The 126442-nt window shown below is 43.0% G+C and overlaps 3 protein-coding genes across 6 annotated transcripts; 2 read left to right on the top strand and 1 right to left on the bottom strand.

Moving 5' to 3' along the window:
• The first annotated feature begins 25298 nt into the window (after positions 1 to 25298).
• On the top strand, positions 25299 to 29292 carry SRSF5 (serine and arginine rich splicing factor 5). Of its 3 annotated transcripts, XM_053384901.1 has the most exons (8): positions 25300 to 25427; positions 26081 to 26228; positions 26521 to 26591; positions 26701 to 26799; positions 26909 to 26978; positions 28125 to 28198; positions 28462 to 28572; positions 28666 to 29292. In XM_053384901.1, the coding sequence occupies exons 2-8, from the start codon at positions 26103 to 26105 to the stop codon at positions 28913 to 28915; spliced, it is 801 nt and encodes a 266-aa protein (XP_053240876.1). In that variant the 5' UTR covers positions 25300 to 25427; positions 26081 to 26102; the 3' UTR covers positions 28916 to 29292. The 3 variants fall into 3 exon arrangements, with proteins under 3 accessions (XP_053240893.1, XP_053240876.1, XP_053240886.1); XM_053384911.1 differs by lacking the exon at positions 26701 to 26799; XM_053384918.1 differs by lacking the exons at positions 28125 to 28198; positions 28462 to 28572; positions 28666 to 29292 and adding an exon at positions 27216 to 27769 and having other exon boundaries at positions 25299 to 25427.
• A 4086-nt stretch (positions 29293 to 33378) lies between these two features.
• SLC10A1 (solute carrier family 10 member 1) lies at positions 33379 to 38785 on the bottom strand. Its single transcript, XM_053367555.1, is given in 5 exon segments — positions 33379 to 34383; positions 35894 to 35936; positions 35939 to 36087; positions 37332 to 37752; positions 38379 to 38785. Coding segments are annotated over 4 exon segments (894 nt in total). The 5' UTR covers positions 37748 to 37752; positions 38379 to 38785; the 3' UTR covers positions 33379 to 34097.
• Positions 38786 to 56888: 18103 nt separating this feature from the next.
• On the top strand, positions 56889 to 125538 carry SMOC1 (SPARC related modular calcium binding 1). 2 transcript variants are annotated; one of them, XM_053384889.1, is made up of 13 exons: positions 56889 to 57233; positions 72158 to 72329; positions 73725 to 73837; positions 79647 to 79746; positions 81014 to 81061; positions 92319 to 92375; positions 97056 to 97136; positions 107020 to 107212; positions 108290 to 108372; positions 110144 to 110249; positions 119815 to 120062; positions 120997 to 121047; positions 122495 to 125538. In XM_053384889.1, exons 1-13 carry the CDS (start codon positions 57132 to 57134, stop codon positions 122509 to 122511), a joined length of 1371 nt encoding a protein of 456 aa, XP_053240864.1. In that variant the 5' UTR covers positions 56889 to 57131; the 3' UTR covers positions 122512 to 125538. The 2 variants fall into 2 exon arrangements, with proteins under 2 accessions (XP_053240864.1, XP_053240858.1); XM_053384883.1 differs by having other exon boundaries at positions 92286 to 92375.
• The last annotated feature ends 904 nt before the right edge of the window (positions 125539 to 126442 follow it).

Below are 126442 nucleotides of genomic sequence, written 5' to 3'. Positions count from 1 at the left end.
TAGAATATCATGGAAAAGTTCATTTATTTCAGTAATTCAACTTAAAAGGTGAATCAATCAATGCGGCGTGGCATGGATGCTATCAGCCTATGGCACTGCTGAGGTATTATGGAAGACCAGGAAGCTTCAATAGCAGCCTTCAGGTCTTCTGCATTGCTCGGTCTCATGTCTCTCATCTTTCTCTTGGCAATTTCATTTAATATTCTAATTTTCTGAGATTGTTAATTTGGGGTTTTCATCAGCTGTATGCCATGATCATCACAATTATAACAAACAGAGGCTTGACATATCTCGCTTTGCATGTCATGAGTCTATCTCATATATTAGTTTCACCTTTTAAGTTGAATTACTGAAATAAATGAACTTTTCCACAATATTCTAATTTTCCGAGTTTCACCTGTAGGTGCTTATAAATTCACTACTACACCAAAAGACAAAAAGGGATTAAGTGAGGGATTCACAGCACATTCTTGCTCTCCCGTCCACACAGAAACACAAATACTTAAGTTGCTAAACATCGTAGGAGTGTACTCTTAACATAGCTTCCCATAAGCTGAAGAATTTGGTTAAGATGCACAATTGTAACATTCTGATGCAACATTAGGTCAATGGAATATCAGTGTTCTGCTCTTAGCGGATGAAAAGGATTGGGAAACAAGACCAAGGGAAAGTATAGAATGAGTGCCAATACTGGAGAACATGGTTGCTACCTCCATAGCACAAATGTTAAAGAACGAAGAGTCCTGCTGGATCTGACCAAAAGTCCATCTAGTTCAGCATCCTTTTCTCGTAGTAGACAACCAGATGACAATGGGAAGCCTGCAAAGTGGACCTGAGTGCAACAGAACCACCCCTAGCTCCAGGTCATTTATGGACGAGTTAAAAAGCACAATCATGGAGATTTTCAAGTTCTGTCACTTACAAAACACTGATACAGCATTAGCCCAGGTGGTTTCTTCAGCCTGGAGGGCGATAGAGATTACATGAAAAGATCTAGTCAAGCAGGCAATACAGCAACAGGAAAGTGAGATCCCAGGAAGAGGAACCCAAAACTGCAATGGCAAGCTACATCTATCAGCCCTTGATAAGGAGAGGTGATAAAGGTAAACTCCCCAATCCAGTTTTGGGTTCATCTTCCTGGTATCTCACTTTCCTCACCTATATCAATAAAGGTTGTGTCTGGGATTATAGTTGCTTCTTATTTATTGTTCTTTACATTTTTAATGGTTCCATAACCTCCATGTATATCTTTAATTACCATAACTTCTTCCAAAGAATCCTTTACAAAATGGCTGTAATGGCTTTGGAGTCATTCACCCTTTCTCCTCTTACTATATTTATTATAAAAGTATATACTGCTATTCATTTTTTTTAAAAAAAATCAGTGGCTTACAACAGTGTGTGTGTGTGTATAACAGTAACTAAGTTGGTCTGTGCGGCAGAGTCTACAAAAAGCTTAAAATTGTTAGCCTTTAATTGCCACAAGACTCATCACCACTTGTAAAGATGCCCAATGTTTCTTGAAGGTATAGAGGTCAGCATTACAGTGGTCCATATGGTGATACTATAGTCTTGTGTGCAGCATTATGATACCTTTATTTTCCACCTTATTGTAACAACCCCTTTAGGTTTTCAGTTTTGTAAGCATGCATTTGCATGCATTTTTGAATGGTCTTATTTCAGTATAAATGATTACTTTTGCTTGAAAAACAGCACTTAGACAGTAACTTCCAAAGCAGCCCTGACCTGCAACTAGTCTTCTCAACTCTGACTGCCAAAACCTATTGCAGGAGTTAGCTGAGGCTGAATTCATTGCTTTCTTTCATTCTGCTTTCCTTACCTTAACCCCCAAAGCCATTGAAGGTGGGTGTGATTTGTCTATCACACAGCTAAGTTTATAAACTAAGTCAAACCACAGGCTGTAAGTGGGGAAATGAACACCAGGCTTTTAAAACGCTCTTTCCTGTGTAGGCGGGTTTCGTGTAAGGTGTGTGGGTGGTGACCGCAGCTTCAGGGAAACTGGCTTTTTTTAATTAATTATTTGTTCATTGTTTTGCGCAAGGTCAGGCTTTCCTGCAACACTTGCAGCTGGGATTATTTTTCCCCTTCCAGTGTTTATCTGACAAATCATGTACTGGAAAGAATTTGTCTCTATGGTTTCATGCCTGTAATAGTGAGGTGGGGTATATGCGACATGACTGAGCTAGTCAGAGGGTGAGGAAGGAAGTATTTGTGTGTCAGATAAGGAATTGTGGTTATGCTTCTGTAAACCAGAATGGGGCATTCCAAGCATCCAAAGGCCTGAACCAGGCAAAGAGAAGTGTCTGCCTCTGTCCTTCAAGCCTGCCCAACAGAAAGCAGCCAAAGAATAAGAATAAGGCTGCTGTCTCGCTCAGCCAGCCAGCACTTCGTCAATCAGTTCAGCTTATTGCAGAAATTGCTTCCAAGCCATTCAAATCCATGGGGTTTGTTTGCCTGCACGATCCAATCAGCACTCATTATATGCACTTCTTTGGCCTGTAAACAACGTTAGGGATGATTTGCGGTGCCTTTGGTTCACTGCTCATGCTCTCTCCAGCTCAGCCTCCCTTCATTAAAGCCTTAATTTCCATCTAGCGAGAGCGTTCTCAAAAGGGCAAAATACAAATTAACAAACCCTTCATTGAGGGATTTGAGATTAAGGGTTATCGGATTTTAGAATTGCGTAACATGCTGTGACATTAAACGCAGAATAGCCTTTTGCCCTCATCCCTGACTCAAATGTGTCAGTATTTGTAAATGCACTTCCTTGCATTCATCCTGGCTCCTCCTGTTCCTGTTTCCCTCCAGCTGTTGATGCTTGAGCTCTAAACACCTTGCGGTGATGCGGGGTGAGTTTCAGAGAAACGGGTAGTGAGTTTGCAGCCCTATTGTGCTGGAGAGAGGTTGCTCATAACAGGGAAAGTCTGAGACCCCGTCTGCACTGTACATTTAGAGTGGCATCATACTGCTTTGAACAGTCATGGCTTCCCCCAAATACTCATGTCATTCCTTAAGGCTGCTGAGAAGTGTCAGGAGATCCCTTTCTGCCTCTTTGGGAAGAGGGAGTCATTGTTAAACAACTGTGACAATTGCAGCTTTGTGAGGGGGACAGGGGTCTGTTCACAACTCTTAGTACCCTTTACAAATGACAATTTCCAGAATTCTTGGGGGGGGGGGAGGATGGGAAGGCGTGACTGTTTAAAGTGATATGATACTGCTTTAAATGTATAGTGTCAATGCAGCCTAGGAGGTGTGAGCAAGGAAGAGCCGGTACTGTTCTGTTTGCCTTGCTCTTACATGCGCAGTGCTATTTTTCTAGAAAAAGAGGTGCCAGAATGCACCATGAACGCCTTCCTTGTTCTCTTAAAATGGCAATTGTGCCCACCTGAGAGGCGTCCGAACTGAGTTCTGGCTGAAAAAAAGCCCTGTATGTAAGACGGTTGGACGCGGGTGGCGCTGTGGGTAAAATCTCAGTGCCTAGGACTTGCCGATCGCATGGTCGGCGGTTCGAATCCCCGCGGCGGGGTGCGCTCCCGTCGTTCGGTCCCAGTGCCTGCCAACCTAGCAGTTCGAAAGCACCTTCGGGTGCAAGTAGATAAATAGGGACCGCTTACCAGCGGGAAGGTAAACGGCGTTCCGTGTGCTGCGCTGGCTCGCCAGATGCAGCTTGTCACGCTGGCCACGTGACCCGGAAATGTCTGCGGACAGCGCTGGCTCCTGGCCTATAGAGTGAGATGAGCGCACAACCCTAGAGTCTGGCAAGACTGGCCCGTACGGGCAGGGGTACGTTTACCTTTACCTTTATGTAAGACGGTTGCAATAGAGGGAGCCCTTTCACCACACTTGTCTCCCTCTGACCCACCCCTCCAAAGACCCTGTGGTCTTGACAGAACTGATAGTTCAGGTTTTCAAATGGCTTAAAAGGAAGAATGCAGGGATCTACTAAGAATAAAGGGAAGTATGAACCAGAAGGGGGAGAGTGTGCTTATCAGTGGAGAACAGGCCCTGGTTTTGTCATTGAAATACAGTCATCCATCAGTCCCAGCTGTAGATTGTTTGCCTCAAAATAGTCTGCTAGTAGGAACCCTCCCATGCAGCCTTAACAATCTCCTCCTGCGCCGGTCAATGTGCTTTGCTGTGGGGCCACACAGTGCTCTTTTATCTCCCTTATTTTACTCTGTGATTATCCTTTTATGTGCAGCTCCGCTTTTAATCGTGAACCCTTAAAAGCGCAAGGGAGGAAAGGAGGCAAGAATAGAGAGAGGGAGCCCCAAGAGAGCTTCTGACACGGAAGGCGTCTGCACACAAAAGAGAGGATTCCATCCTGCTGCCTCTGGGGCCTGGCTGCCAGCTGCTCTGCCATAAAGGACAGGCATGACATCACAACTTCCACATCTCCCCATGAAAAGTGCTGAGTTGCTCTGTCCTGCAACAATACAGATAGCACATTGTGAATCACAAAAGGGCCATATTCCATCTGCGCTGAGGGAGATGAGGAGTGACTGCGGAAACACAGAAGTGCTGTATTCAGTGATTGTTTACAAGTGACTAAAATCTTCACATGCTTTACAATACCACACACATTCCCTTCAACTGGGCCTGCAGTCTCTGCAAGACACACGTGCTGGAGGGGGAGAATTTGGTTGGCTTTCTCTCCCATTGGGTGTACCGTAGACCGCCTTCATTAACGTCTAAGTTTCTTGATCTGGACAAGAAACTTGGCCAAGATCTGGACAGTAAATCCAATGGGGTGCCATTGGATAACAACAACAACATCAATTTATTTATACAACAACAACAACAACAATAACAAATTATTTATACCCCGCCCTCTCCCGTCAAGACTGGGCTCAGGGTGGCTAACACCAAATATAAAATACAGTGAAAAAACAACAACACAAAACCCAATTGATTAAAATACAGCTTAAAATGGAACCTCGTTTTACTGGCAGCCCATAAATCAAGACCATAAGGGGAGGAAACATCAAATATTAACCAGGGCCAGTTATCCATGCTGGTCCTACATGGGCCAGCAAAAGGGCCAAGGGAAAATTTATATGCAGGATCCCATATAAGGGGTTCCATCAAAAAAAATAAGAAGAAGAAAGGGGGGGTCGGACTGGGTCCAGACCAAAGGCCTGCCGGAACAGCTCTGTCTTGCAGGCCCTGTGGAAAGATCTCAAATCCTGCAAGGCTCTGGTCTCCCGCAACAGAGCATTCCACCAGTTCGGGGCCAGTGCTGAAAAGGCCTTGGCCCTGGTTGAGGTCAATCTAACCTCTTTGAGGCCCGAGACCTCCAAAGTGTTGTTATTTATGGACTGTAAGGTCCTCTGTGGGGCATACCAGGAGAGGCGGTCCCAGATGGTGGAGGTCAAGGCCTGGGTTTTCTGTGATGGCTCCTGCATCTTCTACCCTTGCCCTTTAAAAACTTCATATATAACTTTGCTTATATATGGGGACGACAGAGGACGAGATGGTTGGGCAGTGTTCTCAAAGCTACCAACATGAGTTTGACCAAGCTGCGGGAGCCAGTGGAAGACAGGAGTGCCTGGCGTGCTCTGGTCCATGGGGTCACGAAGAGTCGGACACGACTAAACGACTAAACAACAACAACTTTGCTTGTAGGGCAGCTCCATGCAGTGCTTTTTTAGGACAAAGTTGTTGAGCTTTTTTTTTTAGTTTTGCCCAAAGTTATTGAGCTTTCTTTGCAAAATCTAAAGCGAGAGAGGGAGAGAAGAATTTTTGAACTATTTTTAAGGAAATTCGTCCAAATATACACTTCTGACATGTGTTGCCATACGTCCAGATTTTCCCGGGCACCATCTTTATTTCCCTTTGGCATCTATACATATTAATGGACAAATGCTAATTTTATGCAGATGTGTGTCATGGGCCTAAGTTCACATATTTTAAATAACTAGCAATGCTCCTAGGCACATCTACATTACCTACAACTTCTACGAAGTAACTTTAGGCTTCTGGCTATCTTTTTTGTTTTTTAATGCACTGTGCTAGCTGCTGTACGACTTCATTTTTTTTTATTCTTTTGTTACTTATACATTGTATTCTATAGGTTTCAAATTGCAATACAATCAAATATAAGAAATAAAAGAAGAAAGAAAAATGAAAGAAAAAGCCAATAATCTGATGGATCGCTGCCTTCCATCTTCCACGATGCATTCACAGATACGCCATGGACCAAATGAATGAATTTTTCATACCACTGTTTGGGAAGCCCTGACCTAGAGCAAAATGCTGGCACTGGGACCATATCCAATCCATTCTGCAACAGTTTCACTTGCTGTTAGTTAGCTTCCAGACTGAGTTCAAGGTGCTGGTTTTAACCTTCAAAGCCCTTTATGGGCTGAGATGCTTCTAGCTATCTAAAAAGGCGTCGGACTCGGTATTCAATTGGAACAACAATTCCCAGAGTAATCATAACAGTTATAGATTAAAACTTGTTACTTACTGAAGACTGAGATACTGAAGACACACGTGGCCCGGTCTTACTGCATCACTGGCACAAGCTATATGCCTAATGAAGAGTGATAATCATCCTGGGCTCCTTGAACTTTGGGTCTGCTCTCTGGCCTTATCCCAGCTGTACTGTTCTTGTTCATAATGATACTCGATTAATTATTAAACATTTATGCCATTTTCCCATAAAAAAATAAGAAGCTCTGCCTGACGTGGCTGCTCGATAAATCATATACTGCCTGAGACTTGCCTTGAGAGTTGGCTGTTTGGGTGTGCCTGTCTGTCTTTGTGCCAAGAAGATACTGAGAAATCTATGCCCTACCCCACAATTCCTTCTTTCCTAAGGTTCCTAGTCTATGTCCTTCGCCCGTCTTCACTTTTGCCCTAGTCAGATAATATACATCCACACTCTGAATTTCCAGAGTAGTAGAGGAAACTTTCCACACACTTAGCTTTTGCAAAGAGCATGTGTCTGTATAACTGGATACATTAGGTCTTTTGCCTCCTAATTGGAACATTACTTTTTGGGACTTCTAGTTACACGGAAAGCCTAACACTTGCATGCTTTATGCAGCCATTTATGTGAATCCATGTGCATTGGAGGTGGGAGCTGCTGCCACACTCCCTTTCCTCTCTCACAAACACTTTCAACTTGGATATGTGTCATCTGAATGGGGCTCTTAGCACCCTGCTTTCAGCAATCTATGGAGACACGCAAGTATCAGGCAGATTTGGGCACCTAGGTTAATTCACATCCTATCAATGGACAGATGAACCTTTCTGGTTGCCATAGGAGCCAAAATGAAAATAGTACAGCTGCCAGGAGAATTGCTCCTCCACTATCCCTGCCATGAGCTGGACCCGGCCTAATAAAACCTTAAAAGCTCATACAAGGATCAGGGATGGTTGGCATCCATTTAGTTTCAAAAGTATGAGGCAAACCTCCCTAAGGAGACACGAACAGAAAGCACGCACTACGTATTCCCCTGTTAGGAGAGCATGTGAGCACTAGTTGATGTAACATAACACTTAGTGAATTGCTCAAGACACTTCACAAACGTTATATCAGTCAGAGGAACTCCAGGACTGAAGGAATTCTTCACAAAGTGCTATCTAGTGAGCATCCTCGCCCCCACAATGTTGCCTCCCCTCTGGGTTCAAGAGGCTTAGCTTGGTGACACAAGCAGTTTAAGGAGCGGCTACCCCCCCAGTGACCCAGAAATTAATTTTTCTTCATGTGTATTGTCAAAAACAAAGATGGCAGCCATGTGAAGCTGACAGAAGTGTGGTTTTCTTAAGGAGCCCTGTGCAAGCATCAGCAATGGGCTGTGGTGGGATGTCATCTGCTGCTGCCAGGCCTCATTTCAGTATTTCTCACAAAAGCCCTCTAAGAAAGGTCATTATGATCGTGGTCTTCCTTAAAGCATCCTTGTATGTCCTCCTTTATAAATGTTGTTGAAGAGGCAGAACTCCCAGATAAGTTTGGAGTAAATATTTGAGTATCAAATCCAATAGCTTGGCACCAAGGAGCCCAAGATTAACCCAACCCTCTAAATAATAACTTTTTTAAAAAAAATCAGGGTAATGTACATGGTACTGTATGTTTGATTAAAGCTCTTCAGATAGTGGCAGCATCCTATCATATACAGTAAGAGACATCATTCTCCTGGGACCTGGGACATCACAGATGGTATGGCTCTGCGTTGAAGAAATCCTTGTGACAGTGGGCCTGTTTGAACAAATGTGTAAGGCTAATTGTGATGCGAGAAGGCTAAATGGAGTGGGATAATTTGTCCTTAAACTCTGCTCCTTGCTTTGCTACATGTTGTTCCCACCGAGATCAGCTCAGTTTTGGAGGTAGGTACGGTAAGTTTCAGTCAAATTGCTTTAAAAAATAGTAGCCTGCTGGGGTGGATCAGTGGGCAAAAGGGTGGATGAAGAAGATTTTGAGACCCAGCATATAGAAAAGGGACTCAGAGAGAGTAAGAGCAAAAGAGAGCTGAGGGAAAAGAGTCTGAACTAATTGGTTATGAAACTTTAAGGATTCACAAGGAAAATAAAAGGAAGTTGGCCATGGCAACACAGATACCAGGAATATAAGAAAGCTACTAATGGAATCTGTCCTAGGCACCCAAAGGGCTGAAATGAAAGCTCTGACTTCTGGAATGACTTTAAAAACTGTGTGAAGGAGGCAATGAGCTTGCTGTAATTTTTCTTTCATGTGCAAATTGGAGATTATGAAAGTGCCTGGCAGGGAACAGTTGTGTTTAGGACAGAAAGGGTCACCCTCAGCTTGTTTTTCCTGTTCTTCAGGTATGCTGTTGCTTAAGGAGAGCTGCAAACACTCATTCCCCCAAGGACAAGTCACTTCCTTGAAAAGCTGCTCTTCCTCTCAGCAGTATTTGATGTTTTTGCATGGGGTGGTTTTAGAGAAACACCTTACAAGGGATTTTTAAAGATGCATGCCGTAGATACGTAGGCATAACAAAAAATGCATACCTCCACCAGAACATATGGAAGCATGCAGCTAAAGATAAAATGTTGAAACCCATGGTATGTTGTAATCACTGTTTTGCGCAGGATAGAGGCAATGACTCAACTGGTATTTTTATCACCTGTCTGTTTGTCTGTGCTTCCAGATGGCATTTATTGTGGAATCAGTGCTGCTTGTGCACACAAGGTTCTTCGCAGCATCCGCATTATACCGTCCTTTTTTTAAAGAATCCATGCCCACTTGCCCTTTCCACATGCTTCTCAAAGCAGCTTTCAAAAAGTAAAACATGCAGTGTTCGAAATCTAAGATGTAGATTCAAACATCTGAAAACAGGAACATTCGAGTGGCATTCACAGTGCAAACGCCTTCTGAAATAAAACTGTTTAGACGCCTGAAGCTCTGCAGGAATGGTGCCTGTCTAGTTTCTCCTGGGAGGGTGTTCTGTAGAGAGAATGACACCGAAGGCACAATTCCTTGTTGATAGGAGTCCTGCATGTGGACCATGGGAGACCGCTAAGAGTGTTTCCCCAGAAGTTTCCTGTCATCAGCTTGGGACATTCTTGGCTCTGCCTTTGTGACTTCCCTTTGGGCCCAGCTCCAATAGCTTCCAAGCCACCTCACCAGTCCAGTGATCCCAAGCCACTACTGGCCGCTGGTTGTGTGGAAGCTAGTTAGTGCATCTGGAGTGGGGGGAGGGGTCAGTTTGTAACATGTGCGATGACCTTTCAGCAGGTAGTCTCTCATACCACACCCCTGCTCCACACCTGAGCACAACCTAGCCATTTTGTTTCCTGCGGAAAGCCAGGTGCATGCTTGAATTTCAACAACTCAGTTAGCAGAAGCTGTACTCTCAAGATCGCCACAGTGGGGGAGGACTGCTTTGGAGACTGTAATCACAGTACATACACAGAGGTGGTGGTGGTTTTTGGTTCTTCTTTTAAAAGAGATCTTCAACAAAACCTTTAAAAATCACTCTTCTATAAGCCTTAGTAACGATAACATCACTCTTGCACAATACCTCAGCACTGGTTTTTTAAAACCCAAATGGAAATTGATATCCCACCCACCCCAAAAACCGCACAAGCATTCATTTTGCTCATTGTGAAACATGGCAACATTTGTTCTTGTTCACCTCCTAGAGAAAGGGAATTTCCTGAGATACAGAAATTCCTGTGTGCATGCTGAGAATTGGAAAAAATGGAGGGCAAGAGAGGAGTGATTGAGTAAAGGGATGCAACACACACACACACACACACACAATTCTGTCCAGCTCTGCCCATCAGTGTGAATGGCAAGTGACAGTATGGCAATGAATATCCACGACTGAAAAACAACAACAGGCAGGTGTGAAAGCTAACAAGCTAAGAATGCTCTGAGCAACGTGTTTGCAATATGAGGCCTGGTCTGGAAGTGCCTTCTGCCTGAATCATGAGTGTGTGCTTACTCTTCTATCTAAGTTATAATAAATAATTATAAAAAACAAATGAAACTTCCTGGGTTGCAATGAAGTTCAGCCAGTGTACGTCACTCATTGATTGAAGCTGTTGGCATTCCTAGATCCTGCAGCACAAATAGTGTAATTACTGTAACACACAGAGCTTGGATATTTGCCAAATGAAAGCCATGGTCAAATGGGATGTAAACAACAATTTGTAAGAAGGCCACTATAGGGGCCCAGTCTAATTGGACGCTATTAGAAGAAGAGTCAGTAAGCCCACAAAGCTATAAAAATTAATTTTCCTCCCTGTTGATAGTGTTTGTGGGAGGGAAACTGATCACAGAATTGTAGTGTTGGAAGGGACGCCAAGGGTCATCTAGTCCAACCCCTGCAATGCAGGAATCTCAAATAGTCACACATGACAGATGGCCATCCAACATCTGCTTAAATTCAGGATGTGGAAATGACAGAGAGGGTTGGTGATGGGATGCAAGCCCATTCAAGCTCAGGAATTACATACCGTATTTGCCTTCTCAAGAGAAGACAACAGTAACCTTACAATCAAATAATTGTTTGGTTGGTTAGTTGAAATCATTAAGGACTCTGCTATACAGCTACAAATAAAACATTTTAAGTGTGTTGTAAAGTGCAATATACAAATGTGACACTAGATGGTGATGGTGAGCTATGAGAAATTCAATATATTTTTCCAAACTCTTTTTTAAAAAAACATTTCCACAACTTTTTTATGTGTGTGTAGATTCCACCTAAGTGGAATGCAGTTTATTGACTCTTTAACAGTGGTGACCCACCTTGGAGAATTCTTCCTCTGCATAACTGTTAAAAATTGTGCTGGGCTAAAGTTGTCACAAATCATGAATGCTGCTCATTGCTTTAAGAGCAAAGAATCAGGCCATGCCGACTGTTCCAATGGCCGCTATATGACTTTCTTTTGAAAAATGTTTTGCACCCTACCAACCAGTCAGCTTGAGAAGTATTGTAACAACTTTTGAATAAAATTTATTGATTGTTAACATAATAGATAGATAATTTCCCCAAAGCTTCGCATATTTACATTGAACAAGAATAAAAGGAACGTAAGGATTTAAGAGGAGACTGCTGGATCAGGCCAATGGTCCACCATCCTGTTCTCACAGTGACTGACCAGATGCCTCTGGAAAGCCTTGTGCAAACAGGATCCAAGCACAAGAGCACTCTCTTCTGCAGTCTTCAGCAAGTGGCATTCAGAAGCATGCTGCCTGAACATGGAGGCAGAGCTAGAAGCCACTGATAACCTGCTCCTCCATCAATTTGTCTAATCCTCTGTTAAAGTCATCCAAGTTGGTGGCCATTGCTGCCTCCTGTGGGAAAGAGTTCCATAGTTTAACTATGTGCTGCATGTGGAAGTTTGATGTCCACATCTCTTAACCAGACAGAGGGCCTTCTTGGTAGTGGCGCCCGCCCTGTGGAACGCCCTCCCTTCAGATGTGAAGGAAATAAGCAGCTATCTTCTCTTTAAAAGACATCTGAAGGCAGCCCTGTTTAGGGAAGTTTTTAATATTTAATGCTGTATTGTTTTTAACACTCGATTGGAAGCCGCCCAGAGTGGCTGGGGAAACTCAGCCAGATGGGCGGGGTATAAATAATAAATTATTATTATTAAATTATTATTAAAGCAACACCCATGCTTGGTGCCATTAATGGCAAGCTTAGGAGAGAGGCTAGCAACTAAGTGTCCCATGCAGACTTGGGGAAGAGCCATTGTGCTCTGTAGAGCACATGTTGTCATTCAGAAGGTCCCAGGTTCAGTCTGTGACATCTCCACACGTGGCTGGGAAAGGCTCCTATCTGAAATCCTGGAGAACGGCTGCTGGTTGTTGTAGTGAGCTAGATGGACCAGTGGTCTTAACTTAGCTTCCCATGTTAGACCACTTGTCTATCTAACTCAGCACTGTAAAAAGGCAACAGCTGGAGTATTTGCGGTGAGCAAGACTTGCCTTCAGGCCAGGGGTCCGGAACCTAGTGGCCCTCCAGATGTTGTTGGACTCTAGCTCCCATCAGCCACCCACTGGTGGTCAAAGGATGATGGGAGTGGTAGTCCAGCAGCATGTACTGGATGGGGGCACACTAGGTTCCCAATCCCCGTTCAAGGCAAACAAGCACTGTCTGCAAGTGAGTTCTGAGCACAGATGGAATAGCAAAAGCAGTGCAGTGGTACCTCGGGTTACAGAAATTTCAGGTTACAGACGCTTCAGGTTACAGACTCCGCTAACCCAGAAATAGTACCTCAGGTTAAGAACTTTGCTTCAGGATGAGAACAGAAATCGGGCTCCAGTGGCGTGGCGGCAGTGGCAGCGGGAGGCTCCATTAGCTAAAGTGGTACCTCAGGTTAAGAATAGTTTCAGGTTAAGAAGGGACCTCCAGAACGAATTAAGTTCTTAACCCGAGGTACCACTGTACTTGAAATAAAAATGAGGAGGAAAACTGCGACACACTGTGGATGACGCATCTATGAAGGTATATATGAACACATAAGGAAAGATATAGACACCAGGCAACTGCGATTAAATGCCACCATCTAGTGCTGAAAATGAATATTACCTGTGCCAAAAAAGGAAGCGACAGAGGGCTTGCTCAGACCTGAAAACCTACATTTTCCAAATTCATTTTGTTCTCCATAGCCCTCTACATTTTCATACCTTCCTCATATGTTAACAATTCACACAGCTCTGCATTTATTGATTTAACAGGACGACAACTGCAGACCGTTAAGCGTGCTGATAGTTGGTAGGAAACCCCTATCAGTGGCGTAGCGTGGGGGGTGCAGGGGGGGCCGGCCGCAACATCTGGGGGTTAGGGTTAGGGGGCGCAAATCCACGGGTTAGGGGGCGCAAATTACTTGCCTTGCCCCGGGTGCTGACAACCCACGCTACGCCACTGACCCCTATTCCCCCACAGCTACAATTCCCAGAGTGGTTTAACAACCAATCCCTCTTTTCCAAGACCTTCCAGAACTGTAGCCCTCTTAGCATCCTCCACAAATTACAGTTTTCAGGATCCTTTGGGGGAAGCCATGACTGTTGAAAGTGGTATGATACTGCCTTAAATGTATAGTGCAGATGGGACCCCAGTTAAGTAACCTAGAAGCGGCATTCTGCACTAACCAAAGTTTCTAAACAATCTTCAAAGTCAAGCCCACACATATAGCACATTACAGCTGTACATGTTAATGATGCATAGAGGCTTTATGTGGTTTTTGTCCCCTTATAATACAGAAGAAACCATTTACTGAAAACTCTAGAGATTAACCATTGCCAATCAATTTATCTATGCCTGGAACACAGAAATATTAAGGGCATGTTGTGGCCTCCCTATGAGAATGGTGCAGATCACACATGCCCTTATTCCTGAAATTCAAAGCATCATTGTTCAGTCATTTGGCACATGACTGAGATGGCAACAGATGGCTGGCCACCGTGCCGACATGGAATTCCCAAGGCACTTTGCTCAGGGGCTCTTGCTTACAGCACTACTCTTGTTGTTTTTCATTTTCAAAAGCTGGATTTAGAGAGAGAGAGAGAGAGAGAGAGAGAGAGAGAGAGAGAGAGAGAGATTGGTCATACAGAAAAATAAAAAAGCAAGCTGTGGTGAAAGGTAGAAAGACCCCTACATTAATTTTACATGTGTGTAACTGTGGTTACATGTAACTCTTAAAAAGCAGAGACATCACATTGCCAACAAAGGTCCGTATAGTTAAAGCCATGGTTTTCCCAGTGGTGATGTATGGAAGTGAGAGCTGGAGAATTGATGCTTTTGAATTATGGTACTGGAGAAGACTGCAGGAAGATCAAACCTATCCATCCTTAAGGAAATCAGCCCTGAGTGCTCACTGGAAGGACAGATCCTGAAGCTGAGGCTCCAATACTTTGGCCACCTCATGAGAAGAGAAGACTCCCTGGAAAAGACCCTGATGCTGGGAAAGATGGAGGGCACAAGGAAAAGGGGACAACAGAGGATGAGATGGTTGGACAATGTTCTCGAAGCTACCAGCATGAGTTTGACCAAACTGCGGGAGGCAGTGGAAGACAGGAGTGCCTGGAGTGCTGTGATCCATGGGGTCACGAAGAGTCGGACACGACTAAACGACTAAACAACAACAACTGTGGTCTGCAACAAAATGTTGCCGTTTGGTTTGGTGCTGTTCCAGGATCGCTTCCACTCCAATCCACACACCCCTCTTCTGGTTTAGCTCCACCCACCCTAAAATAGTCCACATTCCGTGGCCACTGAGCATGCTGAATCCTCATGGGGCTACCTCTTATGTGTGGCTTTGGCTACATAAGCAGCAGCCCTCACAGCCTGGATGTACAGATCATGGTATCTGAATCCAGCCCATTTCATTACTCCCTGGAATTAGTCCAAGCATTTTTGCATTTTAATTGGGATATTTAAATGCTTTGTAAGCTGTAATGAGACCATGTGTGCTGTGTTCAGAATTTTCTTTCTTTGTAATAATGATTTTAAACAGTCCTTTTCCCCCCTGGGGGTACTCAAGGTTATGCAGTACCGGCACCTTTTCTTCTAGATGAAAAGCACTGATTTAAGAAATTGCTTTTGGTTCTATGGATGGTGTTGTTTTGCATTGCATTACTGTTTTTGATGTTGTAGGCTACTTTGAGCCAATGAAGAAGCCAGATTTTTTTTAAAATGGTATTATAAAAACAAAGGTTGAAAAATAGCCTCATAGTGGCTACTAAATGAACTGGAATAAAATCCAAATAATTAATGAAATAGTGATTAAGCATACCTGCCAAAGGTCCCTATATGTGTCCTGGGATGCCACTTTTACAGATCTTTTACAGATTAAGTTCCATTTTGCATAGCAGAACAAGTCCTACCCTGTTTGATTTGCAAAATACCTGCCAAAGCTCATAATAAGAGCCAATCCTGTCAAACAGGTCACAATATTGCTTCTCTGTTTCTTAGTTTCCATACCTACGTTTTTATTTTGTAATAGCCTTTAGTTGAAAAACATATGCATTTGCTGTTGATGTCAATGATTTCAGGGATAAACTGCAGATGCTAGGGAAAACACTGCGTGGAATATACTTTGCTCCTGGCCCCACTATAATTAGTAAGGACAAAGGCTCATTCAGAAAAAAGGAACTTACTATGATTAACTTGTTTGAATGACATTTGCAATGCACTGTGAAACATGCCTACCCACTGAATTCAATAGGGCTTGCTCCCAGGAAAGTGGGTATAGGATTTTGCAGTTTTCATCACAACTAACTTGAGTTGGATCGGTGCTTTCCTCACCCCAACTTCTCAAATTAGGTGGAATATAAAACCTGTAGTTTAGCTTGAAGACCACATTGTACTTGCTAGAGTCACCAAGTAGTTAAGCTCTCTTTGAAAAGCCAAACAAAGGATAGTTCAGTCTGATCTTCAGGTCAGCTTAATCTTGTCCCAATTGCTATCCTTTTCAGTGGCGTAGCGTGGGTTGTCAGCACCCGGGGCAAGGCAAGTAATTTGCGCCCCCTAACCCGTGGATTTGCGCCCCCTAACCCGTGGATTTGCCCTAACCCCCAGATGTTGTGCCCGGTGCGGCTGGCCCCCCCTGCACCCCCACGCTACGCCACTGATCCTTTTGTTTTGTTGTGTTTATTTTGGAGATAAAACACTATAAAACCTAGGAGATTTCTATATGCTTAAGGTAACGGTAAAGGAACCCCTGACCATTAGGTCCAGTCATGGCCAACTCTGGAGTTGCGGTGCTCATCTCGCTTTATTGGCCGAGGGAACCGACGTACAGCTTCTGGGTCATGTGGCCAGGATGACTAAGCCGCTTCTGGCGAACCAGAGCTGTGCACGGAAACACCGTTTACCTTCCCACCAGAGCGGTGCCTATTTATCTACTTGCACTTTGATGTGCTTTCGAACTGCTAGGTTGGCAGGAGCAGGGACCAAGCAATGGGAGCTCACCCCGTCGCAGGGATTTGAACTGCCGACCTGCTAATCAGCAAGCCCTAGGCTCTGTGGTTTAACCCACAGCGCCATCCACGTCCCCCTTCTATATGCTTAGTTGCATTTAAAAGATTGTATTTTTAGGGCACCTCTGCCACTTTAAAGTGGTATTATATGTTTTTTACTATTACAGTCGTATTATATGTTTTTTACTATTACAGCCTTATACTGAGTCTGACCAGGGGTTCTGAAACTGTACTCTGTGAACCAAAGGCAGTGGTCTGAGAACTCCATTCAGGTGGTCTGTGGAAAGGCTGCAGAATGGTCAAGGAAATCTGTAGTCCCCCCCCATTCCCCTCTCCTCTGCTGTCAATTGATATAAAGCCCATTTTGACAAGAGCCAGATTATTAACAAGGTCCTGGCTTAGGGCCCATGATTTTCATAACATGGTACTGGTTTTGACAATGATGCTTATGATGCAGCAAGACATGGTGCTTTATTTTTCTTTATAGTAATCCAGAAGTGAAAGGAATATTTGTTCTACAATGTACCAATGAACACTCCCCCAAAACAATTTTTATTCCGTGGTCTGCTGAGACTCTAGCAGTTGTCAAGTGGTTGTACTGCTGAGTCAGACTATTGGTTCATCCAGCCTAGGTATTGCCTTCTCTGTTAGGTGCCAGATCCTTTTAACTAGAGGTGATCAGGGGTTGGACCTGGGACCTTATGCGTGCTAAACATGAGCTTTGCCATGGAGCTTTGACTTCTCCCCAAATGAGAGAGCCCCCTTAGCATGTGTGAAATGGATTTGAGAATACAGAATGGCCTTTAGTCCACCTATCCCAGTCCTGTCTCCAGTGACTTGCAGTATCTCTCTAGGATGAGGTCCTTTCAACTGGAGATGCTAAGAGTAGGACATGGGACCTTATCTGTGCAAAGCATGGAATAATGTGGAAAGACTGGTAGTGCAGGTTTGTTGCGCCTGGTGGAATTTTGGTGTATGAAACTTTGTTACACCTACAATGATTTGAGGTTCTTCTACCCTTGCTGTTACAAAATTTCAGACTACCCTCCATGTGTAGTGTTATGTACTGAGCTGAACCCTGGAACAATAGGATCCAGAAGGCAGCAGTCTGATTGGCCTGCAGCCGCAGCCAATCAGGCTCCTGGATGAAGTGAATCAGCAACCTGATTGGCCTGCAGGAGCAGCCAATCAGGCTTCTGGAGGTGAATCCGCAACCTGATTGGCCTACAGGAGCAGCCCGGAAATAGCCAATCACACAGGGCCCATTGTGTAAATAATGTATATATAGCTAGACGTTTTGGGGAAAGTTTCATTCATTGCTAGTATGAGTTGAAAAAAGAGCATGAAATTCACACTCGACTCCGAATATATTGCACGTAGGTAAGTTGTTGTTAGCTGGCAAGTACTCTCCTCAAGTTTTTGCTGTGTGAAGCCTCTCAGCTCTGAGTCAGCTTAGCCTAGCGGTTTGATTGATCCTGCCTCTCAGCTCTGCTTCAAGGGAAAAACGCATGGTGCAGATTGACTGATATTAAAGCCAATTGCTGGAGAAGATAAGGGGTGGAAAAAAGAGTCATAGCAACCTGGTTTTTCAAAAGATTGAAAAGGCTGATTCTTACGTTCACATTCTTGGAAGAACAATGATGATCTATAAAATGACAACAAAAGGCAGACAGATTAATAAGAGAGAAGTGCTTAACCTTTGGCAACAATCCCTAAAGATGTATAGATAACTGATTGAATGGGAGAGGTATGGAAAGTCACAGCACTCCTTTCAAACACACAACCAAATAACACCAGTACAATATGGTGCCAGCACGCTTGCTCTAATGCACTGCTGGCACGAAGGTACTCATGGAGCACAGGGGCAGCCCAGTTCTGTTCAGTGGTAGGAATGTTCCAGGCATGCAGAAGGAGTAAGGTGTTAAAAGGCATTCTGTCAACATTGCAAGCAAAGAATGGGCACATTGTTTGACCCATTTTGCTCAGAGTGGATATTTTTATGATAGTGATTGCTGTGGGCACAGCAATGTTTAAGAGCAAAAAAGGAAATCAAATTTCTTTACCGATGGGGTTGTATCCCACAAAGGAATCCCATTTTTATAAGGACTTCCACTGGCGGGGAACTTCTCCTCCCCCTGCTGTTCCTGGTTTCCCCCCAACCCTCTGAAACTGATTGGGGGCGTTGGTAGGGGTGTGGAGTTGGTAGGGAGAGGGAGGAAAAGCTCTGCTGTGCAAGCAGAGGTCCTTGCACGAATGGAACAACTTTGCTGGATATAGCCCCGGTGTCTGTATGATGTTAATTGGTGAAACAGCTAATTCTGCTTCGCTCACAATGCAGAGAGGGAGGTGGCTTGCTTGCTTAATCCCAGGAAAACAGGAGTCCTAATTCATGTGGGGTGCTACAGTCAAATGTGCTGTTCAAATGGGAGATATCAAAAGAGGGGGTGGGGTTAGAGCAGTGGACACTGAGTATATCTTTAGATAGAAGTGGAAAACCTCCAGCCCGCAGGCCAAATTTGGACTGCCAGTCTGTTTTTCCCAAACCATGCCTGCTTGCCCCACACCTGGTCCTGGTGTCAGCTGGAATTGCTGCTCAAGCAGCTGATCCCTGAGGAAAGCAGGGGGTGGAAGTTCAGTTGTGTCTGATGGCTATTTTCCCACCCCCCTGGGTCAACTTGGACAGGTGGACTCCATCAGATTCACCTGTCTTTACGTGCACCTTCCCCCTGTTTTGATGTCTAGAGAGAGATAGAGATGCAGAGACCTCTTCCCTTTCGCAGCCTGACCTTCGGGGGTAAACTGTCCCATTTTACCACCTGAAGTGAAGTGGGATGGTTTCATCTGCTGAAGAAGCCTCACTTACCGGGATTGTGTGGCTTGACTTCTGGCAAGAGCTCGTGAGATCTTGCGGAACTCTCATGAGATTTTACCGGAAGCTACAGTCACTTCTCCTCGCTGGTGAGGGCAGCAGGGCACCTGCTAGGACACCACCACACAGGCTTCTACCTTGTGGGTGGGCCAGCCCAGCTGACCTTCCTGTGTCCCATGCATCAACCGTGCATGCCTATATCTTAACTAGATAACTCAAAAGGCTTTGAAGCCTTATGAGGAAATCATGTTTTTCTACAGGGCTCCAGCTAAAAAGAGAAAGAAGAATGTTGTAAGGGCTAGTTAGTTAAACAGAAACCTGTCAAATACTCAAACAGTCTGACAAAGAACAGCTGTGGAGGCAGGACTGGCTCAGGAACTTGAAACAGGGCTGAAAAATATACTGGCATGCTTATGCAATAGCTTCCAAGTAACTGGCTAAATGACAGAGGCCTTTTCAGACTTTGTATAATCCAAGTAAACCACTCCCTTCCCTTACTTAACAGAATTAAACTGCATTATTCTAGAGGCAGCGGGGTGGGGGCAGGGAGCTTTTCATTTGCTCAGAATCTGCAAGTCAAATTGGTCGCAGCTGAATTGTTGGCATTGAAATTCCTTCTGTTGAATGTAGTTCCACTTTCTCTCCTCATGTTTTAAAAGCACATGCGAAGCCCATCCCTATGCATGTTCACTTCCATGCATGTCCCATGCAGTTCAACAGAGTTTACTCCCTAGAAAGTGGGTTTAGGCTTTCAGGCTGAACTCCAGTTGTACCCTCACTCTAAAAGAACACGTAATACTGTGTTCAGGATATATCTACTTTTTAAAAGCTCACAAACTGACTGACAGGGAAAATTAAGTGAAGCATCCAAATTATGTACAGTTACTGAGCATAACATGCCAAGTTATAGTATTTGGAACTGAGGACATTTCTGATCTATTGCTCTTACCAAAACTGGAAAAACTCCCTACATACTACTCTATCACCTATGTGCCCCCAAAAATCAGGAATATTTTTTCCAGCTCTCCTTTAGGCCAAGCCTTTAAATTTATTACTGACTCTTAAGATACCATCTCCCCACCCCACAATGACACACCCTATTCACATACTGCAAACTGAAATTGTGTTGTCAATGCCATAACTCTGGAGAAAGCTCTTTAGGCTACATCTCCATCAGCTGTTTTTCCCAGGCTGGAAAGTACATTAGCACAAATTGTATGGAATTTAAATTATTTAAATCCTTTCAGTGCACACGTATTTCAATCCTTTCAGTGCACTTGGTGTTTGTCCTACTATCAGGATGGATTGAGCCCCTACTCCAGGATGATTACAATATTAGAAAATATAAAGTGTCCTACTCTAATGAGCGCCAAGTATTTTACACAAAAATACATTGTGCAATAGCCATCTGTGTCGTACTGCTAACCTGATGTTACAACTAAGGAAAGTGATCCAGTCTCTCCCACTCCTTTTTGCCACATCTTGACTGTGTGTGGATGTAACTATAAAAAGTAACCCATCAGTCAGCAGGATATTTTAATGTTGACCTAACTAACTTATTCATAAAAAGCCAGTCTGGCTACTCCTCAAGGGGTCTATTACAATCTATGAATGTATAATTGAAGAGGATTCAGATCAAATTTAAAAGTGTGGTACATATGTGTGTTCTCCTACAAATAAAATTAAAATGTAGGCGTGGAATGGTGGAAAATAGCTGAACACACTAGGAATGTTAAACATGAGCTTATATATAGGTCATGGAGACTACACCCTAAAGCAGCCTTGAGAGTATCATACACACTATATGGATTCATAAACACATTCCTTTGGATTGGGGATTATTCTCCATAATCAGGGTCCCCCGAACTCTAGGCAAGGCTGGGGGACTTGAAATTACCGTATTTTTCGCTCTATAACACGCACCCGACCATAACACGCACATAGTTTTTAGAGGAGGAAAACAAGAAAAAAATATTCTAAACGAAACAGTGGATGTATGATTTTTGTGGTTCATGCTGTGGCCACAGACATGTGATCTGACGGTGAGTTTGGGGTAGCCCAATGCAAAAATCCTGAGGATCCATGTGGATCCATGCTTTGTAACCACGTTTTTGCACCACTGCGGCCCCAGGCAACAGTGGGTGCGTGATTTTTTTGGTGCAAGCTGTAGCCATTGACATGCTGTGATCTGATGGTGAATTTGGGGTGACCCAGTGCAAAAATCCTGAGGATCCATGTGGATCCGTGCTTTGTAACCAGGCTCTCTGTCCCTCTCTTCTTCCCACTCAGTGGCTCTTCTCCCGCTTTGCTGTTTCAAAGCAAGCAAAGCGAGCCACGGAGGAGGGAAGGAAGGGGAACCATGGATCCTCTGCTCACGACTGCAGCAGATTCCCCCCGCCATCCGTAGGCATTCGCTCCATAACACGCACAGACATTTCCCCTTACTTTCTAGGAGGAAAAAAGTGAGTGTTATGGAGCAAAAAATACGGTAGTTCCTCTAGTTTGGAGGCACTCAGAGTCATTCAGGGAGGTTACATGATATCCTAACTGTTTTTGCCTAACAACATTGTAATCCAGTTTACTATTTGTTTGCCTCAAAATAGAAGGATCCCCTGCAAAAGAGATGATGGCTGCACTAAAAGCAAAGCATAACCAAACCAAACCAATGTCTAGAAAATCCCTGAGATTTGGATGGAAGATTTTTTTTCCAGTCACAACTTTCCAGAAGATGGAAACAGTGTGGATGATTTTACAGATACAGAACTCTCTCTCCCCCCCCCCCCCGTTCTGTGTTTGCCTCTCTATACATGTACAGTAAGCAGAGAAGCTCAATTTCCTGGCATCTGTACTTTATCATGCATAAAGCCTGGAGTTGTGCATGTGTACATAAAGTGTTTTGCTTGATACTGTAGAAAGTGTAGGGAACAACTCTGCAAAAGTGAAACACATTTGCCCACTGTTATGAGAAAAAACTGCTCCTTTTCCCTTATGGGGTACACAACAGCCCATATGGGGACACGGGTGGTGCTGTGGGGTAAACCACAGATCAGAAGGTCGGCAGTTTGAATGCCCGCGATGGGGTGAGCTCCTGTTGTTTGGTCCCAGCTCCTGCCAACCTAGCAGTTCGAAAGCATGCAGTGCAAGTAGATAAATAGGTACCGCTCCGGGGGGAAGGTAAACGGCGTTTCTGTGCGCTGCTCTGGTTCACCAGAAACAGCTTAGTCATGCTGACTACATGACCCGGAAGCTGTACGCCAGCTCCCTCGGCCAGTAAAGCGAGATGAGCGCCACACCCCCAGAGTTGTTTGCGACTGGACCTAATGGTCAGGGGTCCCTTTACCTTTACCCTTTAAGAGCCCATACAGAGTCCTTTTGTAGGTTCTCTATCGGTAGGAGAAAATAATAGAAACCAACCAGAGAATATTGAGAAGCAAAGCAGCTAGTAAGCCTGATCTTTATTAAAGCTGTTGCAACAGGGTGCTCTCCCTCCACACACACCCCGGGCACACAGGGGAGGGGGAAGGACCCAGAACAAAATGTGTGCCCGCCCTTATATAGGCTTTTTAAATTGCTCATCCTCAAACTCCAGACCACCCACAAAAACATCATACTTACATCACAGGAGGGGCAGACTACCACAGAAATCTGAGTTGTTTTTTTCTCTTGTCTGCTAGGTTGCTTGATTGGATTACCTGGGCAACCTGGCCACTCTTTTGTTACTCAATTCCTGAATCCAGGTCACAGGCTCACACCCTATTCATATCTTAAATGTGCCCTTATGACAGGATTTGCAAAAGAGACAATGGGAGATTTCCCATTTCCTTCGACCTTGCAGAGAAATATCTGAGGACATTTTGGGAGAGAGAAAATGGTTTCAGGACTTTTCTGTGGGTTTCAGACATGTGGTTTACATATTTGTATGTGTTTGATTGGCATATTTATGAACATTATATATATATATGACCTTAAAATTCTTATAACACCCACTATTAATTTAGATTTAAGCATGTGTTTGTGACTGCAGGTACAGAATTGTAGCCCTGATGGCTTAACTGGCTGGATTGTCCCCACAGTGCGTGAAGCAGCTATGATACCCTTGATAGAAAACCAGATGCAACAAAATCAGCCATTTTTTTCTGGAGTCTCTTATGTGATCCAAAGTGCATCTGAGCCCTGTAGTTTGTGTTGTGTTTGGCATTGTTGGTCCTTCACTCATTGACTTTGGAGATGAAAGTGTATGCGTGGGTGAGGAGTGGCAATTGCAGTGCCAGCAAAGCAGGCGCCACTTGCACTATTTCAGGATTTTACAGTCCAGTAGTTCCACATGTGTGTGCCAACGTTCGCATAAGCTCCTGCTCGTGCCTTTTCTAAGCATACACAGCTCCTCCCTGCAGTAGTATCACTTCTTATCTTTAAAGCATACAGAGCAAAGGGACTGTCCTCTCCTCAAAGCCTTACCCTTATTCTGCTTTCACTGCTGCCTGTCTCACATTACAGTAACTCAAAATAACTCATGGAGGCATAAGTTCAAAGTTAACCATTAAAATAGTGAGGGATATTTGACAAAACTCTGTGGCTTTAAAATTGATGTAAAAACACATTTGAATGAATATGTCTAATGAAGTAAACACACTTCCAACTGGAAGCATAAGTTTGAGGTAGCAGGAAATTAGCCAAAGTTGCTCTTGCCTCTCCTTAGATAGGGATCTGTCCTTTGTTCCTTTATGCCACTCTGTAAAACATTGTGTGTACATAGATGATGCTGTAGAAAATAATAATTACTGAGGGTCCAACATGCCTATACTAAACAGGGGAGAAAGGTAAGTGGGCTGCGATTGCTAAAAGAGGGGACACTTCTGACATATTTAAGGTTGCATTTATTTGTATACATTTTGTTTAATGTTTTTGATCTGGGATTTGTAAATTTAATATAATCCCTTTTCATAAGCTTTTATCAAGCTTCACAACTTCGCTTGCGATAGAGAACTAACATCCTAATAAAGGAATTAAACGCTATCACAGCAAGCAGTTTAATTAATAATCCTGTGTATACGAACTTTATTACTATATAAACATGCAAAAAATTCTGTACCAACATTATGGCGGTGGGCAGCATAAAATCAACAACGAAGTTGCATGCCTTATAAAAACAAAAACAAAACGCATTTCAAATCCGTTGCAGATTTTTCACCCCGCAACCACTCCAAGATTTAACCATCATGCAAACTGGAATTCTGGGAAGGTGCTGGAGAAGTCGGGCCTGGACTAGAAAGCTGCGCGTTGTGTAACCGGATATTTTTATGGAGGCGGACGTCGGGGTGGGGGGGGACTGTGGCAGCATGAAGTGCTTAATTCAAAATGCCGTCCAGATCACTTCATGCGGGCTCGTGGATATTATTATAGGGCAAAAGTGGGAAATGAAAGGCTGCCTCCGAAAGGAAGGCTCTTAATAAAAAAAAATCCGACATCGCTTTATGGAAGCAAAACCTGCAATGCTATGAGCGTTTAGACTGAAGTCCCAGGACTTATTAATAAACAAGCATACAATCACGTTTATGGGTAAGGTTTATGAGTTAACTCGAAATGGGGAGACTAGCGAGCCCCCCATCCGGTCCTTCGCCCACTTATGCAACATCACTCTTACTTGCACTGACTTATTCACCCTCCCTATTCTATTCTATTCTTCTCTCGACAGCTGACAGGAGTGGGGAGGCTGTAAAAGGACGCCTAATGGTGCAGGAAAGAACCCAATAATCTCCCAATAGCTCTTTCCCTTTCAGCTCGGTGTGGAACACCAACTCCATCGAGCTTCGTCGCGACTGCGCACGCGCGCCGGCCAACCTGACCCGCTTATCCTCTTTTCTTCCCATGACTCAGCCGAGCCGAAAGCCCTGCCCCCGCCACTCCACCGCTGACCTAGATTTTTGCATCCCTTTCCACCTATCCCTGAGCGACAAGGACGTCACGTGCCTTCTCGGTCACGTGGTGCCAGCTTCCATTTTGTGGCGCAGTCAGCGACCGAACTACCCAGTCGGGAGTTAGACGCCGTTGGAGAAGGTTCGAGGTAGTTGATCGCCGAGTGTCGATTGGCATCTGTCCTACTACGATCAAGAACGACCGATCAGAAAAATACAGGTTCGTGCAGGTTTTGCAGCTGTTTGGAGACTGCGAGGGGGGGGGGGCTGAGGAAGGGATGAAGCGTGAGGAAGGAATACCCAATTAGCGGGTCAACGGGGAGGGTCTTTTTTGACCTCTTGCAGGCGTCGGAAGAAGGAAATGGTGGTTTGCGTTTGAACGGTGGCTGGGCGCGTCCATATTTAGTTAGGCCGCGGGGAGCGCAGGCGGTGCCGCTGCTGAAAAGTCTAAACGAGGGCTGCGGGTGCGGCGGGCTTCCGCCGCCATTTTGTGGAAGAAATGGCGTCTGGCGAAAAGCTCGGGCCTGCGGTAGAGCGCATGCGCGGGTCGGTCGCTCCGAAGCCTCGCAGGGCTGGTAGTCGGCGCTATGTCATAAAAGGCGAAACGGATGCGTCGTTCTCTGATTGGCTTTGGGGAAAGGCGGTGCTTGGACGCGAATTCCGACTGGAGCAGCAGGCGTGGAGGCGGGGCTTGTTTGGCGCTCTGCCTGCCTTGATGTCAGATTGCGGCAGCGAAAGGCGGAGCCGGTACTGCGGCACAGTCCAAAGGGGAGGGCGATGCCAGCAGCTGCTGACCTATTTTTGTGGCAGCCATCTTGCTTCGGCATCTCTGTTCGTGGTTTCCTGCTTAACGCATTGTTTTTTTCTCTACAGCTGATTCATCTTTAGATACACCATGAGTGGTTGTCGTGTATTCATCGGACGGCTCAATCCAGCCGCCAGAGAGAAGGATGTTGAAAGATTTTTCAAGGGATATGGACGCATCAGAGACATCGACTTGAAAAGAGGCTTTGGATTTGTCGTAAGTGGAAATAAGCCGTTCATGTACAACTAGGATTTCAGTGGCTCTCCCTTTTTTGGGGGGGGGGGGGAATCTGCCAGTGGTAAAATACTGCATCCAATTGTATTTTTTAAAAAATAGAAGCAATGATTTCTAAATAAAAATAGTTTGGTTTAATGTAAAGTTCAAATGTAACTTAAGGATTTGGGGGGAAATGTAAAAAAACCTATGTTACTGGTGTTTAAAATGGCATTCTGGTTTGTTAAATTAATTGACTATAAAGCCAGAACTCAGCAGATCCTATTTTTAACAGGAGTTTGAAGATCCAAGAGATGCTGATGATGCAGTCTATGAATTGGATGGAAAAGAGCTCTGCAGTGAAAGGTAGATCATTAGTATCTTAAGATGTCTTCCCCAGGTACTGTAGTTTGCTGATCTGAGTGATTATGAATGCCTGAGCAATGAAATAAAATGGTTTGGTCTGTCTTTCTAGGGTTACAATTGAACATGCAAGGGCCCGTTCTAGAGGTGGAAGAGGCAGAGGTCGATACTCTGACCGTTTTAGTAGCCGCCGTCCACGAAATGATAGAAGGTATCATGTACACATACATAGCTAGAGCTAAATGTGGTCTAGAGGACCTGACAGATACTTAATTCATTTTTTATTAGATGTTGCTACTGAACTAAACATTTTGTTCCAGAAATGCTCCACCTGTAAGGACAGAGAATCGTCTCATTGTAGAAAACTTGTCATCCAGAGTCAGCTGGCAGGTTTGTTGAAACATGATTATCTCTTAGACATCAATTAATGGGTATGTAATATGTAATATGTAAATTGTTTTTTATTAGAACTAATTTTTATCTTAATTTTAAAACATTATCAAAATTATTAATATTTAATGCTTAAATACATTTTCAAAAGTAGATTAATGGTAGAGTTTTTAATGTAATTTTACCTTGTTTTCAAAATCCATTTTAACCACTTTAAAAATCCATTTTATTTGCCAGCCTATCTGTGTCGTTGGCCTTATGACGAGGAGTGCCTGTGGGTTATCCTAATCGTTCTGTCTTGGTCACTCTTGGTTGGGCCTGGTTGACTTATCCAGTCAGCTCCTCCAGTGTATCAGTTGGCCACCTCTAGATCTGTGTTTGCTGGTCTAGACGTAATCGATGCACTTCCTTAAAGTGCCGGGTTGCAGCGATCCCCGAAAGTTAAAGAGCTCTGAGTCCTAAGTTGAGAACTGTACCTCCTGTAACGCTTCGAAAATAAGATGATGATGATCCGAGAGAGTTGAAAAGAGATACGCATTAGGTGGTCGTTGGAATCCTGATCGCAGTAAAGTGGTCCTTGGTGTAACTTCACAAGATTAGAGAATGTCTGGATCCGCCAGTAGTCTGCTAATAGGGAGGGCTGTGCGATTAAAGGCTTCCTTCGACTGGGTAGTGTTCTTCACATGGTTGGCGAAGAGCCAGTCGGGCATATATCATGACGGTATCTTCGATCGCTTAATGCAGTTTGCTGCTTGGCTAGCCTAGGGAAATTTTAATGAAGGTAAAGTAAACTATATTTTTAATGACATATGGGGCACAAAATAACTGGTGTTTTTGTAAATGTACTGTTTAATCATAAAAGATTTCAGAATGCTTTTCTGCAAATAAACTGTTATGCATTCTGTTTAGTAAACTGTATAGACAAGTAACTTAAATGTTAAAAGTTGTTGAGCATTTTGCTTAAAGCAATTTGCTGTTTTCATTTATTTCGTGCCCTGATGTATTCTATCAAATGTAGTATTATCTACAATTGTGGCATCTGCCACATTGTAATTCTTAACACCTTTTCTTACAGTAGTATTTTTTAAAATATTATTCATGAGTATTGTTTACTGCTTTGTCTTAACGTGTTTGATCTTGTGTTAGGATCTCAAAGACTTCATGAGACAAGCTGGGGAAGTAACCTTTGCAGATGCACATAGGCCCAAGTTAAATGAAGGGTAAGTATCGTGCAGTAATAGTGATTGAGGTATGGAGTAATTATACTTATACTGTAATAATGTATACTGTCCTTTCCTGCCTGGTGTCCTCTAGATGTTGTAGTCACAAAATATTTGGAGGACACCAGGTTGGCAAAGGTTGATGTATAGTGTTGGAGAAAGGTCTCTATTAGAAGAAATAGTAAAAAGACTATAGTAAAATGTGCTTTTTTTCTTAAGCTTATTTTATTCACTAATTTGTATGTCCTGTTTTATACTACTAGGGTGGTTGAATTTGCCTCTTACAGCGATTTAAAGAATGCTATTGAAAAGCTTTCTGGCAAAGAAATAAATGGAAGGAAAATAAAACTAATTGAAGGCAGCAAAAGGCACAGGTAAGAATTTTAATTTATAAATGTTTGCATATTGTCATGTTTGAGATCTCTGCACAGAGAAGAACCTAAAATGAATATTTTATTCCATTACAGTAGGTCCAGAAGCAGGTCCAGGTCTCGTAGTAGGAGTTCCTCAAGGTCTCGTAGCCGTTCTCGCTCCAGGAGCCGCAAGTCTTACACCAGATCTAGGAGCAGGAGCCGTAGCAAGTCACGTTCAGTTAGTAGGTCTCCTGCCCCTGAAAAGAGCCAAAAACGTGCTTCCTCAAGTAGATCAAAGTCTCCAGCTTCTGTGGATCGCCAGAGATCACGCTCAAGGTCAAGATCTGTTGACAGTGGCAACTGAACAAATAGTTTGCCCTGGGGACTTTTAAATCATACTTGCTATTAGTTGTGGTAAGTATGTGACTCCTGGGAAAGAGGAACTGAACGGGGGTGGGGGGGTTAACAGCTTTGTATATGTGGACCACACAAGTTACTGAATTAATTGTATTGTCTTTTTGATAATCCTTTTCCTGCTCACTTCATTAAGTCAGAAGTGCATAGCTTTATGTATATTGCTAGAGCTCTTTGAAGAAAACTTTTTTTGTATTTAAAGAGAACCCTACTTTTGAACATTTTTAGTTATCGGTGTACTCCAGTATATGACACTTAAGGTGTTGAAAACGTTTTATTGGCAGTAGAGCTCTACACCAGCTGTAAATAAAGCTTTATTTCAGATTTTCCATGCTTCCTTAGTGTTCCTGCATTGGCTTGGTCTCCATTATTAATTAAATAAAATGCTACTAAAGTTGTGTGTTTTCTTTGAAAAAAGTAGTTAGCATAAGGTTGGTTTATATATACACAATACTTTACAACTACTGAGCAGGGAATGTAAGGGCGAGCTTTTCAGAAGAACAAATCATAATCTCTGCATGACTAGGCACTCCATTTGAGGGGGGTTTTGAGTACAAGGGGAGCTGGAACTAGAACATAGGTGGTAAATCCCTACATTGCAGAAAAACTGCACTGACAGTATAAGATAGTATGCTTTTTCATTTTATTTTGCTGCAGCATCTACCTTTCCAAAGTAGACATTAGTTTTCACTCACTACATTCGACCCATTTTAGTTAATCTTCAAGCCTCTGCTATGGCAAAAAAGCCAAGAGCAGAGATGACACTAGCTCTTGATGCATCCCTGTAGGAGCAGCAGCAGTGGCCTGATTTATATTGAACTTGACCAGGTTGTTTTTTTTTGTTTTTGTTTTAAAAATTCCTGTCTGCAGCATTTAAATGATTTTGAGTTCCTTAACAGTCCAGGAGGGTTAGAGGAAAATACTGCATTTTCATGGAATTGATTGTTCTAAAATACTAGACCAGATTTTAATCACTACACAAAACATGATGAAATCTAGACAAAAAACATTTTAATCACTGTGTGCCTAATGACCCTTTTAACAGCTTTTCTTGTCCAGCTATTAGGCCCCTTTACCTAATGGGTCTAGCATCTGGAAATCCACCAGTAGCTTAACATGCTTGAGCAGTTGGGGAGGATTCACATCCATGAGAATAAGCCCTTCCAGTTGTGCAGAACAATTGCTCTTCGGACTATCAAGGCAGTTCACAAGAGAAAAATACACAAGATAAAGTTGTTTAAATGTAAATTAGAAGATTAAATATAAATTATATGTTAAAAATAGAATTTACTTGAGGCATTTTAAGACTGCAAATTCAGAAGCTGGGCTATGCAAACTACATAGGCCTGGATTAGATGGTAGGCCCCATTTCAAGAACCTTTACCAAAGGGTTTCACTTTTCCTATATGGGGTGGGGAGCGTAGTAGGCCATCTCAAAATCAGGCTGAAGCTAATGGCACCTGCACACTGTTTTGTGCCATTCACAGAGAAGAAGCTAGGAGGATGTGTTTCCTGCTGCCGTCTGCCAGGCCCACGAGGCTGGGTCAATGCATGCTTTCCAATTGACCTCTTACAGTGCGTGGCCTGCATGACAAACATGCCCAACTGAGTGCAGGGTGGTGATGGGTGAGCTGATTATGGAAGGCCAATTCAAGTCAGATATAGATTTCTTGCAGTCTTGTAAGATTTTTTTTTTTTTTAGCTGAAGATCCAGAACAATTCTCGCTAGGAAGGGAGGCGAGGTACAAAGTCGAAGCGGCAGTATTTTAAAGCGCTAGTTAATCCTTGCGCGGAGGAGTCCGTTGCTGGCCTCTCCAGCAGCACCTTGCGCCCTGCCGCATTATCGCCGAGACGCAGGCCTCGCTGCTACTGGGCGAGGCGGCAGCTTGCGAGCCCGAAATCGGGAGCCGGACTTGCCATTGTGTCAACTGCATTTCCAGACTGTTAAGCAACCCGCCGACGATCCCATGCCCTATTCATATACAGCGGAGTCACTCCGTACCGCCTCTTAAGCCGCATAAGGAACCGGGGACTGTCACATTTGTGGAGCCGCTGCTTCTACGTCCCCACTTCTGCAATGCAGGGATAAAGACGCAACCAGAGCAGTTCTCGGTGACTCCCCTCTTCCCTCCCCGTCTGCAATGCGGAAACTAATAGGCATTTGCTGCATATATGTTTCTCAAATGCCGACAAGCTAACGCGAAATATTCGCAGCTTAGGTCTTCCTTTTCGGGGGGGGGGCACAAGTTGCTGCCCAGCAGCTGCGTTTATAACCAAAGCGCTGCGTTTCTCCATGGGCAGCTTCCCCCTTTACTCGGCTAGCGCGGGTGGGGAGCAAAACAAAATGGCGTCAAAACTGCCTGGTTTTGTGGGTCTCGCGAATTATGCAACTATATCTCTCCCTCACGGTGTCCGTGTTTCAAATTCTCGCTCTGCCCGCTGCCGTGGCTGCTCAGTTTCCCAGGGAAGTCAGCCGCCATTTTGTCGCGCAGCGGGTAACGGGGTGGGGATGCTGTATGGTTCCCATCCCACCGCGAAACCTATTTTTTGTTCTGTTAAGCGAGCCTTGTTTGCGCTGCGTGTGACAGGGAACTTGTAGGCACGTGTTGAGTACATATAAATTCATAGCGAAGGGGTTCTGTATTGATGAGGATCCCGCACGGAAGGCAGGGCGCCTGTCTAGTACAATAAGGATGAAGGGTTGCTAATTTATTGCGTCTATATCCTGCCCTCGCCCCCCTCTCCAATTAAAGAAAAACCCCTCAAGGCAGCGTTCCTCCTTCTCCCCTGGTTTTCAACCCCACAACAGTGGCGATCAGCCCGAGGCCAGTGTTCCTTCTCTCAGCAGGGAGCGTCTTCCACTCAAAAAAGTTGAGCAACTCAGATCATGTTGCAAGAAAATATCTCCCTCCATGGAAAAAGTTTGGCTCCAAAACAAGGATTATTTTGAGTCACAGGGCAGGGCTTTTGTACCTGTAACAGAGACATGACAGGCAGACATTCAACAGGTGTGCAGTTCTCTGTGGAGGTTGGTTGGTGTGGAAATGTTGAATTTCTGCCTGGCAAGCTTTAGCTCAAGACACAAGAATCCGGCTTAGTCATGAGAAAGGCCAACCCAATCCTCTGAATCATGCAAGTGGTATTAACTATAAGCCGTAAATAACCAAGCCCTATGCAGAGTAGACCCATTGAAATTAATGGACCTAAGTTTGTCATGGCCATTAATTTCGATGGGAGGTATTCAGCGTAGTGCTATGGCAATCGTTCCATTGGTTCAAACATTTCAGCTGGTTGGACAAAAAAACCACTCCCCCCCACCTCTGCTGCATACTGTTCAGTGGGTTGTCTCTGCCCTTGCTTAATCAATTAGGGGGGGTATGGGAGGAGAGGACGCGGGTGGCCCTGTGGGTTAAACCACAGAGCCTAGGACTTGCCGATTAGAAGGTCAGCTATTTGAATCCCCACAACGGGGTGAGCTCCCATTGCTTGGTCCCTGCTCCTGCCAACCTAGCAGTTCAAAAGCACGTCAAAGTGCAAGTAGATAAATAGGTACTGCTGCGGCGGGAAGGTAAACAGCATTTCCGTGCACTGCTCTGGTTCGCCAGAAGTGGTTTAGTCATGCTGGCCACATGACTCAGAAGCTGTACGTCAGTTCCCTCGGCCAATAAAGCGAGATGAGCACCGCAACTCCAGAGTTGGCCATGACTGGACCTAATGGTCAGGGGTCCCTTTACCTTTACCTTATGGGAGGAGAAGAAGGGGTAAAGCCCTGTTGCACTAGTGGAGGTCCTTGCTTGGCTTCCACTAGCAAGACCTGTTACCTGAATCCAGCCCAATGTGCCTACTCTGAGTAGGACTAACACTGGATACAACCCTATACAGTGGTACCTCAGGTTAAGAACTTAATTCGTTCTGGAGGTCTGTTCTTAACCTGAAACTGTTCTTAACCTGAGGTACCACTTTAGCTAATGGGGCCTCCCGCTGTCGCTGCGCCACCGCTGTACAATTTCTGTTCTCATCCTGAAGCAAAGTTCTTAACCTGAGGTTAGCAGAAACTGTAACCTGAAGCGTCTGTAACCTGAAGTGTCTGTAACCCGAGGTACCACTGTATCTATAATATGAAACCACAAACTAGAACCCATCATTTATGGAATTTCACCAAGTAGCATAGGAAGATAGTTTAGGACCATAAATGTGATGTGCTTTATTACAAGGTAGTAGAAGTATTGAAAAATCATTTTTTTAAAAATTCCCAATAATTAGCCATTTGTTAGTAAAATTAAGAACATTTCAACAGGTAAATTACAGCTGTTTGGTAATCTTTACTTTTGTCTATCTCTGAGGCAAACACAGTTAAGTCTGCCCCATGAAATCCAGATTAGGTTTATTATTATTCATTTTAAGTATTTATAGTCTCCCTTCAAATAAACGTTTTCCCAATAAAACAGATAAAAATGCAATAATACAATCAAACCAATAAAATCTAAAAGCCACAGATAAAATGAATAACCTGGGATACAATTACACATATAAAAGGCCTTTGAAAATAAAAGGGTCTTTGCCTGTTGCCAGAATTTATCATCAATTTGCCATTTTGTTCCACAATTGCTGTTTAACTAATCTAGAGCCAGATTAACAATGTGGAAAAGTGCAACTGGGAAAGGCAGTTTCCATGTGCTTAACTATATCTACATGCCTATGCATGTAGTCATAACTGAAGTTTACACAAGTTGAATCTCAAAAACCAAACAGCTCTCAGTTTTACAAAGTTTCATGCCATTGGAAACTGAATGTATGGTCTATTGCTGTATCATAAAAATTAACAAGGAGATTACATGCATTGAATAATCCAAATGATGTACAGTAGATGATTTTATTGAAAAAGGCATCCTTTAATAAAATACTTCACTGATAACTAGGGCTGCCATACATCCAGGATTTCCCAGAAATTACCGGGATTTCAAAGGCGGAAGTGACGTCCAGGGAGAATTTCGGGAAGGCAGCTGTTTGTCCTGGATCTTCGGCAACTTTCGGAGTGCCTTGGTTTTTACTTTTGGAAATATGGCAACCCTACTGATAACCCTGAAGAATGGCAACTACTTAAATCACAGATTGGACTCTGGCAAACTTAACTAAATTGAACTGTCCTGGCAATCTATAGAATAAATGCTGATCTTTAAAGGAAGGAACAGGTGCCCCCCTACCAAAAGATTGTACTTGCCATTTGTTTCTTTTATCTTTTCATAACTCCTGAAGATCACAACCAGGAGAAGTCCCTCTCCCAACTGGAAAATCAGGTACAGAGAAGGGAAGATGAAGAGTGGCCCAATGACTTCAGATGCAAAGGCCATCTTGAGGACGGTTGAACAGAGCTGTACATTCTGGCAACCGGTCTCCAGGCAGACTATCCGCCTGCACCTGTGCAGGAAACACAGAGCGGTATGTGACTATTACATAGTTCTGTACATACCACTCCCAACACATGATCATTAGTTTACAGAGTTGCTCACACAGTTTCCCCATATCACCAACTTTATCCCACCTACTTTAGCACTATAGATAAGTACTCCAGACCTTGAACTCGCCAGCCAGCAGTAGAAGGGTGGAAAGGAAAGGGTCAGTAAAAGAATAGCAATGCTGCTTTAAAGTTGGAGAAAACAGCCCCTGGATATAATTCCCTGTATAGTGAAGGTGCTAATGTTTGACATTTTATTATGCTTTTATATTTGTTGGAAGCTGCTCAACTGGGGCAACCCAGTCAAACGGGCAGGGTACAAATAATAAAATTACTACTACTACTACTATTATTAATCAGCTCTGTATGTGTGTGTGACACACAATACATAATTTGTCATCTGCTGTAGAGTTTGGTTGATATAAGAAGTAAGGCATTCATTTAATAGTGGAAGCAAGATGCCTGTCCTCATGTTGTGAAGGAAACCTCGGAGAAGGTTAGCTGGTGAACATCAGATTCAGCCACAAGATGCTAGATCTGGACACCTCCTGAGAAGGTTGATTTGTTTACACAGTTCTTGGAACAGGGCCTTCTCTGAGGATCTTCATGTGCCGGGAGTTAATTCAGAGGAAAACAATTTATAAGGTAAATCCTGTTCCAAACTTAAAGATTGACTCCACTGAATTGTGGAGCCGATGTGCTTCATTTTGAACTAAACAGAGTTTCTAAGGAGTTTGCAAAGGCCTCCCCAATATGGTAGTCAAGCCTGGAGATTGCCAAGGTATGTTTGGTGGTGGTGAGGTCTCCCAGGTTCTAGAAGTGTCCACATTTGGCACACCAGTCTAGGTTGGCAAAAAGCACTTGTCCACAGCTGTCTCCAGGAATTCCAGAAGCATCCCCAAGTTGTGCACCTGCTCATTTAGACGAATGTAACCTCATCCAGCACAGGCCCTGTATTGGACTGTGAGGCCATTTCCCCCAAGCCACATGCACCTGTCAATCAGTTGATGTCACTGGGTGACATCAGCTAATTGGCGAGGTTTGATCCTGCTGGGGGCTGCTTCAACAGCACATTTCCTGTGGGGTACGTGCTGGCAAAGAAGACCCCAGCAGCCATCAGGATTGAATCCCCCGCTCATCAGCAAACAGATCCATCTCCCCATCCCACAGGTCAACTTGGACAGGTGGGTGTGACCTATCATGACATCAGATGATTGACAGGCAGGCAGCCTCACACACATGTCTAAGTGGACCTGCAGTGGTAGAGGGTGATAAAGGGCCAAAAATGTTCACCAGTTCTGGTGCAGATATTAAAAGGCACAGGGAACCAGACACAACTCTGTGGTATTTCAATCAATCAGGCTTCCAATCAAGCAGGGAATTCTACTGGTACAAGGTGGAGTGACTTTCATGATCCCCAGTTCAGTACCTGTCTTTAGGCAAAAGGATTTGGGTTTAGTTAAGAGGACATACTGATCACTGAAGCTGAAGAATGCAGACAGAATATAACCAAGGAGAAGCCAATAACAGGCATCAAAGCTGATGTTCCCAGCAAGCGTGGAGAGAAGATGATCAAGATACTGCGTCCGAAACTGACCACACTCAGAACAATTATTGTGATAGACAGCACAAGCAGAACAATCATACCTGCCTGAAAAAGGAAGAGAGGTTAAAACAAAACACCACTGCAAAACAGAATCTGTCTGGTCTCTTGCCCATGCACCCCACACATCCTGAATCCAGACCTGTCCGGACATTAGGTATTTACCATACAATCCCAGGTGACTCTTGAAATTTGCAGGAGTGATGATCAAGACACAAGTTCTCAAAGTTCACATATAAATTAGGAATAACATTTTCCTGCTTTGTAAAGCTTTTGGAAGGAGGAGCAAGATAAGGGAATGTTGTTATACACATGAAGCCTTAGAGAAAGGCACCATTTTAACTGCAAAATTAATGACATTAGGATCTGAAGGCTGTCTGAACAACTTGAGGTTTAATCCAGACAAGAGAGAGGCACTCCTGGTCAGTTGGAAGGCGGATCAGGGAACAGGGCTTCAACCTGTGTTTGGTTTATAGTCCCCTTGAAGATTTGGGCTCGCAGTTTGAATGTACTCCTGGATTCTGCCCTGACTTTGGATGCCCAGATTTTGTTGGTGGCCAGGAATGTGTTTGTATAGTTACGACTCATGCACCAACTATGCCTGTTCTGTGAGATGTCAGATCTTGCCACGCAGTGATGCATGCTTTAGTTACATCCCAGTTGGACTACTGTAATGCACCCCAGATGGAGCTGCCTTTGAAAAAATGTTTGGAAGCTTCAGTTGTCCAGACTGCTATGGCCAGACTGAAGGCAGGCTGGTTACAGGGAACATGTCACTCCCCTGTTGAAACAACTTTACTGGCTACTGGTCTGTTTCTGGACACAATTCAAAGTGCTGGTTATGACCTATAAATCTCTATATGGCTTGGGCCCAGGTTATCTGAAAGATCCTATTTCCCTTTACACACCTGCCTGGGTGCTAAGGTCCTTGGCTGAGCACCTTCTCTGGGTCCCATCAGTGTCAGAGGCATGGTTGGTAGAAACATGAGAGAGAGCTTTTTCTGTGGCTGTTCTCATATTGTGGAATTTCCTCCCAAGAGAGGTTAGACTGGATCCCTCCTTGTTATCTTTCCTTTTAGCTGGAAATGCTAGGGATTGGATCCAGGACATTATATGAGGCATGTGCTCTATGCCTGCGTTTTGTCCTCTCACTGTTCCATAATAGTGATGAATGTGGCTATGTATTTATTGGACAAATGGGGAAACCCCAGCCTTGTATTCAACCCAGTAACTATCTTCCTGTCAAGGTGGCTTTGCCATTAACTGTCTAGTTCTGCCTTCATAAGCACTAGCACACATCCTGCTTACCTGAGGTTCATGTCTCATTTTGATACCAGACTGAGGATGTTGGAAAGATTTCCACCGGGGCAACAGCCACAGATGAGTACAGCCAGTGCCTCAGTGGGTTCCAGTTGGAAGAGTTTGCCCAGCACGAATGCTGTCAGAGGCATGATTCCATACTGAGCCACCACGGCAACAGCTACTTCCTTGGGTTTCTGGAGATAACCCATGATTTTGGAGATCTCCATTGTGCAACCCAGAGATACCATAACAATGAAGATGACAACAATAATGACGCCATTCAGGGCATAGTCAGCCCTTTGACCAAACCCAAATGGAAAAGTGAAATTAGCCAAAGAGGAGTTGGCCAGCTGCCTTGGCCTCCAGTGTTCCAGGTTTTCATAGGTGTTGCTAGTGTCAGCTGGTGGAATCTTAGTCATCATTCTCCCTATGGGGATTGACAAAGGTGTTGAAGAAGGTGATGTTAAAACATTGAAGCCATAATCCTCATTGAGCCTACTGATCACTCAAGACCACTCTTGTCATTTGTTGAGGATGTAGAACACTCTACACATGCACTACAAATACTTGAGCATTACCTGTTCATTTGTCTTGTTTTACGCCGGTTTTGAACGCAGGTTATAGGGTTCAGTCTGGCTCCACCATTGTTCCCCCCTCCCTCTAATGTTCCTATTTTGAATCATTGGGAATGGATAAGGATTTCAGTGATTCTGGCATAATTGAAGTTTGTTTTGCACCCACTATCTTCTGTTGAACCAATGCCTGCTCTATGTCAACTGATCTTGGTCCATTTACATTCCTTCTTATTGAACATTTCTGTAGTGAAGCTATTTACTGACACATTCACAACAGAATAATAGACATTATGGGAATGCACACACAAAACACACACCACAATAAATTAATTTACTAATGATTCCATACACCACTTTGCAGGGCAGTTGCATTTTGCTCCAAGTTCTACTATGAGGTGAAGCTTAAAAGCACCATTCAGTCGGGGAGAATCCTTCTTCTGTCTAATCCTATTTTTGTTTGTTTGTTTTGCTTTCTTACCATAGAAAAGAGAGGAAGGTCAATGATTCACCATGGAGATGAAATCCAATCCCAATTGATTCCTTTGGAGATTAGATATCTGATGCTTCCTCCCCCGATCCATTCTGGATGTGGGAGAAAATAAAGATTTTCACTTCACTGCTTTCTTCCTCTGTTCTGGAACTTCTGTGCCTTTCTTATTAGGAAGTTACCCAGCTCCTGTCTTTAAGCACACGGGTAAATTATTAATTCTTTCTGTTAGAATTGAATCACTCCAGCAAGCCAATTTTCCAGCCAAATTGCTCTGAGGACTCTGCTGGCAAGAGGAAGGAATGTGGTAAGCTTTTCTCTCTTCCTGGCTTGCCCTATTCCCACTGATTTCAAACAATTCTGAATCCACAGAGGGTCAGAAGAAGTTTGGAGGATGGACAACTCTTGCTCAAATTAGGGGCAAGACCAAGACAGCTGACGCAAGCAGTGTGAACTAGTGCCTGGAATGCACGTGCATTTTCTTCCCAGACTTTGAGGTCTGTCAGTAGACCACAAGGTTATTTATTCAGTTATTAGGTCAATTGCTGACTAACGGCTCCATCACTCTAACCCAGAGCTAATTCAAAGTCATCTGACACTGGGTACAATGTTTTTTAGGGTTTTAACAGTTCAATAATGCATGTTTTCTCAGAAGCGAGTTCCACCGGGTTTAATGGGAATTACTACAAGGGCTGGACCTTTAAATACCTAGTTATGAACATGGGTGTTGAGCCTGGGAGAGGTAATTTGAGTGCACAGATTTTAATAGGCTCAGGGCTTGTCCATACCATGCTTGAGTGTGGTTTAGAATTGGTTCCCATTCATATACAGTGGTACCTCGGGTTACAGATGCTTCAGGTTACAGACGCTTCAGGTTACAGACTCTGCTGACCCAGAAATAGGACCTCGGGTTAAGAACTTTGCTTCAGGATGAGAACAGAAATTGTGCAGTGGCGGCGCGGCGGCAGCGGGAGGCCCCATTAGCTAAAGTGGTACCTCAGGTTAAGAACAGTTTCAGGTTAAGGACGGATCTCCAGAACGAATTAAGTTCTTAACCTGAGGTACCACTGTAGTCTGCTCTCAACTTGCCGAGTGGGCAAGTTGCTCACTTGGAGCTATCCGTGGTTCTGAAACTTCTGACCTGTCTTGCCCCATGGATTCTGATGTGAGGCCTGAACATGACTCTTCCTGTTCTGCTGCCACACCATCTCTCTCTCTCTCTCTCTCTCTCTCTCTCTCTCTCCCCCTCTCTCTCTCCCTCTCTCTCTCCCTCTCCCTCTCCCCCTCCCTCTCCCTCTCCCTCTCCCTCTCTCTCCTGGCCAGATTCTATTAAAAGCAACAGGACATTTCTGTGAGCAATTTGTTCCATTGGTTTCAATGGCACTTAGCAATCATGACCCACTTTATCCAGAGTAGAACAAAAACCACCTTCTTGTACTCCTCTTAACCTGGTGTTTGCTTCCCACTACTCAAAATGCCCTTGTGCTTCCATGCCTCTAACATTTCTTGCCTTTTGGATGCAGTTCTGTAATTCCATACAGAGCCTGTGGTATGTCATGGTTGGACTACTGGATCAGAATGCAGGAGACCAGGATTGAAATCTACATTCAGCTACGAAGCTAGTCAAGTTTGTTAGCCTAAGCTTCCCCACAGGGTTGTTGTGAGGATGAAAAGGGGAAGAATCAGCTCCTCCAGCTCCTTAATATTATTATTATGATTAAATGGCCTTTGCCAACTAACAAAGGCTTTGGTGGCCAAAAGGTATTGGGCATATTGCAAAAACAAAGAGCCATTTATATCTTGCGATATGTGAGATGTATTTCTCTTTTTTGTAGCTACCTAGCCAGGAAAAGTGTTTTCCCATATTGCTGGCAGTTGGACTGAGCCAATGCAGTGATGGGCTGGATGACATAAAATGAAATCATTGGCTGGGAATGTCGTGACGCCTCCCCCTCCATCCCACAGCCCCGATCTGGTTCTGCAACACACACACACACACACACACACACACACACACACACACACACCGGCTTTTTGTTATTTTAATCAGACACACAAGGCCAAACCATGTGAACAACATCACAAGTAATTTGGTCCTGGAATTCTCCATTTGTGATAATCAACTTGGATGGCTTCTGAATATTGTGAAAGAAAGGGGGATTTCTCTTGCCGGGGGAATTGACAGATTTTGTAGTAATACCAAACTCTACAAAGTGTGAAACTCTTTCTGAAAGTTGTATGGGTTTAAAATTAACATCATGAGTTCAGGGTCCGTTTTTGCTTTATCAGATTCAATTCAGCTGTGACATTAGCTCAAACTCCAATTGAGTGGCATGTAAGGACCACCAGATGGCAGTGTGGGACTTCTTTTTCCATATGATTTTATCTCCAGTTCAGGCAAAGTACCAGCCTTTTCATTTGTGCATACATATCTTTAAAAAAATTCTTGCTTTGTAGCAAGGAGCATAGAAGTGATCTTTACCATCTAAAACTATCTTCAGTGTTGGGAAATGTTCAATGTTGGGAAATGTTGGGAAACTGAGGCATGAAGAACAACAGCAGCGCGTTACAGGGAAAAAGCAGTTTGAATGTTCAAAGCACGCAGTCATCACATTGAGCCTTACAATGACTCTCTGAAAGAGGCTAGTATTAGCTCTGTACATCTTTTCCTCATACAAGGGCAGTTTGGCTCCACTGGTGCATCCATGCAACCCCAACATCGCTGCTGTCCTGCCCTACCTCAAGTTAGGCTCTCTTTGCAGTCAATGACAGGCAAATCCAGTTCTGACAGAGGATGTCAAAATGGAAAACAGAGCTCAAGTCTTACCTTTCGATTGTGCTTCTTGACAGTTGGCATCTGACCAGATAGGCAGCCCAGAGCTATGAAGGAGAGGGAGAAGGGAGAAGAAGAAGAAGAGTTTGGATTTGATATCCTGCTTTATCACTACCTGAAGGAGTCTCAAAGCGGCTAACTTTCCCTTCCTCCCCCACAACAAACACTCTGTGAGGTGAGTGGGGCTGAGAGACTTCAGAGAAGTGTGACTGGCCCAAGGTCACCCAGCAGCTGCATGTGGAGGAGCGGAGACGCGAACCCGGTTCCCCAGATTACGAGTCTACCGCTCTTAACCACTACACCACACTGGCTCCCAAAAGGTAAACACCACCTGAAAGCAAACAAATGCTCATCAAAATGGGGAGCATTTGAGAGGTATGCATTGAAGTAGAACTAGGCCTCACATATATCATGAGAAAGTAGGGGGACGGGGACAAAAGGCACAGATCTGCGTAAAAGTTGGATATGCTTAATGTATAGATATCCAAGCAAATTGAGGAATAATCAAGTAATTTAGGTGGGCATATGATACAGCTCATCATAGTCAGGAAGGCTGGGACCAGGTGACCTGTCTGGCAGCTTGGTTTACTGCCCAAGTGTTAACTGTTGATGGGCAACTGCAAGGCCCGCCCCCCGGCTCTCCTTTCTTATGGTTAAGAGATGAAGCTGCCTTATACCGAGTCAGGCCATTGGTCCATCTAGCTCAGTGTTGTCATCACTGATTGGCAACAGCTCCCCACTGTTATAGGGAAAGAGCCTGGAGATGCCGGAAATTGAACTTGGGACCTTTTGCATGCAGTCTTTAAACTGGACTTGGATCATATAGCCTTTCAAACAGAAGGCAGTCATCTGCAAAGCAGGACACACCATCACCCCAGCAGGAATTGTTGGAAGCATTCTGGAAAATCCAGTCTATGCAGTCCCACCTCCCACTTTCTCTGCTCCCTCAAAATAAGAGGTTGTGGGGATTTGTGTGTGGTGGTTGTGCATGTGTGTGTTGAAGTTGTCTTGTTTTAATTACACTTAGAAGGCTGCCATGGTTAGAAATATGCTTTAATTCCCACCTGCTTGTTCTGATGGCAAACAAGGGGCAGCCTAGAACAAAGGAAGCCATTATCTGTCCCAGGGGGCGCTCCAGGAAGTTTCACTGTAAACAGAACTAACAAGATTAGTGTAAATGGGGGACAGGGTGGTGGTGGCACATTCCGTCAGCTGCAGTGATCAATAAGAAGTCTAGACCAATTAGGACCTTCGGAGTGAAATTATAGCAAGATTACACTTGTAAAGGGCTTTTATCTTTATGTTAATTAGAAAAATGCTTACAAGCAGATTTACAAACTGTACAGTCTCCAGAAATATATCGGCTTCTTGTAGGAGACAAATGTCTCCACATAATCTGAGGTATGGGTCAGAAAAAGTTGTACACAAATTCAAGGCTAGTAAATTGATTTTTAAATATATATATATATTAAATTCATTGAAAATAGTTTCTTATCAACTCCTCAGCCTGCGAGGTGGGAGAGAAATGCCCCTCAGAGCACTCATGACTATTGATGAAATTATAGTAGGTTTCAGAAAGACAGAGAATGCACATGCAGCGATGGGATTTTTCAGAACCAGAAACCAGAAAAGGAAGAAATAAGATGTAGCTGCACCTGCATGATTAATATTTGCAGGCAGTGTTTGACGTTTCCATTTGGAGGGCACAAATTGAGAGCCCTCTTAGCTCCCTCCTGAAGCTGGCTGTCACTTTTGCACAGGCACTCGGGAGATATGGCCGGCAATTTCCTGTCCAGATTCTAACACCCTGTGGATTGAGTTTCTCTGCACCTGACTGAGGACCTTTCTGCACCTTACATGATTTAGATGTGGGTAGTGGGGCAAGGCAACGTTTCCAGTTATTTCCCTGTCTTTGAACCTTGCACACTTTTTCTCGCAGAAGAGCCACTTTAAGATGTTGGAAATAATTACCTAAGGAACACCAGCTAGCCAATTAGTCCAGCAATTATCCATTTGCTACCATTAGTAAGAGAATTTTTTGCTTCATATCACACTATAGATTAATAGAGTTTCTTCTTCTCTGCTGTCGCTAACAGAGATGCTTTTAGTTTTCCAACCACCGCCTCCCCCACCCCCACCCCATGTCCTTGCCTGAGCTCAGGGAAGTTAGTTTGTTCTTGATGCTGAGGACACTCACTATGATTGCTTTGCAAGATCAACCTTAATATCGAGGCTGCCTTGTTTGATGCAGGTCAGCATCACAATCATGAATCTGTTTCAACACAGCCTGAATAGCACAATGAGGGACAGGTGTCAAATCATTGCAACATTCCTCTTTCTTATTCCTTTGGTTTCTTGCACTCAGCAGCAATGTGGCTCAATGTTGCTGCCATGAACACAAGCGACTACAAACATTTGGTGTTTGCCATTAAACCTAGCACAGGGGGAAAGGCACACACAGAGATATTGCAATGGCTGAGGTACATATCCTTCACACTTCCATCTTGAAGTGTGCAGGATCCGTTTGTTACTTCCCCTGTTTTCCACAGCAACTGGGTTTCCAAGGCTGGGAAAGATCTTCAAAACCATACTGAAAACTGCTACCCGAGTCTAGCATTGGAACGTCCCCAACATTTTTTTAATGCAGTCAAAACAAACTGAAAGTCCACCACAACACTACGGCATGCTTTGCCTAAGCAGCAGTAATTTGCTTCATTCCATCTAGGACTAAAAACATATAATTCCCCCAATTGCTATTTTGAGAAGGGTGGACAGCAAGCTTTATCCATTATCCTCCCAGGATAATTGCTCTCAAACCCTAATGCCGTTCTGTTTCTGCAAGAAACACAAGCTTCTCTGCATCTCCTTCCCCCCTCCTCCTGTTCTCACTTTCTGGTGGCCTCCTGCCCTTTCCTGCCTCCCTTCTAAACAAAGAACCAACTCCTCCTGCTTCTCTTCTCTTCCTCCCCATTCAGCTCCCTCAGCCTTTCCTAACCAGCACAAGATGTCAGGCTCTACTGCAAGAGCTTCTCTTGAGGAGGCCTTATATCCATAATGTTCTAGGAAGGATCTCTTTTTGTACTTTACTCTGACCTTACTCTCACTCATTTTAAAAAACACCCTACCCTGTCAGGGGAAACTTGCTCCTCTTCACCCACTCACAGTTGGAATTTCCAAGTTTACAACAATGCCTGGGGATATATGCAGATTTAGGGCTGTATCCAGCATGTTTGTGTCTTTAGTGCAAGGACTTTCCTCCTATGCAATGGGACCTCCAGCCCCTCTTCATTCCACTTGCACCTTCCATCTCTTCTGGAGGGTTGGAGGGAAAACCCAAAATAGATTTTGGGGAGGGGAGCCCTGTTACACTAATATAACAGGTGCCTTTGTTGTATACAACCCTTAGACATGAAGAGTATTCTGTCAATAAATCACCATATATGTTTAAACTAGGGCTGAGCACACACCATAGCTTTAAATCACATATCTACTACCACCCTGAAAGAATCCTGCAATCCACATGGAGCTGCAATTCTCAGCACCTTTAATAAACTACAGTTCTCAGGTTTCTTGGAGGTTAAAAATGTGCTTTAAACATAGAAGGGTACACATTCTATATCTGGTCTTCCTTGAGCATTTGTTCTCACTCATCTGTGGGGGCAGGAATAGGACAACAAGCAATCATCCTGATTTCCTTGCAAGGTTTTCTATGCCTCCGTTTTAATCATTCATTCACCCCACACTTTTCAGTGCATTTCGCTGACCCTCTCTGAACTGCAAAAGTATGTTTGTTTTAAAGTGGATTTGTTGCGCTAGGGTGACAGAACACTGTAAATCTGAAATTCCAGCTTGAATCCCTCCTGCAAATCACACCAGTCTGGAGGCACCCAAAAGCGATCATGAATGAGAAATGAACAGGGGCTCAATAGTTGATGGGCCCTGTGTGACAGGCAGGGAAGAGAAGATCTCCTCAGGTGGGAGGATGGGAAAAGCAAGGGAAATTCTCAGGTGAGAGCTGGGAGGGTTCACCTTTCTCTGTGTGTGACAATGTAAGGTTTACCTGCAAAAGAGGACTTTGTGTTCTTTTCTCTTGCTTTCTGAAGTTTTTGTTTAGATTAGTTGGTTTTTTATTGTAACGTATTATGAAATGTATAAATAATAATGCTTTATTATATATATTTGCATCTACCTACCCGAGTCACAAGCTACACAAGCCTTTGCTAACTAAATACTTCTCATGATGTAATTCATAATTCATATACCCAAAATGTGCAACGCAGCAGCGGCATTGATGAAAAATGCAATAGCAAAAGTCAAAAACAAGGGGATGTTTATACAACAGGATACAAGGTACACTGTGGCACGGATTGTTCCCTTTGGAGCTTAAAGGGTACATACACGGAGGAACAAAGCCAGACTGCGTTTTGTACTAAGATAAAACATTATTATTTTTTGCAAGGGAGTCCTGCAGGTGCTGCTAGTCTGGTGTTCCAGGTGGCATGCCAGCAGTTCAGGATGAAATTCACCAGGTGTCCTCTAATACCCAGGCACAATGGGATACCAATTTAATTACTTTAGCACAGTTCAAAGCAGAACAGAGCCACATATTCTCACACTTGCGCAGAGTATTTTAATGGGTGCGCTGACCAGGGCATGGGTGAGAGACACAGTGGATGATTTAAAAGTTTTCCTTTCCTTGTTAAAAGAACTCATGTGGTGATCTTTAGGCTCCACACACACACTGCAGCTCCCTGCTGAGTCGCTTCTTACCCTCTACAGCTGGAGGGCAGGGGCTAAAATGTGCCAGGAAATAGGTGTGGAGGTATGAGGGTAAAAAAAAGTGATAGGGAAAAGGATCCAGCTGGGTTTCTATCACTTTCACTTAATCAGTATTCCTTCTGACTTTTTCCGCATCCCCCCAGAAACCCCAATGCCTCTTGCCTCTCATTGTGGTAATTCAAATATTCCAAATTATCTAAAGCATGTCTGACGTTATCTCTTAACGGTCTTTTATGCATCAATCCACATTAATCACAATAAATAAAATTCTCTAGAATATTTTAAAATCTTTCTTACAAAATCATTGTAAAGAACTTTTAGTCTAATGAAATCAGTCGGCAGTCGCTAAAGGGTGGCTCCTCTGGTGGGCAAGAGCCAGAGGCTCTGGGCGTGGTGCTGCTTCAGCGAGGCGGGCAAGGGCAGCGAGCTAATGCTGGGAGGCACCGTGCCCAGCCTCTGCCTCTTCCCTGGTGCCCTCCAGAACTTGGTGGCCTGGTGCCCCACGCCACTTGCCTCTATAGGAATGATGCCCCTGCCCCCTTCCTTCGGCAGTGGGCAGGGGTCTCATCTTCACAGCAGCTGCTTTTAATTTTTTTAAAAAATCCCTCCTGTGAAGCCAATAGGAGGGGCCTCTTTTGCTGGTGTAACAGTCCACTGTTGATGGGGCATGGCCATGGATTGGAGTACAGGATATGACTCTGCCCTGTTTCTGCTATTCTACTCTTCTGTGGATCTTTGCCAGTTGAACAGCTAGGCTGGTGGTATGATCCACAAGCCTGTCTGGAGTATTCTGCTGGTATATTTGCCATAGCGACAGTGTATCTGGCAATTCAACAGCATAGTGTCCAAAACCTATAGCCGTTCAGCTGGCAGATCTCAAGTTTAGAATTAAGTGAAGATTAACCATGAGCCAACACAGAAGAGCTAATTCTACAACAGTTCCCCATGCTGGAAAACTGGGCGCCTCTTTACTATCTCAAGGTGCATCTCTAACATATCTAACCTGCTAGAGATAAGAGTGCAGATATTCAGGAACTGAAGGGGATGAGCTATTCAGTGGGTTAGAGTGCTGGTCCAAAATTATGGCAATCTGGTTTGAGTTTCCTGTTATTAAAGCTGGAGTAAATCATTATTCTTCATATTACCCAGGGAAACCTGTGGCTCTCTGAATCCTAGCATCCTCCCACACCAGGCTGCTTGACCTGTGGTCCCTTTGGACATGTGGAAGTACTCTGAGCTGTGTTTACCATCCCAGTGCCCCTTGCCCCTTGGAGGTAAGAAAGAGCTATCATCCCCGCATTGCTTGAAAGGGAAACAAAGGCACTAAATGTCTAACTGTCTGTTCTTCTATTTCCTTTTTTCAAATGGTGCGTCATACAAGCCTGGCTCTAATTGTTACAGTTCAGATTTCTTTTTAAAAATATAAACAGTGTATCCTAGGAGCAAGTGTGTGTGTGTGTGTGTGTGTGTGTGTGTGTGTGTGTGTTAATGCCATTTGATTATGTTTTTATGTTCGTATGATATCAAAACAGGAAAGCTGGAATGTATCCTCTTTGAGTAGGGTGTCAACCTGATGAACTAGCTCATATATTGTAGCAACTGAAATGCAACTAACTTTGTATTATACATGACAATATTGCAGCCCTCCTTGTGACTCTAGGCTAGGGCAAAGTAGAAGTACAATCATGTAAAAACCATTGCTATCGCTTGGTCACAATGAACTTCTCATGTAGTGTGTCCACCAGTGTCCTCTAGGGTGTGCATGTGCTTCAGAAGTCCTGCAAGTGCAAGGAATGGGAGAGGCAATATTCCCTGTATGCAAAGCAAGACCCTATCATCCACCCTACATTTCCTTCTTGCACTGACATTGATCTTGATCTGCTGAAGAGCGAGGGCTAGTTTCTGGTCTAGTTCTCACCCAATTCCTAGCCTTTCTGTCATCTCAGTCTATGGGACCAACTGCCATGTAAGAGGAGAGGTGTATCTAGTTTTCATCTACTGGGATGGGATGGTTGCAAAGAACAGGCCAAACCAAGCTGAAGGTAGGAAGGTGCCTCCTCCCAGTGAATCCTGGCATTTATTGCCTATAGGTTGATTCTGCTATTTGCCTATAGGTTGATTCTGCTATTTGCCTATAGGTTGATTCTGCTATTTGCCTATAGGTTGATTCTGCTATTTGCCTATAGGTTGATTATTGCCTATAGGTTGATTCCACTGGGCTTGCAGGTTGCCACTATCACATGACAAGCTAGGGGGGGTGTTAAGCCTGATGTTTGTCACCCCCCCAATGGGTTTGCTTCTGCTTCTTCTTCGTTCTGTGGTAGAGAACAGCATAAGTACATGTGCAATGCGCTCCCTTTCTACAGGTCCCAGACATCTGCCATATGGGTGACGGAGATGTGCACATTGGTATAGCACACGGATTAGGGTCATCACACCCATCCTGAAGCCTGGGAACTGTAGTTTGTTGGGAGTTGCAGCTCTGCGAAGGGTAAACCACAATTCATGGGATTCAAGAAAGCCATGTATAGTGGTACCTTGGTTCTCGATCTTAATCCATTCCGGGAGTCTGTTTGGCTCCCGAAATCGTTCAATAACCAAGGCGCGGCTTCTGATTGGCTGCAGAAGCTTCCTGCACTCAAGCGGAAGCCACATCGGACATTGGGCTTCTGAAAAACATTCGCAAACCGGAACACACACTTCCAGGTTTGCGGCGTTTGGGAGCTGATTTGTTTGGGAGCCAAGCTGTTCAAGTACCAAGGTACCACTGTACTTTGATTGATATGGATGTGACCTAGGTGATTTATATAGCAGCTCTCTCTTTCCTGATCAGGTCTGCAGGGGAGGACTCTCAGCTCAGTGGGGGAAGCATCAGCTTTGCATGCCAAGGATCCCAGGTACAATCTCTGGCATATCCAGATAGGCTTGGGGATGTCTGAGCTGCTGCCAGTCAGGGCTTATCCAAACTGACTGTTCCTCTGCGCTTTCCAGGCATGGCCTGTGCTTTAAAGCTCAGTGTTCAAATACTCTCTTCTTCTTCTTGCTCTGGAGCTTTCCCCGCAAAAACCCACTCTTTACCACTGAATTGGAGCAAACAATCGGTGGAAAACCTGAATTGCTGTTTGTTGTGCTTTAGCTTTAAAGAGATGGTTTTCACAGGGAATGCTCTGGGGTGAAAAAAAAGAGTGCTTGGGCACAGAGCTTTAAAGTGTGGACCTGTGTCTGGAGAGCGCAGGGCAGAAAGTGTGGATAAACCCTCAGTGTAGATACTACTGAGATGGATGGTCCTCTGTTGTTCCTCTCCTCCTCAGTTATTGTTCTTAAATCCTCGGCAGAAGTCTAGAAAAGATTTCCCTCCCTTTGCTATCTTGGTTCATGCTTCCAAACAGAAGCCTTCCTTCCCCACACACTGAGTGCTTGTAATTACCTTTGTACTTCAGTGCCAGCCATCCTCAAACAGGCATCATTATTGAGCGGAGAGAGAGAAGAGGGGAGGGAGAAAGCGAGAGGGAGAGAAAGCGAGAGTGCCACAAAACTTAATTTAATCGCACTGCCCCATGCTCAATTGAACAGCCACAACGGCTCAGAATGGGGTCCCTGTGCAATGGGAGGGCAATCAACGGAGCGACCCGGGAAAGAATTAATTGTGGATGACAACATGTAAACAGTGCGGATGAATAGGGCGTGCAGGTGTGAGCCACCGGGGCCATCCTGGAGACATTTTCACACGAATTTAAGTCCCTTCACTGCTGACCTGCTCCCTAAAATGTGATTAGTGTCGGCACTGGGAAACCATTCAGGGTGTCAGGAGTTTGCACATATTAATAGCTGGTGTTGGGGGGCCGGCAGCAGCCGGGGAACATGGCTGTGAAAGGAGAAAGTTAAAGGGACAGAACATCAAAACATACAGCACGATAAATAAATGCCTTAGTTAGCTCAGGGGTCTTTGCTGCCCTTGCTGCAACATGGCTCTACTCTTCCAGAATAGACTGGCCCAGTACTAGGTGACTTTTGGGGCCTGTGAAATAAGGGAGCCAAGAACTTGGAGGCACGACCCTCTCTAAAGTATAGGGCTTATACCAGTAGCAGACAGCATGGTGGGGTGCTGCAGCTCACCTGACCTCCTGACAGCTGAGTTGTTGCCTCCTGACTGTTAAAGTGGTATGGTGCTGCATTTACATGTGGTCATAGTCAATATCCTGGTTCAATTAAAACATCCACTCGGGGCCCGGCGGCTGTGAAAATGTCTGGTTTCATGCTAGCAATTGAAAATAACATTGCAAGACTTTTATGGAAAGCAATGGAGCAACTACCTATAGAGTACTAGGGTTGGTTCTGTTTGGCCCATCTAAAGCTGTATCTTAGAGGTGGACATGGGCAACCAAACCAACCAAGGGACTGGAGTCCTGAGAGTCGTGCCCTAGGATGACTGCTTCTGGCAAGGCATGCAAAAGGTGTGGGAAGCTATGTATTCATCCGGTGTGGTTCAGAATTCCACCTCCAACTTCCCAGCATCATGCCCTATTCAGTGAGTCCCTGGAGGTTGCTGTTGAGGTTCACCTTGTTGCTGGCTGTGTCAGTGGTGCTGATGGACTGGGAGAACCATGGCTCCCTCTTATGGGAGACGCAAAATATTGTAACAAGTGGATTATTATACTTCTATCTTAACTGAAGACCAATTTGTGATTGGGTTTACAACTCTGATGTTTGCATCACATCCCAAAAAGTGTATTGTGAGCATTTTTGGATCTTCGGTGTGGCATATGTCAGCTTTTCCCATGCATCTGTGCATGTGCTTTTTTAAAATGTTTTTTTTTAAAGATTTCTTAAGTATATAAAAACAGTGTGATGTCTCTTTCTTCAAGTTATGATTTCTACAATTCAGTTGCATTTGTTATGAGATATTAATGATACATACAATGTTAGACTAGGAAATAAAGAGGGGGAGTGGTGGGTGGGGTGGTTATGTTTCTGTTCTTCTATTTAGTGTATGTGTGTCAGCATTACTTGTATGGGTTTTCTTACTATTCACTTGTTGTGTTTCCTTGGTGATGGGAGAGGTAGAGGGTGACCTAGGGTGTGGTCGGTTGTCCCTGGGTGGCTGTAGTGAGATTTATTTGTGTGTGAGATAGGGGTATGTGAGTGTGTATTTTTTTAAAAAAAATCAGGTTAGCCAGATTGATTTGTATGCTGTTGGTGGAGTTTTGTCGTTATCTTGTGGGGTTGTGTACGTGATAAAGGGGGGCCATACTGGGGTGAAGGCATCTTCTTCTATTTGTCCCTGTGTCAGTTTCAGTTTATTGGTTAGTTTTTCTAATAGGGCTGTTTCCCAACCTACTTGATAACAATGGTCCACGGTGAGTGGGGATTATTGTCTTGGAAGATGCTTAGTAGGGCCAGTTCTGGGGTGATATCTAATATTTGCTTAGTTATTTTGCATATTTCTTCTACGATTGCTGTCCAGAATTGTTGGATTTTGGGACATTCCCACCACATGTAGAGGTATGTGCCTATGGAGGCGCATATCTGTGCATGTGCTTTTGAGAGCAAGCAGCTCCAGGGGTGAGAAGTATATAATTTTGCTGAGTGGGGGAAGGGGGTGGTGGAATGATTGTGGATGCTCCTGGGTGAGAACAGATAGCTCCAGGGGTGGGAAGTGTGCCATTTTAGAGTGAGCTTAAGTTGGGGAGATAGCAGCCAAGGTGAATGCTGGAATATGAAGTACTTTATGAATTGCAGCAACAACAACATACAGCATTGATTTCCTTCTATGCTAGGTTTTCAAATGTTATTATTATATACTATAGAAGAAAAATAAAATAAAAGTACTGATTTTGACAGGAGAGAGTAGTGTAAGACCATAATCACATTAAACTACAAACAGTAATTTTAAAGAAATCTTAATGGAGTTAATTTCATTCATTCATTTCTTGAGGGCAAGCAAATGGGTTTCCCTTTGTTTGGGAGAAATGGGGAAGTGTTGGCCTAGGATCTAAATGCCTTTCTGCTCCCTTTTAGACTTATGATTCTGCACAATAGGCACAATCTACTAGCCATGTATTGTGGTCTTGCAGGTGCTGGCTACATCCCTTCTTCTTGCAGTCCCATCAAAAAGAAGAGTCTTAATCAAGGTGCCTGCTGGAGATCTATGACTGATGGATTGCATTCAGGCAGGTGGATCATAAAATTTTGCAGGCATAAACTTGGTGTTAGAATGAACTAAAGGTGCTGAGAGCTTAAAGGGAAGGACTTGGTTCTTACAGGCCGTGCCTATCAGCCGATTCCCCCCCCCCCCGCGATTTCTTTGCTCCTCTCAAGTGTGTGTTACACTTGCCCTACCATTTTAGAGGTAATTTGCACTCCCCTAGTTCATTAGCTGGCACCCCTGTCTGACCCTCTACTGCTACAGCAAGAGCAACGGCAACAACAAACGCCTTACTGTTCAAAAAAAGCACATGCAACAATAATTAATGCAGACCCTAATTGCGCCAATTCAGACCACTCAATAGTTCTAATTAAAGCCTCTCTCCTGAAGGACGCTGAAAAGTAGACGAACTGTCATCCCAGACAATTAAATTATGGAGTTACGACCGAGTTGTATTCCCACCACAACCACCTTGTGTGCAAATGTTGTTGCTGCTGCTGCTGTCCGAAAGAGTAATTGGGGGAAGGATTAAGTAGGGCTATTGTGGACTGTGAAGGGGAACTAACTGAACAACAAACAAACCATATTGTCTGGTCACAGTTTGAAACTGAGAGAGACCCTTTCGCTCTCTGCTCCCTTCCTCCATCCCTGCCATCCCTTTCCTCGCCTGACCTCCATCCACAAAGTTGCACCTGCAAACAAAGTGCACATGTTTTCTGGTTATAAGACACCTGGACTCCACAAGCCAGTAACTGCAAAGGAGGAGATGAGGGAGTGAGGTTCTTTATTTTTTTTATCTCTACAATCTTGGCTCTTGGGGTCTTTTTTGTGCACCATAAATAACCCTGCAATTACATTAATTGGTTGCATATTTGTTAACGGAGTAAGTGGGGGAAAGGGGTTATAGGTTCATCCCGCCCCCACCCCACCCCTTTTATCCTTTGGTGCGATTTTATACTGCTTTCCTCAGATGTCCCCTAATCCCCCCTGCTCCCCTTCCCCCAAGCTTTTAGATTCACACTTCTTTTACAAACAGCTTTGTAGGTACAGGGTTCAAGGGAGGAGAGCATTAAAAGTCCTTTGACAGCAGCAACCCCCCCCCACATCTGTTCTGTTAAGTTGCCTTGGCAGTGTCTATCAATCATAAGATAAAAGTTAATATATACCACAATGGGGTATTCCAGAAATCTGGTTCTAGGCAATTTCTGCTTAGTGAAAGGTTTCTCTCTGTATATTGTTTGTGGCAGGAGGGGTCAAAAGAGGAGGGTAATTTTTAGAAAATATGTTTTTAAAATAACAGCAAAACTAAAGGTGTGTCTTGATTTGTTTGCAAACCAGCTTGTTCTTTTAGGAACTGGTAAATGCAGAAAAATTAACACACACACACACAAAGGTTTAAAACCTCAAACATAATCATACCTGTAGTAGTATCAAAGCACTAACCAGAACTGAACAAGAAGTCTGTGGAAAGCTCACAAATAAAATTTGGTTCTGTCCTGATAAGCGCTATACCAGGAAGTAAAAGTTTACAACACACCACCCTATTTTAGTGTCTGGAAACAGCCTTCCTTTGTCTTGAGTAATAATAATAATATAATTTATTTATACCCCGCCCATCTGGCTGGGTTTCCCAGCCACTCTGGGCAGCTCCCAACAGAATATTAAAAGATCAAACATTGATTAAAGCATCTGATATGCTTACAGGTTCTTATGAGGGTGTGCTCTGAGCCCAGAGCCATTGGAAGTATCTTGGTCTGATGGTCTACACTATGGAACATTATTGCCAAGGTCTAGTAATCAGAACAATCATTTCTCTGTCTCTCTCTCCTGATTTCAGAATCCAGAGATCCTGGTTGAGAAAAATCTCTGCCCTCTCTTGCAGCAGGAAAGCTAGGCAGTTTGTGAGCCATGATTACACTGGAGCAGTCTGAAGAAAGCCTCATTTCTCTGCTTCAGCTTGCTGTACTACAGAAACGAATATGAACAGATGAAAAACTTCTACAAATCAGACATTAGATAACTTGTTTGTAGGTAGTCTCAGCTGTGCTCCTCCGGTGGCCTCATTTGCTTGTTTGAACAGTGTTTTGTCTATTCTGTTTTGGATTTCATAGCTGTATGCCGGGCAGAAATTCAACTGGGGAAGCTTTTTCTACTATGGAGAGCAAGAGGAAGTCTTTCCCTATAGAATATCTATTATGGAGCTGTTGAAAGCACAGGAGACCATCTGGAACAGAATTTGTCAATCATAATTCGAATACAAGATGAAGCTACTGGCTGGTATCTGGCAAACAGGGAGTTAAGCCACAATTGTACAAGGGCTAGCAGAACCAATCAGAATCTTAATTAAATGGGGGGTAGGGGGTAGGTAGGAGGGGAAGTGCTACAATAGCCATAAGGAACAGAGGAGTTTCTTAATATTGGGGTCTGTTACGGTATTATATATTTGTTTTTCAGAATGCTATTCATGATTAGCCTATAAAAAGCCTCAAGAATGTGAATTTTGGTGTAGAAACAAGTGGCTTAAGGCCTTTTTTAAACAAGTTAAAACTTTTATTAGTTTCTGTAGATTTTTTTTTTAAAAAAAACCCTAGTAAACTTAAACTAAGTTTAGGCAACAAGGCCTTTCCCCTGTTGCTTTGTTGTGCTGGCAGTGTAATGTATACAAATATATAGCAGTGATGCTTTCGGTGAAAAATCTTGCCTATCTACTCAGTGCATTTCAACTGTAAGAAAAGGCCATTGAAAAAAGCAATGGTGCAAATGCTTAAGGGGGAAGTAGAAGGGCCAGTTCTTCAAATAATCTGCAAAATCTAGTGATCGTTTTTCACTTTTCTCTTCAACTTCTGCTCTCTGCTCAGCATTAGTTGCAAAACAAGTGACTTTAGTTAGCACAACTTGCTACCACACATTATTAGCTCATATACTTTTTCCTTTATCTACTCCTTTTAATTCTAGTAATGGATTAAATGTATACATTTTAAGCACAGACATCACTACAGAATTTTTTCCGAGTAATTAGTGTGTCCTGAACCTAATAAATGGTTAAATGCTGCTACAATTAACACTGTTTGTATCCCACTTAATTTTCAAGGAATTTATGTCTTTCTTGTGTTGACCATTCTAACCCTGGTCATGATGCATTCTGTCCCAGGCAATAATTATCTACTTTGAGTAAAACTTAGTTGAATACCACCTATTGTAAGAAGAAGCAAAAATGAGGAGGGGGGGAAACACAAAACTAATGGTATTGGTTGCTGGTATCTTGACCAGACACCTGCTTGACCAGACACCATGAACAGTGCTTCTGCCTGGCTTTATTGCAGGTTTCCCTTGTGAGATGCACCCATAATTTATAAACTCTGTAGTGACCCCTGTTAACTGAGATTTAGAGAATCCTTCTGCCCTGCTTTCCTTAGCATTTTCCAACTAAAATTACTTGTTTTTTCTTGAACGGTCACATAAAGCCCAGCAGCACCATTCTTAATTATTGCCTCTCTCTGTTGTTGCTATAAATCACTTGGAAGCATTTGCCCAATGATGATGATGATGATGATGATGATAACACTACAGTCAGATTTGCCTGGCTAGTTCAAATCAAGAGGCGAAATCCAGCATTTTAGCACCCTGGTCCTTTACCCTGTCTCCTTAAAGGTAAAGGTAAAGGTACCCTTGCCCGAACAGGCCAGTCTTGCCAGACTCTAGGGTTGTGTGCTCATCTCACTCTATAGGCCGGGAGCCAGCGCTGTCCGCAGACACTTCCGGGTCACGTGGCCAGCATGACAAGCTGCATCTGGCGAGCCAGCGCAGCACACGGAACGCCGTTTACCTTCCCGCTAGTAAGCGGTCCCTATTTATCTACTTGCACCTGGGGGTGCTTTCGAACTGCTAGGTTGGCAGGCACTGGGACCGAGCGACGGGAGCGCACCCCGCCGCGGGGATTCGAACCGCCGACCTTTCGATCGGCAAGTCCTAGGCGCTGAGGCTTTTGTCTCCTTAGGGACCGCCAAGTTCCAATGCTGCATTGATGAAAAATACTTCAGTACAATTCCTAAAAGCAGAGAAACTTTCTAGCCTTAACAACCCAATTCTCCCATGGTGAAGTCTTTCCCCTAGGACTCTTGGCAACCCCCATCTTTTAAAAAGTTCAACCTTATTTATTACTGAAGTACTACTTCTGGGTAGAAAATGTTTCAGATTGGCCAGCCCACTGGGAAAACAAACAAACTGTGACTGTATCATAACTTCAATCAAGCTTCTGATTCCTTCTTGGGGTGGAACTGAACTTTTCTTTCTCCATATAATGTCAATTCTATTATTCTGTGTCCTTTGTGGTTCATCTTCGGGGCAGAGGTGTGTGTGAGAGAGTGCACAAATGGGCCGATTTCAGATGCAAAACAAGCACAGAGGGAAAGTGTGAAGGCTGTGCCTTTATAATTTTCATTTCACGCCATTTATATACCGCTTGACTGGAAAGAAAACCTCGAAGCCGTTTCTTAAAACACAACCCAAAACATTAAAACTCTCGATGAGAAGAAACCAGTTAAGAGCAGGGATGTAAAAACATTCAAAAGATTGGCCAAAACCAGCAGTAGCAAAAGAGAGACGGGCAGACAGACAGATAAAGCACATGTAAGTCTTCTGTATGTGGGGATGTGTCTTCTCACGCTTTTGGCCGCGCAGGGAAGCTGTCCGTCAAGCGGCCCGGCCTCGCCTGGCCCCGCCCCAGCCGCGCGCTTTATAATAGGAATCCTTCCTCCGAATGGCATTTAACCTGTTGCAGCTGGAGGGGGCACAGCGCGCTCGCTGTGGGGAAGAGAAGGCGGGAGAATTCGCTCGACTCTCTCGGCTTCCAAAGGGGAGGAAAGCAGCAAGCTGAAGAAGCCACCCCAAAGCCAAGACCTTCAGCCACCAGCGACGAAAGGGGGAAGTCTTGTGGCTGCGTTTTCTCCCCTTCTCCTCCTCCTCCTCCTCCTTCCCACCCCTGACGATGCCTGCTCGACGCTGGGGCTCTGGGGCTCCTCGCTTGCTGCTGGCGCTGCTGCTGGCTGTGGTGCCTCTGGTTTCTGCCCACCGCGCGACGGGGCCCCGGGTGAGTGGAACTCGCTTGCTTGCCTCGCCGTTTCTGGTGGGAGGAAGAGGAGGGGGCGTTAAAGTTTGCGCCTCGCCTCGCCTGGTTTAGATTCCTTCTCGAGAAGGCTTGCTGGTTCTAAACGGCTTGACTGAAGCTGGAAAAAAGTTTTTCCTTTAAAGCAAGCTTTTCCCTTTCATACCTATAACTGGCTCTTGAAAGACAGCCTGAGGAAAATGTATTAAAAAAACACACACAAAAAATCCGTCACCACCAACTTACTGGTTCACTGTGCCTTTCCTGACCCCACGTTGTTGGAGATGGAGCTCAGCCATTCTGGGGAGCTGTTTCGTGGGGCAAGTGGGAGACAGACTCCTCTAGGGGTGGGGGCCTGCTTGGGTTCTTAAGCCTTGTTTTTAATTGTTGTGGTTTGATCCCCAGGATCAAAAGCCCAGGCGCAACATGAAGGGCTAAAACTGCAGTGCGGCGAACATATGGTCAGGGAGTAATTTAGCATTCTCTTGTTAATTTTGCATTGAACAAAATTGCCTTGCTATCCAAACATAGCTTTAGGACTTTCCCTTTTTTATGTCTCAAAGGGGGAGTAAATGAATCTGTTTGCCCTCGAGTTAAATGCCCCATAAGAACACTGATGTTGCATCAAGTCCAGGTTACAAGGGTTGAGAACTGTGTTTTAATCATTTGCAAAAAGGGAATATTTTACAATTTCCAAAAATATTTTGTGAGAACCAGTTGCTTTCTTTGATGTTTTAAAATTAATAGCACACCTCAGACTGATGCAGAGTAACTCTGGATTCTAACCATTTATGGCTGAAGTCCTATATGCACTTACCTGAGAAAAAGCTCCATTAATGATAATAGGCTGACTTCAAATAACAATGATAAAACAGCCTATATTAGGCAGGCATTTCCCTCCTCCTCCTATATTGTGGGGGTAGATCTGAGGAAAGCACTAAAAAGTGTCCTTACACAGTACCTCTCCAGCTGGAAAGTCAGGTATGTGTACTATATATTTTATGCACTAAATCTAATGCCCTGTTCAAGACTGGAAGTTTTATGGAGTAGAAGCTGCTACTGAGGAGAAAGTGAGAAGAACCCTCTTCTCCAGCTTGCTGGTGAACTATCTCTTAGTACTAGACTGTAAAAATGTTTTAAGCGCACCCTACTGTTAAGCAGTATAGAGGAATAAAAATGCATCCTTCTGTCATACCTTTTCTAGCTCCTTTTATGAGCAGATGTGTAGCACAACAACAGCTAAAATGTGGTAAAATGTTCCACTGCGTGTCACAAATCTTTGAAGTCAAGAATTCAAAGGGCAGCAGAAAAGTAGGGTCTCTGCTCTGTGCATGGAGTGTTTTAACCTAAAGTTCCAGTGTATACCTAAAGCACTTCTATCCCCAAGCCATGCTACTCGGTATGATGGTGGCATCTCTTTGGGAAAGTGTTCACATGAGCTCCAGTGTTGTGGTATCTGAGTGCTTTAATTAGGAGCAGTTGAGCTGAAAAGCGAAGCACACTAATCCTGATGCCAGCCCGTATAAACTACATACGCTTGTCTATCAAACTAAATCCACGTAGACCATTTTTATATACTTGACTTTACAAGCCTCTCTAATTGCTCCCTGCACAGTATCTTTTTGAGGAATAGAAGCTATTTCAAGAGACCCCTAAGCCCAATAAAAAGCAGCTGCTGATTTGCCACTTTCTTGCTACATGGGTTCAACAAACTTTTAATTTCAGATGGTGCTTGAGTTAAAGCTTCTTTTTCTTTCTGGTTTGCAGCGAACCTTACGTCCCCTATCTTTGTTGTGGAAGATCTATGCCCTTTAAAACTCTTTACTTGTTTCCTCTTCAGTGTAAAACTGTGGATTTAATGGATGTTTAACTCGTAAATCCCGTCTCCTCCCCCTTCCCAAGTGATTTGTTTGAGAAGTATGGGGCTTTTATTTTTGCCTGCTCGTTTGTTAGCATGTTGAAAGTCAAAGGGGGTTATCCTATCTGATACACTTTCCCCTGACCATTAGGCTCTGCCAATAAAGCTGTCACTAGTATAAATATGCTGTGCTTTACGCTTCCATCTGCATAACAAAACATTTTTTGAATAATTCATTGCAGGGCTTTATAGTGGCTAAGCCATATTACTCAGTTTTCTCTAATCCTGTTATGATCTGCAGTAAGGGGGAGATGTAAAGCTCTGGCTTGCTAAATAATATCCTCTTCAGGAATTACTTCCACTTGTTTGGCGGGTGGGGAGTAGCAAGCATGTGAAATCAGTGCTGTAGCTTGATCAGAGTTTTGATTTCCCCCCAAATTAGAGAATGCAGAGTAGCAAAAAGTTACTGGAAATCTGAATCCACAGAATTCATTTTGTTTAATTGGAAATGATGGCATTGTCCTGCCCCTGAATCCTACAGATCTTACAGTGCTTTATCCCTGGGTGTTAAAACTGCCTAGTTGATGGAGGCAGATGGTTATTCTAATAAGATTCCTCTCCTGATCAAATGAAACAATTAGTGTCATTTCTTTTTAAAGAGGCTATTTTATTCTCTGCGTATGTTATCAAGATGTCAAAAAACACTGAAAGGATTTAGATCAAGTCTGCCTCCCTTCTCATTCCATAGATTGATTCTAGCAGTAGTTACTTTCCCTAGCATATTAGGCTAGGTAATAGCGCTCCCTTTAAAAATGCATGTATTTATGGAGAAGATGCTGAAAACAGGACAGCTCCACAATTCAGTTGTGTTGATGCCTGAAACTTGCCTGGAGGATTTACCAGGCACCACAAGATGCTAGAGAAGAATGCCCAACACAATACATATTATGCACCTTGTACAGTGGTATCTTAGTTTACAAACTTAATCTGTTCTGGAAGTCCGTTCTTAAACCAAAGCATTCTTAAACCAAGGTGTGCTTTCCCATAGCAGCAGGGGACTCAAATGGAACACACTTAACAGGAAGCGGAATATGTTCTTATTCCAAGGCAAAGTTCACAAACCAAAACACCTACTTCGGGGTTTGCAGTGTTCTTAATCCAAGTTGTTCATAAACTAAGCTGTTCTTAAACCATGCTAAATGGCTATGCATTCCTCCTTCCCTGTGAAGCTTCACAAGTTTGTTCCCTATGAGAAAATAACCTTATAGGCTAAACTTTCACGCTGGATAACTAGTTTATTATATGGTTTCAAGAAGCTGCCATCTACAGCCGTCTGAGATCCATTCCGGAGTCCCGGATGCTCGACGAAAGGGATGCTCAGCAAAGCGCCTCTCTGCGCATGTGTGAAGTGCGATTTAGCGCTTCTGCACATGCATGAGTGGCAAACCCGGAAGTAACCCATTCCGGTACTTCTGGGTTTGCCGTGGACATTGGACGAAATGGACCCTAAACGGGGCGGACTCAAAATGAGGTACCACTGTAATAGTGAAAAGAGCCCCATCCATTTAAAGTATATCCAGCACACATCTAAAGTGCATGTCTTCCCCCAAAGAACCATGAGAACTGTGGTTTGGTAAGGTGGCTGGGAATTGTAGCTATGTGAGAAAGACTATTGTCCTAGGATTCTTTGGGGAAAATCTTATGCTCTTGATGTGCGTTCAATGTGTTTGAAATGTATGATGCACCTTGGGTTTTTCAAAAGTATCACAATACTGAAACTGACTAGAAAATAGAACCTTTTCCAAGAATTTTCTGCAGCCCCTTCTGTGGAAGAGTAACTGATCCATTTTACAAAAGCAAATATATATTTGTATAAATAAACTCTCATCCCTGACTATACTGCCTTTTTTATTTTTTAAAAATACTTAAACAGTAGTGTTTCATAACATAGTGAGCTGTTTCAAAGGGGACACAACCTTTTTGTGCCATCTGGAATGTGGAATCTACTAGATAATAAATATATGTTGCTAAATTGGGTAGAGATAGTGGAACATCTGGGTTTTCTGTCCCCTATATGTTTGAAAGATTAACAGTTCCTGGAGAGAAGAATAAAAGAAACTTCTGGCTGTGTGTCAGCAAGAAAAAGATGAAAACATAACTAATCACACTTGAATTACCCCCTCCCTTTCTCCCACCCACCTACCTTGTCAGCTTGGCTTGCCAACTGTAGATTAACTTACCTACAGTATCAGTCTGTTCATTTATATGTAGGAGAATTCTTCCATACTTTCCATCAGGCCCTTCTTGTTTGTATTTTCCCACAGTATAGTGAAAGCTTTTAAAGGTAATCTGAGCATGAGATGGAAGTATGAGATAGGCCAAAGAGTGAGACTGGGGTTCGGTCTTGGCACTATTTCTGTAGAGCTCTTTTGTGTGAATGTTTATGGTGGTGGAGGACTCTGGAAGCACAGCTTGGACCTTTGCTGTAACTAGCCAGCTACCTGATACTAGACTAGAAAGGGTTTGGAAGTCATCCTACCTACCTACCTGAAATAATTGTCCCTCCCCCCTTAATAAAAATAGGTCCTGCACAGGGGGGAAATTGTACGTGGTCACTTCTGACTTGTACAATTACTTGTAACCAGTACTTCTTAGGCAACTGGTTCTTTGTGTATCAGTAATAAATGTAGATGAAGAATTGTTGTGGCAAGCTCATACTGCTTCTGCTTGCTTTAAAGCTCAGTGCAATGAAGAACAACTATTTTCCTGTTCCTAAGCTGGGAGAGAAGAGTTGTGGGATCCTCTTGTCACACTCATCAGAGGCCCGCACCAGTGAATCAAGGCCTCTTGCCCTTGTGGATTGGTAGAGGCCTGTTCTTTTTCATACAAGTAGCTGCTATTCTACCATTCTTAATTATGCAATCATGCTCTTGTGGTCTTTGCAATGAGGCACATAATGTTCAGGTCTGGAACCTTTAGTTCTGCAAAATAAATGCTGGTTGGTAATACCTTTCACATTGCCCTGTGTTCTCTTGTCTCTCTCTCTCTCTCTCTCTCTCTCTCTCTCTCTCTCTCTCTCTCTCTCTCCCAATTCCTTACCAGGAGCCTAATATATTTTATTGGGTGGGACAGGTAGGAAAATACTGTTCTTACTACAGTGCTGAATTCATGCTGTAGGGATGTTTTAACCCCTTTCAGGAGAAAAGCACAAGATAATATTTGCCTGCACATCCTAATTTTAAAACTTTCGTTAGGTTTATAAATAGCTTATGAAAGTATGTGCTCAGTGTGATTGTTCTTCCATTGGATGTGGTGTATTGACTAGTATACCTAAATATGTGAGCAGTTCATTGTTTCAGTACTAAATACTATCTTGGCCAGTTAGTCATAATAAATTCCTTTCCTGCGGTGAAGTGATGACTAAAGTCTTCCTTCTCATTTCTTGTGTTGGAATTCTGTTGCTGCTTTAGGGTGGGTCCAACTCAGAGTAGACCCATTTACATTAATGCTTTTGAGGTAGTCATGAGCATTAATTTCAGTGGGTCTGTTCTGAGTATTACCAACACTGGATACAGCCTCCATTGCTTGCAATACATTTAAACTGTGTGCTTGTGGGTTTTAGATTCTGACTTTGCAACCTCAAGAAATTACCCAGCATGGGTGACAAGTCTACACTTCAGGATGTATTGGCATATGCAACTAGTGTTCAAGTAGCTTGTAAATAGTTTCTTACTCTTCCTTCCCTGCAGGCCTTATTGTACAAAACCAAAAACAAATGTTCATGTTTCTAGAATCATGATACGCAGCTCTTTAACATCTTCCAAGTTTCAAAGTGTTTTCTTAAAGCCCCGCTCCCTGCAAATAACAAGTCCACAAGCAAGCAGTAAATAAGATTGTGCCCAGCCCTGCAACATCACTTATATGGAAGAGATGCTGTATGGATCAGAATTATTATTTTTTTTAAATATTTATTAATTTTTCACAAATTATAAAAACACAAATCACAGCAAAACAAAAACATAAACACACACAAAACACAAAAAACACCACATGTATAATTTCAAACCCTTTTTTCATAAAAGATTTTCCCGACCTCCTCATACCTCCCCTTACTGCATTCCAATCCTTAATTAATTATGATCAACAAATCCTTCCCTATTTTCTAGTAAAAAATTTTTTAACCTTTCTTTTCATATAACATAATGGTTACAGCATTCAACCTCATATCTTCCAAATCCACAAACGTCTCAGCATTCCACAATTTTACAATATTTCTTAAGATAGTCTTTAAATTTCTTCCATTCTTCTTCCGATGTCTCTTTTCCCTGGTCTCGGATTCTGCTGGTCATCTCTGCCAGTCTCATATAGTCTATAACTTTCATCTGCCATTCTTCCACGGTGGGTAGTTCTTCTGTCTTCCAATACTTCGCGATGAGTATTCTTGCTGCTGTTGTAGCATACATAAAGAATGTCCTGTCCTTCTTTAACACCAACTGGCCGACCATCCCCAAGAGAAAGGCCTCTGGTTTCTTCAGAAAGGTATATTTAAATACCTTTTTTATTTCATTATAAATCTTCTCCCAGAAAGCCTTAATCTTTGGGCACGTCCACCAGAGGTGAAAGAATGTACCTTCATTCTCTTTACTGTATGGATCAGAATTATTGCAGATAATCTGCTAAGAGGTTTGTATGAGAATTTAAGTGTTTGGAAGGGCCCAGCATAGATTATGTATAAGCAAATTAAAAAATATTTAATGCCTGAGAGCGTTGTGCCCTGAAAAACATATGAATTCTCCTGTTAAAGCACTGTTCATTCGTTGTGTGGTGAGAAGTTCAGGGATAGGGCTCTAGGGCTTAGTTTCCTTAAATAAGAGTGCCAAAGATAATTGTGGTGTCTCTCAAAAAGGAAGCTGGCTTCTTCCCATTGCAAGATAATGTTGCCTCTATATGAATAATACCCAAACAAAAGATGTGAGAATCCATCAGACTGTATCTTAAGATGCAGTTTGTATTTAGGAGTACATGTGTCTTCTGTCTGGCACATATCAAAATGTGTCCTGGAGACCCTTGCGTAAATACTCTGTTCACAGAATTAATGTTAATCCCTTTCTAAGCAGAAGTTTACATATAGTGTCAACAAAAATGCAAAGCACGTGTGGCCTGACAGAATGAACACATAAGCCATACCAAAATGAGCCTTCCCATGCCCACCAGTTTGTGTACACTGAATTACCTTGCATAGAGCAACAATTCCCAAACTTATTCTGGTTGCTTATGTTTGAGAAACAGAAAGGACCTGTATGTACTTTCTCCATCTGGGGAAAACAACACTAGGAGACCTGAGAATCGGGTTGTGCTGATGAAAAAAATGTTCCCAATATAATCTCAACAAGCTTCTTTATCTCATTTGTGAGGAAATGTTTTGACTATGCACAGACACATTTCTTCATGCTCAGGGTCCATAGACCTAATCAACAAAAACTGAAGGACAGCCTATGAGAGGCTTTTAAATACAACAAGCAACAGATGAGCCACAAAACTCAGCTGGGTCGTCTTGTGGCTTTGCTTCAATCAAAGCCTTATAAATTTGACAGTTGATAATAGAAAGCTGCTGTCAAGATCATCTAATCCGAACCCTGAAATGCAGGATTCTCAACTAAAATATACATGATGGTCATCCAACATCTGCTGAAAAACATCCAAGGAAGGAAATTCCACCACATCTCATGGGAGTCGGTTCCAATGTCAAACAGCTTACTGCCAGAAAGAGTCACAGTGGGCCATGTGTGTTTGTCCCCTTTCCTTCCCCTCCTCTCTTGCCTGAATTTAAATTGTGAATCTCCAGATAGGAAACTGGGTGCCTTCATATTGTATAGAATTGCCATGTGCCTTGAGTTCTAAGGGTAGGGCACAACATGGACTTTCCCCCCTGCTTTCCCCCAGAAAGTACTCAAGGACTTCAGTGACCACAAGCAGTCAAACTCAATTTTTGTCTCCTCCACAAAACAATAAATATTCTGTTGGTGGTCTCCCATGTAAAATGCAAAACATGTGCAGCGTTGTTACCTTTACTGTGAGTTTGGATAGGCTGTGATTAGCGTGGGTGCAGTTCAGTGAGCAAACCATTGGAGTATTTCAAAACATTTCTCTAACTGGCAGAGGACATCATGGGGTCTCTTGAGTTGTGCAAATTGAAACTGATCTTATACATTGCTATCGCAAAGTCCTTTTGCACCAGGAGTTCAGGTAAAGCCTGTTTGCTCTTCTCTGAGTCTCGGCACTCTGGCCCCCCAGACTACACTGGATGCATCACAAAGCAGGAGCTGCACAAAACACAGACACTTGGACAGAATATAGCTGCACTGAAATACAAGATAACTCCTTTTAGTCATTTATGCTGGAGGAAGCTTATAGGAACCTGCTCCAAAGCAAGAGTCCTCAAGGATCTGCAAGAAGAACTAGCACAAGAAAAACCAGCTGCATGAAGAGTGGGACTGTCTAAAAGCTGAGCAGTTCACTTGGATCCTCACACAGATTTGAAATACTTCTGTTCAATTATAATAAATCAATGGAGACTTTAAAAAAGGGAACCATTTCATGCAGCAGGAACAAGGTGTATAATAAGTTGTCCAGCAAAATGAATATGCTCTTTTAATAAGAACATCATAAGAGCCCTGCTGGATCAGGACAATGGCCTATCTAGTCCAGCATCCTGTTCTCAGTGGCCAACCAGATGTGCATGGGGAGCCCACAAGCAGGACCGGGCCACTGTAGTCTTCTCCTCACTTGCAACTCCCAGCAACTGACCTAGCCGTTGTGGCTTGTAGCCATGGATAGCTTTGTCCTCCATGAGTTTGTCCGATTCTGTTTTTAAAATCATCAAAGTCGGTCGCCATCACTGCCTCTTATGAGAGTGAATTCTATAGTTTACAATGTGCTGCGTGAAGAAATGCAGTAAGTCAGCAATTTGCATGGAGTTTACGTTCAGGGGATTGCACTTAATGCTAAAATTGTGTATAGTCAAAATACAGTGGTACCTCGGGTTACAGACACTTCAGGTTACAGACTCCGCTAACCCAGAAATAGTACCTCTGGTTAAGAACTTTGCTTCAGGATGAGAACAGAAATCGCGCGGCAGCAGCGGGAGGCCCCATTAGCTAAAGCGGTACCTCAGGTTAAGAACAGTTTCAGGTTAACAACGTACCTCCAGAACAAATTAAGTTCTTAACCTGAGGTACCACTGTACATTGGATTCAGTGGCAGGTAGGATTGCCAAGGTCATTTCCCCCAGAACCTTTCCCCCTTGCTATACCCCCCCCCGCACATAAAGCTGAATGTTCACAAGTTAAATGCGCATAAGTTTCTGGCTTACTGTACTACCTTTTATCTGCCTTGGATCTTCAAACATTCAGATTAATTGAATGCCCCTCTATAATGCCTCCTATTACTCACCTTAGAATCATAGAATCGTAGAGTTGGAAGGGATCCCTAGGGTAATCTAGTCCAACCCCCTCCAATGCAGGATTCTTTTTGCCCAACATGGGACTCAAACCGACAACCCTGAGTCTCGTGCTCTACCGACTGAGCTATATGCTTATAACTTTAAAAGCCCCAAATGGTTACAACCTTTAAAGGTAATGGGACCCCTGACCATTAGGTCCAGTCGTGACCGACTCTGGGGTTGCGGCGCTCATCTCGCTTTATTGGCCGAGGGAGCCAGCATACAGCTTCCGGGTCATGTGGCCAGCATGACTAAGCTACTTCTGACGAACTAGAGCAGCACATGGAAATACCGTTTACCTTCCCGCTGGAGCGGTACCTATTTATCTACTTGCACTTTGATGTGCTTTCGAACTGCTAGGTTGGCAGAAGCAGGGACTGAGCAACGGGAGCTCACCCCGTCGCAGGGATTCGAACCGCCGACCTTCTGATCGGCAAGCCCTAGGCTTTGTGGTTTAACCCACAGTGCCACCTGCGTCCTGTTACAACCTTTACACATTCCTTAATGACTGCTAGAATAGAGGCATAAAATAATCCTGGTCTACTAGTCAGCTGGAACAGGGTTGCAAGCCATTGTGGGGTGAGGGTTTAAAATACCAGTTGCATTAGTGTTAAGTTACCGTTGCCTCTGGTTATTGTTACAAGGAAAGCTGTAATGGCTTTATCCTGAAATTCAAAATATATGCTGGAAGGTTTAATGGAAAAACCACTGCTAAGTGCAGAGCTACTCTCTTAGCACAAGACGTCTTTTCTTTAACCTTTCTTCCCCTGTAATGTGTTGTACAATTTACTTTCTGCCCTGACATCAGTATCTTAGTGTTTCCTTATAAGGGAGGAACCAATTATGTGAGGAGGAGAGACATACAGCATAAGGTGAGGATTTTACCACTTGGCAAATCGGAAGAGCTCAGCTTATATCACCCAAATGTTGTGTCTCCTACCCTAAATTTAAGACCTGATTTATTTCATTTCTTGGCTGCAAATATTTCTTGGTACATTTCTTAAATGCTGTGTATTTATAGGAAATTATCTCCAGGTCAGAGCATTTATCTCCACTAGGAGACAGGTGATGGATTAAAGCAATAAGTGTAGCATTAAGAACCAGTCACTCTTAAGTCAACAGATGGAGATGTGATATTGGGCAGAGTGAATTTCATCAACACATACTGCTGTGCAACCAGTGATTTTCAGTGATCCTGTCCCTGCAGCATCCTAAAGCACCATGTGTACCTACATCCACATATTTACTCTCTGCAAACTTGAAGGACATAATAAAATTTTAGTTTTGGACTAGAATTGTGAATTGTTCATTATGTATTGGTGCTTCTGACAACATTTTAACAGGTCATGCAAACAAGCAAAACAGTTGCTAAATAGCAAGTTCATTAAGCATCAGCAGACACACTAAATTATTGTCTCTGTGTGTAAAATAACTCTCATATGGAATAATATGCATAGTTAAGGGGCTTGGTGCTGCCTTAGTTGTGTTTGTGATGCGGTGATCATCATGCTAACTCTGCTTGTCTTTGATCTACCAGCGAACAATGCTAGAATTGACGTGATTCCTGGGCAAATCAAACAGAAAAAAGCAACATTGACCCATTAATATTACTACTTGGCAGTACCTTTAAGATGAAGCCAGAAGGAAAATTTGGCACCCTAGAATTTGAAGGGGGAAATGTCAAAATGCTTATGGGTTGTAGCCGACTGAATTCTACCCTGAGGAGACCCATTGAAATCAATGGACCTAAGTTAGCCAAGACCATTAATTTCAGCCAGTCTGTTTTGACTATGACTGCTATTGGATACAACCCTATACTGTGGTACCTCGGTTTAAGAACAGCCCTGTTTATGAACTATTCTGTTTACGAACTCTGCAAAACCAGAAGTAGTGTCTTGGTTTGCAAACTTTACCTTGGTCTAAGAACGGAAGCCGAACGGTGGAAGGGTACCGGCGGCGGGAGGCCTCATTGGGGAAAGCGTGCCTTGGTTTAAGAATGATTTCAGTTTAAGAACGGACTTCCGGAATGGATTACGTTCGTAAACAGAGGTAACACTGTACAGCTTTTGTTTATATGGATTAGCCTGATGTGTTAATCCACGGTACCTTCAACATTTTGATATTTAGACAGTCTGTAGTTTGTGGAGATCTGCATTGTTTACTTAGTTTAGAAGCAATGCATTAGTATTTTTGTTTGTGTATAAATTGACTGGGCCAAGTAGTCATGATGCCGCCTTAGGAGGACTTAAGGAAAACACACATGAATGCTAATGATGGATTAAGTTACAGCTGTAAAGGATGACTGTGGCAATAAAGCAAGATGGTGTGCTTTGATACATCTATCTTTGATATAGGCTTGCTGCACATTTCGGCATCTGGTCACTTTGCAAATGAGGTCTCAGTTCTCCATTTGTAGATTGGAAAAAAGATACTAAGATAACTTGTGCGGCAAAGAAAAAGAATAGATGCCATGCTTTTCATGTCATACACACAGATGATAGTATTGTTTGGCTGTGAGGGCATCTCTCCTGCCCCAGCTCCTTTGTTTTCTATCTCTCACTACCTCTTCCTTGGTTGAATGATGATAATCAGTCCAAATTTGTTCTTTCTGCTGCAGGGAAGTTCTTTGGGTGCTGATTGCAGCTTCACAAAGGCTTGCCCAAACTGCTCAGTTGTAGGTTATGATGTGCATTGTGCACAGATGAGAGCCCTAAATGAGTGACCACCAAACCTCTTTTTTTTTCTTTGTCTGGACAGACCCTTCCCAAGCAAAATCCTAAAAGTGCTTCCAGCTAAGCAGCTGCAAGAAACCTGTTTTTTCTCACAGACATTAAAAGTTATTTAATCAGTGTTTGTTGTTTTTGTCAGCGGTGGTGCTGAGGTGTGGAGAGAAAGAGCAGATGCTCTTGCTTGGCAAATTTAGCTATCTTCTGACCTCTCTTATCTCACCTCTGCTGCCTTCCCAGGTCAGAGGAGGTTGGAGTTAGTCCAGGAAGCAGCTATAAACGTGCACCTGTGTAAATGCATGTTCAAAAGTAAAGGGTTTCAGTCCTCTTTTGAATACTGCAGAAAGGCTTCCTCTAGCAGTCACCCAAGAACTTGTGCATTTAGAAGAGAAAGGCTACTGCAAAATCCTGTTGTATCCTGTTGAATCCTGATTCAAAAGATAGTTGAATCCTGAAACTTAGGTACAGAGCCTAAGTATTCAACACTGCCCTTTACCTGCTTGTTTCCACCCCCACAGAATCCACTTTTTTATTATCTAAAATTGGCCAGTCCTGAAATAGTAGTAGTAGTGTTAGTAGTAGGGGGTGGGGTTACATAAAGTATCACAAGTGCTTGCTTTCTCTGTACACTTGATATTGGACCTCCAGAGATGACAATCAAAAGCTGCAACTGTGCCATTTAAAAGTAGTGATTTACATGCAGAACAGGTAACTCAAGAAAATGAGCCGCAATTGACAGACTGTGATATATAAATATATTGTGCTGTTAAACACATTCAGAACTGGCTGCCAGTTTGAGACAGGATGCTTATTTTATGTGGACCCATGATTTGATACCCCCCCCAGGCAAAGGAGAAACTCCTTATCCAGCCTTAAATACATGTACTGCTTTAAAATGCTGCTGCAAAAATACCTACATAGCTATGACCCTTCCTCATCTTTTCAAAATGTGGTATGCAGTGCTCTTTTTTTGGTTAAAAAAAATGAGGCGCTGATACTCATACCTTGATAAAAATGCAGTGGGCACCAGCACAAAATGGCTGCCATGGTCAGCAAGAAAAGAGGTGATGGTACTATGTACTGGTGAGTACTATTGCAAAAAAGCACTGGCAAAAAAAAGCAGGATAGGCTATTTTATACAGATTTTTATTTAACATCTGCACCATCACCAACACACTGCAAAAAAGAACATAAAATCCCCAAACCCTGGAAATTTGTGTAATGTGTTTGTTTAGGCAAGAGGCAAAATCGTAGATTAAAAGGGGCAGGGGAACAAATGCGAAACCATGGCCTACACTGCATGATGTGTAGAATTCATGTGTCTTCTGTCAGCTCTTGTTTGTATAGGCTTCCTCCACAAGAGTGAGTTGGCATAGAGAATAATTTGATTTTAAATCTGTAGAGCTTAGGGTTTTGGTTTTGGAAATGAAGTAACTGTGCAGAGAGGCACACTTCAGAAATGCCTGCTTTGGCCAGGCCAGCAAGCCTGGAACTTTGTGTGTTTTTAGCAGCTTTGGACTTGGAAAACATCTAACAGATTTATATACCTGTTCTCTTCACTTTTGAAAGAGAGCCTATGTGGTCTAGTGATTGGAGTGTTCAAACTAGGGTCTGGAATACCTTGTGCCGGATCTATTTGGTCTTGAAGATTGCTTTTTCTAGACACCTTCTGTTTGCCTAACCCACCTCAGAGTTGTTGTGAAGATAAAGAGTGGGGAAATCACATATGTCATCTTGAGCAACTTTCAGGAAAAGGGGGCTATAAATGTAACAATAAAGAAATACATAAAGGTTTACACAACTGTTGCATCAATTGTAAGAACAGCGATTACAGCAGTGACTCTGACTTTTCCTTGTGGTGCATGCCACTATCTGCATGCTGGTCTCTTGGGACGGTTCTGACGTAAATTTGGTTGGATCCTTGGGGGAAAGTGATAAGGTAAACTGTAGGAAATGCTGAGACTTTCACCTTTTGAACTGTGTCTTTGTAAGTGTGCAGAAAGCTTGCATTAGTGGACACTGCAGTGCTCTTCTAGGCCAACAGTTATCTGGATCCATTGTTTATTTTATTTCTTTATAAAAGTATTTATATACTATAAAAAATGAAAGCAGTTATACACACCCACAAACGAATGACAATAAAACAAAATAAGAGGCCATCAACTAACTATCATGGAAAGGTGTATTTTTAATTGCCTGCATAAGCCTGGTAGAATAGAAGATGTTTCAGCAGGTGTTTAAAGATTGAATCGGAAGGCATTTGGTCAACGACAATAAAGGCTCTGTTTCATGTTGATATCAAATGGGCTTCACAAACTTAAGGGACAGCCAATGACATTCCGGAAATGATCTCTATGATTGAGTTGGGATATAATGATTCAGGTGGTCCCTAAGGTCCACCTGGGCCTAAGTCGTTCAGGGCTTGGTACATTAATACAAGGGCCTTGAACCTGGTTTGGTAGTGGATGTGCAGCCAGTGTATCTGTTTTAGCAGAGGCATCCCAAAGCACCAGCCATGCCCCTCCCACCAGAAGTCTGGCTGCCACGTTCTGTATCAGCTGGAGCTTCTGAAGGGCAGCCCCACATACAGTGAATTGCAGAAGTCCAGTTTAGAAGTGATCAACACAGTGGTCAGGCTATCCCTGTCGAGCAGTGACCATAGCTGATGAACCAGACAAAGCAAGGAAGAATATCTTCAGGGAGGGTATATATGCAAACATATTAATAACGCTAGAAAAAAGTAAACAAAATGTATTAAAATTCACAGTACTTCATTTTTTAAAAAACAACAACATATATTTTACTTCCTATTTTTCACCTTTAGTTTTTAATAAGTGATCGTGACAGAGACCCGCAATGTAACCTCCACTGCTCCAGGTCCCCAACCAAGCCCCTCTGTGCTTCAGATGGCAGGACGTACGAGTCGATGTGTGACTACCAGAGAGCAAAATGCAGGGATGCAAGCCTGAGTGTGGTTCATCGAGGCAGATGTAAAGGTAAGGAAATGAAAGTGGCTTTATTGACAATGGTATGGGAGTGTTTTGTCTTTTTTTCAAACTGTAAGTTGATTCTTGCATTACGCTAGATAAGCACCTCCTAGGATTATCTGTATTTGCAAATAACAGTTTGTTGAGGAGGAAATGGCTAGCATTATTTATTTCAACGATTTATATACAGCTTTACACTGTATTCTTCACATGGTGCATATTCATTCATTCATTCATTCATTCATTCATTCATTCATTCCCTGCCTTTTCCCCTGACAGAGCCTCAAGGCGCTTAACAGATAAAATAAGATAGCAAAGTTATATTAATAGAGTGTGAAGGGATAAAAGTGCACTGTGAGTGAGTTTATTTTACAGGCTATATTTCATTCACTCCATTTGTCTCTGCAAGGTGTCCTCCTGCTTTTCTATTTTCAGGTTCTGTTTTCCTCCCTTAGAGCTGTTTCTTTTTCACCTCAGTGGAACAGCTATGCATTTCCCCAGATGTAGATGACCAATTGTGTAACTGTTCAGTAGCTTGGCCACTGATATGAATTGCTCTAGACATTTTCTTTTTTATGGTCTGAAGGTCCTCTGGAGGATCAACTTTAACCCTTCCCTTTACCCATAATAATGCCTCTCCATCAGATTCTTCTCCTGCCCTTCCCCCGCTGCCAAATTGCAGCATAGGAGGCAATAATGATTTGGAGTTCAGTGATGGGGGTGGAGTATTTAACCCCCTCCCCCGTATAATGGTTTCAGTTTAAAAATTTCCTCCCATCTAGGGGTAGGGGATAAATTTGCTTCTTTACGCATTTAAACCTGACTCCATCTAATTTTCACTTTCTGAAAGAATATGTGAACAAATAAGCAACTATCATTCAAAATTCATGCTTACCCAAATTTTGTGATGTTCTCCAAACAGATGGTAAAATACATATTTTGATCAGCAGAGAAATTATTATTAATGAAGTTATTAGCGAATATGAATATTAACAAAAATGCTTATAAATGTGTACATTAGTCAAAACTGCTTATACAAATATGGTAAGAGAAATTTGCACTAAAATGCTGATGAATGTTCATGAGGATTTTTCCTCCTTAATTCACAAAAGGCTTAAAAATGTGGAGACCTGAATTTAAGAACTGGAAGCAGAACTGAAATGGACAGCTCTTTCTGTTCCTACTACCAACAACTGGGGCTGAGCTAAGGGGGATCTCCACTTGGCAGCAAAATGTTGTTTGGGTTCCAAAACATTTGAAGCAGAGCTGCTATTCTGATTCCAGTTTAAAGCAGAGCAACAATGATTGGTTGCTGCTAAATAGCCCATGTGTGGAAGCAGCAATGGGTGGTGTTTTGTATTGCCTGCTGCTACTTGAATTCCTAGTGGATTTTGTCCCCTTCAGATGCTGGTCAAAGCAAATGCAGAATAGAAAGGGCTCAAGCTCTGGATCAAGCAAAGAAGCCGCAAGAAGCAGTCTTCATTCCAGAGTGCACTGAGGACGGAGCATTCACCCAAGTAAGATTTTCATCAAGATTCTTGTTTCTTTTTGTTGAGAAGATGCATGGAATGGATAACTTGCAGCGCCGTGTCTGTGCACGTGCGTGATGCACTTTGGTGCTTCTGCGCATGTGCAAGTGGTGAAACACTTTCTGGTACTTCTGGGTTTCCCGCGGTCCGTAACCTGAAAATGCATAACCCAAAGCGTCTGTAACCCGAGGTACCACTGTATAATAAAATATATGGGTCGGATTTAACATCTATATTCAGTATTTGGAAATAATTTTCAGACACCTGTGCTTTTACACTACCTAGTCAGAAAAGCTATTGCTCAGTGACCTTTTTTAAAAAAATAAGAACCTTAACATTCTAGCATGTCTGTATTTACAGACACTGTATGTTTGTTTACATGCATGTGCCCATGTAACTCACTTGGCTGTGCTGAGAATTCCTTAACTATAGCATCCTCCCAAGACTGGATTCTTTTTTTCTCTTGGAAAAGTGTTTTCCCGAATACAAAATGAATGTTTTTCTTCCTATTGTCCCTGCGCTCTTGTTATTCAAAGAGCAGGGGGAAATGTTTATCTTTCATTTCTTATCTGTCCTTTGATGTGATTCCTTATCAAAATGCCTACTTGGAAGGGGGTCAGTGGGCCTTAGGAACAGAAATGCTTTTTTCCCTTTATTTTTTAGCTTTTGCTTGTAGAAAAACTGAAATGTCTCAGCTGTTTTAGCTCTGTATCAAATATTTTAAAGCACATCCCTAAAATTAAAATGACTGTTCTACATTCTGCTGCACTCACAAGGGAGTAATCCTATTGGGCCGACACTGCAAGCTAAACAGAATTAGCTGCTTGTAATTCTACCTTTGGAAGTCTGCCTCCTCCATTCATGCCATATTGCAGTTCTTGAAGATTTCACTGATCAGTACATCTAGAACACACAGTGAAGAGTTCTCTTTGGTTGTCCCAACACAGTAGAATTCTTTTCCTCCAGTGCTCACCAAATCTGGGTATATCAAGCTATTGTTTGGGCAAAAAAGTTTTAGTTTAGTACTTCATATTATAATCTGAAGTCATATAAGGGCATCAGCTCATGGGGTCTGGTTAGTGCCTGGATGAATGACTGCCTGGGAACTGCATACATCCTTTGGTTCCACCATGAAACAGAAGTGGGATTTAAATGTGTTCAAAAGATAGACAAATAATTACTTCAGACTTTTCTTCTTTATTTAATTTGTATACCATCTTTCATCTGAATATCACAGGGCAGTTTACAGTATAAAACACAAAATACATAACACAATAACAAAACAAAAACAAAAAAACAAAACTGATATCCCCCCCAAACACATTTAAAAGGCCATAGATTGTTCTTCACCCAGGCCTTTGGCTGATTAAACAATATTTTTGCATGGCGCTTAAATATATGTAATGAAGGTGCCAGGCAACCCTCCCTGGGGGGGGGGAGCATTCCACAAGCCTTAAATCCTTAAGGATAACCTTATAGTCCATTATGTCCCCACAGACCTCTATATCCCATACTCCATGTATTGTATATATGCTCCCTTCTCAGGCTGGCATATATTTACATCTGAGTCTTTCTGTGTACCGAGGAACTCTGCTTTCTATACCAACTACAGTGGTACCTCGGGTTAAGTACTTAATTCGTTCCGGAGGTCCGTTCTTAACCTGAAACTGTTCTTAACCTGAAGCACCACTTTAGCTAATGGGGCCTCCCGCTGCACCACTGGAGCACGATTTCTGTTCTCATCCTGAAGCAAAGTTTTTAACCCGAGGTACTATTTCTGGGTTAGCGGAGTCTGTAACCTGAAGCGTATGTAACCCAAGGTACTGGTAGGAGAAGTGAAATTGCATATGCTGTTTCTGCTTTCAACCATGATATGTTCAGCTTCATGTTTGCATATGAACTCTAGTTTGCATGTCACATAGTTGGGAATCATGGAAAAAACTCGGTTCCTGATCACACAACTGGAGACCTGTATACATTCAATTGTACATGTGCAAGCTGTACTGACAGCATACCTGACCCCACTCTTCCTCTGTACAGGGCTAGGAACAGTTAGGCAGACACACATACCTGGTTCTACCAGCCCCACCAATCCTACTTTGTGAAGTTTGCTACAAGTATTTTATAGCTCTGAGAACACTGCTTGGCAGACACCTTGGAGTGAATACACCTCCCCCCCAAAACCACCACACTCCCCATGCAGTTCAGGCTACCAGTATTAGATTTCTGTCCCACTGAACTTTTTGAACATGGCCTCTGATTTCCTAAGTTGTTACAGGACAACAGCTGCTGTATTTTAGCTCTGAGAAATGATGCAGGAGTCAGTACGAGGGAAGAAGGGCAGGCACAGACTTCATTATAGCATGAGCTCCTGTCGGCAGCATACTGAGCCATATGATTAATCCTGGCCAGTTCCTGTATTTTCCATACACATACAATTCTATGTTTTCCCTTCGCCAGAAGATGGAGTGGAAACAAATCGGCCCTTGATTTGCCTCTGTCAAGTTATAATGGACGATCCTGCCAGCTTGTTAAAATGTTTATGTAGTCCTTTGAAACCTCATTCTGGCATCTTCAGTGAGGACCTGAACAGACCTCAACAAAGGCCCCATTCTCCCAGAGGAGCCTGCCAGTGGCTACAGTTTTAATGTTTTCATATTCTAATGGTTTTTATGGGTGCAGGAATTTATTTAAGGGCCCACTGGTTGAAGTGTTGGCTTTTGTTCTATTTCACACACTGTAATTGATGTGTCTGACGTAGGGGTGGGGAGGGTCGTAACAGCATTTCTAATTAATTTGGGAAATGGTGACAGAGCAGTTCTGTTGTGCAATATTTCCTGCTATTTGGTCAATTTGAGCTGGGAGCTTTTAAGCTGTGTGTTTATCTAAATTTAACAAAGACAAAAGCAAATTTGACAAAAAGACAAAAGCTTGTGTAGCATAAGAGTTAAGAACATGAAATATGAGTGTGGTATAGTGGTTAAAATCATGAGCTATGAGCTAGGGTTAGCGATGAACGAGATTTTGGCTGTTGCTTGCATTTTAATGAGAAACTGCTTAATTCACACTTCTCGAACCACTATGGAAACTGAAACACTGCCATTCTTTGAAATGTGCAGTTTTCTGAATTTTGTGATTCAGTTCTCCAACCAAATGTTATGCCCCAAAGTTCATATAATATGGGGAAATGGGCACAAAATGTTTTATATTTAGGGAAATTGATTTCAGAAATGCATATATTAATCAAAATGCACAAAAATGTGTTTATTAGTAGAAATTTTCACTAAAATGCTGATGAATTTCCATCAGGTTTTTAAAAAAATGACCACAAATTGCTTCACAAAATTTGGAGAACTGAATTTATAACTGGGAAAATAAGGAACTTGGAGAACTGAAATGGTCAGTCCACAGTTGGCATGTTCCATTCTTTGTTCAGCTGTAGACTTTCTGGATGACTTTAAGCAAGACATTTTCTGCCACCCTCATCTCTAATGTGGTGATCATTTGGTTGTGATTCAAAAAGGCTTGTAAGTTTTATTTATAAAAAATAAAGACTGTTGTGCTTGAGCTGTATTACTATAGTTGACAATTTTGAATATATGGAGAAATAAAGGAATTTGAGGGGAGGCAGAAAAGGTTAAATGGGGATTGTAATGAAGATGACCAATCAATGAAAGTTGACAGTGTGATGCAGCTTTCGGTAAATATCCTTTTAGAAAAACAAAGAAATGCTAAGAGCCTGCTGAATCCAATCGAAGGCCCATCTGGTCCAACTTTCTGTTCCCACAGTGGCCAGCCTGTGGCAAGCAGAACTTGAGTACAACAACACTTTCCCCACTTGTGAGTTACCAGCGATTCAGAGGCATACTGCCTCCATCAACAGAGAAAGAACATAGTCACCATGGCTAGTAGCAAGCAATAGCCTTATCCTCAATTAATTTGCCCAATCCTCTTTTAAAGCCATCCAAGTTAATGGTCAACACATGTGGTGGCAAATTCCATAGGTTAACTGTTTGTTGTATGAAGTACTTTTTGTCTGTCCTGAATCTTCCAACACTCAGCTTATTATGAGAGAGGGAGAAAAGCCAGCACAAGTTTCAGTATTTCTCCATCCTGCAGAGGTAAAGAGAATTCACAATGCACAAGCATGCACAATGAGAGAGCAGGCTTTATCAGTGGTTTTCAGTTATATGTTATATGCACAAGCAAGGGGCTGCCTGTAACTGATCTTCAAACATTATTGTAGATTGTATTGGTCATTTTTGCTAGGCTTTTTTTTTTTAAAAAAATACAGTTTAAAAAAGAAATTGGTCAATTCAGAGTATGCATCACACTTTCCCTAAGTTTTTGATTGTTTTGGCAGTGCCATAGCTCAGTGCCAGAATACTTGCTGTGTATGTCGAAGGTCCTTGGTTCAATTCCCAGTATTTCCAGTCAGTAGGATAGGATTAGGTACCAAGTGATATGAGCTGCTGCCTGTCCTAGTGGACAATATTAGAACAGGGGTCACCAACCTTCTTGGGCCCATGAGCCCACTTGCAAATGAGAGAGTGTTGTGGGCACCACACCCCCCGCATTCAGGTAAGTACTGCAGTCTGTTCTATTAGTTACAATAGAATGCTTTTCTCAGCAGCGTTTGGGGCAGGGGGTGAGGACTGTGCATGGGCTACAGAAAGCCTTTGTGGGCTCATTGGGGCCCCAGGCTAGATGGACCAATTGTCTGACTCCATATATGGCCAGGTTCATATGACTACCGATCTTTGGCAACATCCCATTCATATGGGTTTCATGAACTGCTGCAATCAGGCATTTTGCCAAAGGATCAATAAACCTCTTGTAGTCTGAAATAAATCCAGCAAGTCAGGAGCTGTGTTGCTTCAGCTTTTTAACTGATTGTGTTACTTTATTCCGTTTAACTTTATTGCTTACTTATGTTAATCTCTAAGATCTTGACAAAAGCTAGTCATTTGTCTTGCATCTGGTCTTGTGATTATATTACTGTGCGAATTCCTCTACTGTTTCTTTCATGGAGGGTTTGCCCTGTTCCACTAATACGTAACTGTGGCTTGACTTCCCTGCCCTACTGGCAAAGCTGAGGAGCTATCCAGCAGGTTAGGGAGCAGGTCTGCAGCAAGGTTCTTGATGCAGCAGTGGAGCTGTCCAGCCAGAGAGCCAAAAAGAGCTGAGCGGAGTTGCAAGAGGCAGTGAGCAGCTGAGTCATTTATAGCTATCCCCAGAACCCTAATCTGAAGCATGTGCTGGTTCTTGCTTTCTCCTCCTGGCTAGGGCTCATGTTGTGAGGGTTTGTGCTGCCCGATATGCAGTGCAGCAGCTTCTTGGGCTCATCTCTCTGCTATTGTGGCTGATTGAGGACGGTCTGCAGCTGGGGTCTGTGACCTTCAAAATGTGTCTTCTCTGTTTTTCCTTCTCTTCCAATGTGTGCTAAACTTGCTCCACCTATTTTTGCAGTAACTGTCTCTAATTTGTTTAAGTAGGCCAGAGGCTTTATATAAATTGTCTGATTTTGGTTGCTACCTTCCTGCTAAGGACCAGTTATTCTTCCTTTGTTTGCATATAGATATTGCCTAGACTGGGAGATATAACCATTAAATTAAAAAGTGCAAAACAAACACTTTTCTCATTTTCCTTGAAAACGTTTATTCCTTAAACTCTAATGGTTCCTTAATGTCTCTAATTGTACAAAAATTTCACATTCACTTTGGGTTATTGGATGAGCACAGGTTGCAGGTGGATTCTGGGAACCCTGTAACCAGTAAGTTTCCTCTTTTCCAAACAGGTGCAGTGCCATACCTATACCGGATACTGCTGGTGCGTCACTCCAGACGGCAAACCCATCAGTGGTTCTTCTGTACAGAACAAAACTCCTGTATGTTCAGGTACTGAGGGCTGAGAAAAAACGATTGCTGCTTTTGATGCTCAGATAGGAAGAGAAAGGGACAAGCATTTTGGCTTTTAATTCAAAGGTCTTGGACCCATTCATACAATGCAAAATTAGTCCTACACTCAGGGAATTGAGATAATAGCTGCTAATAGCTGCTCCATCTTATGGCCAGGTCAATCTTCAGTGCTGCTTGAAAGCTGTCATTCACTCACAGCTCATCTTCATTATATGTTGCAAATGGTTTTGACCATCAGGTGAAATGAGTAGAAGAGAGTAACACAGTTTGAATTTGCTCCGCCTTTTTGGGTCATGATAATTGGCATTCATTGTTTCCAGCATGTGCTCTAGCTTGGGCACCTGTAAACATATGATTCTCCATTCAATGACACATTGCTTTATAACTCTTTGGGTATCAAACCAAATATATTTTTAAATAGCCTCTTGATGCTGTCCGAGTGGCTTCTTTTCCATGAAAAATAAATTTTATGTTAGAATAGATACTTGTCAAAAGAGTTGGTTAGAACAGGATTTTTTTTAAGGATGAAATACACTGAATGGGTTTAGGCCAAACCAGACTTCAGAAAACGTTTGTAATATATTACAAACCGGACCATCTATCTCCAGCAAGCATCTTGCCTTTCTTTTCTCTTTCTCTCTCTCCCCCACCCCATTCTGTCTATCCTAAATGGTGGGCACAATAGGATTCCATGGGGGGGCAGGTGCCTGACAAACCAATATCTGTTGCTGGCAAAAAACATTGGAGACTAAAATACAGCTACTAGGCAGTGTTTTTTAGGAATCTTGACAGAAGGCCATCTGTGGTCTCCTGCGCCAGTCCAGGCACTGCCCCCATCAACCAGCTCTTGTATCTGTCCATGAAGTATCTACCACCTGCCTATCAACACATTTCATTCTGGCCATACAGTCTGTAACGTCATCAGACCAGATTGCAATGCTCATATTTCAGGGGAACCCCTTCCTCTGTACTATCTTGCAGATAGTAAACTTGTATCCTTCAAACTGGATTCTACAAAATGACTGAGCCAGTACAAAAGTGGCTAGAGAAGCAGCAAGATTTGGACACGTGTTGGGACAGTTGCTTGTAATTTATTATTATTTTATTTTTAGAGCATGGCATCTAAGGCAAATGGGCCAAATTTGTACCAATGGATTTGACTGAATTTGTTGAGATTGTATATTTGCGACTGCTTTGCCCATATCATCTCTTAAATAACAGAATTATGTGTTTCCTTCTCTTTAAGGTTCAGTAACTGACAGGCCTTTAGGACAGGGTAATTCTGGCAGAAAAGGTGAGTGGAGTTCTATGCTCACAGAAGTGGGTTTTGTTTTGTTTTCTGATGTAGGGCTTTCCAGTCATTTTCCTTAAGTCATGTTGGAACTTCTCATAATATCAAAAACATTACTATAATGCAAATGGTGCCATGGTATCAAGTTCTGAGTCTTAAGTTCTGCTTTCATGAGAAGACGGCATCTGATAAGAGTACATAAAAGCAGAAGCTGCAGGATAGTCCTCATGAATTGTGTTAATCTTGAGTCACCCTCCTGAGTTATCCTAAGATTGAAAGAACAGAAGACTGGCATGGTCAGCACAGATCTATAGCAATGCTGAGCATGCCTTTTAAATTATGGGCCAGCTGTTCCCAAGTGTAGGATTTTCAGAGGTGCTGCACATTGGCCTAATGTAAATTCTCACTGTGATGTGTGAGATCATTGCCTTGTAAGCGTTTTATTTATTTATTTATTTGAAATTCAGCAGGGGAATAATCAGGCCAAAACTAAAGCACAGTTGAATTATACAACTTCATTCTGCCTTGCACTTTCTATGAGAAAGTTCTACACCACCTGGCAGAACCGTTCTGAATACTTTTTACAAGCAAGATTACTAGTACAGTCCCCCAGCTTCTCACCTTGGTATAAAGTACTTAAATGTTGTAGGAATACACAATGTTGAGGAATAACTTGAGTTAACTCATATTTTAGGTGACACAGCTAGCCTTCCAGAAGGGCGGGGGGAGCCGGAAGATTAATTTTGCATTCTGTTTTCTGCATTTTTGTGTTGAGGGAAAATCTCCCATACCACCATACTGTTTTCGCCTCTTCACTTCAGATGTAAAAACTCTATTGTTGCATTCAATTTCATAGGAATTGTTGCATACAGTCAAGCGTGCCTAAAAGAGGCAGAAGAGCTAGAGATGGAACACAAGTGTTGGCTTTTGCAATATGAGCTGTCAAAATAAGGACTATAAAACTGGAAATCTGAAATAGATTAGTAGGGATATTCATCCTTCCTCGAACTCCAGCCCAACAAGCAGAGCCCTGTGAGGCTGATGGGAGTTGTAGTCAAGCATCTGGAGGGCACAGAGTTGTGGTAGGCTGATACAGATGCTGTAATGTTTCTGATTTAGCTGCAATATTCATTTAACAAATTCCGTCGGTGAAAGCCTGGGCAAGGATTTTCATTTGTGAAATAGGGCTTTCCTCTCACCTCCCAGTGCACCTCTAGAAACTGGCTTGGATTCCTTTACTTCTGTTCTAGAATGACTGATTATAGTGTTGAGGTTCTTTTATCTGGAATTTTAGAAAACGTGATCCTGCCTTTCCAGAATTTGAGTGAGGAAAACAATGGATACTTTTGGAATATGGCTGCCCAGTTGTAAACCTTTAAGATAGGTCTGCAGGCATTCCGTACATGGATAGTTCCCTGCGTTCCACATCTGTAAGATGCATCTTCTGATGCTTGTCCTCACTAGTTAACATGAGGGAGTGGGTATGCCCAAGACAATCAAGCCAGGACTGCTGGAAGTAGTGGGAGTTTGGGTCCTTTGCTAGACATGCCATTAAATACCATGTGAAACCAAAATATTATAATCGTCTTTTGGTTCAGGGAGAGGCTCTTGAGGAAGGGAGTGATGCGCTTAAGGAGGAAAGTGCAATACTGGGCTTAATATTCCTCTGTGATCTGCTAATTCTTTTGTGCATCCTTCAGCAAGAAATCCATTTTTCACTAGAGAAAAATTCATTTCAGTTTTCCACCCTGCCTTTTCCCAAGCTCTTTATTGAACTGATAAAACATTTGCCTCCTTCTATAGTGGCATTGGGGTGTTGATCTCACTGAGATCTGGGCAATGTCTTTTTAAAAAACTTTTTTTTTAGACTTTAGACTTTTGATGTTTAAAATGTTAAAGTTTAGGTTTTAAATTTTGTATATTGTATTGTTATAAAGTGCTCTTCTACACTGTTGGTGAAAAGTAGAATATAAATTTTAAATAAGAAATCTGTCCATTCTAAGCTAAATTGTCTGCTGTTTTGCAATTTGCCTTGTCAAATATGTTTGTTCAACCCTGTGATTCAGCTTCCGTCACCTTGAAAGTGAGAACAAAAACTGAGGTTTATAGAACCTCTTGTTCATGCATCTGCAGTCTTGGATTAACCACTTATGACCTTTAATCCTTCTCATATGTGGTTGATGCAAAGCAGATCAGATCAGCTCTTTTCTGCCATGTGTTGAACGGTGAATTGACTGAAGCTTGACAATATTTTTATGTGTCTCCATCCTTCTGGCACTGCCCTTGCATTGAACTTTCCCATTTGTTTGTCTTGCTATTAGTCCTGAAAGTAAATTGCCAGGTGTTGTTTCTTTAAAAAAACACACATCCCCAGTAGTCATCAAAATACTTTTTTTCCTTGACAAATCATTATTGAGAGAGCACATTTCTCCCTTAACCTCAAAGGGATACATGCAGAACAAAGCTTGCATGTTCCTACACCATCCAAAAAGTGTGCACAAGTCTGTGTTTTATGCAGTTTGGGGATAGTAGAGAGAGTGGGAGAGAATTTCTCCCACCCCTTAATAAGCCTACCTTCTGTAAATCCTTGCTAACGTTTGCAGGTATCAAGCATCCAAAGGACAATCAAATCATAGAAGAGCTACAATTTCCATAGTGATTCTATGGATTAGAAATTGCATAAATGACTTCCCCCTTGGCTTGAGTGAAGGCTTTGAAGATGGTTGAACTGCCTTGAACTCTGTGATCTGGCTTTGAATATGGTAGTCACTGTTCTTTCATTTTTGGTCTATAAAACAATTCAGCCTCCATACCCCAATTTTGAAACTGCAGCATGATTTTGTTTTCTGCTTTATATTTTACCTGATCTTTATTTTCTTACATTTTTATCCCACATTGATTCTGTCAGTGAAACCCCAAGATGCGTGTGGATCCTGCAAAGACAGCTGTGCAGGCACTAACCAGACCCTCACCTACTTAGCTTCAGGAAGGGGGTGGCCACCTGTGCCCTTGGTTCTTCCTGGGCCAGATTCAAATAACAAGTCCTGCTAGTGGAAACTTGCATGACATCCTCTAGTGCAGTGGGGCTTTCCACTTCTCTCCTCTCCCTGCAATCCAGCCCTCCCCCCAATTTGGGGAAGGGTTAGAAGAACCCCCAGAACATCACATGGGAGGAGAAGAAGGGAGATTATTCCAGGAATGTTTGTACTGTATTCCTTAGCACTACATTGAATTCCTTCCTCTAATATGTTACTTCACTTCATACTTTTTGATTCTGTTTTATTCTGGTCACATTTCCTGCCTGATCATAGATAATCCAGGATACCTTCTTCTCTGAGCTTTACCTGAATCCACCACATGACTTGTCAAATTGTGTTTTTTACAATCAGTTTTTGGTTTTCACTGTTTCCTGTCAAAAGTATTAAGTCTTATATCTTTAAGATGCAGCCAGTATCTCTCCCACCACACACCTTGGAGAGTCAGCAGAGGCTGTTCCATCCTGTTTAGGTTAACAGCATCATTGTACAGTCTATAACCAGGTTAGCTCACATTCCTTTAAATGTGAATTTCCTGAATATCTAGGTTGAGAGTTAGCACAATATAGTCAGAATATTTTTTTTTAAGTGCGGAAGGCAAACAGGTGCATGCCTCAGGCACTAAATCATCCACTGTTGACTCAGTGGGAATCTAGCAGTCCACCTTTGTGATGGTTAGCAAATTCCAGAAGTTCCAGAGTCAATGGGTAATCCTTTTGACTGCATATGGAGAGTCTTTTCACAAAATGAATTGTTTATTAAACTGAAATGTGATGTGATAATTCCTTCCTCAGCAGGGCTTCAATTCCAATGTAAGATCACCGGTCCCCCCCACCCCACCCCGGTTAAGTGAATAGGCCAGCAATTTAAAAGTGGATGCAGCTGGGGAACTCAAGAGTTTGTACACTAAGCACAAGAGAATTCATGCCACAATAAATATTGATCTTTAAGATGCCCTGAGACTCTTGATCAGTCACTAGTATGTGTGAGTTCATAAAGACTGGAATCATTCTGAATATCTATTTTCAGAGGAGAAAGCCTGGGACAAGAATAACAACCTCTTGCACTGATTCTGATATGTATACAGCTGGAGTTTTAGAAGAAAAGGATGTGCAGGTCTTAGAGATGACAAGAAAAAAGAACTCCATTGAAAATTATGGGACTGTATGTTCTATTCTTGAAAAGGCTCAACACTGTATGTCTCTTGGAATTTTGTATCAAGCTTTTTGACTATTTGCTTAACTTGTTGAATGTAGGTAAGAATGGTTACATTCATTCAAGAAAAATAAGAATCTGTGTGGTCAGAAGTCTCCTTAAAGCCACGTTGATGGCCACTGAGAATGAGTTGTCTTTCTTTTTCTGCCTTGGATGGCTGCAGAGTGGCACAACAAAGGGGAGTAGAAGCTTGCTAGGATTCAGGATATAGTTTTTATTTATTCGCCCAAAAATAAGACTTTTAAGTTTTGGCAATGGACATTCGTTCATTAGGCAACTAGAGGGAGAGACTTTTATGTTCCCCATCTTTGGTGCAGACAGTGATGACTACATAGGAAAACATCATAAGATATTATATATTAGGAAAGTTGATACTATTGCTGTGGGTGGGGGTAAAGGCAGTAAACCTAGTCTGCTTTTGTGATCCTGTCCAGAGAGGTATGTGGCATTTATTAGCTAACAGTTGCACTAAAGCAAGAAAGTGGGCTTATTAAACTTAATTCCACCTAAAATTTGGACTGGTGCTAGCGTGTTGCTTCTTTTTTACCCTTCTTGCTGAAATTGTTATGAAATGGACCATGAGATGATTCCAGGTGATTCCTTCCATCCCGCTGAGGCCCTCTACTACTTCATTGTGACAATTTTTTTAATAGTGTTTTTTGAGTGTGGAATTGTTCAGCTGATTGATACCTGTTGAACTTGGGTTGTTGCTTCTAGTTGAAATTGTTCACTCTTCACTTCGAAGAAAAGCAGTGTCAAAAGAGAGCACAACACAGTGATTTGTATGTGTGCCGTTCTCAGTCTGTTATTCACCCATCCCTTTATTTTCACCCTTCCCATTCTCCCCCTCCCTCTCTCTCCCCCTCTCCCCCTACTCTCTCTCTGCCCCTCACATGCAATACAGACATAGCTGACGAGGTGTCCATTCTCTTCTCTGAGGAAATGAAAAGGCATATTGTAAGCCCGAAAACTCAGTCTGGTTGTCAGCCAGAAATTAGTTCTCTAAAGAAGACGACGGTGGGAGGGAGGGAGGGAGGGGAGGAGAGGGATGAGAAGAGAAAAGTACACTTTGCAATAGTTTTGCCTAGGTTCACTGCACATGGCTGGATATGTGAAGGGGGTATTAAGGGTCCTAAGCATGCAGGTTTCAGAAGGAAGGCAGATTGTGTGTCTGGGAGGAATTAGGCAAAAAATTTGGACTATTTATTTAATCCTCTCAAGCAGTCTTTTTCTTCTTCTCCCCCTTCTGTTTTTCTTTTTGTGTCGAACAGACTGCTTTACAGGGGGGCACGTGTGGTAATTAACACATGCAGCTGTAGGGCTTCCACCATATGGTTGAATTTCAAATGGCCATTGATCTGGGAACTCACTGCATTACCCACCCCCACTCTGCAACCCGAAGCCTTGAAGATGTGAGGGAGGTTTTATGGAGAGACTTTCCTCGGGAGAGAGAGAGATTGCTGGGCTGAGCAGAAAGTAGCTTAAAGGCACAGGGTGTTCTCTCAGGTGTCTTTAACTGCATTGAACTACTGAAAACGTGCATTAAATAGAACAACTTAGGAGGCATATGTTAAAAAGACACATTAATTATAGGCTTTGCTTACATGAAATCAATGGCTCCTTTTCCTCCCTTCATGTCTTCCCACTATTTTCAAAGAGGAACCCTGAACTGGGATTTGACCCTGGAACTCCCTGGTCATAGTTCCTTTCCAGACTGGTCATTGTGCTTAGCAAAAGGAAAGTCCTCTATCTGCTTCAATAGGCAACAATATATTAACGTGTCCCAGTAAAGGAGTGTGAGAGAGTTACTTGTTTGTGAACACACCTGCCTGGTTATCCAGGAATGGTAGTGCAAAATGGCTATTGCATTGGGTTGTGTCAAATTGTACAGAAAGCTTTGGTGAGCGATTTCACCATTAGACAGAAAGAGGGATAAGAGTATCTATTTCACGGTGCATTCCCAGCTAAATGGCGACACTTTCATGCTACTTATTGATGCTTATAAAATTGTGTGTATTAGAAGTTGATTGAGACAAATGATTTAAGACACATGCGACATGTAATTGTCCAGACAGGTGTTCTGTATATCTGCATTAGATCACTAGCACTAACAAACATCTCTCCCTCTCTGTGTAGACAGAATTGTGTTGGTTATCATACTTCAAGATGTACAGGGCTAAGGATGGAAGAAAGCATGCCTAAATTGATTTATCGTGATGGCATTTACTGAACTGAAAACTCGCCCATTCTGTCAAGGTGAGGCTGCCAATGCCAAGCCTCTCCTTTCCATCCTCCATCAGCTACAAACAGAAAAAAAGGGAAGAGCAGTTCCCAGAACTGATCCTATTCTGCCATTCCTGAAAAAGACCTTCAGGAGGAGGTGGTGTTCTCATTGATCCTGTTCTCCGCAAATGAAGCTACATCTAGGCCAGGAAATGTTTCTTGACACTGTGTTTGGAGATGCGTTGGCTAAACCAGTCCCAGACCAGTAACACTAAGGGACCACCACTGGAGGACAGGAGAGTGCAGTGAGTTAGAGTGACAGTGTGGCTGATTGACTAAAGCCTAGGAGTTGGCATAAACTGATATTGCACATGCCTTGCAAATTTCCTTTAATCGTGGACGGTATCTCTGGATGACACATTCTGTGTGTCTTTCATACTTTTAATTAGATACATAAATTTTCTTGTCCCGGATGAAATTTGAAACCTAACTTCCCTTGGTATCCATGCCAAAGGGTGGAAGAGAAGAAAAAAGCTTCCAGACATGCTTATTAAACTACCTGTTTGCACCCCAAGCCATTCTTTAAATGCTATCTAAAGCCATACAAAGGGAAGCGGGTGGCGCTGTGGTCTAAACCACAGAGCCTAGGGCTTGCCGATAAGAAGGTTGGTGGTTTGAATCCCCGCAACGGGGTGAGCTCCCGTTGTTCGGTCCCAGCTTCTGCCCACCTAGCAGTTCGAAAGCACGTCAAGTGCAAGTAAATAGGTACCGCTCCGGCAGGAAGGTAAACGGTGTTTTCGTGCGCTGCTCTGGTTCACCAGAAGCGGCTTAGTCATGCTGGCCACATGACCCGGAAGCTGTCTGCAGGCAAATGCCGGCTCCCTTGGCCTATAGAACAAGATGAGCGCCGTAACCCCAGAATCGTCCACGACTGGACCTAATGGTCAGGGGTACCTTTACCTTTAAAGCCATACAGATTAACGGCAGGTTTGCAATTGGACAAATTAATAGCAGGGTTGCAAGTGGGATGTGGTTTTGTACCCTTGGTGGTGTAGAGTGGGTGGGGTGCTCTGTATCAAGATTTCAAGAGTCACGGTTTTCAGAGCAGTGCCAGAGTGATGCAGCTTGTAAGAAAAACCCAGCAGCAGCGGGCCCTTTTGACATATCCTTTTTAAAGGGCTGCTTCCAGGAAGAGGGGATGCTTTGTCCGTGGTCAGAATAAACGCATTGTACACCCAGACAATTAACTCTTCAAGTGACTTGCCAACCTCTTTAAAGCCACTATACTCTCCTTCGGTCTATCCCCAGCTCTATTCAAACACTTAAGCACACCATCTTTGTTTTGTTTATTATTCAAAAAAAGGAAAAAAAAGTCCTTCACAGGAATAGCTGGAGCGGATCAACATTGTCCTCTCAGTGGCATTTATCTCCAGCCAGCAGTGAATGTGTCAATCAGGAATCAAAAAGCCAAACAGAAGAGGCTTTGAATCATGTCATCAGGGGTCGAAGTGACTTCCAGCTGTCTGTGCAACACCAAAGAACTGTGCTGTCTTTTGCAGAAGTATACTGGCTTGACGATATTAGATCACAAAGTCTTTGAGGAATATTCCCCAACCTCCTTCATACTGATGCACCTGCAAGGGAGATATTTGGGGTGGAGGAAAGGGAGGGAGACTAATGTATTCCAGAAAGTCTCATTTCTGCTTGGTTGAAGATTCCTTCAGCATACTGTTGCAATTAGCATTGGCAGTGTTTTGTAAAAAGCAGGCACCGTTTATTTCAGAAGTGTGCAATTATCTCTCAGGTTGGAATTCACAATGGCCCTGAATGTTGAAGCATTTGGATTCTAACCAAACATTTTTATGTTTATAGTCTTCTAGTCTGATATCTGTACAGTGAATTATAAAGCAGACCCCCTTTTATGAAAGCCCTTTAAAACTAGAATCAATACTGCCTTGTCTTAAGTAACATATCATTTCCATGCCCCTGTAAGCAGGGTGGTTTATGACATAAGAATACAAAAGGACATGACAAATACATAATATAACAACAGCCCTCTCTCACAAATACATTTAAATGACCCATTGGAAGCCTTCATTTCCTATCAAGGCTTTTTTATCCTAGGTTCCATCTGCATTTTACATTCAGAGCACTATTATACCATGATTATATCTGTGACTTTTCAATATAAGCCAAATAATTTGATATCATGTTAGCTTAGATTAGGTTTATTAATTATATATGTCCCTTCCAAATCAAAAGCTCTAAAGCAATTTACAACTAAGTAAAAAATAATAATGCAATATTCATAATACAAGGGTAGGAGGGTTTTCTGTGACTAAAATGGAATGTATCTTGTTTTGCAACTGTTAGTCTTCCGGAATGTCACTTGTTCCAGACATAAAAAATAAAAATGGACCTGTCAGATGTATCTCACTGAAGAATGTGTGTTTTAATTTAGTGAAATCTGTCTTTGGTGTTACCAAGTAACAAGGGTGAAAAATTTATTATTATTTATATTTATTTATACCCCGTCTATTTACCAGTTCATTACAAAACTACATCGTTTGAGGAAACCAGATGCCCTGGTTTCTCTTTATTCCGCATCAAATAATTACTCAGTACTGATTTAGTTATTGGCAGGAAAACCCCCTGAAATCTTTTATTTCTAATAGAAGTTACGGAAGCAGGCAGCACTGTTTGGTGAGCATGCAGAAAGTGATGGGATTACAGTTCTGCGCTTTTGATCAGCAACTGTTAATCCAGCTATGGGAAACATCAGCCCAATACTAGATAAAGTTAGTTGCACCTAAATCCTGCTGAAATGAATGAGAATCTTTGGAGAACACTTTCTGATTAGAAAAAGTTAGTCATCTTGTTGCTAATTAAAATGAGGAACACTGCTTAACAACTTGGAAAGCATTAAGATCGGCTTCTGTAAAACAACAGCTTTAGCTTAATTGATTTTAACTGCAACTAACTTTCTTCTGTATCAGCACTATACGGCTTTAAGCTTGTTTTCTCAGTTAACTGGTTAGGGCTTTATTTTTCTTACCAAGTTGTAATCAATTGTTTTTTAAAAATGTGATTAAACTTTTAAGAGTTGAATCACACACCCTGGTTACAACTCACAGCCCCATAAAATACTGCCCTTGCATCTCCCTTCCCACCTTGACATTAACCTCATTGGGTCATATGTTTCTTCCTTCATCTGCTTCCTGTTCTTTTTATGTGGAATTCTGTATGTTGGCTGGAGCAAGGATGATATTTCCCCTGTTTTTGGAAACTCTGCTTTTAGGATTACTGCACCTGGAAATTCAGCAGTGGTAGCTTACCAGTTGATGAAAACTGGGCAGGATTTTTGTTTTAAATGTTGCATAGCACTTCATCATATTATACTATGGTTTTGTAACTGAGATTTTCTTTCTGTATATCTTGTGTCAGGACATGAGGACACAGAACATGTGACAAGGTATTTAAAGCCACAATATGCTGTAAATGTCCCCAAATTCTCATTATGTCACTTCTTTTTATATGCTTACATGACCCAGCTAAGCAGACAAACTAATGCTTTTTATGGTTTTATTTTTGCACATTGTAACTTTTTATTTATTCTTATAGCACATACGTAATACAAATACCAGTAGAGGAGATAAACAATGGCTACTTTTCATTGATGACATGTATGTCTGGACCAGAGAGCTCAAACTCTAGATCCAAAGTCTTCTGACCTCAAACCCTTTCCCCCCTTGAAATGAGATAATGGGGTTGTAAGTTTAGGCATTCATGGGCTGAATCAGTCAGAGCATGACTCTGTCCCCATTTGCTTCATTCTGTGGCCAGTTTTCAAAAGATTATTTTTCTTCATGGTTTTAATTTGTTTTGGATTTTACTAGGTTCAAGCATTTATGAGAACTGCTTCATTGTTATCTTTGCACTTGGAGAATTTCAGAACAAGGGAGGCCAATAAGAACACATTTCTTCTAGACACTCTTCTGTTTTAGCTATGTTGGTATTGGTGATTTGCCAATGTAAGCATTAGATACAATATGGCATACTAGTGATTGCAGCCTAATTTCTGTGCAGCAAATTGTGATGCCAGATCCCATGCTGATAAGATTCAGAAAACAAGATATTTCAACAACCATGAAAAGTATAAAGATGAAATATATCTGGAAGGCCAACCATTTTAGCAAACAGAATCTTAGGCCTAGTTTTCATATCCATTACTTAATATGGTGGCCTTGTGCTGACAGGCTTCTCTGAATTAACCTTTTGGCACAGTGAGATGCGACTTCACCTGCTCATATACTAGCCCATCGTGACATCTCATGCTCCCAAGCCTTCAAGTTGTGATTTGTGCCACGTATTAGTGTGATCACCACATCCAAGAAGCAGGGAACCGCCATATAAAGAATAGGTAACTAGGGCCACAATGAATAAACTAAGCCCATCTGATCCAAATGACGGCCATTCTTGCCACGCAACCTTCCACAATACACCGAAAAGGAGAATGTTCTTTGGTTTTGGTCAATGCAATGAATGTGAGGGATGACAAAAAAAAGAAGACCATTCTGAAAATGATTTTAATAATTCTCTGCTATGTTATTCTTTAAGCAAACTCCTTAAAGTACGTTGCCTTTTGTGTTCTTATTCTTGTGATTTTCTCTCTGATGGACTTGGCCGGGCCATGTAAAAATCCCAATCATTCAACAATACTGGAGAGTAGATAGTATTTACCTCAATAATGGTAGTTTCTTTTCTATTCTTTTTAACTCTCAATTCAGATGATGGTTCGAAACCAACACCCACCATGGAGACCCAGCCTGTTTTTGACGGAGAAGGTAAGAACCTCAGAGACGTTTATTCTCACGTAATAAGTGTCAGCCTAGTATTTTGTTATCCCATAAGAAAAATTCCTACCGCCACATCACACAATATATTTGATTTGGGTGTTAATTTTTTTTGCATAACTCTGGATATTGGGTTGCTTGGAACAAATGCCAGTGTCAACTGCGTTCACTGCCATATCTGGGACTATCCATTTCTGTAATCACGATGTGACAATAGAATTAGTTTACAGCCAAGTTTGCACCTCTCAATAACAACAGCAACAAAAGATAAGAGGAAATATTTGGAAGGTCTACCACTTCCTGCATGTGATGCCATGTTTAAGAAAAATAGGCCACTTGAAATATAGGCGGTGGACAACTTGGAAACAAGGCTACTGGTAAATACAAAATAGGAACACATTATCAGATCTTTCACTTCATTTGTTGAGATATCTCTATATCTCATACCTCTCCTGGTATGCCCCGCAGAGGACCTTAAGGTCCATGAATAATCATAGTTTAGAGGTCCCGGGCCCTAAGAAAGTTAGATTATCCTCCACCACGGCCAGGGCCTTCTCAGTGATGGCTCTGACCTGGTGGAATGCTCTGTCCCATGAGACCAGGGCCCTGCAGGATTTAACTTCCTTTTGCAGGGCCTGTAAGACAGAACTATTCTGCCTAGCTTTCAATTTGAACCTGGCCTGATCTTTTGTTTCCCTTCCTTCCCTCTCCCTCCCCTTTTTGTGAAGATTGCCCGCTCTGGGATCCCACAGCTGGTTCTCCCCTGGTCTCCTCGCTGGCCCAAGTTGGACTAATTTAGCCAGCTAGCCCTGGTGATCAACTAATGTTTATTGGATGGATTTCCCCCCTAAATTGGTTTTTGATTCTTGATTTTATTGTTATTTATGCTTTATACCATATTTTATGCTGTTTTTGTTTTGTTTTGTTGTAGCATCAATGAAGTGTTTTAAATTTGTTGTTAGCCGCCCTGAGCCTGGTTTCCTGAACCAGGAAGGGCGGGGTATAAATAACAATTTATTATTATATTATATGTGGAATTACATCCTTTTATGGGACTAAGGGACAATCTTATACCCACTTACCTGGGAATAAGTCCCATTGAACTCAGTGAGATAGGCATCTGAGTAGACATACATAGTACTGTGCTGGAAAGTGACTTTTCAAATTGATTTGCAATTGCTCCCCATATTGGTGAAAAAGAGTTGTTGGTATCCATACTGAACAAGAGCAAAGCTGCTAATTTGGTCATCCCTCCTGTGTTTTACAGAATTACTTGAGAGAGCCTTTTAGTTGCTTAGGTGCTGATTAGGACTCTTCTTCTGCTGAGCTACATGTTCTATGGACTGTGCAGCATTTTCTCTCACCATACCTATTCTGCTTTGCATATAAAATGAGAACCTCACTTTCTACACCCAGTGTATTGGTTTGGGGTTTAGTTCTTTAGAAATCTGTGAAACTTGCAGGTATGCAGCTACCAAAAGCCTGAATTTTTTTTTTTTTAAATGTTGTAATATATGGGTTGAGAATTTTAGTTGCACTAAAATGGTGACTGGTTCTGCAAAAACATGCTGTTCTTGTTTTGTGAACACACAGAGAAAGAGAATTAATAGGCAAAATTCCTGAACTGAAGTAGTTCTGCGGTATAGATTTGTGCTACCATTATTAACTACATCTTTGAAAATCAGGTTATTGGAACTTGAACACCTACTAAACTCCCAAACACTTGAAAAACTGAGATCAAGTGCCTTGTTCCTGGTTTCACAGACTGGAGTCTTGTTGTTGTGAAACAAATCAATATATACAACTGACTACTCTGGTTTTAATAAGAAATCTCCCCTTTCCTTTAATGTTTTTTCCTCACTCTGCAAATGAAAAAAACTGAAGCATTTTCTTCTTCTAATCCATTTCTCTAACCCTCCAAAAACTGTAGCTTTCAAACTTTCCTTTTTAAAAAATGTAAAGGAAGGTTTTGTTTCTCTTACACAACTTTGTCTATTTTTTGTTTTTGTTTCGTACACACTGTATTTTTTGCACTCTTTGTTTTGCTGTTCAGACAGTAATTTGTTAGTCTTTAAGATGCTGCAAGATTTTTGTTGTAACGAGAGAGTAACATGGTTACGCCTCTGGAAATTGTCAGAATACTTTTGACTTTTATTTATAAATATTTATATAACATTTTATACAGGGCCCTTATAGAGATTCCTGCTTTCCCGCCTTATTAATTGCCTGAAACTGCTTGTACCACTTAGTCACATGGTATTGGAAGAACACCAGTGACTCAAACACATGGTGTGTGGAAATGGGCACTGAGGTTTTCTAAAACACATTGGTATATAACAGCAGAATTGGGCCTTCAGTTTCCATATTTTTCCACTGCTTCAAGCAGTGTCCCAATGCAGCAACTTGGAAAACAGCTGCTGTGATTGCACAAATCATGGCAGTGCTGTTTTTATCATTTAGAGTTTATATATTTATAGGCTCACCCTATACAGTGGTACCCCAGGTTAAGAACTTAAATCGTTCCGGAGGTCTGTTCTTAACCTGAAACTGTTCTTAATCTGAGGTACCACTTTAGCTAATGGGGCCTCCCGCTGCTGCTGCTGTGCTGCCGCTGTACGATTTCTGTTCTCATCCTGAAGCAAAGTTCTTAACCCGAGGTATTATTTCTGGGTTAGCAGAGTCTGTAACCTGAAGCGTCTGTAACCCGAGGTACCACTGTAATAAAAGTTCTCAGGGTAGCTTACAATTTAAAAACAGTCGTATCATAAAATATGATGCAGAATGAAAGTAAATGCCAAATTAAATTCTAAAACAGAAAAAGTGGAGGGCAAACGTATGAGCCAAAATGGATTTTAAAAGCTACAGCACATTTTAACGGGCCTGAGAAAATTTTAAGAAGTCTTTTACCTGATTCTAGAAGAACTTACAGGAAGCAGGTGCCAGGTGAGCCTCTCTAAGGAGGGTATTCAGTAAGTGGGATGTCACTGCTGAAAAAGGCCCTCTTCACTCATAACCGCCCTCTGCTCCTCACTGGGCTGATGGCACCTGAGGTAGCCCTGTGCCCTCTTGAAGTGCTCCTGCTTAGCCTGCTGTAATGGTTGTCTGATTAAAGCTCTTAATCTACCGTAGTTTTCGCTCCATAACACGCATTTTTTTCCTCCTAGAAAGTAAGGGGAAATGTCTGTGCATGTTACGGAGCGAATGCTTCCCTTCTCCGTGGCTCGCTTTGAGCCTGCTTCTTTAAAGGAGCAAAGCGGGAGAGGAGAGGAGCCGCTTACACGAGTGTAAGCGGCTCCTGCCCGGTTGGCTCCTTTAAAGCAAGCAGGCTCTCTGTCCCTCCTCCCCACTCAGCTCGCTAAATAGCAGCAAAGTTTTTCAGCTCGCTAAGCCAGGGAGCGAATGCTTCCCTCCTCCGTGGCTCACTTTGAAACAGCAAAGTGGGAGAAGAGCCGCTGAGTGGGGAGGAGAGAGGGACAGAGAGCCTGCTTGCTTTAAAGGAGCAAAGCGGGAGAGGAGAGGAGCCTTCTCCCCTTATACCCCTCTTCTGCATTATTAACAGCATCCTTCTCCACCCACCCCACGCGTGCCCCTTGTCCCTTGAGTGCTTTTCCTTCCCTCCCCACTTAAAACGTGGTTACAAAGCACAGATCCACATGGATCCTCAGGATTTTTGCACTGGGTCACCCCAAATTCACCATCAGATCACATAGCATGTCCATGGCTACAGTTTGCACCAAAAAAATCACGCACCCACTGTTGCCTGGGGCCACAGTGCTGCAAAAACGTGGTTACAAACATGGATCCACATGGATCCTCAGGATTTTTGCATTGGGCTACCCCAAACTCACCGTCAGATCACATGTCTGTGGCCACAGCATGAACCACAAAAATCATACATCCACTGTTTCGTTTAGAATATTTTTTTTCTTGTTTTCCTCCTCTAAAAATTATGTGCGTGTTATGGTCGGGTGCGTGTAATAGAGCGAAAAATACGGTAATTCAATCTACCAGATAAATTGATTAAAGCTTGGAGCCCCTAGTCTGTAAGAAAACAACAAATTTGTTTTATTTTCTGAAAGTAACAAATTGTGTGGCATAGAAAATGAGAAGGAAAATTTTAAAGACATCATTTTTCTGGGATCCAAAGCAGTGCCTGCTGTGTCCCACTTACGGAAGAGGACATCTAGCTCCACAGTTGAAGCAGCAGCAACCCTTCACCCCCCTGAACCTTTTGATGTTTGGGGTGTGTGGAAGCCCTCTGGAAATGACTCCCAGTGAGGGGCTGCCACTGTAGGAGCTTTGTGCAGATGTGCTGGGCAAGTTAGCTGAATCCTGGCCAGTGAAAAGTAGCTTTTCTTCTTCATCTTTTTAAAAATTATTATTATTATTTTATCTTACATTTTTTCAGAATATTTTGATTTGATGTCGTCTTAAGGTTTTATAATGCACAGGACTTAATCAACTTAATTGCTGCCCTCTCCTGCAGAATGCAGTGATCAAGCTGAGTATGTAGGGGATAATATTATAGGTATCCGGGTCCCAGCCTTGAACTTAGCTTAGTAGCTTACTTTTCAGCACCATAACACTGTTTAATACATTAGCTACACACATATATATCACACACAAACACAGACACATATATATTAAAAGGCATCTGTTCTTGTTTTCCAGAGATCACAGCTCCCACCCTTTGGATTAAGCATTTGGTCATCAAAGATTCCAAACTGAACAGTTCTAGTATGAAAAATTCAGGTAATGCTTACTTATCTTCCTTCCCATGTTGCAGATGGAGGCTAATTCAATCCCGCCCGTAGTTTTATTAATCAAACTGATGAGAGTTTCCTCCCCCTGGTATCTTTCCAAAGATTTTTCCACTGTTAATAATTATCCTAGGTGATAGCTTTGTGGTCTGACTTTTGGAAGTTCTTTTTACGTTCAGTCAGAAAGGCATTCTGGGCACATGTGATGGGCAGTTGACTGGGCTTAGCTAAAATAAATATATTCTGCACAAAATGAAGCCATACTCCTCAATTTTCCGACATAGTGATGTTTAATCTCTCAGAATGTTTACCTGCCTTGACTCCTGATTCTGGTTGTATAATCTGAGACTAGGAGAAACTCACAGTTCTAAAGGCTGAATTGAGAATGAAAAGCTGAAAAGTGGATATATTTTACAGCTTACCTTGGATAAGGAGCAATGGACTTTATTAAAAATATCATTCTGATTACTATTCCATATTCTTACTCTTCACCATAAGGTCTCAGGTTACAGCAATTGTAAAAAAAATATTAAAATCAATTCAAAACCAATTAAAGGAGGTTGTGTGTGTTTGTGTAATGCCAGGTACAGTGGTACCTCGGGTTAAGAACTTAATTCGTTTTGGAGGTCTGTTCTTAACCTGAAACTGTTCTTAACCTGAAGCAACTCTTTAGCTAATGGGGCCTCCTGCTGCTGCTGCCGCAGCACGATATCTGTTCTCATCCTAAAGCAAAGTTCTTAACCCGAGAGGTAATATTTCTGGGTTAGCGGAGTCTGTAACCTGAAGCTTATGTAACCCGAGGTACCACTGTAATGAGGTGTGTTTTCGGCATGAGGTGGAAGCTACATAATAAAGGTACCAGATGCACCTCTGTGTGGAGGGAATTCTTCAGTTTTGGATCTGCCACCAAAACTGATGCTCTTTCCTGGAGCTCCACCACCAAACTTCTGAGGGTAGTGGAATTACCAATCAGGCCCATGCTACCAGTCTGAGTCCCTGAGAAGGGTCTGCAGGCAAGGAGGCCACCGTTCAGATATGGGGCCTAAGTCTAAGCACTAACCGGGGACACCTTCCTTCTTCCGCTAGGCTAGTCTGTTAACTGCCCTAGAGCACATTAGTTAATTCCTGGTGCTACTTGTTCGTCACGAGAGGAGTTTGAAGGCAATGCCTGAAAAGTTGGTGGTTTTCCTTCTAATGGATCAAACAGAGAAGACAACTTTTCAGAGAGGGACTGTGGGGTAGCCCCTTCACTGCAAGGTATGGGCTTTGCTCAGAACCCTTTGTACCACAATGTTTTTAAGTTTGGGGTAAAGAGGGATTCCAGCTGTGCAGCCAGCCTACACTGTCAACCTTTCAAGAAAACCACAGGATGATGTAATGAGTGGATAAATGGAACTATAAACAGGTCTGGGAAAGCTAGCAGTAGCAGTCAAGTAAATACTTTGCAGCAACTAGTGGTCTGTACATGACGTTATTTGAAAGGAAGAATGAGTAATCTATTAAGGTTAGCAGCTGAAGATAGGTTTTATATGTGTGTGTCTTTTTTTTAAAAGCCAGCCTTGGCACCCAGAAATCTGGGCACTTTTTATATTTTAAATAGAGATTCAATAGAGATTTTCTATTATAACGTGAGCAAAAATTCAAATAGTTCGATTGTTTAAAAGTTACTTGATTCAATCAAGTAATGTAAGGAATGCGGTAAGTGGGACCTGAATGATATTATTTTAGTCGGGAGGCAAGGGGATGGTGGCACCGATTGCAATGGGTTATGCAAACTGACCAGCAGTTGAAACCCGTTAGAAAGTTTCATATGCATTTTATAGGACATCTGTGAACTGGTTCAGTATAAATTTGGTTGACTATTATTATGAGATTTAGCAAGCATTTTTTTTAAAGCCCTAAGGCCACTTTGTTTCAGTGTCAGTTTACAACTGAAGGTATTTGAAAATCTCAGTCAACTGAATTTGCTACTTGCTTATGTAACATGGTTTCTAGGGGCTATATGGAAACAAAGATGGCTGTTCCCATGTTATTCCATGGGGTGGCCATCTTTTCCCCCTGTACAGATCCTTGAAACTGTTCGATATGACCACATAGTGCCATTTCCCAGAACATACCCAGCCTCATTTTGAAAGCAGATGGCCTTTATGTTTTAAGGAAGTTAAAGGAGATACAGAAGACACAAGAAAGTGGCTTTAAAACCCTTGTAGTATGGCAAATTTATTTAAAAAACAACCTCGCATGAAGGCTGTGCTTGTGCAGAAAGTATAAATTATCACTTAGTCAAATATTGATTTGAAATATGAAAATATTATAGCTTGTTAACATCAGTGTGTGCATGTGCATGTGTGTATAGGAATCACTAACATATTAGATTCCAGTTATGAAAATGCTCATTTCTAATTTCTGCATCATCACTTACTTTCTCCTGCCTGTTTTCCAATGTTCCAAGTGTTTTGCCGTAAATAAAGCATTATAAAATAAAATGTTGCTTAAACATACTAGGTTTGCAAGAATGATTTTGATTTGGTGAGGAGGAACGGATATTCTGTTACAAGGATACAGATTATTTAACCCAAAGAGATTAAAACAGGGTTCCCCAACCTCGGCCTTCCAGATGTTTTGAAACTACAATTCCCATCATCCCTGACCACTGGTCTTGCTAGATAGGGATCATGGGAGTTGTAGGCCAAAAACATCTGGAGGGCTGAGGTTGAGGAAGCCTGGATTAAAATATAGAAAGTTAGTCTATAGGGCTCTGCATTCTAGCAAATACAATAGGGTTAGAATACCAAATGCACATTTCTGGAAGCCTGACAGAATTTGGAATGGTTGTTAGAATATTTATTGGCAGTGGTGGAAAAATATATTTGAACCATTTTATTTTATTTTATTTTAAATTAGAAGTGGGGTGGTCCATCCTTGGTGAACTTAAGCTTTAAGTTGGCTTGTCTGGAGGCAAGTATGGCTGAAGCAAGGCAAGGAGTGATGGAAGAGGCTAGGCCCTTCCAGACAGCCAGCAAACAAAGTAATGAATAACATGCCACTGGGAACCAGTTAATCTAACCTTATGAAAAGGTGCGAAGTATACAACTGGGAAAAATAACACTGTATAATAATCAGCACGCAATCATAGGTGCTAAAACCATATGCAGCTAGACAAATAAATGAGGTTCGCTCCTGCTGGCCATGTGATAAATCACTCACAAAGAATTCAGTCTCTCCCCTACCTCCAAAGAAAGAAAACAAATTACTCCAAGCACAAAGTCATAACAGCAACCTCCCCACAGCTGCTGTAAGGTCACATAGGGGCAGGAAGGGAGAAGGGGAGGAAAAGAAGCAAGGTGGAGGGGGAGCAAGGTTTCATGGGACGTTAGAACGAAATGTCAAAGTACTTGACTGGGAGCCCATGGATTGGCCACTGGAGTTAGAATGAAAACAGAAAGGCACCAATAAACGCTGGTTAGCTTTCCTGAAAAAGAGGTCCTGGGGCTCAAGCATGCCATTAGTTCCATATTCCATGTGTGGGTCGGTAATAATAATAATAATAATAATAATAATTTATTTATACCCCGCCCTTCCCAGTTCAGAAAACCGGGCTCAGGGCAGCTAACAACAAATTTAAAACACTTAATTGATGCAACTAAAAACAGCATAAAATACAGGATAAAACATGAATAACAATAAATTCAGAATTAAAAAATCAATTTAGGGGGAAAATCCATCCAATAAACATTAGAGGATCACCAGGGCTAGCTGGCTAAATTAGTCCTATTTGGGCCAGCAAGACGACCAGGGGAGAATTAGCTGCGGGATCCCAGAGAGGCTAATCTTCATAAAAAGGGGAGTGGGAGGGAAGGAAGGCCCTGTGGAAGAAAGTTAAATCCTGCAGGGCCCTGGTCTCATGGGACAGAGCATTCCACCAGGTCGGAGTCATCACTGAGAAGGCCCTGGCCCTGGTGGAGGATAAGGTGACTCATTAGGGCCCAGGACCTCTAAACTATGATTATTCATGGACCTTAAGGTCCTCTGCGGGGCATACCAGGAGAGGCAGTCCCGTAAATATGAGGGCCCTAAGCCACAAAGGGCTTTAAAGGTCAAAACCAGCACCTTAAACCTGACCCAATACTCCACCAGTGCAACTGATAAAGCACTGGGTGAATATGCTCCCATGGCAGGGACCCCGTGAGGAGCCTCACTGCAGCATTCTGCACCCGCTGGAGTTTCTGGGAGAGTTTGAAGGGCAGCCCTGCATAGAGCGAATTACAGTAGTCAAGCCTGGAGGTGACCATCACATGGATCACTGTGGCCAGATCAGGGCGGGAAAGGTAAGGGACCAACTGCTTAATGCGGTGTAGGTGGACTTTGCACTCAAGTAGTGAGACAAATGCATTGTCCCTGTTCTCCAAGACATTGGCCTTATTCCAGATGTTGTGGAGCTGAGCTCTAGAATGTAAAATAGGTTTGAGGGCTGAGCCCTGACTAATGCTAAGCTCTGTAATTTAGGTTAAAAATGGTGAACTGGCAAAACAATAATAGATGTTTACTGTATTTAAGCCTTTACCTGCTAATGTGTCACATGCAATACGCTGCTTAGAAACTCTGGTAATTTAAGTGGTATATAAATATAGCACAAATAAATGAAAAAAATTAAATGAAAAGACGATTTATTTATTTATTTATTTATTTGAGCGAGCCAGAATGCATGGTCTCAAAATAGATGTGAGCTGGTGTTCTGGGGTAAAAGCATCTTACCCACCGCTCCCCAAGTGTATCAAAAATAACTTCTTTGTGGGCAGTGATGAAAACAGAAAGGGAGAGGAAATATTTCAAATACATATTTCAGATTATTATATTTAAGATGGTTTGGAGTTAAACTGGACACGCACCTGGAGTTCAGAATAGAGAAGGGTGCCATCTGCGTTGTTTGCAGGCGAGTTTTACTAAGTGTATTTTGGAGAGTTTTCCACTGTATCAGTTTGTTCTCCATCTTGACTCCTCCTAATGGTTTATGAACCAATACTGCACATTTGCCATATGGTTCTGTATGTACTTCTCTGCATTTCAAATAGGAGAACCACAGTGAAATTCAGTAACTGATGAAGGCTAAAAGGTTATCTACTTCAGAGACCAAAAGCACTTGTAAACAAAATTCAGAAACAAAATTGTACTGTATTGTGTTTTACTGTAATTTTTCTTTTTGTGCTTTTTGTAGAGGTATAGAAAGCCAAGACAAAGCATTTGGTCTTCTAGAGATTGTAGTTATGGAAGGGGAAAAAAGCCTTCACTTATTTCTTTTTGGAAAGTGAAATACTCCAGTGATTGCTTTCCGACCCTAGATGGTATGTCATGAGAAGTGCAGGTGTTCTTGTATAAAGGGAGTGGGGATAGAGAGGCACTTATGCATCTGCTCCTCCCAATGTTTGCTCAGCTGGTGTTGTGCTCCTAAATGGAAAGGGGAGTTTTTGCCCTTTCCTTACCTGCTGTTTCCATGACTTGCAGGCTTTTGTTTCGGGGGCTGGAGGGAGATGCCTCTTTCCCACACTGAAGACTTGTCAGTTACTGAATGTATTGCATGGCTTTTTGTTTCTTTGGTAGGGAAGGGGAAATTGTGTCATAAGGAACATAAAGCCTCCGATCTCTGCTGAGCGTTTGATCTGGGGATACAAATCTCCATTTTCAATGTCCCGGCCTTAGCATTTCGTACTCAATGCGCTGTTGCCAGACGAGCCATTTTTGTGCCTTAGGTGGAAAATCTGTACAGTCCCACACAAGGTGGTAACATTTAATAATAAACTACATAAATAATAAAGGGGAATTTGTACGCTTATTTAAGATGACCCCATATCTACTTGTTGAGATGGGCCACCTCACCCTCTCTAATGTTGACAGTAATATTTCTCAAGACATCTGGGTATAGGGTGGTATATTATTCAATAAATAATAAAAATAATAAAACAAATCTGGGGTGATTCCTGATACGTTTGGAGGATTTAGCTGGTATTGTTAGTGATCCTGTTAAGAGCTTTGTTGGCTTTGGAATGGTGAAGGCCTCTGGTGGTTGACTTGATTCTCCTTTCACCTGCTATGGAGAACCTATTTAGTACTAGGGAAGGATGAAACAACCAATTTAGTTTATTTTCATCTCTCATTTTTTCAAACTTAAATTCAGTTCCTCACATTTCTGCAGTGATTTGCATTTTTTAAGTGCCTCACAAAAATTCAAGATTTTAGTGCAAATTTCTTGTAACATCTTTGTATGCAGTTATCCCTGATATACACATTTTTGCAAAATAGTTCTCCCTTATATAATGCACTTTGTGTGTTCCTTTGTGTGTTCCTTTCACTAATATATGCACACTTGACCCTAGTATATGCAGTAATTATGCTGCACTGATCTGTGGACTTCAGGAAATTCATTTGGAATTAAGTTCAGAGTGAAATTGCAATGGCTTTTATTCTACAAACGAGAACGCAAAAGCTAAACCAGACACCACTTTTTTAAAAATGGACTTGCTCTGAACCATGTCCTTCCATTTCCTGTTCCAGGCAAAACTGGACCATCTTTCTAATAGTTGGCTACATCATTGGCTTCGTGCCATACACTGTCATGAAACCATCCATAGGGAAATATGATTGTATTCTTCAGACTGTATGAGCCTAGGTGACTTGTGTAAATCCATGCCTACGAATGAAATTACACATTTCCCCAAAAGATCTTAACAGGAAAAATGTCATTCACAAATAAGCCACACTTATTTATTCTCTACCCTGAGCTCTTATAAATTAGTTTGGAGTGTCAAAGGGATTAATCCAAAACATACCGGTAGCTTAAATGTTTTGTGGGTCAGCAGCCCTGATTGAAAGGAGATTCCTAGCACTTGCCTCACTTCTTCCATTTCTTGCTGGAAGATGAACTCTAGAATTTTAATCTCCCCAAAGGACTCCCTCCCTCTTTCGCTTCTTGTAGCAGCAGCAGCAGTAGATTGGCAGCATTGCTGGCCTGCTTCCCTTATGACAGCAAAAGTTGGATAATGTGACAGTCTTATTCTTTTAAAAATGGTCACAGCTTTATTATCTTGGCCAAGTTGTCACTCAGCACCTCCTTACCCTACCCATTCATTATGCTGGACATTGTTCTTTTCCCTTAGCTCAGTCACTAATTTAACATAGAGAATGATTTATTTTCCGTTCTGTTTCTCTTTTTGATGACATTGACTCACTTTCCTAAATAGGTGTTTATAACTACTTTTTTAAAAGAGAATGCTGGTCTGGACCGTGGAAAGAAAGAATTTATGTATCATTTTTTTCTCAGACAGATGTGGGGAAAACATATTTTCTCACAAGCCATTTAAGCAGGAAAAAAAAATCAAATAAAATATGGCCCTTTCAGTTGTTCTGGAACTACATGTGAGCAGGGAGAAAAACACTTCTGAAAGCTAGGAAAAACATGGGGGGAATGAAGGAGAAAGAGGAAGCAAGGAATTCTAATGGGGTGCAAAAATGGGGAGGTGTTAGGTAGCATAAAAAGAGGTTCCCAGGCTGCAGATTACCCAGCTGGGCAATAAATGTTTAAGGGTAAACTTGAGTAGGATTCACATGTGAAGCTAGAATAGAAAATCTAGTACAGAGAAGCTGTCAGCATGTCCCCAACATTCAATAGATAAAAAAAACAAAACCATTGCAATCTTCCCAGTCTATCACAACCATCTCCAATTCTTCAGTCATCTGCTTATCCAGAGTTTGAGGACATGGTATGTCTTTAAGAGCATAAGAAAAACTTGCTGGATCAGGTCATGGGCCCATCTAGTCCAGTATCTTGTTCTCATAGTGGCCAACCAGATGCCTGTGGGAAACTCATGAGTAGGACATTAGCACAAGATCATGTTCCCCTTCTGTGAGCCAGGAACAGATGCTCCATATTTTGAAGGAGTGTAGTCAAGATTGCTTTGCTACCTCATCTGATGCTGGTGTGAACTCTTGGACTCGACATTTTGCTTTGAATTCCTGCGTTGCAGAACTCTGCAGAGTTAAGATGTAAATATGTCTGGAATGCCCTTCATTTCAGTGGAGCATTTTCCATTGCATAAAACAAATAAATGGAAAACTTGAGCAGACCATGAAGGGGATTATTTGGCTCCCTTTTCCCTGCATCTGAATAAATGAATGACCCACCTCACCTTGACAGGAAAGGTGTAAATTGCTGTCAGGCAGAGAGCTTGAGTAATTTGGCAGCTTGTGATGTAATTGATTTGTGAGGATGCCCAGAGGCCTCTAACTGAATAACTCCTCTGTTTGTATACAGCACAGAAACAGTCACCTTAAAATAAAGAGTAAAGCCTGTCAGCATAGCAAAGTTCCCTTAAATATCAGCTGAGGACTGAACTTTTCAGATTTTGTTCATTTTTTACAATTACCCCTCCTCTCTACTCTATTTTGCAACCCTGATCAAGTTGCTCTCGTTATGCCAAGTTGCGCGTTTGTGCGTGCGCGCGCACACACACACACACACACACACACACGTTGTTTAAAGGCATCATTTGCGGAGATTTTTCTGTGGTAACATTATTTTGTGTGTGTATGGGGTGGTCCATCTAGGCCAGGGATAGCTAAATTGATGGCCTTGGGATGTTGCTGGACTAAACTCCCAACATCCTTGACAATTGGCCATGCTCACTGGGGCAGAGAGGAGTTCTAGTATAGTATCATTCACTGGCTATCAGTAATCTAGGCAGTGGTTTCAAAATCCATGGAGAAATCTATGCTACACATCTCCCATGGTATCCCTGTCTTAGGCTGTGTATGCACTAAACCTTGTGTTAAGGGTGGCTGGGAATCGTAACTCTGTGAGGGTTAAAGAATGTATTTTGAAGATGATTTAAAATTATAGCATGCTCATAGCCTTACAGAATCATTTTGCGTGGGATTCTGGGTCGTATTCTTGGGAGCGCTTACAAAGCATCAGCCAGGACTGTCAAACAGTGATGATGTAGTCTCTGGAAACTGGCTGTACCTTTGAACATGGTCAACATTCCTCCCCTATGGCTGTGTGTGTTCCACCAGCAAGAATGGTGAAAAAGCTTAAGGGAGGACCTCTTGATAAGATTCCCAGGAACTGCAACATTCCATGGAACACAGGTTAAAAACTGCTGGATTGAGAGATGTACTAGCAACTGCAGCTGTTGGTATCTTATCTCCCTTAAGTAAAGGTAAAGGTAAAGGGGCCCCTGACCATTGGGTCCAGTTGTGGCCGACTCTGGGGTTGCGGCACTCATCTTGCTTTATTGGCCGAGGGAGCCGGCGTACAGCTTCCGGGTCATGTGGCCAGCATGACTAAGCCGCTTCTGGCAAACCAGAGCAGCGCACGGAAACGCCGTTTACCTTCTCGCTGGAAGGTATTTATCTACTTGTATTTATCTACTTGCACTTTGACGTGCTTTTGAACTGCTAGGTTGGCAGGAGCAGGGACCGAGCAACAGGAACTCACCCCATCGCGGGGATTCGAACCGCCAACCTTCTGATCGGCAAGTCCTAGGCTCTGTGGTTTAACCCACAGCGCCACCCGCGTCCCTTATCTCCCTTAACTACCAAGCACTAAAAAACAAAACAAAACAAAAACCCCACACAAACCTGACCACTGGCTAAAGATTATCTGGCAAAGTAATGTCTCGTAAAAACCTGAACCACAGTGGTGACTTTTGTGACAGCATCTTAGGCCTCTGGCTGTAGGATCATATTGTAAGTCATGTTTGAAGAAGGTAAATAGGGCTTAATTCCTTTATTTATGGGGTTTCCTAAATTATCAAGGTGGGAACTAGAGTTGGGGCTTCATCATATGCCCTGGATAGTGACCCTCCCTTTCTTTTCTTTTCCAGAGAAAGTTAACTCCTGTGACCACGAGAGGCAAAGTGCTCTTGAGGAGGCCAGGCAGAACCCTCGTGAGGGGATTGTTATTCCTGAATGTGCCCCTGGAGGACTGTACAAGCCAGTTCAGTGTCACCAGTCCACAGGATATTGCTGGTGTGTTCTGGTAGACACAGGCCGTCCTCTGCCTGGTACTTCCACCCGGTAAGAATCACCTCCTTTTGAATTACATATTAGAAAATAAAATAAACTGTGGCCTGGGGGTCAAGGAGCCACCACTTTAGGGTTCAGGACATACACTCAATATACACTTTCTTTCTCATCTGCAAGGCTGTTTTCTTGTTAGTGAATAGCATAGTTGGACCCAGAGGACAGAGGATTTATTGCCATTTCTGCTAGAGGAAAGCCATGGTCATGGCGTATTAAATGTCAAAGAGAGGCAAATTTAAAATTAAGTAATATTTTATATGTCAGAAATGTTGGTGCATTTCTCTTCTGCACATTAAACTGGCTTAAACCGCAGACAGATGGAAAACTAAGACAAAGGTATTTTAATGTGATTCTGCATATTTTATTAAAGTTCCTCATTTTCTTTGCTGCTCCCTCCCTTGATATGTTAACCTGCTCTCACTTGCCTCTCTCTCCCACACTCATTGCACTTGTTCCTTCAGGGCAGCCTGTCCCCACCCATTCCTGTAGAACATTGGGAAACAGGCAAAGAAAACAGTGTGATGATGGGCTAGTGCAAATACTATAGACACAAAAATATTAATAAGTTACCAATGCCTTAAGTGTAAAAACAAGCCAACAAAAAAAAGGCATGCGTGAGACAGGTCTATTTAGTCCTGCATTCTGGTTTGCTGAGGTTTCTGGGAGAGTTGTGGAGTGGTTTTGGGGAGTCCCCACAAGACAGTGTGCCATGTCTGCTAAGTGATCTCCTTAAACCCTTCGGACCCCTGGGAGTGGGGTGGGAGGTCAAGATGAGCAGCGTTAAGCCCAAAGGAGAGAATCCTGTTCTTGCAACAACCAGTCCCATTATTTTGCTCTTTCTACCTCCCCCCCCCAATACTCCTGTGTCGAATTTCTCTGATCCATTCCCTTCCACTAGCTCTAGGTATATAAAGTCGGCAAATAAATGCCACGGGGCACAATGTTCCCACCTGCCTCTTGCGCTGCGGCTGCTCCAGCTAACACTTGTTCACGGGGTGGGACAAAGAGTAGGAGAACTCCTGAAGTCCATACATTAAGGACATATTCTTTTTATATCTCTTTGGTCTCTAGATACGAGACCCCCGTGTGTGAAAGTGATGCCAGATCGAAGAGCCCAGAAACGGATGACCCTTTCAAAGACAGAGAACTTCCAGGTCAGAGAACTTCCAGGTCACTTGCTTATGGCAGCATTAAAAGCTAAGATAAATAAGATAATGAGAATTATAAAATCTCAGATTTGTAGCGATGGAAAGGACCCAAAGGGCCATCTGGTTCAGCCCCCTGCAATGCAGGATTCACAGCTAAAGAATCCCAGACAGATAACCTAAGAGAGAACCTCTGCTTAAAAACCTGCAATGAAGGAGAGTCCACCACCTTCCAAGGTGATCCGTTCCACTGTCAAACAGCTATTGCTGTCAGAAAGTTCTTCCTAATGTTTTGTCAGATGGCTCAGAGTGCTCTAGGGACAGTTAGCAAGTGGACCTCTGAGTTGAGCTTTGTCTTGGGTTTTTATCTGTGTTCATACGTTTATTGCTACACTCCCTGAAGATAATGGTAGGAAATTTCATCATTGTATGTTTATTTGTATGCCACTGTCTCCCAAAGTGGCTTTTAATATATCAAATGAGCCAAATGAAACGGATTTGTAAAAATGTTACATGGGGGAAAAAAATACGAGGCATTACACTTCTGTAAAACAAGAAAATCCTAAATAAAATATTAAAAAAATATATATATCAAATGAGCAGTAATTATAGTAGTTCAAAAGGCTTATTAGAAACCATTTGAAACAGCCATAAGAAGAAGAAGACCAACACCCCCCCCCCGAAAAATTAAGGGGAAAAAATCCCTCTCCATGTAAAGTCTAAAATAAATATATGCTTTGAATGTGGGAAGTAATCCTACTCCACCCCGTTGCCTCCTGGCTTTCCACTTACTTCCCATCATTTCTGTTGGGCTCCATGTTCATCAGAGTAATTCTTGTACACACTTTGGTACAAAAATGGTGGAAGCCAGAAGAGTGTGGCTGGCTGGTTACTCAAACATGCCCTTCTGCACATGTGTGGCTACTAGTTTTTCCTACTAGTTTACTGATGATTTATGAGCTGCTGGAGGTAATTTTAATTATTTTTAAATCTTGTAGCATCTGGTAATATTTTTTAATCTGAACCTTGCATTTTAATCCTTTATGGATTTCTGTGTCACCAGAAACTGGATTTGTGTGGATCCAGTTGTACTATTTAAAATGAATATAAACAAACATCCACACTATTATTTAAAACATACATGTGAACTGAAATCCACATTAACATCTGATACAGTGGTACTTCGGGTTAAGAACTTAATTCGTTCTGGAGGTACCACTTTAGCTAATGGGGCCTCCCGCTGCTGCCGTGCCACCACGCAACTTCTGTTCTCATCTTGAAGCAAAGTTCTTAACCTGAAGCACTATTTCTGGGTTAGTGGAGTCTGTAACCTGAAGCGTCTGTAACCCGAGGTACCACTGTATTGCTATCTTGGTAACTATGTGTGCTTGAGTTCCTACGTCGTCATCGCCCCCTTTAGCTTTTCCCTTTGCTGCATTTCCTATTGTGTCAGGAGGACTTTGTTTGCTCATTTACACTGATTTCTATGCAGAACTTGCTGTATGCATTTGTTCAACCATTCTTCCGCCTTTGCCTTGTTGACTTTGGGAGCAGCACCATAGAATGCATATATGACAGAAAACTAAAATGTGGGTCACGTATGGAAGGAGGGTGGGCAGGTGTGATTTAGGCTGCCTGCAAAAATGCAAGACACAGCAGTCATTAGAACTGCACCCAGACAAAATTTGACAACTCCATACAGCATAGACATGGCCTTAGGAAGAAGAAGAACCTGTTCTGACTACCATTTGTTCAAAGGAAGCTTCTATTCCCTTTGCAGGCTGCCCAGAAGGGAAGAAAGTAGAATTTATTACAAGTTTACTGGATGCTCTCACCACAGACATGGTACAGGCCATTAACTCAGCAGCACCTGCTGGAGGCGGAAGGTGAGTTTGGGAGGCATTCAAGTTGAACTGAAACAAGAGAACCAAAGATGTATCTGGTCTTAAAGGAGACTATTTCATTTGAATAATACACTAGGGAAATTCAAGCTCTGGACTTGGTCATAAGTAGGGATGGGGAGGAATTTGATTCAGTTTGCATTTGAAGGTGTATGTACCCGATTTGTCATTTTTGAAACAATATGCAAACCGAGAAACAGCCGTTCTTTGAAATTCACCCTTCTCCGAATTTTGCAATGAATATGCATCTATAAATCAGTCTGCCTAATTCTTGTGCATTTCCCATTGGTTTCGTAGCAGTGCACATTATCATATTTTAGAAAGTAAAAGTGCAGTGGGCAAAGTAATATGACCTTCAGTTTCCGAAGCAGATATTTTTGAGAGTGTTATTTCATATCTTATTTACTGAATTTTAATGGCTTTTGTAAAGGATATTGTCAGGGAACTGCCATCGGAGAAACAGGAGGTGAAAGGGCTCACAGAGGCTGAGAGAGACTTATCAGCTGAGGAGGGGACCAGCAGGGGGAGAGGAGGAGCTCCAAGGGAAAGTGAGTCGGAGGGAGGGCTCAGAGACACTTCAAGCGAAAACAGTGGGGAGGTTTCAGGACCTCCCATAGGGACACCCACTCCTCGCCGGAAACTGTGACGCCGAGAGTCCAGAAGACGCATTTCCGTTAAGGAACTTTTAGGCTGGAAGAAGTTCCGTAAACGCCCACTGTCTGATTCTACAAGCGACTGACGGAGCCATGCTTAAGGAGCTCCGTCACAGACAGAGGTTTGTGGACTTAGCCAAACTCTGAGGGACTAGGAATTTTACGCACAAGCAGCTCATCATCCCATCACAGCAATCAGACAGTCCCTGAAAGCAGCTTGTGCAGAGAGGCATCATGAGCAACCCAGCCGGAACCGGAGGAGCAGGAGGAGCTGGAGAGGTCCAAGCCTGGAAGAAAGGTACCGGGTGTTGGAGGTCCAGCTAGCGCTGCAAACGGCGAGGCTAGAGGAGAGGAGGGCGCAGGATGCAGAAAAGGCAAAAGGCGCCCCACTAGCAAGAAAGATGCCAGGATTGGTGCAGAAGTTTGGGGGGGACCCCAGGAACTATCAAGCCTTTAGGACAGAGATGCAGTATGCTCTCAATCTGCAGTTTGACGACTTTCCCGACGAGGAATCGCGAGTGGCGTTTGTGGTTGGCCATCTCGAAGGGGGGGGCGAGAGACTGGGTTAGACCCCTGATGGCAGGGAATAATGAAATCCTGAAGGACACGAGGAAGTTTTTTCGCACCATGGACTTGATGTTTTCCAGCGAGATTGAGCAGGGAGTGGTGCGCAGACAGTTGATGGCTTGTAAACAGGGGAGCCGATCTGTTTGTGAGTACTGGACTGAGTTTACCATGCTGATACATAAACTGGGGTGGGACCTATCGGCGGAACCCATTCAAATGCTTTTCGAAGAGGGGCTTTCTTCGGCGGTGAAAGACGAACTTTCCCGGGCGCCCAGGGCGGAGTCTATGGATCAGCTGACCAAATCAGCACTGACCATTGGAGCGCGCCAGGAGGCGAGAGCCTTGGAGAAGCGGGAAGGGAAAGGAGAGCGTTGGAGGGATTTCCGCATTCCAGAGATTCCGGAGCCGACTTTCCCGCCAGGAGAGCCGATGGAAATTGGAACAGCGCGCGCGCGCAGTTTCAAATCCCAGTGAAGGGCGGAAGAAGGAGGGGAAGAGCGCTAAGAAATGTTATCTCTGCCAGCAGCCAGGTCACTTTGCCAGAGTCTGCCCGCAAAGAAAGGAATGGCAAGGGATGGCAGGAGCTGTTGGGGGGAAGGAGGAGGAAGTCCAGGAGCAAGTAAAAGCCAACGCCTGGCTGACACCGTCAGGGCACAGCAGCCAGGCCAAGGAGCAGTAAAAGTGCCCACGCCGGAACCTCCAAGACCAGCCCTAGTGATAGAGGTGTTGCTAGAGCTGGCAAACGGACACCCATTAAAGACAAAGGCGCTATTGGACTCAGGCAGCTCCTGTAATTTTATGAGTAAGGATTTTGCAGCTGAACACCAGATACAGACACTCCCTTTAAGTAACCCCCTGCAGGTGACCACGATCGATGGGAGGGAGCTGTTGGGAGGAGAAGTTAGCCTACAGACCGTCCCAATGGTTATGAGGGTTGCCAGGCACACCGAAAGAATAGCGTTCAATGTGGCCACCTTGGGAGGGGATCCCATTATTTTGGGAATGAGCTGGCTAGCGTTGCATGATCCGCTAGTGGGCTGGCATCAGAGAGTGGTCTCCTTTGGGTCAGCACATTGCCTGGAACACTGCAAAGAGGGGAAGGCGCCAGAAGGGGCAAAAGCCTTTCTAGCAGGGACGGAAGTTACGGACAAAGGGAAGGTGCCCAAACAATACGCTGACCTGAGCAAGGTCTTCAGCGAAAGGGAAGCAGACAAACTACCACCGCATAGAGCCTTTGACTGCCAAATCAATCTAGTCCCTGGGGCCCAGCTCCCAGTGGGCAAGCTGTACGCCATGTCAGACAGGGAAATGCAGGAGTTAAGGGAGTTTATTGATAAAAACCTGAAGAGAGGTTTCATCAGAGAGTCCAGAGCGGTGGGGGGCAGCCCAGTGTTTTTTGTGGACAAAAAAAACACGGATAAACCGAGACTTGTAGTGGACTTTAGAGCCCTAAATGCAGTGTCAGAACCAGTGGCTTTCCCCATGCCCAGAATTGATGACATTTTGACCAGGGTGAGGAAGGGAAAGATATTCACTAAACTGGACCTGAGGGGGGCATACAACCTGATACGGATAAGGAAGGGGGATGAATGGAAAACCACCATGTTCACCCCTTTGGGGGCTTTTGAATATCTCGTTATGCCATTCGGATTACAAGGAGGCTCAGCATGTTTTCAATCGTTCATGAACCACGTCCTGGGACCTCTGCTCTACAAGAATTGCGTGGCCTTCCTAGATGACGTGTTAATATATTCAGAGAATGAGGAGCAGCATGTAAAGGATGGCAGGGAAGTGCTGAGCCAACTGCAAGCAAACCAGCTGTGGGTGAAATTGGAGAAGTGTCAGTTTCACACCAAGGAGGTGGAATTCCTGGGGTACCGCTTGTCAGACAAGGGATTAGCCATGGATCCAGGCAAGGTCCAGGCGGTGCTGGAATGGAAGACGCCGAAAACAAAAAAGGATGTGCAAAGATTCTTAGGGTTTGGGAACTTTTACCGTAAGTTCATCAAGAACTTTGCCCACTTAACGGCTCCCATCACGGACTGTCTCAGCAGCAAGAAGAAATTTGTTTGGACGGCGGAGGCGGAGCAAGCATTTGAGGAATTGAAAAGGGCATTCGCTTCGGAAGAACAGCTCCTGCATGTGGATTTACAAAAACCAATGAGAGTGGAAACTGATGCATCAGACCGGGCGGTGGGGGCGGTGCTTCTTCAGCCGGGGAAGAATAAGTCGGAGTGGAGACCGTGTGCCTTCTTCTCGCATAAGCTAAACAAATCCGAGAGGAACTACACCGTATATGACCGAGAACTACTCGCCATTCACGAAGCGTTCCGGAGATGGAGACACTTACTAATTGGTGCACAACATAAGGTGCAAGTGTGCACAGACCACAAGAATTTAGAGTATTGGAGAATGGCGCGAGTGCTCAACCAACGACAAGTGAGGTGGGCCCAGGAGTTCTCCAAATTCCATTTTGAAATTTGCTATGTGCCAGGTCCAGAAAACATCAGAGCGGACGCTCTCTCACGCAAACCTGAATATTTGGAGGGGGGGGAGCACCCGAAGAGAGACATATCATCCCAGAGGACCGCTGGGTGTGTGGGGCGGCCTGGGTGGGGCAAAGGGAACTGGTAGAGGGAACGGTGAATGATGAATACGCCCAGAATAAGCTCAGAGGTTTAAGGAGAGAGGGAGAAGACCCCGGAGGTTTTGAAGAAAGAAACGGGGCATTGTATTACAAAGGGGCACTATATATACCCGAAGGGGAATTGAGAGGGAGAGTACTCAAACAGCTGCACGACAACCCCACAGCGGGGCATTTTGGGCAACACAAGACCATGTGGTTGGTTACCAGGGAATTTTGGTGGCCCAAGGTGAGGGAGGATGTACGTGAGTATGTAAGAGGGTGTGACCAATGCCAGAGAGCCAAAGGAGAAAGGCGGGCGCCGGCGGGGTTATTAGAACCGTTACCCACACCAGAACGACCGTGGGAGGCTGTATCGATAGATTTTATGACTGATCTGCCGAAATCCAAGGGGAAAACCGCCATACTGGTCGTAGTAGACCTGTTAACTAAGATGGGCCACTTTGTAGCTTGCTCACATGCAGTCACGGCGGAAGAGACAGCTAAATTGTTTGTAGAACATATTTTTAGGCTGCATGGCGCCCCCTTGAGGGTGGTCTCAGACCGAGGGAAACAGTTCACGTCCAGGTTCTGGAGGACGCTCATGAGCTTGCTGCACGTAGAGGTCAATTTTTCGACTGCCAGGCACCCTGAGACCAACGGGCAGGCGGAGAGAGCAAACGGTATCCTCCAACAATACCTGAGGTGTTATGTCAATGACAGAGAGAACGATTGGGTCGAAAAGTTGGCGCTAGCGGAATTTGCCTACAATAATGCGGAGAATGTGTCCACCGGGATGAGCCCCTTTTTGGCTAATTATGGGTGCCACCCCAGGGCGTTTCCAGGGGGAGGAGGGGAGAGATGGAGTGTCCCGGCCACCGAACATTTTGTAGAAGAAATGGAAGCGATCCATCGTCAACTCCAACTCAACTTAGAAAGGGCCAAAGAAGAATATAAGAGGCAGGCAGACAAGAGCAGAAGGGAAGGTGAAACCATTAGGGTGGGGAGTCAGGTGTGGCTGTCAACCCAAGGGTTGCCGTTCAAGGGGGGTTGCAAGAAATTGAGACCCAAAAGATTGGGACCATTTGAGGTCATTCAACAGGTCAACCCAGTGGCTTTCAGACTCCGGTTACCGAACCACATGAAACTGCACCCAGTATTCCACAGGTCATTACTGTCACCGTATAGGGGGGAAGGTGAAGGGGTCTCCACACGGGGGCCAGTCTTAGAAGAAAGGGAAAGCAGCAACCATGTGGCGGAAATCATCGACTCCAGGTGGAAAGGTAATCAGGTGGAGTATTTGGTCGCGTGGGAAGGGGAACCGGAGTCGGAAAACGCCTGGGTGACGGCAGAGGAGGTCAATGACGAGATCTTGATCGAAACGTTCCACCAAAGGTTCCCCAGGAAACCTCAGTCAGTAGCGAGGTTCCGGAGGGAGTACTTTGGCACCACCGACGAGGAAGAGGAACTGGAAGGATTCAGGGAATCGGAGTTGGAAGAAGGAATAGACTCTGATGAGGAGGAGTACTTAGAAACCAGAAACAGCAACCGGTGGAGGGAAGTGTTCGAGACTTCGGAAGATGAGGGAGGTTCTTTCAGGGGTTTTGCTCCCTCGCCTCCCGCAGAGGAGGGGAGGGGAGGTGGTGAAGGGGGCCCTGGAGGGGAGGTGGATGTCAGGGAACTGCCATCGGAGAAACAGGAGGTGAAAGGGCTCACAGAGGCTGAGAGAGACTTATCAGCTGAGGAGGGGACCAGCAGGGGGAGAGGAGGAGCTCCAAGGGAAAGTGAGTCGGAGGGAGGGCTCAGAGACACTTCAAGCGAAAACAGTGGGGAGGTTTCAGGACCTCCCATAGGGACACCCACTCCTCGCCGGAAACTGTCACGCCGAGAGTCCAGAAGACGCGTTTCCGTTAAGGAACTTTTAGGCTGGAAGAAGTTCCGTAAACGCCCACTGTCTGATTCTACAAGCGACTGACGGAGCCATGCTTAAGGAGCTCCGTCACAGACAGAGGTTTGTGGACTTAGCCAAACTCTGAGGGACTAGGAATTTTACGCACAAGCAGCTCATCATCCCATCACAGATATCTTAATTTGGCATTTCTGCCTTGTTAATCGTATTAGTGGTTGAATGTCTGTGAACTGGATGTTCTGCAGTCTGCTGGTATGTTCAACATGCAATGCAAATAGAAATGCAGATGATACTTTTTTAAAACACACACACACATTTTCCTTGGATTTAAGACTAAAATGAGCCAAAAACCTCTGTAAGAGGAAGTATGCTTTCCCTTTTCTAAGCCAGAAGTGGCTTGCTTTCAGATTTAAGTAATTTTGTTGTATCAAATACAGTGAGTCAGAGGTGAAGAAGACTCCAGATAGTATATGGCATCCTTAATAGTTTGAGTTTCAGTCTTCATGCCATTGTAAACAGCACTCTTTAAAATAAAAGCGGCAAAGTTAGTTTGCTGGAGAACCTAGGTAAATGTAAATAGAAAAATCTGTGATTTCTTAAAAGCCCTTACCATGCCAGTAACTGATTTTCATGAAGTAGTGTTTGCAGAAAATAACTTAAGCAGTACCTGATCTCAGATGAACTCACCAGAGGAAAACTGCATCCTGGTTTTTAGCTAAAAAGGAAGGACAAACTACATTCTGAGTGCAGGAAAAGTATGCTAAAAGGGGCAGGGGAACAACAGCTTTTTTAAGATCCCAGGGTTTCTTATTGCCTGGTGTCCAAACACTCATTGACTGAAAACACTGACAGGAGAGAGCAGCCAGAAATTTAACGATTACATTTTTCTTCATAACTTGCTTTCTAGTAGGGCTATAAACTTACTGTTAAAATAAAATAAAATTTCAGGCACCCCAGGGGGTGTCACTAACCAGACTCTATCTCTGCATATAGGAGACAATATGCTTGAGACAAAGCTTCGGAAGTTGTGATCAATATGAGGGGTTTTTTTAGCCCTTCAGCATTTCAGGGATTGCTAGGCTTCCATCACACATTCCCAGTTACTTACATGGTTTACATTACAGTCGTACGTACCTTGGATCCCGAACGCCCTGGAACTCGGACGTTTTGGCTCCCGAATGCCACAAACCTGGAAGTGATTGCCACAGTTTGTGAACGTTCTTTTGGAACCCAAACGTCCGACGGGGCTTCCGCAGCTTCTGATTGGCTGCAGGAGCTTTCTGCAGCCAATCAGAAGCCACAATTTGGTTTTCGAATGTTTTGGATCAAATGGACTTCCGGAACAGATTCCGTCGACTTCAAAGGTATCTTGATTTGTTTCTGTGGGAACTGGGTGGCATGGTCAGATGGAAGGTATCAGTCAAGTCACAGCTTTACAGCATTTATTTGCTATTTTGCTTGTATGCCAGCCTTTGGGGGAGAGCATGAGGTGACAAACTGGGGCAGATTGTAAGGTGGTGATTTTAAACCTTGCTTGTGACTATAGAGAGGTGGGTGTTTGAGATGGGTGCTTGTTTGGATTCAGTTTGATGGACACAAATGTGTTGCAAATGAATGACACAACTATTTTGAGAAGCAGTAATGTGCTGCTTGTCGTGGCTGGGAAGAACCAATGTGCTGGTTGTGTCCTCCTCCTCATTTGCTAAGGAGCATAATATAGCGCCCTGATGTTAAACTCAGATAAATCTGGCAGGAGACAGAATAGTATGTGGTGTTCATTAGTCGGCTTTGTTTCTGAGTGAGGTCAGCGGTTCCACTGTTGTGTCACTTGTTTTCCTCACTTTCTATCGTGAACAACTGTTTTCATCTTGATAGCAGGGCCAGAAACTGCCAGCCCACAGAGGGCCTTAGCAAATGTTTTCAATTTTCTACAGATGTTCACTCAGCAATTTGCTGTCCTTTTGAAACTCTGTGAGGCAATTTGTACCTGCAATACCATACCACATGTTTTCAGATGAATTTATTGTGCAGATGCTTTTACATATGTCCAACTTTACTATTTTTATTTAATTACTAGAAGGGGAGAATTCTGATTGTGGGAAGATGACAGTACTTAAGATTTCCACTGCATTATAGAATGTTCAAAGTGCCTCACATTGATTATCTCAGAGGTTTAGGCTATACCAGATGAATTAATTCAAGCATTTCAACTCAAAGGGGCTAGGAAGTAAAAAAAAAAACCCCAAAACAAAAAAACATTGCAGCAGAAGCAGCACAACATCACATGGTATCTAAAAAGCACATTCAAGCATGCAACTAAATTTACTTACCTTTTAAATGGCTCAAGACCGCAATACCTCAAGGGGCCGCCTCTCTGCATATGAACCAGCCCAGACCCTGCACTCACTATCTGAGGCCTTTCTTTGTGTGTCTTCTCCACTAGAGATCCTGAGGGTGGCAACATGAGAGGGAGCCTTTTCAGCAGTGGCTTTCCAAATGTGGAATGCTCTTCCCAGGGAGACTCGCCTGGCACCTTCATTGCATATCCTTAGGCACCAGGGAAAAACCTTCCTCTTCTCCCAGGCCTTTGCTTTGTACATGTTGTGGTAGGACTCCACTGAAAGAGGAAGAACTGCTGATGCCCTGTCTAGTTTGACCCTTAGCTTAATAACCATTCTAAGCCTATTGATGGAGTAACAGGCGTTAGCTCTGTCTTGCAGTGCACCTTTGCAGATGGTTTTATTTCTTCATTTTGTAGGTGGATAAAATGTGGCTCACTGTTAGATCTACGTAGTGGAAATTGTAGTCCATAACATGGCTGTGTGCTTGCGTGCATCTATATGTGTTTGTGGTGTTACGACAGCAAAAGGGAGAAGCAGCCTTATGTTTGCCAACCCCCTTTTCCCTTAAAAAGCTGACCTAGGTAAACTTGTTTTTGTTGGTCAGGTTAACCTGGGTGTGTGGAGGAGGGGAGAGGTGATGTCATTTCCTCCTGCATCTACATCTAAGGAGCTTTCTTCAAACTATCTGTGTGCAGCATTAGCAGAACTGTTGGCTTTGTTCTGATGTGGTCAAGCAAAGTAGGCTCTTGAGACTTTCTACGCTATTTCTTATTTTGTTGTAAGTCTTAGGGGGTTTTTTTGGTGTGTGGTGGAGCAGAAGGCAAACTATCTTTTTGAACAAATTTACTGCCCCTCTTCTGCAAGACTTGCAGTTTTGGAAGATCTTTCATGTGGTTCAAGCTTAGTGAGAGATGGTGGCATGTAGGGAAGCAGTAACCTACGAAGTGGCTAACTGTGTTCTCTTACAGGTTTTTTCCTTTCCTGATGGTTTTGGCTGAGAGTGAGGCAACACACACTTTAAACAATAGATCTAAACATCACTAAAACAAGTACCTTCTAAGCCAAGTGTACATTGTGGATTTGCTTCACCACCAAGAGCTGAATTACAAAGAGAAATTTAAATAAGCAGTATTCCTTGTTTATTACATTCATGCTCTAGTACACTAATTTTCTGTTTGAATTTCCCCATGTGTAGATAGCCTGTTAGATATTATAAACAAGCCCTTCCAACCGATAGAAGAGACTGCTAGAAGTCCCCTTAATGATTTCTAAAAAAATGAAAAGCACAGTTTCCCCTAATAACCATTTGCTATTGCTAGACTTAAGCAAACAAAATAGGACTCCATCAGAACTTTTGTCAAGAGTCTGCTCTGCCTTAGAGTGTGTGTGTGTGTGTGTGTGTTGAAAAATTGGGGGTTGCGTTTCCTGTGAGCCTTCCTTCTCCTCTTGTTTCCAGGTTCTCTGAGCCCGATCCCAGCCACACGTTGGAAGAGCGGGTGGTCCATTGGTATTTCAGCCAGCTGGACAACAATAACAGCAATGACATCAACAAGAGGGAGATGAAGCCCTTCAAGCGCTATGTCAAGAAGAAAGCCAAGCCCAAGAAATGTACGCGGCGCTTCATTGACTACTGTGACCTCAACAAGGACAAGTCCATCTCACTACAAGAACTGAAAGGTTGCCTGGGCGTTGGGAAGGAAGGAGGTGGGTAACACTTTTGTCATACCTAAAGGACACGGGTGGGGAAGCTCAGGCTTGGCAGGGTGGTAATGTGTCTGACCATCAAGATTTTCTCCAGCCAAACCCTCTCTCCAGCCTTACTTTGAGTGCTTTTGCCTGGCAAGAATGCTTGCCTGGATGCAGGATAAAGAGTTGTGTGTGTGGAAACCAGTTTATTGTATAAAAGTAATATTTGCATGCATTACTCTGCCCACTTTTACCTCTTGCCTCAGCTGTCGCTGGCATGTGGCCCCCAGAAGGTTGCGCAGAAGGGAATGTGGCCCCCAGGCTGTCAAAGGTTCCTCACCCCTGCGGTAGCACTTGAACAAACCAGTCCGCTTTAGGAAGCAGCCTAAAGTTTAGCACCCTCTGGTGGCCATTGCCAAAGATGTCAGTTTGCAAAAAGAAACATGAAATCATGTTTCTGAGCTTCGAAGGTGCCCAGATGTGTTCAGTTTATATTTCCATGGACACTAAAAGAAGTACCTTTTATAACCAGGAGAAGGCACTTTTGCTCCTAGCAAATTTATACCTGAAAGCACTCGCATCTTTAGCAAGAGGTGGTTATCTTGAAACCGGCATTCTCAAGTTTTTTTGAACAAATCGTCATTCTATAGAATGACAGTTAGTGGTGGGGGTCTGAAACATTTCACATGGCAGATTGGTTTGCTCATGGCAGATTTATTTTTCCTAAGTCTACTTCATCACTGAACAAAATACTTCTTGAAAATACAGGCTACTCTGACTCAGCCAAAATACCTTTGCTATAGAGAGATGTGACCTTTGCACTTTCTGCTTTACTTCTGCCTTGCGGGGCTTCAGTCGTCATCACTGGTAGATCAGCCTTGCTACTTTCTTAAATCTGCAGTGTTTATTATACATGGAAAAATTCACTGGACAAAGGATTTATATTTTGCAGGGAGCGTTGGAAGTTTCCCCCATGGAAAAAGACAAGGTGTTAACCCTTTTAGTAAGTACTTCTGTAATTCCTTCTCCTTCCTCCTGATCCGAGTCCATCTTGATCAGCTGTGTATTTTGGGGTTGTTCCCTGCCCACCCACAAACCTGCCTAAACCTACTGCTAGTCATTGCCTGGCCAACTATAATGGAAAGGAGCTAGTTCTGTGGATATTATTACTGATTGACCAGGCAAGAGGGTGCTTCCGTATGACAATCTGTATTAATCGATGGGATAGCTCTTGTCAGTATTTATTTATTGAACTTCATTTAAAACACTTGGATGCTACCTTTTCACATCTCTAGGTATCGCAAGGGGAAATAAAATTAAGACAACAATGAAATTCAATAAATGTGCCTAAGACAGTATATATTCATATGCGTGGGAGAGAGAGAGCGCTCCTGGAGAAGCAAAACACAAAATAACCCACCTAGCCCAATGTCGCCTAAAATAAAAGTGATTGGCAACCTTTCTGAAAGAGGGCACTCATTCGGAGCCTGGCTCTCACCCTTTGACTGCAACTACTGCCAAGCAGAGTAGTCCTTGAGATACATGAGTCCCAGGCTGAATGGTTGAAAGGTAACCACCAGCACTTGGAAGTTAGTCTAGAACAGGCTTCCTCAACCTCGGCCCTCCAGATGTTTTGAGACTACAGTTCCCATCATCCCTGACCACTGGTCCTGCTAGCTAGGGATCATAGGAGTTGTAGGCCAAAACATCTGGAGGGCCGAGGTTGAGGAAGCCTGGTCTAGAAGCAAATTGTCAGCTGCTGCTGTTGCTGCAAATTCAAACATATCCCCATCTCCTGATGTCAGTCAGGAGAGAAACAGCATAGTTTTTTATTAGCTGCAGCTTCTGAGTTGGTTTTAAGGGCAAACCCAGGTAAAGTCCTTTACACTACTCAGCGCTTAGCCACACTTCTGTTTGTCCCATGTTTTATAGGCATGGGGTCCGAGAAGTGTTGCGGGTTTTCCTGGGGAAAGTGGTGGGACGAAAGACAAACCTCTTGGAACTGTGCCTAGAAATCACAGGACAAGAGGAAGTGTGGGTGAGAGCCCTCAGTCCTCATGGCTGCATATAGTGAGGTTTCTGCTGTCTGAAAAAGGGGCAAAGCTTTTGCAACAGGTATAGCCAGTAAAATGTGCTCCTTACTGCTGAGTTTGGTGTATACTGGTGGTTGTTACCAAATTGGTATGTGCAATAGCAGAGATATAACCACCCCAGCAATTCATCTGTTTAAATCTGCATTAAACCCCCAGGTGTGCAGAAGGGAGGGAGGGAGAAAGAGAAGCCCTATTTTTTGTAGCCTTACTGCGTATTGCATTCCCAGGTATTATTAGTTTGTTTCACAGGGAAAATCTGTTAATTACTTACTAAAAATTTAATTGGAGATTTCACATTTTGTTTCTTTTCTCCCTCAAACTGTTGCTGCTTCCCGCTCCATCTCTCCCCAACTTTAGTCGGACGTCTTGTCTAAGAGCTGATGGAAAAGCATGAACCAGACGGAAGGAAGGACGAACCGGACACATCGCCATTTGAAAACACTCAGGTGGAACTGGCAACATCCAATGTAGCAGAAGTGGCCACCACAACATTTGCACTTTTGGAAAAAAAATAACGAAGAGGGGTGGAAGTTGGTCTACTTATTATGCCATTTTATATAGTACTTTAGAGAAGAAGAAAGAGTAAACAAAGAAAAAAGAAAGATAAAGAAAACTGAACAGCTACTGATGATTTAAATGTTAGGGATTTGCTTGGACTTGAAGAATGATGTTTAATATACTGTATATAAATGTAAATTGTACAGTTGTCTTGTGCTGGCCTTAGTGTGGCTATTTGGTTTCTGCCTATGACTTTTTTTGAAGCTGGTTTAGATTAAAGGGGTACAGAGGACTCTGGAATCCAGGGATGCTTTGGTTTCTACAACCAATCAAAATTCAACTTTTTTCTTGCACAAGGATCATCATGATTCAAATAAGTCAACAGTGTTGGTGGCTCACATATTACTTGAACACTGTGTGTGCGTGTGTGCATGCGCACATATCCATCCATACACAAACACAAATGCAGAAAATGGGACTAGTCAGCACTAGTCCTACTCAGAATAGTTTCTCCCTCTGCAATATCTGAGGGCTAATTTTGTATAGCTCAACTATGATCTCTCAACCAGCCAGTGCTCAAGGCCAAGACCACCTTAGCTACAGCAGTACGACAGTTTCATGTGTTTTCAGGGTTTGCTCCGATATTTTCTGTTATGGGGTTTAAAGCTAATTGCTGCATTGGCATGAGAATAGCTTTCCTACCCCATGCTAAATCTTATTCCTGCTGGACTAGCTGCAATCAAACTCCTGATTTTGTTTGAGTCTTGGATGAATGTTGATAAAAGCGCATGTCTCCCACACTTTTGCAGAAGAAAGTGGCGTGGGGAAGTAAAAGGCTCTCCTGTCAATATAAAATGGAGCAGGAGGCGACAAAACTGTTCTTAAAAGATAGCATGTGTATGCTAGCAGTATTTGTGCTGTCCTTGTTCCTGTACGCTTGCAGGGTCTTTGTGCTTAACATCTCACTGTTGAGAAATGAGGGATCTGAGTGCTATAGGTGTGCTTCCACCTTTTCTGTTGGAAGTTGTCCTGCAAACTTGATTGCCTTGGGTTCCTCTGCTTGCACTGTGATTTGTGAATCCATATAAATGCTCCTCAAGAGCAGTGTGGCAATGCATCTCCATGTTTTAGCAGTGGGCTGTTGCAAGCTGAAATACTCGAACATCATTGAAAAGCGGCTGCTTTTCAAGCAAGTCACAATGGTGGATTTCCAGGACAGTGCCTTGCCCTCCCCCCCCTTTTAAATATTTTGGCTTCAGTTAAGGTATAGATAGTTGAGTCTCAGTTACCATAGAGGATGCTCAAGCTGAGGAATATCATGCTTTCTGGGGTTTTTTTCCTTTTCCATTTTTGCTCATGCATTTCATGCATGGCCACTGTCCTTTGAAACTTTCTGGAGAACATTCAGCCACACTTTTATTGGAAGTAGCTGAGTCATAAGCTCATCTTAAACTGATGCAAGATAGTGTGTAAGGACTGCTTTATTTAGTGGAATTTTTTTAAATGTCTATTTTGATTGGATTTGGTAGCAGAGCAATCAATAGTCTGTAGTAATAGCTTAGACTCTGAAATAAACCCCAATAGAAAACACCAGGGGTCATGTTCTACTGTTGAGAAGCAGCCCTGCATTGTCTTTCTCAGATAGTTGTTGCATCATGGTGTCCTAGGTTCTGTTTTGGCAACTCTCAATATGTCACTTGACAGGAACATATGAAGCTTGTTGGTCCTGGCTCCTTAAATGTTCAGCAGAAGCAAAGCAAGGTTGTAAAAATAGTAACACGATTCTTTGGATTCTGAATCTTGGTGGACTTCTCTGTGGGTAAAAGATTTAAACTGGCCAGAAAAGTTTTGATGCTTCTCTTTGAAAAGCTGTGCCAAATTGTTTCGCAAGTATATTTCAATGTGAATCTTTGTCTCATGGAACAGCAGCACCCACTGCTGGCTTCTCTTGCATGTCACATACAATGTATGTGCCTTCCCCCTCTCCAAGCTCCTCTCTGAATATTCCCCTCTTCTTTTGTACACTGATCGTATTGTGTATGTGTATTGTGTTACTTGGTTTTATTATACAGTGTAAAAAAGTCTTATGTGGCCCACTTGACCCTGTTGTAGGAATGAAGAACAACTTGTAAAGAACTTTCTGTACACGTTCTTTCTTTTCACATGCTGCCTCCCCCCTCCTCCCCTCACCCAACAGCAATAGCACAGACACTGCTGTAAATTCTTCTGTGACTCACTAGCTCACCTTGTCAAAATGGCCATTGCTTGTTCATCTGAAGAGGCAGCTTTCACCCCACCCCAGCAACACAACTTTTCAGTTTTATTTCTCACACAGGGCTTACATAATCTGATCCATGGTCTCTCTAGCTGAGCATCTTGTCCACAAGGTCCAAATAACCTCTTGTTGGAAACTTTAACAGCAACACATAGTCCTGGTTGTTCTTTCCTTGTCTGCCCTTTTGAAGTGTTACAGATACACTAATCTTGGGGATGTTTGCCCTGAGCAGAAGGACGTAGAGTGGTACCTCGGGTTAAGAACTTAATTCGTTCTGGAGGTCCATTCTTAACCTGAAACCGTTCTTAACCTGAGACACCACTTTAGCTAATGGGGCCTCCCACTGCCGCCGCGGCGCAATTTCTGTTCTCATCCTGAAGCAAAGTTCTTAACCCGAGGTACTATTTCTGAGTTAGCAGAGTCTGTAACCTGAAGCGTCTGTAACCCAAGGTACCACTGTAATAACAGTCTTGCAGAATTAGACCAGGGCTCATCTAGCCTAGACTTCCGTTGCCTCTGTCTAGCTAGATGGTTCTGGGTGTACTCATGAGCCTGTGCTTAAGGGAGTGATGGCCTCCCCTGTTTGGTTGTCTTGGCCATCTATTAATAAACTATGGATATTTCTGTTTATCACTGTCTGGACATTTTTGTCTTAAGACTGTAAATTCACCTTCTTTCCATGTCTGGCTACATTCAACGGAAGGACAGTACTTTAAAAGAGCATTGCAAACCATCCCATAGAATCGTAGAGTTGGAAGGGACCCGAGGGTCATCTAGTCCAACCCCCTGCAATGCAGGAATCTCAGCCAAAGCATCCACGATAGATGACCATCCAACCTCTGCTTAAAAACCTCCAAGGAAAGAGAGTCCACAACCTCCTGAGGGAGTCTGTTCCACTGTCAAACCGAAAGTGTTGCTTTTGAATGGTAGTAGACAAGGCTAGCAATTTTGGGAGTTTTCATATTTCATACCCTTTCCACTCTTAGCCGGTAAATTGCCACTGGACAATTTTTGTTTGTTTTTCATCCATGGCAGGTCAAAAGCGTTGATATTTTGATCCTTATTGCTTCTCACCAGCCTTCTGCTTCTATTCTGATGACTCCTTCACATATCGTTTTTTCTTGCCTGAAAAAGTGTGAACACCCACAGGCACTATCATGTTTGAAAATTGAGTGAGTCAGTTGTAGGAATAATACGTGTGAGAGAGCCATAGTCTTCTAAGCTACTTATGAGGCCTGCCATCAAAACCATTGCTTCACACAACATGCTGCTCTTGGGCTGTTCACCCCATGGATTGGACAATGGTCAGAGCTAATAAAAATGTGCGTAATGACACAGTTGCGAACTTGACTGTTCTAGAGCAAGGCTGGTCAGACTTGTGGGATGTGCTTTGTTTCTCACAACATCTCCAAGATGCATCAACCAAAGTTGGGGGCAAAAGACATACACGGAAGCCTTATTTGGACATTATTCACCCCCCTGTACATCAACACAGAAGCAGAGAGTATGGCTGTGCTGCATAAGGCCACCCC

The sequence above is a fragment of the Podarcis raffonei genome, chromosome 1, assembly GCF_027172205.1.
Source record: "Podarcis raffonei isolate rPodRaf1 chromosome 1, rPodRaf1.pri, whole genome shotgun sequence".
Lineage (NCBI taxonomy): Eukaryota > Metazoa > Chordata > Lepidosauria > Squamata > Lacertidae > Podarcis > Podarcis raffonei.
Note: the sequence above shows the minus strand (reverse complement) of the source record. Positions and strands in the feature narration are given on the sequence as shown.

What these genes read in the sequence shown, in the direction of transcription:
- SRSF5 (XM_053384901.1), top strand. Translation starts at nt 26,103, where the DNA reads ATGAGTGGTTGTCGTGTATTCATCGGACGGCTCAATCCAGCCGCCAGA. An exon ending in CATCCAGAGTCAGCTGGCAG is followed by an intron (nt 26,979 to 28,124) that starts GTTTGTTGAAAC and finishes ATCTTGTGTTAG; the next exon opens with GATCTCAAAGACTTCATGAG. An exon ending in GAAGGCAGCAAAAGGCACAG is followed by an intron (nt 28,573 to 28,665) that starts GTAAGAATTTTA and finishes ATTCCATTACAG; the next exon opens with TAGGTCCAGAAGCAGGTCCA.
- SMOC1 (XM_053384883.1), top strand. Translation starts at nt 57,132, where the DNA reads ATGCCTGCTCGACGCTGGGGCTCTGGGGCTCCTCGCTTGCTGCTGGCG. An exon ending in CAAAACTCCTGTATGTTCAG is followed by an intron (nt 79,747 to 81,013) that starts GTACTGAGGGCT and finishes CTTCTCTTTAAG; the next exon opens with GTTCAGTAACTGACAGGCCT. An exon ending in CTGCCTGGTACTTCCACCCG is followed by an intron (nt 107,213 to 108,289) that starts GTAAGAATCACC and finishes TTTGGTCTCTAG; the next exon opens with ATACGAGACCCCCGTGTGTG.